Source organism: Amphiprion ocellaris, chromosome 23 (genome assembly GCF_022539595.1).
Source record: "Amphiprion ocellaris isolate individual 3 ecotype Okinawa chromosome 23, ASM2253959v1, whole genome shotgun sequence".
In the NCBI taxonomy this organism is placed as follows: Eukaryota; Metazoa; Chordata; class Actinopteri; family Pomacentridae; genus Amphiprion; species Amphiprion ocellaris.
Window position 1 is genome coordinate 17,139,443 of NC_072788.1, and position 121,896 is coordinate 17,261,338.

A 121,896-nucleotide genomic window follows, 5' to 3' on the forward strand; every position below is an offset into this window, starting at 1 on the left:
AGTCTAGACATTGTTAATGTGGTAAATGACTATTCTAGCTGAAAACGGCTGATTTTTAATGGAATATCTACATAGGGGTACAGAGGAACATTTCCAGCAACCATCACTCCTGTGTTCTAATGCTACATTGTGTTAGTTAATGGTGATGAAAGGCTAATTGATGATTAGAAAATCCTTGTGCAGTTATGTTAGCACATGAATAAAAGTGTGAGTTTTCATGGAAAACATGAAATTGTTTTTGAACGACTATATGTTGGATTTAATGCAATGCATCAACATGAACATGTCTTGGTATTAACATATGTATGCAATGGCAAGATCAGGAGTATTTATACCTTGTATTGTTGGTGGAGATGGATGGACTGCTCCACAGGTTACATCTATGATGACACAGATAAGAAACCAGCATTGTTGGAAAGGTCAGGCTGTGTAGTTCCATTTGGTATGTGCAACACATTGTAAATACCCTGAGAGCAATTCATGGAAGAAAAAAAAAGACAACAGGTTACCACAAAGACCTTAAACAATGGGTAACAGCTAGCCGAGCCCATTCAAAGGCAAATTTTAAAAAAAAAATCATGACAGCAACTCTAAAACTCTTTGTTACCCCATCACCTCTTGTTTGTTTCATGTGTGACTAAATAATGTCCTAGTTTCCTAGCTAATTAAGCTGTAGCTTCACCTCGGTGTCGCGCTGTAGAGAGGTTATTAATTTTAAAAAAAGGGCATGATGCAACTATCTTTGGCAGAGCTTGTTAATCAACTTTCCATGTTTTCTTACTCTTTCATGTCTGTTTAATTTCACTTATTGTGAATCAAACAGAATACAAAAGATACCTCCACCTTACTGCTAATTTTATTTTGAAAACCACATTTAAAGATCTATTTGACGTAAATAACAATTTAAATTTCTATATTCCATTTGTATTATTGCAAATTGTTTCATTAAATTCAAATGTGTGGCCTGCCGCTAAGAAAAACATTGGGCAGCTTAAATTGTCTGCTGAAAGAATATCACATTTTTCCATAGAGCACAGCTGAAAGGAGATGAAAAATTTAGTTTTTAATTAAGATTTCAAGTGAAGTGAGTCCGTTATTATTTTTTTATATATCAGCACTCAACAATTTGTACAGCCAGTAGGGTAGTTGTCAGAGAGCAGCATGCTAGCAAATTACCTGACAGGGCCATGCTAACTTAGCTACCACAAGCTATCACAAATATTCAAGACAAAACTGTGGTAATTAATAGACATTTATTGACAGAATTTTCTGAATTGATTAATTCTGCAGGGACATTTGGGTTATTTGCTTCTTTTCTGATACTTTCTTGCAATATGAGATACGTGAACAAGCTAGCAAAGCTACCAGGAAGCAGTACTAATCTGTCTGCTAAGCAAAACAGACAGGTATAAGAGTGGTATCCATCTTTTCAGCTAACGTTTGACATAAATTGTGTATTTCCCAAAGTACTGAAATAGCTATGAAGTAAATCATTCAAAAAAAATAATAATCAATACTTCTGTTAGAAAGTATTTATGAGGCACACAACACTGCCTTCACAAACAAAGTCTTTCTGTCCAGATTCTATTCATTTGCGGGGCAAGAAATGGGTGCTTAGATGATTATTGATCCAATTCCCCTTTATCCCTCCCTTCTGGAATATTCACAGGCCAGAAAACATGAAAAGGCATCTCAGAAATTCCATCCATCAACAAATACCTTTGATTCTGCCCATGCACGGCACAGCCCTGCCTAATCAAAACACAAACCACAGACGGATGAAAAGAAATGGATTAGAAAGTCGGTTTCTTTGACGCTCCGCTCAGAATTTATTGATTGCCTTCCTTTTCTGTCTCCCCTTCTCTCACTCCCTTTCTCCTCCACTGAATTTTGTAAAACCGCTGTAATCACCGGCAATTTGCAGGGTGCCTCGCAGCTGGACTCTTGCCCACTGCTGACAGAGTGCGAGGCATGTCGGTGTGTAAAGATATGTGTGTGAGAGTGTCTTAAAGGGTCTATTTTGGGAAAACGGGGACCATCTTGGTGTTGGATTTGGTGTATAGGCTCAGGGACAGACAGAGATTTTTATACATCAGTGATTACTTAGGAGGGTCCCTCGACTTAAAATGAGACAGGGGTCAGACATACATATAGATGCATTTTACCTTTACTTCTGCTGTGACAGTGAGTCTCTATCCTCAGCCTATATTTGAATAGTGTCATCCATCATGAATCTTTGCATCAATCATATATGAGCCCAAGATAAGCATAGACAGTTGTTGTAAATCGTAATTTGCACAAACAGTAAGGTGCAATTTCAAAATCAAACGACTAATAACACTAATAATAGCACTGTTTGGAATCTTTGGATTTTTGTTTTATTATTATTATCATTCATCCTGCCTAAGCCTGTTAAGATCTGTGTCAGTGATTAGCAGGTTTTAAGGATAGGTTTGGCATCCTGGGAAAAGTGCTTCTTTGCTTGATGAGAAGCTTGATATCACTGACTTTATTAAATATGCAGATGCCAAGCTTACCAAAGCAGAAAGAGAACGTGTTTACAAAGAAAAAAAATCAGCATTGCAGTAGTTATAAAGCTAATAGATCAATGCGTCATACCGTGTTTGCTTAACGTTAAAAAAAGGCCTAACTTAGCATGAAGCAACCCGATGCTAAGCTAGGTTAAGAGGCTATTGCTGTAGCTTCCTATTTATCATACACAGTAAGAACATAATTATTCTTTTTCGCCATTTCACTTTAAATATTTCTGTTTATTTATCATAAATAATGAAAATGTAAAGAATTGTTTCCATGTGTTTTACAGCTGCATTATTTATTGGTTTTTTTTTTGGAATATGCTATTTTTTATGTGATTATGCAAACTTTATTTCATATTCTGTTTCATTCAGTTTTTATTGTGATTTTCAAGGGACAACAGACACAAATTTGACATTTTTAGAAATAAAATGAAGTATTTATTCTAAGCAGTATTAGAGGGCAAGAAGCAAAATAAAAAAGAATAATATAAATACATACACTACCATTCAAAAGTTTGGGGTCGCTTAGAAATGTCTTTATAAAAAGCATTTTTTATAATGAAGATAACATTAAATTAATCAGAACAACAGTCTAGCTGTTGTTAATGTAGTTAATGACTATTCTAGCTGGAAACAGCTGTTTTTCAATGGGTACAAAGGCCCATTTCCAGCAACCATCAGTCCTGTGTTCTAATGCTACATTGTGTTAGCTAATGGTGTTGAATTGATGATTAGAAAACCCTTGTGCAATTATGTTAGCACATGAATAAAAGTGTGAGTTTTCATGGAAAGCATGAAATTGTTGGGGTGACCCCAAACTTTTGAACAGTTGTATGTTGGATTTAATGCAATGCATTGACATGAACATGTCTTGGTATTAACATATGTATGCAATGGCAAGATCAGGAGTATTTATACCTTGTATTGTGTGTGGAGATGGATGGACTGCTCCACAGGTTCCATCTATAATGGTATATATATATATACATATATATGGTGTACACACACACACACACACACACACACACACACACATATATATATATATATATATAAAAAAAAAAACACTGATATGAATTCCAGCTAGAAGGTAGGAACTTTAGAGGAACTGGAGGTGCTGCAGGTTGATTTTTCCTGCCCTGCAAAGGCCATGGCTGTCAGCATAAAGACTTTCAAAAATGACTTTGTCTACAGCAACTGGAAAATCCGCTGACATTAGGTGTCAGAGGAAAAACTCCAAACGCAGCTCTGGTTAAATTTTATATGAGACTGAAAATATCGCTGTCTGGAGCGAAAACTATGTCTCGCACTTTTCCTGCTTCGCCCATTTTCTATTTAGCTGTGGACAAATTGAGAATGAAATCGACACGAAATTCCACATAGTAGCATGCAATATCATGTAATTATGTAATCATCGCTGAGACACCGTGGATTATTGGGCTTTTTATTGTCACGGATGTGGTTAGCCCCCTTGCCAAACATGATTGCTTCCCATTAATTTTCATCTTGGTTTGCGTCATATAATAGCCATAACTGTGGAGGTTTGTTACCCTTTAAGCAATATTGTCCTTCTGTTCTCAGTTTTACTGAAGAGCTGTACAAAATCAAATCAGTGTCAGTTAGTTGATTCATCAGTATTATAATTAGAGCAAATAAATTGCAAAGAGAGAAAGCATTGGGTTGTTTCAGAAGGGGGAGGAAAATTGCTCACGTACTCTGATAAGGAATAATAAAGGAATTCATTCACACTTCGCTCACAGTACACAAGGATACCTTAAGTGCAGGTGTAGCACTTAAAGTCACCATGACAGCACACCAACCTTCTATTCTGCTATGTCTCTGACCTCTCTTAGGGAACAATAGAAGTTACCTGGAAACACTTGTGAGAGAGGAAGACACATAACGTACATACTAACCAATCTCCTCTTCACAAGCTCAATGATGGAGTGTAATCCATTTCACGTAAACATCGATAACTGTTATCACCGATGGGTGTAATAATAGTAATATCAAGACGGCTTGGCTTCATCTGCAACAGACGTGGTTATCATTAGAGCGCAAGGAGTCGTGGCACAAATGGGAAGGACAAAAATGTGTCAATGAAGTGATATGAATGAAGGATACCACGGTTATTTTTATTTTTACACCAATAGATATTACACGCCTCTTCATTTGTCATGCCTTCCCCATCGGTAGGTTAGCGAGGGAGCTACTAGGGTGCATCGTAAGGACAGAAATGCAAGCAGCAATGCAGCAGCTCTTGGAGAAACCCCCTAATGTAAAAACCCTTCCTCAAACATACTGTATACACTAACACCTCTTTTCCATTTTTCACACTCATTCCCCAGACACTAGGCGGTCACCCTGAACGCAGCTTTTTCCACACCGTCTGATGGTTTTCCCCCAGAGATGACAAGGGTATATTGTATGAGCGCCCCCCTCTGAAAGGCGACGGGGGAAATGTTTTAATTGCCTTGGGTCTGCTGGTCACGAAGACAAACTGCATAAAAATACATCTGGGAAGCAGAGGACACACCTCTAAGTGTTGTCCACGAGACACAGAGAAATGTTGACTTTGTGTGTGCTTGTGTGCACTTTTCATGCGAAATGTGTTGTCCATGATTATCCCTACATCTCAGAGCCTGCACTTAAAACACTCTACTTGAGCCCAGCAGGACTGGATGCTTATGGGACAGCTGATTGCAGGGTTGGAAACCATTATTCTGTCACTCCACTTAGTTTAAACTCAAACTGCTTTTTACAACGCTCTGTTATTTGATTTTTACTGAGTTGAACTGAGGTGAGTGAGCTGGCAGTGGTCTTGTTTTAGTGTTGCAAAAAGTACGACAGGCTACAAAGTTAAAAAAAAACAACAACTTGTGTTTATGTGTTTGTTTTCTTGTCAGTGGTTTGGAATTGGTCCAATGGGAGAGCCATAACTGAAGGCTAAAACTGCTAAAGCTGAAAAGCCATTATTGCAACCCTGCTGGACTCAAATGGTTGTTCTGAGAGGATGAGGCATCTTGTCACTTGTGCATGATGGTGGGATGTGTTTTTATTTGTCACACTAACAGCGTCGCTCTCAGGACAGCAATAGGTGCCTTTCCACTGCAGGAACTTGGGGCAGGTGAAAGGCAGATTCCTAATCAGCTCTTTCTGCCAGTCTGTTCCCACAGAGGTGTATGATTCATGAAGACTCATGAGATGAGGTAACAATTTCGATCACCCTGTGGCAGCAACATCAATTACAAGTGTGGCAAAACAACAGCAACATTGAAGTGTTAGCTCATGCGGTGACTTTACATTGGGTAGCTTTCCACCGCAGGAGCTTGCAAGGTTGTGCAGGAACGGCCATCTGTTGGTCATTTCAGGGATTCTGTTTCTATTGCAGTGTAGGATCTGACATGTCTGAACACAACCAAACATAGCCCCAGTTCTATACACCATGTCCCAAAAGTTTGTTCTCCTCACTGGACAACATGTTTGATTGTTTGTCACCAAAATGGGTTACACTTGGTCAATCAGGTACAGTTTGGTTGTTTGTTTGGCCAAACTATCAGATCCCAGTTTGTAAATTTCTAGCTTGATTAAAATGAATTGCACTCACAACCAAATTTTGGAAATGTTGTTACCATGGCCAAGAGCAAGGGTGGAAATGCTACTCTTTCAGAGTCTGAGATTGGTGCACGGACCATTAATCTTTGAAATGCAGGAAAAACTCAGCTAGCGCAATCACTTGGCAGAAGCATCCACTGGGTGCAGAAGTGGTGGCAAAGGTACAACAAAGGAGGATTCTCTGATGAATACCCTCTCTACTTATTTCTGACACCCAACAGCCAAAATGACCGTATCATTGCAGATGATTGTGAAAAAGTGCCATCTTCTAATCAAGTGAAATTCAGCGCTCATACTATGGATTGGGGGGCTATGTCCACTTCAGGTCCCTCAGAGCTGCACATTGTACCTCAAGGTATCACTGTTAATGCACAATATTATACCAGCAACATTCTAGAAAAGCTACTACCAGTTTTGGCCAGGAGGAAAAAATCGGGGCCTGTGACTGAACTGTTGAAATGTTTAAAAGACGTCAGAAATTGGTATTTATGCAAGATGGTGCCCCTGCTCACACTGCCCGTAGGACTCAGCAATGGTGTTCTGAGCATCTGCCTGGCTTTCTGCATAAGGAGGAATGGCCACCAAACTCCCCTGACCTCAGCCGAATTGAGGACTGTTGGGGAATCCTGAACAGTTGCATCTTTATCAGTCCACCACCGACCACCATGAAACAGCTCAACTCTAGTGTGTGGGAGTGGGAGAAGATAGAACCATCCACACTCAAGAGCCTCGTACATTCCACGCCTGAAAGACTGAAAGCTGTGATCAAAGTGAAAGGAGGAAATACCGGTTATTGAATAATTTGATTATATTGCATATGCAGCCTTTGAGCTTTGTTTTTCTGGGGAGAACGAACTGTTGGGGACGCAGTGTAAACACATAGGAAATAGAACAGCAGAGGATTTGTTTTTATGGTGAATCTTACGTAGAAGATGTTGAGTGTTGGAGAAGTTTGCTTCCTGGCAAGAACATAAAGAGAACTGAAAAAAAATGGCACTTAGTGTGCTATTAGAATTTAAACAGCCAGGGTTGTGACCTGTACAGCAGTTTTTTAGGGCCGCTCAGAAGAACCTGCCCTGGAGTATGTACATGCTTCTCCCCCTGAAAATCCCTTTATATCCCTGAAAGAGGTTCAACAGGGGCTGTCAGAACATGCCCAAAGATTCAGCCTTACACCTAGTGCTATTGCAGAAGCTCTTTTAGAGCAGCATTCAGGAGAAGAAAGAAGTACCCAATCCATAGTAGATGGCCCTAAAAAATAAACTGCTGTACAAGTCTTGCGATTCAGTATAAGTACATAATCCACACATGCATAACACATGTTTGTGCTCACCACAACAGCGTTGGTGGAGTACTGCACTCTCTGAGTGCTTTTCTTGTTCTTCTATTTTCAATTTATTTTATCCTGTTTAACTACTACATAGTTGCTACTACCATTGTACAGTTGTTACTATGGTTCTGTCTCCAGCTGCTCTACGTGCCTTTGAATGGCCTCAAGGTTACAAATAAAATTTTCTGCATTGAATTGGATTATATCTGCATTGGCATAGTTGACCCATTCATTATCTTCACAGGATGAACTGTAATACCTTTGCTAATCTGTCAACTTTTTTCATTGAAATTTTGCATGTGGAAAACACCTGGAGGTAACTTTAATTAATTTCTATTAAGCTGAATTATGCTTATGAAGCTGATTGATTTTTTTCATATTTATGTGTGTAAAGTTTGTAATAATGACTCTCATTAATTTGACATACATTGTCTAGTTTTAGGTGATGAATTCTGATTGTTTTTTCAGTGGCAGGTGGTGTAATAGTCACTAATTTGTTTGCCCATATTTCCACTTTACCACTTTTAATATATGTATAAGAAATATATATACGCATATTTAAAAAAAAGAGCAATGCAAGCAAATTCTGACATGCACAATGTCATATGCCCATGCATTTGCTTGCTTCACAGATGTGCTTTGCAGGTCTTGAGCTTTGTATAATGTCTTTTTTTTTTTTTTTTTTTTATCAGATACAGGAAACCTCACTGACTGCACCACACCCTTACACTCTTGATTTATCGCAAAGCTATTTTTAGATGCCCACAGATCTTCATTTAGCATCAGCCGTGAGCTCACGAGTGTCATGGAGGAGCCATTTTTACAGATATGATTTCTAAGCCCACATGAATAATTACAACGCATCACTCTGGGAACATGAGAAGGGTCGCTTTCTAATTTTAGCTGATTTTCTGTGCCGTATTTATGGTATGAGTGCATCTCTAAATAGACTTTAAGCCAGGCTCGGTTTGAAAATAGATAGCGTTATTGCTCGTACATCATGACGCTAACAGGCTGAGCGCATACATGCAGCCTCACTCTGTCACCACCACAATTTTCTTCCCGTCCCATCAATCAAAAGGGACAGAGTGCTGTTAGGTGAGGCTGTCCTTTCACTCCACGGTGTACATATGTGTGTGTTTTTCCTGTGTGTGCGCGAGGGGTGAGAGTGACAGGGATCTCAACACAGCTCAACGTTTAATGGGAAAAGCAGGGAGGGCTCATGACAGGTTGCAGCGGTCATGGTTTATTTGACAGGCGCTCCCCTCACAACCCTGTCAAACGACTGAGAGGCGGGAATGACGGCTGCAGAAAGTAAGCAACAGCACGGCCACCTCTGCCATTTCAGGAGATTTCAAACAGCAGCAGGAGCAGCCTAGCCAGTGATTAGTAGGTTACATGTTACAGGGTGGTAGGAGGTGAGATCGCGAGATGCTGTGAGATCGCGAGATTCAGTGAGAGTGACGAAATTCAACATGGCGGCTCCCAGCTGCTAGATGAGAAGTAAACAAATCGCCGTTATCTCGACGTATTTGTATTAAAAATAAATAAATAAATAAAACAACAACCTAACTAAATAGCCTGCTCAAGATCGGAAACGGTAGTGCTCACAGTGGAGGACCTTGAGAACTTTATTGACGACTACTTCGTCCGGTGCACCATGGAAGACGCCAACCCGAGCAAGAGGAAGAAAGCAGACTCCTCGACGGACACACAAGACTTGGAGGTCACGGATATCCAGGTAAGTGTTCTCGAGTCTATTAATAAGAAGCTCGATATTCTTAGTTTGCTTCACCAGGAGATAAAAGACCTGAAAGCAAGCCTGGAGTTCACCCACCAGCAGATCGAGGATCTGCAGAGGGACAACACCGAACTCCGGTCCACGCTGACAGCGGTCACTTCAGAGGTGAATACACTTAAAAAAGAAAACAAAACCCTGAGGGAGACCGTCCTGGACATCCAGTCGAGGAGCATGCGGGACAACCTAATCTTTTCTGGTATCCCTGAGTCCACACCGGATAACCCAGAGACCCTTGTTAAAAACTTCATGGTGTCGGCGCTTAAAATCCCTGCGGAAACTGTTAAAAACATCACTTTCCACCACGTCCACCGGCTCGGACCCCGAGGAGGAAACCGTCACCGTCCTATCATTGCAAAGTTCGAGCACTTCCAGCAGAAAGTGCTCGTAAGGAGCAAAGGACGGGAGCTGAAAGGCACGTCGTTCGGGATGAACGACCAGTTTCCCAGGGAAATCAACGAGAGGCGCAAAGTATTATATCCCATCATGAAAGAACACAGACAGAAAGGTAAACGGACTGCACTGGTTGTGGACAAACTATACATAGATGGGCAGCTATTTCGGGAACCCTCCATTACCACCTGGCTCTTCTAAAAAAAAAAAAAAAAAAAAATGGCTTAAACGTTTAATATATCATTTAGTCATTTATGTTAGAAAATGTTATAAAAAAAAAAAAATGTCACAGGTGTAAATGTCTCACTCTCCTAACCTACACTCCCCACTGGAGAACCCCCTCCTCCTTCTACTTTTCTCTCTCTCCCTCTCTATACGTCTCCCTTTAGGTCTCTCCCCCTCTCACACACTCACCCCCCACACTCTCACTCACACTCTATGTACTCCCCATGTTTATTGTGCTTGTATGTTTTATAATGTGTTTGTTGATAGTTTTTCAGGCAATGATGTGCTATTATATAATGTATATATAGATCCTGACCTGCTGTATACATCTCTCTCCAACACTCACAGCTCACAGACAGCAACAGACAGCTCACAAGGACACACACAGATGTTATATTACATTACTACATACTCAGTGACAGAACATCTTCTCTCTCTATGTTCAAGTTTAATATCGTAGCCTGGAATGTTCATGGCATACGCTCACAAACAAAAAGAGTTAAAATCATGGACTATGTCTCTAAATTAAAAGCAGATATTTTGCTCCTTCAAGAAACACATTTACTACAGTCGGAAGAAAAATGTTTATCAGACTCGAATTATAGTATTATCTTTTCATCTTGTTATAACAGCAGACAAAGAGGGGTCTCCATTCTAGTCCATAAGAGAATTCCATTCACTTTAAACAGTACAGTAACGGACTCAGAGGGCAGATATATTATTATCCAGGCAACAATCTTTAATAAATTATATTCTATTGTAAACCTCTATGCTCCGAATAATGATGATCCAGCCTTCTTTCACACTGTTTTCTCTCACTTAGCAGACTTATCTGCTAACTCAATAACTATTATCGGTGGTGACTTCAACATAGTTTTAAACCCTTCAGTAGATCGATCTAATAGTCCAATACACGTAAAACAGTCACAATCAGTTAAAGTCATACATGACTATATGAAAGATTTCGGACTAGACGACGTCTGGAGACTCAAAAACCCAACAAAGAGGGACTATACGTTTTTCTCTGCGGTACACAAAACATTTTCAAGAATTGACTTTTTCCTCTTAAATAACTCTATCGCACATAAAGTCACTACTAAAATCCACCCAATCATTATCAGCGACCACGCACCAATATCACTCAGCCTGCAAACAGATTCCATCCCTAAACCTCCTCAGACTTGGCGCCTCAACATCTCTCTACTCAAAGACCCAGAATTTGATCGAGTAATAAGGAGTGAGTGGGCAGACTTTCTAAAAAACAATGACTCTGTTGACTTACCCCCATCTTTGCTTTGGGAAACTGGAAAGGCCGTAATCAGAGGTAAAATAATATCATACTCCTCATACAAGAAAAAAAAAGATCTACAAACAGAGAAAGAAATTGAAGAAAAAATTAAACAACTTACAGAGAATTATGCAATAAACCCAAGTGATCAATTATGGTCCGAACTACAAAATGCAAAACTAAACCTCGATAATATCCTATCCAAGAAAACAGAGTTTTTATTACAACAGCTAAGATATAATGATTTCGAACACAATAATAAATCAGGAAAATTTCTGGCGAACCAACTCCAGCGCAATAAAGAAAAATCCTTCATAACAGCAATTCAGGATTCCTCAGGAAAATATACTCAGTCACCTCAGGAAATCAACCAGACCTTCTATAATTATTACCAGAGTTTATACTCAGCAGCAGTTAACCCAAACATAGAAGATATAGATAATTTTCTCAACAATTTAAACATGCCCAAACTAACGTCAAATTACAGAGACATATTAGATGCTCCATTGACTATGAAAGAATTACAATGTGCATTAGACAGTATGCCAGCAGGCAAGGCACCTGGTCCTGATGGTTTCCCTGCTGAATTTCTTAAACATTTTTGGTCAATGTTAGCACCCCTTTTCTTCAGGACAGTGACAGAGATTAAAAATAATGGTTATATCAGTCCGCACATGAATACAGCTGCAATTAAATTATTATTGAAACCAGACAAAGATCCTACGCTTCCCTCTAGCTATCGACCTCTGTCACTAATCAACACCGACATCAAAATTATCTCAAAAGCTCTCGCCTCTAGGCTGGAGAAAATCATCCCGTCAATAATTCACAGCGATCAAACAGGATTTATAAATGGCCGACACTCCACCAACAACATCAGAAGACTTCTAAATCTAATCTCTTTGACGCAACGCCACAACAAAGAAGCTATTGTTATGTCACTGGACGCAGAAAAAGCCTTTGACAAAGTCAATTGGTCCTTTCTCTTTGCTGTGCTCCACAAATTTGGCTTCGGAGAATCATTTATCCAGTGGGTATCAGCTCTGTACAACTCACCGAAGGCTACAGTCACCACTAATGGGATCACTTCACAAAGCTTCAGTCTGCAAAGGGGAACGAGACAGGGATGCCCACTCTCTCCCTTATTGTTTGCGATCTTTATCGAACCATTAGCAACAGCTGTACGTCAGAACACCGATATCAAAGGTATCTGCGCTCTGGAGTCTGAACATAAAATTAACCTATACGCAGATGACATTTTACTTTATCTACAAGAACCCAAAACTTCAGTAAAGGAAGTATTTAACCTCATCACAACCTTCTCGCGTCTTTCAGACTACTCCGTCAACTGGTCAAAATCAATTATATTACCTTTAACAGAAAACTCGTGGAAGCCCGCAGCCCAAAACTCGCATTATTCTTTTCCTACTGGCAACATCAGATATCTGGGCATAAATATTTCCTCCAAACTCTCAGAATTAGTTCACCTGAACTTCACTCCACTTTTGGACAAAGTCTGTGATGATCTGAGGCGTTGGAACAACCTCCCCATCTCCCTTTTGGGACGAATAGCTACAGTCAAAATGAAAATATTACCTAAAATCAACTATCTTTTCTCCATGATTCCATTTAAACCCACATCAAAGTGGTTCCAATCGTTAGACTCCGCTATTGGTAAATTCTACTCAAAGAATAAAAAGGCTAAAATCAGCTTGACTACCCTCCAGAAGAATAAATCCGAAGGGGGACTGGAGGCTCCCAACTTCATGTATTATTATTTATCCAACCAAATACAATATCTCACCAAATGGATACATCCACATGAAGAATATAACTCCTGGCTAGAACTAGAACAGTTAGATTGTAACCAGATCAAAATCTCTGACCTTCCCTTTATCTCTTCTGCTCTTAAACATCACTCCTGCTTCAAGAACCCTATGATCGCTTCCACCTTGTCTGCTTGGTGGAAAGCACTGGAAATCACAGGCTCTCAATTAAAACCCAGTATACTCTCCCCAATCTGGCACAACCCTGATTTTGCAAACAACAAAATAGCTCTTTATTTCAGCACATGGGCAGAGAGAGGAGTCACTCACCTCCATCACCTTCTGGATGATAACACATTTAGGACATATATAAACTTATTCCAAACATTTGAAATAAGAAATGGAAATTTTCTTCAGTACCTACAGGTAAAGAAGACTATTACAAGTAGAATTCCATCGCTTCAGACTACTTTACAGCCAACGGATTTACAGCCACCTGAATTTGTCGACTACATTGTGAAACTCTCTCCAAGAAATAAGAAGAATCTCTCAAAAATTTATAGTTTACTCTCAAAGACACACTCTATACACCTACCAACTCAAAAATGGGAAAAAGACGTATCCAAATCTTTTGACTCTGATTTTTGGACCCAAATCTGTGAAAACACATTTAAAATGACTAAAAACACCAACTTACAATTGATCCAATTTAAGGTGCTTCACAGAACACATATAACACAATATAAACTGTATAAAATGGGCTTCTCACGCTCAGACACATGTACGCAATGCACCCAAAACATGACGGACACTTACTTTCACGCTCTGTGGCTTTGTACACCCGTCTATCAATTCTGGGTAACAATCACACAGAAACTCTCCAATATTTTGGACTGCGGGATTCCACATTCCCCGACCGTTTGCCTAATTGGTGATCTAACGCAAACAGCCCTTCCAGACATTCATATCCAACCCACACTTGCAGCTATCGCCATCGCCAAAAAAACTATTTTAGTTAACTGGAAAGATAAGAAAGCCCTCAACATCATCCATTGGCTGAACCTCCTCACAGAACACATTTCACTTGAGAGAATATCTGCTATCAGAAAAAACCAATTGGATTCCTTCAAAGAAAAATGGTCTCCATTTATTAAATCAATAAATATTAACCTATAGCCTCCGCTTGTATGTGGGCGTATGCCACTTCCCTCATAAAATTGTAATTATTATTCTGTCTGTGTGTATGGTCTGACTTCTGTCTGCTTTATTTCAGTTTATTAACCCTCTACCTTTTTAAGTAGGATGGCACCATGGACTTCAAGGCTGTGTGCATGCACTGGTGGTGTCCCTTCCCTATTGCTCTTGGGGTCGCTCTCTGGCTCTGCGGGGCCAGCGTGGCTCGGGCCCCTCTGCCTGGGGGTGGGTGTCCCCGGTGTCTCTCCCTTCGAGCCCTGGGTCTGCTGGGTTTGTGCGCTCTCCCGGGGCCTTGGGGGTGGCGGCGGCTGGTCTCTTCTGGGGCGCCCTGGCTGGCCCTGGGGTTTGGGGTGGGTCGGCCCTCCGGTCGCTCCCCTGTCCCTTCCTGCTCTGCTTCCCTCCTCCTCCCTCCTCTCCTGCCTGGCCGCTCGTCCTCGTCCCTCTCCCTCCCCTGGGGGGGCTGGGGGCCCTCCGCTGCCTGGGGGTCTGGCATGGGGGCCGGGTGGTCTCTCTGGGGGGGTGGCTCTGGCTCATCCGGGCACAGGCCTTGGTACTTGCCTGTGTGCCGCCACTGGAGATAAGTTTCTGCTGGCTGGGGGCTTCTGTCCGGGCCCGGTGCTGTCCTTGGGTGTGGTGGGGTGGGTGGGGTCTCGGTGGTGCTGCGGGGTGGGTGCCCTGCATCCTGGACGTGCCGGCTCCGGGGTGGGCGTGGGGGCTCGTGGCCCTCGCTCCCTGGTGGTGCGGCCTGGTCCTCCCTCCGGGGCAGGGTGCTGCATGCGGCTGGCCCGTGGTGGGGCTACGGCGTCTGCCGGGGCGCTGCTCCAGCGCTGCGACTTCTGGGGGTTTCGGTGCTGGCCGGGCCGGTCGGGTTCGTGTGGGCCCACCTCGGCCTCTTGCCTCCGGGCTCTGGGGGCCCTCTGCATCAGTACCGGTGGTCTTACTACCTGTCTCCCCCGCTGCTCTCTCCTCATGGGCCGGATCCACACCAGACTGCCTCTTACTGTGCACTTCACATACTTCACACATCACTGTATATAGTTACTCTTAGGCACATATAGGGACACAACAGCTAGGGCCCCGAGAGCAGGTGGGGGCGGGAACGATGGGCTCTGTGGTGGGGCGGATGGCAGGGCTCTACGGCCTTGTCTCTTCCCCATCACCCTCTTGCTTGCCTCCCCTGCTCTCTAATTTCTTTTTAATGCACCACACACACTCACACCTTGGGGGTAGGTCTGGGACGGCTCGGGGAACTTGGGCCAGGGTAGGCTGCAGAGTAGCCATCCTCTGTGGTCCTCTGGCCTGCCCCCTGGACGCCTCGCCCAGCCTCCCCACTTTTAATGCACCACATGACACTCAGGGTTACACTATCACGGTGCAGGGATAATGTCTCCAGTCTGGGATCGGGAGACATATTAATAGGGAGTAATTGGGGGATTTCACTAATATGGCCTCGCTGGTGGGACCCGGCCCCCTTATGGCTATGGGGTGGCGGGGGTGGACCATCATCCATGTTGCTGTGGCTGGGGGGTCCCCGGGACCTGGGGGCTGTGGTCGGGGGGGGTTCTCCTGCGTGCCCGACGGGTCCGGGCAGGTGCGATGGCTCTTGGTGGGCTGCGGGGGCTGGATTGGCCGTCTTGGTGGGCGCTGTGGCTGTGCTGCGGGCTGGTGGCATGTGGTGGCTCTGTCCCGGTGGGTTGTCAGGGCGCATTGCGGGGGGTGGGGGCCCTGGGTGTACTGCGCTCGCCTGGGGCCTGGTGCGGGGGGTATGCGGGGTGCCTCCCTGTCGGCGTCGCCGGGCCCCACCACACTGTCCATTTTTACTCTCTGGACTCGCATCGGGTCCCGGCTCCGATTTCCTCTGGCCGGCTCCCGGTGGTGGCCTGCCTTGTGATGGGCTGGTTGCCGCCCCTTCGGTGGGCCGCTCGGCCCCTGTGTCTGGCTTCCTGGCTGTGTGGGGCCGTTGGCCCCCTCGGGGGAGGGAGAGGGGATGGGGGTGGGCGGGTCGGGTGGTGGGGTGGGGGGTTCGGTGGGGGCGGGGGGGGGGGGGGTGGGGGTTTGGGTGGCGGGTGGGTCCTCGTGCCCCGGGCCGCCTGGGTCGGTCTGGGCGCGCTGGGGGTGTCGGTAGCTGCTCCCTCTTGTTCTCTGGGTCCTCGTCGTTCACGGTGGCCCCGGTGGCTCTCTGGGGGTGCCACCCTGTGGCTCCTACTGCCTGGGGGGGGAGGTGCCCTGTTGGCTTGGCCCTGCCTTGCCGTGATTGCTGTTCTGGGCTTCGGGGTTCTTCACACTTGCATGTTTGATCAGGTCTCGCCAGCTACTGCCGAGTCCCATTTCAGCAAATGATGGGTCCCGCCAGAATGTGCTGAGAATCTCTCCAGTCTCTACCCTAAACTCATTCTCTCTCGCACTAGCATCCTCTTCTGGCCTATTCTATTCTATTCTATACTATCAAGACACACACAATTATGGTGCTCAGTACCGTTTGTTCATTTATTATTGAATCTCTTTTTCTTTTGTGTTGGTTTGGTTTTCTTTTCTTTTTTCAAATTTTTATTTTTTTTTTCTATTGATGGACAGTTAGTAGTTGGGCATAACACACCACCTTACAATCTTTAATTGCAATAGCAACGCCTGTTATTTTCTATCCCTGTTCATCCTGTTCGTCCTGTTCGTCCTGTCCAGTCTTTGTTTCCCCCACACATCACTGAGGTGTAGCACTGCCCTCCCTGGCTTATAATAGGGAATTCTAATAAAGAAGGTCTGCTTAGCTTTCAGGGAGGGCCGGTGATGGTCACACACATGCACTAAATATTAAAATATTTGGTTGCAAGACTAAAATATGCATCAATCTCATATAATGTTGACTCCCCTTTTGTGGAGTTAAACAATGAGAACAAATGCAGACAAAAAAGAAAAAAAAAAAAAAAAAAAAAAAAAAAAAAAAAAAAAGTAGGTTACATGTCATTGGAAAGGTACACCCACTCTTTTGAGGAGGAAATGCTGTTTTTTATCAGAGATGTGTTTGGTTTCTGTTGTCCTTCAATAGCAGGTGGTGTCAGGTATAAAAAGTGTCACATGGACAGAAACACAGCGGTGCTGTTTATGCCAGCTTTCATCTTGTATTCTTACCTGTACAGGCAGTGAAAAGGAGGTTGTTCCAATTCACATTAGCGTCAGTGTACAGGGAACAAACATGCATAGGATTTTGGGAAAAAAACCATCCTGTTGAGCTTTTTGAAGGCTTTTACTTTTTTGTGTGAAGGAAAACGTTCAATGCTTCTACTGGAATGCTATTACAGCTTAAAACACAACCTAATTTAGGATCCACTCAAAAAACACATTGCTCCATAGCACCACTGGAGGTCAAAACCATCACAGGCTTCTTTTAATACAGCTAAAACATGTACAGGAATATGTGGAAGTAAAATCAAAAAGTACTTCAGACGCCAGCAAATTCTGACCAAAGAGATTAAAAAGATCTTTGTTTCATATGAGGTTAATACCAGTAAGTGCTAGACCTTAAAATGAAATTTTAAGGTCTAACACTTGGCAAAACTATGCATCCTGGATTTCATTTGGATGGTGCATTGACTCATACCACCTAAACATTGTTACAGACCAGGCACAATTCTCCATAGCAACGGCACTTCCCAACACCAGCAGCTTCCCATCAGCAGGACACAGCACTTGCAAAAACTGCTAAACAGTTTGAGGAACACAACAAACATCCCAAGGCATCGACCCGGCCTCCATACTCCCCAGACCCTAGACTAGAAGCTACTTCCATGTTACTTAGTTGTTAGTTTGACTTAAGACACTTTGAAAATGTCAAATTTTCCTGAAGATTTAGATCAGGGTTGTCAAACTAATCTTAGTTCAGAGGTCACATACAGCTCAATTTGATCTCCAGTGGGCCGGACCAGTAAAATCAGAGCATAATAAACTATAAATAACGAGAACTCCAAATATTTCCATTAGTTTTAGTGCAAAAAAAAAACTACTTTCTGACAATGTTCACATTTAATTAACTATCTTTTGTTATGAACAACCTGAAATTTCTTAAGAAAAATAAATGCAATTTCCACAATATTATGCCTTAGTTTATCATTAACACATCACAACTTCCAGATCACAGTGTATTTACAAAAGCACAAAACATTTAGTCACAGGTATCTGGAATTGAATGATATAATATTTTGCTTTATGATCAAAACAACTTGTCAAGATCTAGAAATAATTTTAAATTTACATTAATTTCCACATCTGTGTAGTAATCCTGACACACCATACAAGCTAAAGTGGGATCTATTAAGGAAGGTTACATTATCCCCTTGCCTTGTGAATGTATAAAATTTGTACATAAAAGTTGTCTCAGTGCATGAACAATAAAGCTCCAAAAACCAAATTCTGATGTACTGTAGCCGGTGACTGATGTTATATTGCACAATGTTCAGTGTCTTTAAATATTTTCACACTAAGGATTCATTTTGTAAAGTCGTCCGCATTGGACTCTCTGGTGGACCGCTTTTGGCCCGCGGGCCATTTGTTTGACATCCCTGATTTAGATCATGCAATAAGGCAATCATCTTCGGTTCTCTGAGTGTATTAGCCATTGTAATGACAGCGCTCAGATTCCTGTGTGCAAATGTTCCATCAAAACAATTCAGTGCCACTGTTTTGCAGGGGGCACCGTTCCTGCATCCCGGGCTTAGCACCAGGGCCAAGTCAAATCTGATTGGCCTCCTGAAACACGTGGTACGATACGAATACAAAGTAATTCATTCCATCATAATGAGTTGCAGTCAAACAGAGCTTTAGTGCTGACAGTGCTGTGGAGATTTTATGGAAAATGCCTGTTAATGCCACTCATGCCTCAGTGCTCTCTGGATCACCACTCTGGCTTCATTATCTCGCTAGCCTCTGGCTGTGTGTTCATCCCTTTCCAACACTACAATTATCTCAATAAAACTGTTCAAATGTTGCTCAACCTTGTCTGCATCCTGCATCTGGGTCCACAACAAATTACTGTAACGGTTCCATTTGGAAGGTAACACTAGCACTCTGCTCCGGCCATAGACACTTAATCATTAGCAATAATAAATAAATAGGCAACAACATACAACATTCAATTGTCTCACTTAAATTCTTTAGATGTTAACCAACATGAAAGCATGCAATAAAAATCCAAAGTTCAAGTGCACAGCAAACCCCAAGTGTGCTCCCACCTTTGCTCATAAAAGCCTATAGTATCTCTTAATCCCATTGAACTTCCATGCAGGTCTGCTGAGGTACGCTAGACTGTGGCTGTATGTTTTTCATAGCTGTTTTAATATTAAAATAACTGCTTGTGTATCCTGATAGTCTAGACTCAAGCATCTGAATGCAAAATAAAGCTTTCTTCTGCTTGTATTCACTAAAAATAGGTAATTAAAAAATATCAGTAATTATCAATATTGACTGAAATGAAATATTTTATCAAAATATTGTAACTACTTATGTTACATTATGTGACGATTGGCGTACGTTTGTTAGTCTGTCATTTAGCAACATTACTCAAAAACCAACTAATGGATTTGGATGATATTTTCAGGGAAGGTCAGAAATGACACAAGGACCAAGTGATTAGATTTTGGCAGTGATGCGGCTTATAGTCTGGATCCACGGATTTGTTAAAGCTTTTATCTAACATTGCGAGATAGCAGCATGGTGTCACTGTAACTATGACTACAAGTGAACACTACGTCAGCTGCCTGATGACGAGCACGATTGCGATCCTACTACAAATCAACCACTGTGGATCAAGAATTGTTTAAAGATTTCATCTGTCGGAAATCATACGACTGAGCAGCCTTGGAGGAGTACTGCGCTCTCTGAGTGCTTTTCTTGTTGGTGCATGTCATGGAATCAAACTGAAAATTCACAAAATTTTCATGACTCCAACATATATTTCCTATATTAGCTCCCAAGCTAAGAGTATAACTTGAAAACACTTATCGATAGCCTCTCATATACTGTAGCTACAGGGAATATGAACATTAGCAAGCTTTGTTCCCAGCCAGATTGCTCTTTTCTTCTTCTAAAAATGTTCTGAGATAAGTTTTCTTTGAGTTCTTAGAATGTTCTTCTTAAAGGCAGGATACATTTCTCTCAAGACATTATTGTTCTTAAATCATTTGCCAAACGTTGAACGTATGAACATTATTTGAAATGATACATATCCTCAAAACATCCTTACAGTATAGTGTCAGCCAATGTTGTGACAACGTTTCCTCCTAGCTGAGTTAACACGTTGGGCCTGCAGATGAAGTGTTCTTGGTTTAGAAAGACAGCTACGACTGGTTAAAGATAGAAAGCATGGCTACAGTTGTGTACGGACATGTTCCACAGCTTTTCCTAAGAGAGCTGCAGCAACACAGGTACCCACCTGCTGGCTCTCTCCGAAGCCCATGAAAGTGCTTCTCATGACTGTCAAACCTTCACACTGGCTGTCTTTCCATCTGAGACACAGAGAGTCTGACAGTAGCTGTTCATATCATTCCACCGCATACCACCACCAACCTGTCAATTAGTGGAATAGCGTGGAGCCATCAACAGGAATGAGAATCACGTCACTCATGCGCTTAAATGTGCATCTGCTGTCGATGTGATAGTAAAGCAAAGAAAACAGGAGAAGATCCCCAAAACATTCACTCCATAGCTCCTAACTCAACGGAGCGCCTTTAATTAAATGTGTAAATGTTTGCAATTTCCTTTTTATTCTCAGATTTAAAAACACCACAAAGAATAGTTGAGTGACTGTGTCCCAATCAAGTGCTTTGTGCCAAATAATTCAGCACATAAAAGAAACTTTTCTGCATTTGTAATTGTGTTACGGCAGATCTAGGTTAGATGTTTAGGTATTCATTTGCTTGGGGCAAATCAGGCATGAAAATATAATGGCAGTCTTACGTATATAAATGAATGAATGACTATGTAAATGAATCTGTGAAACATGTGTGTGCCACCTTGTCAAAACATTTTTAACACTAATATGATCAGACACAAAGGGAACAAATAATCGGTATGTACTGCATTGCACAATGTATAGCAGCATGGTTCAATTGAGGCTCACTTGGTTATTCATATACCAAACCATGCTGTACTGAAACATTTGCTAATTAGATAATTCAGACTGAAACCACTGCTAGTATATGTATTCTGAAATGTATACTTGGGTGCCGCTGCCTATGTGCTGCAGTGCTTTCAGTGTGTTCGCCAACTCACTATCGAATTTGAATATTTAACCAGCTTCCATTAAAACTGTGATTAATTTGAGGGCACTCCAGAAGTTGCCAGAGCATGAAAGACAAAATTAAGGAGGAGGGAGCAAGGAGACAAAAAGTGTGTGTGTGTGTGTGTGTGTGTGTGTGTGTGTGTGTGTGTGTGTGTGTGTGTGTGTGTGTGTGTGTGTGTGTGTGTGTGTGTGTGTGTGTGTGTGTGTGTGTGTGTGTGTGTGTTTTCTGGCTACATGCGTACTTGTGGGTGAAAGTATTTAAATGCGAACAGAAACAATCCTGAATTAAAACGATGCAATAAGAAATCAGAAATAATTGCTTTCCTCCTTCGCCGCTGCAGCTGCGCCTGACAGGCTTCCTGCTTTCACACAGCGTATATGCAGTTTCAAATTGATGGGGGAATAATAACATGGGAAACAGTGGTTCTTTGATGCCAGAAAGAAGCGAGACTAAGCAGGCTGTCATGTTTAGAAATGGTCAGTTTTGCTGTCTGAAATGTCACGTGCAGGTTTCGTTTCACTCATGAAGGTAATGTGCACTACCATTCCAAAGTTTGGGGTCACTTAGAAATGTCCTTATTTTTGAAAGAAAAGCAGTTTTTTTTTCAATGAAGATAACATTAAATGAATCATAAGTACAGTTTAGTCCAGTGGTAAATGACTATTTTTTGACTATTTTTAATGGAATATCTACATTGAGGTACAGAGGCCCATTTCCAGCACCCATCACTCCTGTCTTCTAATGCTACGTTGTGTTAGCTAACTGTGTTGAAAGGCTAACTGATGATTAGCTTTGTGCAATTATGGTAGCACATGAATAAAAGTGCGAGTTTTCATGAAAACACGAAATTGTCTGGGTGACCCCAAACTTTTGAACGGTAGTGTAAGTGCCATAGGTTGCTTGAAAGTGACATTTGTGTCTGACTTTTAAATATTTCTAGCCAACAAATTGTGAGAAAGGAACCCTGTAAAATCTACATATATGGTACCATTCAGAAAAATTGAAGCTAACGCTAGGTCCAAGGCTGCATTCTTTCCAGTTAATGAGCCAAATAAATAAAGAAAGGCCATGTTTGCGGTGTATAGAACCAAAATCTAACTCCGTTAGACTTTTATTTCTTACAGACATAACCTGTTTAGCTGCTAAACTTAAATGCTGACAACCACAACATTAAAACCACTGACAACTAAAATGAACAGGTCATCTTATTACAATGCAGTGTTCTGCTGGGAAGCCTTGGGTTCTGACTTTCATGTAAATATTGTAGCAAGAAAGAACTTGGATTTATGCTTTATTATTCACATTTTTAAACAATATATTCTAGATTTTAGCATTTGAGGGCGAGGCTGAACCATTGTGGGGCAAATGTAGCACCTTCATCTTGGGTAATGGGTGACAAAAGCCAGGATTATAAACCAAATTGTGTTATAAACAGGACAGAACCCTAAAAAATAGTCTGCAAACTAATCATGCCAATTTTACACATTATGTCTATTAAAGTGTTAACACTTGTTACTGGTTTTGTTTATTTATTTATCACAGGTTGTGTCTAAAGTCTGGACACATGGAAAATTTCATTAACTATAATTGTTTTGCCTCCACAGATTAAATATGGCTTTGTTGAAAGAAGAAAGAGCTGAACTGGTACTTCTCACTGGACATGAAGGATGGACATAATGAAAGATAGCAGATGAATTTAATGCACGTCATCCAAGGAGGATTCCACTTAGCTTTTCCACAGTGGTGTAGGTGGTTAAAAAGTTTAAAGAAACGGGCAGCGTCATGGACAAACCCCGTAATGGACGTCCAAATGTATCCACCGAAACTAAAGAATTGGTCATGGCTAAAATTCATGCTAGCCCCAAAAAATCACTTTCCGAATGCTAACCCTATCTTTCAATATGTCCATCCTTCACGTCAACTGACAAGTACCAGTTCAACTCTTTCTTCCTTCGACAAAGCGAAATTCAATATGTGGAGTCAAAAACATTATAGTTCATGAGATTTCCTATGTATCCAGACTTTAGAGACACCCTGTAGTTTATCAGTCACTTCATGGCCTTTGTGCAAAATGCGGCTTTAAAATGCTGTTGGTCTATGAACCATGAATTGTTTTATAAGTTACCAATGACCTTCTCATAGCGTCAGATAATGGACTGGTCTCTATACTTATTTTATTGGACCTTAGTGCAGCATTCGATACAATCGACCACAAACTTTTATTACAGCGACTAGAACATTCTATTGGCATTAAAGGGACAGCACTGGACTGGTTTAAATCCTACTTATCAGACAGGTTCCAGTTTGTGCATGTCAACAATGACTCTTCTGAGCATACTAGGGTTAATCATGGAGTTCCTCAGGGTTCTGTCTTAGGACCAATACTGTTCACATTATACATGCTTCCCTTAGGCAACATTATTAGGAAGCACTGTATTAATTTCCATTGTTATGCTGACGACACTCAATTGTCTGCAAGATTGTCTTAAGGACATAAAGACCTGGATGACCTATAATTTCTTACTACTAAATTCAGACAAGACTGAAGTCATTGTATTTGGCCCCAAACATCTTAGAGAATTGCTTTCAAAGCATATAGTTACTCTGGATGGCATTACATTGGCCTCCAGTACTACTGTGAGGAACCTCGGTGTTATCTTTGACCAGGACATGTCCTTTAACTCGCACATAAAACAAATCTGTAGGACTTCCTTTTTCCACCTGAGAAATATTGTGAAAATCAGGAACATCCTGTCTCAGAGTGATGCAGAAAAACTAGTCCATGCATTTGTTACTTCTAGGCTTGACTACTGTAATTCCTTATTATCAGGTTGTCCCAATAGCTCTCTGAAACATCTACAGCTGATCCAAAACGCTGCAGCCAGAGTACTGACGGGAGTTAGCAAGAGAGATCATATTTCTCCTATATTGGTTTCTCTTCATTGGCTCCCTGTTAAATCTAGAATAGAATTCAAAATCCTTCTTCTGACATATAAAGCTCTTAACAACCAATCTCCATCATATCTTAAAGATCTGATAGTACCATATTACCCTAGCAGAACTCTTCGCTCTCAGACTGCAGGCTTACTTGTTGTTCCTAGAATCTCTAAAAGTAGAATGGGAGGCAGAGCCTTCAGTTATCAGGCACCTCTCCTGTGGAACCAGCTCCCAGTTTGGGTTCGGGAGGCGGACACCCTCTCTATTTTTAAGACCAGGCTTAAAACCTTCCTTTTCGACAAAGCTTATAGTTAGGGCTGACTGGGGGACCCTGACGGGGTGAGCTGGTGTTTTCATTTGCACAACTGACTTCCCCTCTTGACGTCCCTTTAGTCTGCCCCTAGTTATGCTGCTATAGGCCTAGGCTGCTGGGGAACCTCTCTGGATGCACTGAGCCCTTCTCTAACTACCTATGTATTTACTATATATACCATTATTGCATTACATTCACTCTGTTTCTTTCTGTGTCCTTTCTCCGAGTGTCCCTGGTCCCAGAGCTGGATGCTGGATGCTTCAGATGTGTGGCTGTGTTTTATGGTCCTTGTGTCCCACCCCCCACCTCTCTATCTCTACCCCTCTATCTGTATCCCTCTATCTCTACCTCTACCCCTCTATCTCTACCTCTCTACTTCTTCTGTCCCTCTCAACCCGCCCGGCCAGCAGGCAGATGGGTCCCCCCACATTAGAGCCGGGTTCTGCTCGAGGTTTTTTTCCCTGTTAAAAGGGTGTTTTCCTTGCCACTGTCGCCTTTTGGCTTGCTCTGGGGGTCAGGCATATGGGTTCTGTAAAGCGTCTCGAGACAATTTGACTGTAATTGGCGCTATATAAATAAAATTGAATTGAATTGAATATAACTTTGTGGTTTCAAGAATTCCATCTATTTTATTTTTTTATCATCATTATTTATTTTAATCTTATTTTTAATTCTTAATTTTGCTCTTTTCCCATTATCAATCTACTTTGTGTCATATTTCATAGGTTTCTGATAACTGATTGTACTGTCCTTTATTTCTCTTTTGTTGTTTTAACTACCCATCAAAAATGTCATTTCATTTCATTGTTTTGGTGTGATTTGGTATAAATTTATTTTTACCATTTTATGTTTTGTCGTTCACAAGCTGCCCTGAATTGAGATCCCTAATATGTTTCAGAATGGTAGTTTGGACAGTAAAATCAGGTGGTGTACTGTTTTTGTTGTTTTCAAAGAAAAAATGAGAAAAACAAACTAAAACAAAAAAAAACTCTCCATTTGTGGTCTTTCCAAATCTCCTTTGTGTAAATGTCTAAATGAAAAAAAGAAAGCATCTCTTCTCATCTTTGTTATGTTGGCATAGATTCTGTGCTTTTATAATACTTTTTCATTGGATAAATGATATTTCTATTTATTCTTCTTTTCTTTTTTATTTTGACACTTGAAATAGTTTTTGCATTTTTGGTTTTGAAACAAAAAACAGGAAAAAAAATCTTTATTTTTGAATTAAAAATGAAGGACAGATGATCTCTTTATATGCAGACTGGAGATACATTAAAAAAAAGTGTGTTGAGTCCACCAAGGAATGTGGTGGAATTATGTGACAATCAACATACGATTTTCTGTCTGTCTGTCTGTCTGTCTGTCTGTTTGCAACATTACTCAGAAACAGATTAACGGATTTGGATGAAATTTTCAGGGAAGGTCAGAAATGACAAAAGGACCAATTGATGAGGTTTTGGTGTGACGTGGCTTATAGTCTGGTTTCACAGATTTGTTAAAGATTTCTGCATCATTGCGAGATAGCGGCACGTCGTCACCGTAACTATAACAACAAGTGAACACTACATCAGCTGCCTGCTGACGATCACATGATTGCGATCCTACTACAAATCAACCACTGCAAACTTTGGGACTTAACTGTCAGAAATGATACAAGGAACAATTGATTTAATTGTGGATGGTGTTTCCGAGTTCCATCAATTCCCGCTGCCCGCTACATATTTAGGTGACGCGATTCGGTATCCGTACATAACGTACACATGCATAACATTCGCCTGTGCTCAGCACAAAGTCATTTTGTTTGTGGGTACATCTATATTAAATGGCCACATTCTATGGTGCCGTGATTTCTGATCAATAACTAGCAAACAAATGCTGCCTTTCTGACAATGCCATATGGGGGAATGAACAGCCTTGGCAGAGTACTGCGCTCTCTGGGTGCTTTTCTTGTTTTTTAAACAAGAAAAACATATTGTTTAATACATTCCTTTTCTTTGTGTTTTTGGTTTCTGAAACTATATAGAGAGTAACATGTCTGCAGTTGCATGCACACCACGTTAAAATATGGAGAAACTCAACGCTTGGCAGGCCTGTTACATTTACCGCTCTGATTAATGAACATTTGGCTCCTATCAAGTCATCTGAGGGGGAGGGGTGGCGACCGCCAATCAAGAGGAAAAGCTTCAATGTTCCTGCTCACACCCACCCATTGTTGGACAATATGAATAAGTAGTAGCAAGGATACCAAAGACATTTGACCTTTTGTTTGCTTATTTAATCAAGATGAAAAATACATTGGTCTCATTTTTACGCTACACTCCCCAGCAACCTAACAATGTGTAGTCGGGCGCCTTTGCGTTGCTCAACGGCACATTGCACGCCATGTTGCTTCTTCATTTCCTCCCACGCAAGTTTCACACACACTCTCCATTAGCAGAATTTAACAGCATTCCAGTAACAAGCTCCTGTGACCTTTAAGCCTCGACTGCAGCCATTTTAACTTAAATAGAAGCCCCGACTTCACTTCACACCACCTGCCAATGATATGGAACCTTAAAATGGACAGATGTTCACTCAACCAACAGGATGGATAGGGGCATGTGCAGATGTTACCTATACACGGGAGGGGATTTGAATGGCAGGTCCAGATGTTGCAACACACTTTAAAAGCTAGTCAGTTGGAGATGCGCACATGCTGTTGCAGGTAGTATAAATACATACATGGCGCTGGGGAGTCAGGTAAATTACATTTATTTAATTATTCACACAATTAGTGAGCATCCCAACCAACCGATCACACAAATCCTGCACACACACACACACACCACCAATGCTATACACATACATTGGCTTCTACCTGAGGCACCATGCCTTTCTCCGCAGAAGATATGTCGTCATGGCAACGGGCTGAAGCGGCAGCTAATGGCCTTTTTAGCAATTCGATCCAAATGACTCTCAGGCAAAACAACGGCCGACTCTTCAACCAGCAGAGGCAGGCTCGGCTCAATCTCCACCTCAGTCCTTGAGATTTACAGAAATTTCTTTTAAAGAGAGGTAGCACACACCGACACACGCACGCACACACACACATAAGAGCACATAGCGACTACAAAACCTAAATGAATGTTGAGAACCTCACTGTAAATGTGTTCATAGGTACGTGCTGCATGTTTAGACACATACAAACACACTCCATCATGTAGACAAGTTCATAAGCAGATTTCACTTTCATCCCCATCTCCACTGGACCACACACACACACACACACACACACACACACACACACAAACACAAAGCCATGTCCCAGTGGAATCCATCTTCATTTGCTGTGTTTGAGAGCAGCCCAGAGATCCAACTCTGCTCTCCTCCATAACTCATCCTTATGTTTCCAGATGCTCCTCGCTGGTCTTCTCTCTGCTGTCTAAACAGAGCTCAACATCCTGTCTTATCCAACGGCAAGAGCACGCTCCTCTTTCTTAATTACTTCCCTGCAGATTAAGTAACAAATCCTGTTTCATGACAAAACGCTGAAGAAAAAGTATTGGCTCATCTGAGGTATTTGCTAAAGCAACACTTGTCAGCAATATGACTGAGCAGAGGATGGTAGGAAAATGTTAAAAAGCAAGACTTATGCTTTATTTCCATACTTCCCTTTCATTGTTCATGTAAACAGGTGTGCAATATATTCTGACAGAGCCATGTTGCATATGAGAGATGTCCTCATTTGTATAAAATTGCTTTTTTAAAATCAGGGATGTCTAGTTTGTCTTGCCCTCTCTGGAAACTCAATAAACTTTTAAAGACCTCACGTTATGCACATTTATCGGTTCATAATTTATATTTTGGCTCTACTAAAATATGTTTACATACTTCAATTAAATCAAGTGTTTTAGCTTTGTTTTTCCTATCTCTTAAAGGGCCTCCTCCATAAAAGCCTAAACCTAAACCTAACGAACACAAAGCAACATAAGTTACAAACCATAACTCTAGATCTATCAGTAGAGGCAACAATATTAGCTCTAGCAGCAGCAAAGAAGCTGCTTTGTTTGTGGGCAGGCTAAATTTGCTACTATTATGCAAATCTGTTACATGGTGACAGAGGAAAGGCCTTCAGCAAGGCATTTGAGCAGGTTCCCTTCGGTATGGACTCTGGAAGTTTGCATTCCTTTTACATATATTAAAAAGCTAAAACGCACTGAAGGTAAAGGAAAAAAACAACGCCTGTGGCTAAAACATAATAAAAGCAGTGCCTATCACATACCTTCATCAATCACTCGCTTTTTTAGTTGGCTAGGAATTTTACCTAATATTTCCTATATGTGTCATAGTTTAATTCCTAAAAAATGTTAGCACTGGATGCAAAGAAGAGTCAGCAGTTCTGGTTCAAAGTCTTTCTTAACTACACCTCACAAAATGAGCTCAATGTCACTCTTACGTTTGAATTTACCCGCTAATGTGATATTCTCCAATGAACATCCTTTCATCTGGTTAGCTTTTGGAAGTGAAGGACTGTTAATTATAAATAGGTTGCCTTTGTAAAGTACAGCCTGTGTGTAGTTGTGAGTCTGCTTGCCTGTGTCTGTCTGTCTGATGTGCAGTGTGATTAATACTTTGGCAGACAACAGAGCGGAGACGCAAAATTAGATTAGAAAGACAATTACATTTTTCCTGGTTGTACCTGTGCTTTTTTTCCCCTGTAAGTGGCATCAAGGAAAGAAATAAACATACAATGGAAATGTAGCAATGCAAACATGTTAGGCCAGAGTTGAGTAAGGTAGAGAAATTATGCAATATTTAACATTCCAAGATTATGTAAAAAGGGCACGGGAGCAGAGATGTATTTATGTATAATTAAATAAACTGGGGTGGCCTAACAGTTTAAAAGGCCTGTGGTCTGCTGGGGTATTTAGCAAGCTAAGCTAAAGCTAAAGCTAGACTGGCTACACAAAGCTGGTTGGAGAATTGATAGAGAGAAATCTGTCAGTGTGCCAAACTGGCGCTATCCTGCGGGAGCTCATTAGCTTAGCATTCTGCCTCGGCGGTCCTGCCTTGAATGAATGAGAGCACAAAGACAGAAACCAACACTCGTTGCGCTGCCTCCCACAGATCACTCCTCTGCCCGTTTTCTCTCTTTCTATCCTTTTCTATCCATCCCCGTCTTCCCTGTTTACCATGATGCTCTTCCAGTCACATTCCAAGCCTCACTTTCAAATTCAAAGCCAGCCCACGAGTGCCCGTCAATAAGCCAAACAACCTTTTCAAAAACTCCCAACCTGGCCCTCCACCAATGAGATAATCCCCTGACTGAAGCTGCTTCACTCAACTTTCTCTCACTTTTCCTTAAGCTTAAATGGCAACTCAAACTCAAAAATAAAATGTTTTCTCAGGCTTAACAATTTTCTCCTTTTTGTCGAAGCCTTTTTTGCACCATCTGCCTCTCCCTTACAATTAGCCCACTCTTTCTGACAGCTAGTAAGATGTTTACATCTCCACTGTGCAGCAGCGCAGCTACACTTCCCCTCTAAGGCTGCAAAAGACAGGTGAGCCAACAGTCGAGGAGTTTTGTCAATAGATGTGTGAAGGTGAAAGCCAGCTTCTCACTGAAAATGGTGCTCTGTCTTGTCTCAGCTGTGCTCTTTGGCTGCTATGAATCAGCTCTACCTGTGGATACTGATAGATGGACTTTAATTAGAGGCTTTGTAACTGAGAAGTCAGCTGTGTGAGGTGGATTATTAAGACGGGATTGTCAGAGCTGCCTTAATGACAAGTAATGAGTATGCAACCTCTGTAGAAGTCAAACCTCAGTCTGGAGTGTGGAGCAAATGCATTTGTCTGGTATAGGGCATGCTGTCTTTGATATGTGGTTTGTTTAAAGTCTGTGTAAAGGAAATTAAAAGACATAGATTATAAAATGACTGCTGAAATATGAAAAGCTGAATTGTTTTCTTAACATTTTTGTGATTAGGTTTTTTTGAGTGGGTCCAAAATCATGGCACAATGATGACACTAAAGTTATAGAGATTAGAAAGCATTAGCATCCATGGTTCATCAGCTTGACTCCAAGAATAGGCTGTTTAATGATGATAGAAATTACCTCCTTGTTTGAAAAGTGAAATATGGAAGTAACTTAAATCAGCATTCTTTCTAATGGCCAGCAGGTGGCGACTCCTCTGGTTGCAAAAACAAGTCAGATTGGGTAGAAGTCTATGAGAAAATTACTCTACTTCTCAGTTGTTTCGTTACCTTAGTAACCATTTTCCTAATGAGTTTATGGTCTCAGTCGCCAGTTTCAAGCTTTTTGGAGTACAGCATGGTGCTCAGTTTGTAAAAATATGGTCCCGTTTGAGTAATAAAGGCAACAAAGCAGTGTAATTCTTAGGGTGGAGTTATCTTGTGATTAACAGTTTCTACAGTATCAGCATGTGCAGTGCGTTCAGGTTCTCCAATCAGATCCAGGAAGAAGAGGAGGTAGAGGTGGATACAGCTGGTCGAGACAAGCGAAACAATCGGGGGGCAGAAATATAGGACGGCCATGAACATTGACCAGTTGCAGTGCCTGTTTTGGCTGCCTGTGGAGACAGTCAGGTCTTTCTTTCTCTTGATTCCCCAAGGAATAAAACCAGCCATCCATTCAGAATTACAGTTAGGAAAATTGGGATATCATGCTTGGAAGATGGGGATGCTATTCCAAACACTGTGGGGTTGGAACGGATCGGCTTACACTGTGGAAAAGGGCATGACTTACGGGGCGCAAAGATGATATATTCTGTATATTTAATTTATTTTGTTATGTTCAGTTTCAAACGATGGTGAAGTCCAACCAAACTTGATACTTCAAAATGGTAGTCTACAACTATATACCGTTTATGATCACAAGTTACAACACCTACTTCAGACTACATTTTGCTAGTGATCTCTGGTTTCATCTTCTCTGGATGGCACAATTTGCTGAATAGCTTGGTCTCCTTCATAAAAATTTTTGAACTTCACTAAAAGAAGAAGAGCTTGGCATCATCGACAACACCTACCTCTGCAGTGACCATTTTAGATGGTGTAGCTTTACAAACTTTAAATGGAGACAGTTGGGATTAAGATCCACTACTGGTGAATGGAGCCAACTATCCCTCTCCATGGCCTTTATCTCCCATTCTACCAACATCTGGTGCCATTGTAGGCAGTGCACACCCACCAATGATTAGAAATTATTAGGTAACTGAATCATGCGAGCTACTTTAGCATTTTCACATGGCATATTATTTTTATTCATCTTCAGGTAATTTTATTGCATGTAATGTTACATTGGCCTATAGAAATGACAAGGAATTGCATGTAGATCTGGACTTTCCATTTGTGGATAATGGCAAGCATTGGCCGAGGGACACCTCACCTTCCCAGGAGGGAGTAAAGTTTCCAAACATTCCAGAAACATTGGTCATTGAGTAGTTTTTAACGAAGTTCTGCACTGGAGCAACAGCCACAAACCATGAAAATATTCTGCATCTACAGATCGAGTTGTTGTTGGGTTCAGTTATAACAAACTCACATCCATTTGCATGCTTAGCATGGTTCATCTGGTATAGTGTTTGGTCCCAGACGTGGTCCAAATGACTGAACCAAGATCTTTCAAAAGTAGATCTTGGTCTGCTGTCACATGGACTCACTCATGCAAATAAATCAATCAGGCTGTTAGTCCAATAAAGCTGCTGGATAGAGCATCCATGTTTCAGGTCGTAGTGTTATTTGGCACTTGAGAGAGGTCGTAGCTTTTCCAGCGATTGGTTTCGATGTCTACAACAAACACACCCCAAACAATTCAAACCTAACTTCATATGCTTGGAGGTTCTTTAAAGCATTCAGATTTGGCTTCTTGTTTCGTTTTGTGTGAGGAACTCATTTTTTACTACTTTACGCTGGCTTTAAAGAGAGCACAAGCTTTCAAGATATTGCAACGCGGCGCAGATTCATATGCTTCCTTTGAGTGAATACCTGTTGTTCAGAAGATGCCATGGGATAAGAAAAAAGCCCCAGCGCTGCGTGAAAAATTAAAGGGCATGGAAATATCCATTTTATGAGCTCTGTAAATGTACACTTCCATTATTAAGCAGTTCTTGGAGAGCAGCACAACCGATCAAAGGCCTCACGCCTCCACTGTGGGGAATTTTTAGCGTTTCAGGAAGGAAACTTGTCACTGCATCCCTCTCATCAGAAACATGCTTTTGATCATTTACAATCACAGGATGGCATGCATTATTCTGCACCACACACATACTGTATGCTCACACTTCACACACACATACACACATCATCTGCACTACAGCAGGCAGCTCGATTATTAATCAAGAGATTTTCCATTTGTGAGTCACTTTTACACGCGCCGAGGGAAATGGCTGAGCAGTTTGTTCACATTCGCCTAAATTTGGACACAAAATATCTTCATCTCCCACAAATACAAGGAAAAAGAAAACAGTGTTTAAAATGCTGGTTATTCAGATACTGTATATTACATAACAAGACTGTCAAGACTAAATATACACTTAAAGCCCTTCTATCACTGAGGTTTTGTGTATAACCGGAGAGAACTTTGTATGAATGACAGAAGAGCGCAGGAAGGACTAAATCCGATGAACAGAACCAGCCGGGATCAACAGGGGAGAGCCGGGGATCAGAGCCCAATCCTCTCTGACATACTTCACACGCATTTCTTTCATTCCCGCCGTAGCAGCTGTATGTTAGACACACACTGAGAAGAAGGAAAATTTGTCCAAGCTTTGGCAAAAAGGCAGAGGAGAAGGAAATAAAAGATCGAGACTTCTTGTCATTCTTCAACTCAAGCCGAGGTACGGTAGAGGGACGCGCTCCCTAGAGACCAGAATATCTTTGAAGTGCAGCTACATCAAAGCACATTCTCTTTCATAATCATTTTTAATCTCCGCGTGTCCCCTCCAGTCATCATTCTTGCTGTTTACCACTCTCCCTCAGTCAATGAAAGAAGTGACTGACAAACACTAAAGGTTTGTCTTCCAGGGGCAACAGGGAAACTTCACACTTTAGCCCGAAGCGCTACCTGCTTAGACAGCAGGCCAGAGTACATAAATGTGAAGGAAAAATTGATATAAATAGATATTGTTTATTCTGATGTGACTAAGCAGACTAGTTGTCTCCATATTCGGTCTGTAATCTAAATATGACCTTCTCCCAACTACAATATATACCCAAAGATCAGACAGAATCCTCAGAACTGATGATGGTAATGCTTGCATGTACTGCTGCTCCCTCTGTGTCACTTCGCCTGATATCAGTAAACGTTGCTCTCAACCTAAGTCATCTGAGTCTCCAATGTGTCTCTCTGTGTCTGTCTCGACATTGCTGAACTTCCACAACAATAGGGAGTCTGATGTAACTGGAACTGGACTTTCTGTGCCAAAATAAAAGGGGTCTACTACGAACCACACGGAGTCAACCATTTCTAATCTGCTGGTGGTTTTAGACGGACCTCCGCAAGAGACACTGCTGTGGTTCACAGGGAATCGTGTAGCTGTCATTATTTGTTTTGTCCACTTGTGGCAAAGAGAACGGGAAGACTTTCCAGCACTAAGATACAGATTACGAAATTTTCAAAAACATTTTTCTGCTTCTCTACGGTTTATTGTTGTCTATCAAATTTTAATATATCGAAGAATCCAGCAAGATTGTTTAATAATACTCATGTAGGGTAACTTTCTGAGCCTCAAACAGTTTCTGAGCACTTTTTGTTCCTGTCACTTTTTATTCACTGTGAGCTCACATTTCACAATGATTTGAATTCTTGCACTATTATGGAAACAGCACAGCCAAGCCGAGAAGTCAAATATGTCTTCTGTACAGAAAAATATAATTGCAATGCCATAAATTATTTAATAAAGAAAAACAGCAAACAATCAGATCTTTTTTTTTTTTTTTTTTTTTTTTTACAAAAACTGAAAAAGAACTAGGATCAACTTTTGATACTGGAAAAAGTGGCTCCACATATTATAGATAAATTTTTGAACCCGTACTGACTATTATCAAAATAACCATGTGTTTGGGTCATTTGCAAACTGTTTCAGATAACCTTCAATATCCCCTAGGCCAAAAGCCATAACCAGTACAGAGCAAAGGTTATCATAATCATGAAGTTGCAAAATAAAAGTATAAGTGTGTGTTGCTTGATGATGTTCTGATGTGCAAAGTTGGGTAGCATTTTATACAGCTGTTGTTTTTTGGTAGGTTTAAGTTTCTGCGGTCAGTCTGACCAAAAAAACTAAAAAGGTTTTATCTGGATTAATTCTCATTTTGACAACAGATGATGCAAAAAAAAAAAGAAAACGCTAAAAAAATTGAAATTTAAGATTTTGTATTAAGTCTTTAGGAGAGTCGGTTGACTTGTAATGGTTCTACTGAATAAACTATTGAATAAACTTGTTTTAAAAATCCTTTGGACGACTGTTTAGGAGAAAAACAATGTGCGAGTACTACATTATTTTAAGTAAGAAAATCATTATAAGTACTGTAATAACTGTAAAAATACCTTGATCAAAGGATGTCACTCACATTACTCCATTTGTCAGATGGTGGTTGTATGTTTTCAGAAACAATATACTAAAACAGACCTCAGTTTTTATAAACCTTCAGATTTGTTGGAAATTAATAGAATGATCCCCAAAGTTGCAAGATTTTCTTAATTTGTAGGTTTTAACCTTGAGGAGCAACTTAAAATTGGCAGAAAATCTTGCCCTTTTTGACTTCTATTAGTTTCCCTTTTCTGTGACACCACTGTTCTGTTGGGTACAGTTGTAGAATGTTTTTACGGACATTTCTACTACAACTGGAAACATCTTACCTGTTTGGAGGCTAGCCTGCACGTCAGCTTGGCCAGTGTCACTTACCTGAAAGTCTGTTCATGTCTGGAAAGAGTTGCACACCCTGGACACCCAGCGGTTCCATGTAATGAGTCTACACATGGACAGTCAGAGGCACTAATGATCTGTAAAAGGCTGCAACAAACAAATGAAGGATGACAGGAGGAGAACCAATAGTCAATGTCTGCAATCCACATTTCAGAACTTGTACAATGCACATTTTAGTCACTACAGAAACTGTAAAAAATAAATAAATAAATAAATAAAAAGTAAAGACCACCAGTGATAAATGTCAGCCACTGCTAACCTTTGCTAAACTTTGCCACTGCGTTTGATATTTTAGACACTCTGGATACACTGAATGCATTTTGGTGACAAAATGACATGCAGTGTGCAAATTAAAATGGTTTTAATAGTTTTCAATTCTTAAATGTTATCAGGGTCATTCCAGAATTGGAGGACATTTTACATCCCACCCATCAGATTTCTAATAATCCATGTACAAAATATGAAAACATGCAGCTGTTGTGTAAATTTACTTGTCCTGAGACCACATCTAAAAAAAAAAAACTACAAGAAAAGAATGTTAAAAATATTTTTTAAAATACCAAATAAGTCTGGAGTTCCCCCTAAAATGCCATTTTTCTCTTGTTCCACCCCCCTGATGACCCAACTGAATCTCAATTTAAACAGTAAAAATGAAACTTAAATCTCCTTCTTTGGTGCTATTTTTTTCCATTGATGTCTCTTGTAATTGTGGGGGGGGGAAATTTAATCAACATAATATTTTAGATAATTATTATGCATGGAACGTGTGTCCCACAACAACCCTGTTAGCATAACCTTTTTAGCTGGTAGAAGAAGAAAACAGCGAATCACATGAAACGCTGGAATTAACATCATCAAACAATTTCCCAAAAAACATAGGTAGAGCAGAACTATGTCCTCTCTTCTATTTTTCATATTTTCATAATGTTTTCAGCCTTGACTGACTGTCTCACTCTACCTCATATTATCAGGATAAGACTAAACTAGCAGTAACAGCTAGCTAAATATCTAGCTTCTACTCCTGAGAAAAAGCTAACATTAGCATGGATTAGCAACCCTGTTACTGTGATTAGAATAGGGTTAGCAAACAACAAATAAAACATGGAATAAAAATGGTGCCACTGATGTGTAAGCTGAGCCAATCAAACCTTTGATAGTTTATTACTCATTATTGATGAATATGGAGCAGAGAATTGTAAAAGAGAAGGTGTATTTTTTAAAAAGTTCGAAGCCTAAATGTCCTCCAATTGTGGTGTATTTGCAGAAGTTTATAAATGCATGCAACATGAACTGTGTCCAATTGTGCAGCCTGAAAATTGTACAAAATAAAAGCTTGTTTTATTTCATCGCATTTGTACTGATTTGGTATACAGCTGTTTGAAAGCCCGCAGCAAGGAAATCATATCCACTGTGATTCCTGCTATCCTGACCTTTAACACTCCTTTGAATTCTTGCCGGTTCGGCGTCGTTCAGGAGCTTCATCTTCTCCGGCTCTTCAACCGACGTATCAAGGGTCTGAGATGTGAGTGGGAATGTTTACAGAAGGGTAGAGGGAAATTACCAGACAGAACACAGGGAGCAACACACACATAATCACACACATGACCACATCTATCACACCAGTGTGGGGGGATGACCGTGAGTTGAATTTATATCATTTGATCACCTCTTGCTGCATAATAAACCAAGATAATCACACATATCACCCACTATCTGTCTGTAACACTAATAATTACAACTGGAAATGGTGGCAGTTTCAAATTTAAACACATAAAACATTAATTCTGAGCTGGTCTCCATTATTTCTATCAACAGGTTTTATAAAAGCTCTATTATTTAAACTCGAATGGAGGCTTAGAGTCAAGAGAGAACATGAAAGAAAGACTGTTTTGTTGCTGGATTTCAAGCATGATGGACTCCAGTGGCATTTTCACGCCTTCCATCCTTCTTTCTATTGTTTCTTGGTGAAGTGCTACCTGTGCACACACATTTTTTAAAAGCACACACACAGAATCCTTTCCAAGCAGAGGGAGGTGGATATTCTCAAACGCACCAATGTTGGCGGCTTCTGTCGCCACGTCCGTCACGCCACTAAGGCAAGCATATGGCGGAGATGCACGGCTCGTCTTTGCAAAGATGTTCCCACAGACGCTTTTGATATACTGCATGTCACAATTTAAACAGCTTACTAACACTCACTAAAACCCTTTTTTATTTGTCCTGCATTCAAGAGAAGACAGAAGAGTCAGCTGTAAATCACAGCGTTACTGTTTTTTTTTTTGCACTACACACATTTAACCAGCACGAATCAATATCCCATCATGACTGAAACGTGTTGCAGGTTTTCTCATATGAGCACATGTGAAATGGAATGTGCCACACCGATAAATATTTTTATAATATGAAGGGATTAAATGACAGAGCAACAGAGTTTTAGCACAAACACACACTTTCTCTTAGCTGTATGACGCATTTTTGCACTACACTCCCATCAATATCATTTTCAGACGTAGTACAATACACTACTGTTCAAAAGTTTGGGGTCACCTAGAAATGTCCTTATTTTTGACAGAAAGGTAGTTTTTTTCAATGAAGATAACATTAAATTTATCAGAAATACAATCTAGACATTGTTGATGTGGTAGAACTGTTGTGTAAGACTAGATGTTGATATCCCTTCTTGCATACATGAGACACTTAAGACTGTGTGGGATGGTCAAGACAGTGAGGGTATCCTCTGGGTTATCAAGTGGGCGCCTTCCTTCATCTGTGTTTCACTGATAGGCCCAGGACACCTCCAGAGGGTTCAGCAGTCAATCCCAGCATCCCAGTTTCACCCCCTAGCTGCCATCCACTCACCTGAAAGCCCAGGTGGAGTCCTTGCTCTTCATCCACAGTCACTGACTTCCCTTTTCAGCGGCTCTGGAGAGGTCCTTGATCGCCTGCCGGTGGGCCTTCCTGCGTACTCCCACCTCCCGGAGAAGCCTGGATGTCGAGGTGGCTACAAAGCCTCTACAGCCTACTTTGACTGGTTGGACCCTCACCTTCCAGCCTTTTGCATCGGCAGCAAGCTCCATGTAGCTCAGCTTCTTCCAGGCTTCCTCTACTGAGCTCTCCCAGGGCACTGCGAGCTCGATGATGTAGACGTGCCTAAGTGAAGCTGACCATAGCACTAGGTCTGGTCGCAGGTTGGTGGATGCAATCTCAGGTGGGAAGCAGAGCTTTTGGTCCAGGTCTACCAGCATCCTCCAATCGCAAGCCCCTCTCAGGTGCCCAGGATCTGGTCTTGAGGTGGCGAGAGGCTCGACCCTCACCCTCACCGACAAATGTTGTTTCTTGCCATCGGGTCAACGTGGGTGGAAGGGTGTTAACACTCATCCGCTGCGTTTCCAGCACTAGCGCCAGGCACTTTGGCACCTGGTTGTGCCACCAAGTGTAATGGCTTTGAGCGAGGCTGGTCTTGCAGTGCCCTAAAATTTGTTTGAGACTAAAATGTGTTTGAGACTAAAATGTGTTTGAGTGTTTGACTATTCTAGCTGGAAACAGCTGATTTTTAATGGAATATCTACATAGGGGTACAGAGGCCCCTTTCCAGCAATCATCACTCCTGTGTTTTAATGCTATATTGCATTCGCTAATGGTGTTGAAAGGCTAATTGATGATTGGAAAACAAATGCGCAGTTGTGTTAGCACATAAATAAAAGTGTGAGTTTTCATGGCAAACATGAAATTGTCTGGGTGACTCCAAACTTTTGAACAGTAGTGTATGTAAAACTGTATCTTAAATCAAATTCTTTTGAGTACTTCATAAGCAAAAATGACGCGTGAGCCTGAAATACAGTCAAGTTCCGGATTATTTTCAGTTAAATTAAAACCACATTCAATACTGTAGTAACTGTAAAAATCCAGAATTACAAATTAACCAAATGAATGAATCCATTTATCCAAACAGCAAAGGCGCCACGTTAGCAACTAGCTGGTGATGATAGTGAGACTTTTAACAGCCAAAGAAAAATCAGGAACTGGTGGAGACCAAAATGGAGCTAAAAGTAGTGTGAAACTTGCTCAAAAATACTAATGCTGCCAACGCTGATTTCTTACATATCCATTGTATTTACTGGTAATAACACAATGCAAGGGGACTTTAGAAATAAATCCAGTGTTCCACAAGTCTTCTGTCAGTACTGCTAAACCCTTTCCGACCATTATGTTCAAAATATTATCATTTTAACCATATTTACTCTTATTGAAATGGAGGAGTCTGGTATAGATATCAGTATAGAGGTCAGTTTTAAGGTAAACTGCCTCACTGTTAATCTGTTCATTTGATTTTATGCTGTTATGTCTGGTACCTTTTATCCTGCTGCCTTGGCCAAGAGACCTGTCAGATTAAAAAGGAGTTCAATTTCAAAAATAATGATGTCAGTTGTCTGTGAAGCAATTAATGAGAACAGCTTACAGAAAAATCTGGCTTTTGTACCAAGCTGGAGCATGGAAACAATAAATTTATGTCATTCCTTATGGCTCTGACTTTGACGTTTGTTGTTCGTCTCTGTCAGCAGGAGATTTAAGCACCAACCATCCCCACGCTTTACTTTCAAAAGGTGCATTCCAGGAAGCAGCTGACATAACTAATTATCACCGGATGGAGGTTCATATTTTCTGTTCTGACATCATATTAATCCCATGAGACAAGAACGCAGTGTTGGTAGGCTACCTATCATTCTTAGATTAATGTGACAAGAGGTTATGGCCACGCTGCTGTTCTGCTGAGCATGTCACACCAAGCGCTGAAGAGCTGCTATTATTTCTGTAACTACTATTCTTTCCACTGCTCAAGTCTGACAAGCTGTTTGCTCTTTTTGTTTGCGTCGGTAGGATGATAGGAACATCAGGGGATCCGTTTCCACAACATTAATTCTTTGAAATGTGGAGGTATTTGACAGGATGTGGAGCAAAGGTGGCAAAGATACAGAACTCTCTCTATTATGGACAATATGTTTGAACTGTCAATTACCATCTGTCACTTTCTCCCTGTTGTATATGTGTGTGTGTGTGTGTGTGTGTGTCTGTGCGTGAGTTAACTTCATTAGTCATCCTTTTTTTGGCAATGTTCTTTCATGCCTCTCAGTTCTGTAGTCATTTTGCACACAAAGCACTGCTATTGCGTGACTGCATTTCCAACAAAAATTATGCATGTCTAAGCCCTTATGGAATATGACATGTTAAAGCAGCCGTGTTTCTGATGCCATTTTGCACGTAAATAATGTAACGCACGGTAAAACACAAGTATTTTCACTCTGTTGTTGAGGGACAGCATGACAGGGAAATATTAACCTCATCTGACTATACACTGGAAAAATAAATCAATAAATAACTAAAAGCAATATTCCAAAATTACTGTAAAAATGACAGAAAACAACCATCTCACAGAAATATGTAAAAAGAAGAATATAAATACACAAGAATTAATTTTGACTGCATTTGGCTTTTTAATGTTTAATGATTTTCGCATGTGTCAAAACAATGACATTATCCATTAAGATAGACATAGCAATAGGTAGAATGTGTATTTTGATGGATTACAGTGCAGTTTTTGTTGGTAAAACCTCTGCAAACAAGGAAGATGTCTGTAATTTACAGACATATCTATGTAAAATCACAGAAACAATATTTTATTTTCTGGTAATTGTGACTAAAGACTCTAATTTAAAAAAACTGATTTGCAAAATTAAACCTTAAATTCAGTTTCATAGATTGTGAAACTAGTATACATTTGTGCATGTGTTTTCATGGTCTTTTCATGTCAGAAAAAATATTTTCTTTCAGTTTTATGGTTATAAAAATTGTAGGTTTTTAATGTTAGACACTAAAATCAGAGTCTATTTGTGTACTTCAATTGGCGATTGTTTTTGGTAGATTTTTTTATATTTTTCTTTTACAGTGCATGTGTTAATTATAGACATTTGCATATATACATTCAGCAGCCAATTTATTAAGTAAACCTGTTCAATAAAACAAAATACACAAATAGCTAATCAGCCAATCACATGGCCGCAACTCAATCCATTTAGCCATGCAGACGTGGTCAAGACAACTTGCTGAAGTTCAAACCGAGCATCAGAATGGGGAAGAACAGGGATTTCAGTGACTTTGAACATAGCATGATTGTTGGTGTCAGACGGGCTGGTCTGAGTATTTCAGAAACTGCTGATCTAGTGGGATTTTCATGTTCAACCATCTCTAGGGTTTACAGAGAATGTTCTGAAAAAGAGAAAACATCCACTGAGTGGCTGTTGTGTGGACCAAAATGCCTTGTTGATGTGAGAGGTCAGAGGAGAATGGACAGCCTGGTTGGAGATGATAGCAAGGCAACAGTCTCTGAACACACAACACATCCAACCTTGAAGAAGATGTTCTACAGCAGCAGAAGACCACAGTGGGTGCCACTCCTGTCAGTGAAGAACAGGAAACTGAGGCTACAGTTCTCACAGGTTTACCAAGAAGATTGGAAAAATGTTGCCTGGTCTGATGAGTCTCCATTTCAGCTGCGACAGTCAGATGGTCAGAATTTCATGTTAACAACATCAAAGTATGGATCTATCCTGTCTTGTATCAACGGTTCAGGCTGCTGTTGATGGTGTAATGGTGTAGGAGATTTTTTCTTGGCACACTTTGGGCTCCTTAGTACCAACTGAGCATCATTTAAACTCCACAGCCTACCTGAGTATTGTTACTAACCATGTCCACCCTGTTATGACCACAGTGGACCATCTTCTGATGGCTACTTCCAGCAGGATAATGCACCATGACACAAAACTGGTTTCCTGAACATGACAGTGAGTTCACTGTACTCCAAAATCTCTGAGGAATGTTTCCAAAATCTTGTTGAAAATATGACACGAAGAATTATGGCAGTTCTTAAGGCAAAAGGGGGTCCAACCTTTTACTAGCAAGGTGTACCTAATAAAGTGGCCAGTGTGTGTGTGTGTGTGTGTGTGTGTGTGTGTGTGTGTGTGTGTGTGTGTGTGTGTAACTACTAAACACCACCATTCAACATTTCTAAAAATAGAAGATAACTGTAATTTAACAAACAAATTTATGTAATTACAGACCTAATACTTCCTGTTCTGTTAATTGTGACTAACTGTATCATAGTACAATAGTACAATACAATAGTACAATATTAAATTGGAATTTGCAGGTTCTTATGTTAGACATTAAATAGAATTTTGTACTTTTAGTGACTTTTTTGGTTTTGTTTGTAATTGTTTTCATAGTTTATGGATTGAGTTCACATTTGCATCTATAAGTGGTTAATAGACCAGAGATAACAAAATGAACATCTGCATTTTTATCTGCTTCTAGTTTTTAAATAAAGGTTAACAACAGACAGATTAGAGGACTGTATTCTTTCTGTATTCACAGGTACATGACCATTACTGTCGTCCCCACACTTGGCTGCCTGACAGTTTAAATTGTGAAGAGAGAAGCAGCGTCTACATTTTACATTATTCATGCTACATTTCCTGGTAGTTGCCTCACACACACTTTTGTTGTATTTAAGTCAGTTCGCCACTTCCTCGCAGGCTTTGAACGAGTCATGTTTCACTCCCAGACCTCCTCCTATCACATTCGCCCGAGCCTTTTCAGACAGATCCCAGGAATACGAAGCGGAGAAAAGACGGCAGCCTGTCCGGTCTCGATAACATCTTGGGCAAAGCGTGATCTAATGAAGAAGTGGAGCAGGAGCTGACCTTCCCTTCTCGCTGTCTCATTCACACACACACACACACACACACACAAAAAGTCTTCACTGGCGTTACAAATAAGAAGAAACGCTACAGAGGTCTGGGGCCAATTAGTGCTGCCGTCATGGATCCCTATGCAGCTAAAGCTTCTATGTAGTGTAATCACATCACTGCAGTACACAAACTATTATATCTCAAATATACAGTATATGTGAATGCCAAGAATTTGTTTTGGCGTCTCCACAGCAGGGCTCATTGCAATTTTCAGTGCCAAAGCCCTCACAGCATGTGTTGAACGCAAGATTGATAGCGTCATCTGTTTGGAGCTATAGTCTTGCTGGCAAATCATCTGGTTTTCTGTGATGTGTTTATAGACACCCAATCAAGAAAAGAGATGCATTTAAAGAGTTGAAAACTGCAGGTAAACAGGACATTTCTTCTGTTTCTTCAGCACCAAGTGCAGTGGGCTACACAAATATGATGAAAATCAGTTTTAAAAAGGTCAATATTTGAAGCAATAGTTGTGATTTGAGGGGTAAAGTGAATATTATAATGGGAACAGAGTTATAATTTTGTAAGAAAAAAGGGCGAAAAAGGCAAAGTACTGCAAAAGACGTGATCAGGTATGAATCATTTATCTCTTTTTTGTGGCCATGACAGTTTGATAGTGAGCAAACATGCATAATACCAACTGAAACTGGAGGAGCTAGATGGAATTAAACCAAAGATTATTTTAATATTACTATTATAAGTTTTGCGAAGATTGCCATTGTTTTGTCTGTTTGTCTGTCTGTTAGCAACATTACTCAAAAATGGACTAACAGATTTCGATTACATTTTCAGGGAAGGTCAGAAATGACACAAGGATCAAGTGATTAGATTTAGGCAGTGATGCGGCTTATAGTCTGGATCCACGGATTTGTTGAAGATTTCTGTATCATTGCAAAATAGCAGCATGCCGTCACTGTAACCATGACAACAAGTGAACACTACGTCAGCTGCCTGCTGATGATCACATGAATGCGATCCTGCTACAAATTGACTGCTGCAGACTTATTGGGACTTATCCATTGGAAATTATACAAGGAACAATTGATTAAATTGTGGGGGTGTTTCTGAGTCCCATTAATTCCACTACATATTTAGGTCATGTGATCCGGTATCCGTACTTAACGCACACCTGTACTCAGCGCAAGGTCATTTTGTTTGTGGGTACATCTATATCAAATGACCGTGATTTCTGATCATCAATAACTAATAAACAAATGCTGCATTTCTGACAGTGCCATATGGGAATGAACAGCCTTGGCAGAGTACTGCGCTTCCTGAGTGCTTTTCTTGTTTACTTATGTGTGCAAGTTCCTGTGATGCAGTTTATATTCATAATACATAGCATGTGCACATTTGTGTTCTATGTCTGTATAGTTGTGTGTTTAAACCCATATTGCAATCATTACACCTTTTAGTGTCATCCACTTGAAAAAAAAAGAAAATGCGGGTTCAAATTAATTATTCACCAAAGGTCACAGCGAGAGCACACACAAACCCGCTAATTGGCCAGCAATGAAAAGTGCCCACAAATAGCCATAAATCACTTTGCAGTCCTCACCTAGGCTTTGGTTTGGCACCGAGGTAGCGCGAGCATCGCTGAATCACGTCTCACCCTCCCTGTGACCAAATATAACAGCAGCGTCTTGGCTGATGCTTGTTGTGGTGGAGGATTCACACTCTGAGGGAAGTCAGCAGCAGGAGTAGGAGGAGATTTGTACATGTGTAAAAATCTGCTTGAATATGGCTTGAATTTTTTAATATTCAGGAGTTTGGCTTTAGAAGCTTTGGCTGATGAGCTTTTAAGAGGGACTTCAGATGAATGAGTAGCTGGGGTTTGAATTTGTCGTCAGGAACATATCAGGAACATTCACTGAGACTAGATGAGTTTGTGATCAGAAGCAATGATTCCAGGACAGTGTAGCACAAAGTATGAGTTTTTTTTTCTTTAGATTTGTTCTGTACTTTCCTTAATGACCATATACCAGTGGAGGTACTAGATGTGTGTGGCCCTCTAGATCTGCTTGTGTGGAGTTTCACTCTTGCTTTGTGTTGGAACTGAAGGCCGTTAGCGTGCTATACACAGTCATAACTAGAGTTCCTTCCAGTAACTGCTATTAAGCACAAAAACATTTCTTAACGGAACTAATGTTAGCATTGAATGTTGCTTGGTAGCTGACATAGTGATGAAGATAAAGTTCTTTTGTCAAGACAGGAATGAATGAATGTCATTTGTGGGCTGTACATGGAAATTATTGATGTACTTTTTCCAATAGATAGTGGTCCAGCACATGTCCCAGTACATTTAGACCCAGCAAAGAATTAAATACAGGATTTGAAGTGTAATAGCTATGCGTTGCAATTCTAAGTATCAAACAAATGTGATTTTTTTTGTATTTATTTTTTACATTAATAGATAGAATGGCTGTATATAGCCTATGTATAAACTGTGTATATAAATTGTGAACTTCCAGTCTTTACACAGATATAAAATGATCACATGTATAGTTTGCTATTTGGATTTTATTAAATGTAGATGTAGAAACAATCACACATTCAAAATTTTGTTTGTTGAAACTGTAAACACAAAACCCCTGAGCACATCTGGCTGGTTGAGCACATCTGGTACGTACACAGGAAAAAAAATAGCTACAGTTAGCCTTAGCTCTAGTTCAGAGTAACTACACTAAGGTGGTAAACATTATATCCGTATAATACCGACATTACTGTGCAAAACCTTGGGGTCACCAGGGCAATTTCATGTTTTCCATGAAAACTCACACTTTTGTTCATGTGCTAACATAACTGCACAAGGGTTTTCTAATCATCAATTAGCCTTTCAACACCATTAGCAAACACAATGTAGCATTAGAACACAGGAGTGATGGTTGCTGGAAATGTTCCATTAAAAACCAGCTGTTTCCACATTAACAATGTCTAGACTGTATTTCTGATTCATTTAAAGTTATCTTCATTGAAAAAACTGCTTTTCTTTCAAAAATAAGGACATTTCTAAGTGACCCCAAGGTTTTCAAAAGTAGTGTATATTATATATATTTGGTTTGCATGTAAAGTGTCTTTGAGTGCCCAGAAAAGCATTATACAAATAAAATGTATTATTGTAATTATTATTATATCCAATTAATGTCTAAACATCAGCACGTTAGCATTGTCACTGAGCCGCTGCAAGAACTTGTGGGTCATTTTAGGGCATCCCAAACCGTTGAGGATGTTTCAACTATAGGAAGGCCCCAATGCAGAACCACTTTTTGAGTAGCCCTGAAAAATTCCTCTATGCTGATTGATTAAACTCTGAGACGACAACAGGCACCATTTGTTTTCGTGTTGATGTCCTCGTTCAGTAACTGTCTTCTCCTTTCAAACATCACTGTCAAAAAGTTCATTTTAGTCTCATAGGCTAACATAACACGCCTGTCATTGTTCTATTTCCTACTTAATCATGGAACTATGGTGACGTCTAGTAACTGACGTCTGTTTTGGACACATCACTGCCAAAATCTGGGGATTCTGCACCACACTGGATACGGAAAACCTGAATGGGTCGATTACAGGGCCGTTCCCTTTAACATCTGCACCACTTTGCAAGTTCCTGCAGAAGAACGCCTCATGCTGTGAGCTTGTAAGCATTTAGCTCAAAGCATCACTGTGTCAGACTCACGGAGCCACTGCTGAAATACTCATAAATACTTTAAGTCTGGGACTTTATTGACACATGCTTGGGTACCTATCCAGTGTGCCATGAAAGGCTTACTTTAAATAGATAAATACATAAAGCACCAGCAAATACTGCGATGTCAAGGTAGATTTTGAAAATTCTTCTGCTCCTTTTCAGTCTATGGATGGTGACGTTTTAAAAAAGAAAATAAGAGATTAGTGTTTTGGGGCTTTCCGACTGCTTGTAATTTAATGGTGTCAGTGACATCTGTTTCTTAAACCAGGTTTGTGTTTTTCCTGATCCCATATGGGGGGTAGGAGGTTGCCTGTCACCTCTTAATCCTGTGTTTTCCAGGTGAAAGAGTGAAACAGCGAAGGGAAACTGCTGTTGTTGAGCTCTGATTGGAATCCTGTCTGGGCTAATAGCAGGATTATGTTTGAGTCGGCCTGAGCCAGCGCTGCCGGGGTTTTTCATTCAGTTATATCTGGGTTTTTCCTGGGTTTTCTTATGAGCAGTCTTATCGGATGTGCGAATGTAAACATTGTCAGGACGAAATGTGGAGGACAAATGCGCTCGCAGGAAAATACCTAATGCTTAAAGTGGCCGAATCATTTTAATACATCACGATCAAAGCAGTAAGAGCTGCTCTTGTTTGGCGATTGTGAAGATTTTTCACTGAGTGAATAAACCTGGTGATTTGCAAGGTACCAAAGTTAATCTGCTTTGCATAAATAAATTGTTAAGCAGCATCTGCTCCTTCAACAAGCTTGAAATGGAAGTCAGGAAATCAGAAAATTAGCCCATTATTCATACGCTACTGACAAAGCTGGACATGCAAATGAAATTATAAAAATGAGTAAGATGTGGATGTGAAGGTGCTATGGTAGCGATCATTTGAAGGGACTCGTCATCACAAAGGCTGTCAGTGATGTTACGGCTCATACAAATTCATTGGATAGTATGGAAATGAACACTATGGAAAGAAATGAGGTGAGGCCAAAGTGCATGGTCACATGGGAGCGCTATCCTCATGAACAGGCTCCGATTCAAGGACTTGCTGAGGAAAAACCACAGGAAGTTAAATGAATTCCATTCAAATAATCGTCTCCAGTACCACATTTTACAGCATATACGAACATCTCTTGGTTCGCCAGGTTTAACTGAAGTCTTCTTATTTAGTGATCATGCAATGGGATTTTCTAGGCCAGCTGAAAGAAATACACACATGCAATTATGATAATAATCTAAATTAATTGCTCAAAGAAAAAAAAATCACTCCAAGGGGAAATAAAACATATCAACTCCAGTGAAACTTGGATATTAATATGCTATATACAGTTTACCCACTCTGGCTTCAGAAATGTATTTAGGAAAACCATGCTCCCCACTCATGTGTTTTAGCCAGGCTAGTGGCAAAGTTTAATAAACACACATGGTCCTCTGAGGATGCATCCTACTAATTTTGGTGATCAATTTTTTCACTAATACCACCACGAGGTCAGAAATATGTGCTTTTGTGGAATAAGTCTCAACAACGATTGGATAGATTGCCAAGAAATTTTGTACATAAATTCCTGTTCCCCTTAAGGTACATGTCCACTAGATCCGGCAATTTACCGCATCCCATTCATGGTCTATGTGAAACGCACCTCATTGCATGCTGATACGGTTGCGGTGCGTTTTGAGCTGTGATCCAGTGCGTCTACCCAGAGCGGTAGACTCAACTTCTACTTTATGCAAATTCGATGCTGCGTGTGGAGATCCAACGTATTGCAAATCTTTTGTCAAACGTCTAAACTAACCATCCAACTAAAACGAGGACAGATTCAGCTACTGCACAGGTTATGTCTTGCCTCAAATGGTTTCAGAAATTGTCAGTCATCACTCTACGCTGGACGATGAATGAAACTAGTCAGTCTTTGACTCATTCAATCCTGTCTCCGTTTCTTGAAGAGTCTCTGTAACCTGTATTTCTGTTTTCCCGAAGTCTGGACTGCCACCTGCTCGTGCCCATCTGTTCCTGCTTTCTGGACTCACCTGGCTTCCTGGATTTCACCATTCACCAGTCCGGCATTCTCAACACACAGCCCAGATTCCCCTCCCAGACAATCACCTGGTTCATCTACCTCTTCCACCGCCACCTCTGACAATTTCCCCCTTCCTCATGCCTGCCGTCGCAGCCTCCGACCATCAGCCTCATGCCAAGCTCTCTCCAAACCACTCCACCCTCGAAGTTTTCCCCCCGGGTTGGTTGACTCCCCTGACCCCGTGCTGTCAGTTAAGTCTCAGTCCATGCATTTCCAGACCAGTAGTAGTTCTTGTATTGTAGTTTTCTGTAAGATAGAATAGTTCGAGTTTCTCCTGTGAGTGTTTTCACTCTTTCGTTTGTGCCTGGTATGCCAGCTTTGTTCATTGCTTCGTATTCTAATTCAGGTTAGTATTGTAGTCTTAGTATTCTGTAGATAGTTTATCTGAGTATCTCTGTGAGTGTAGTCACTCCTGCGTTTTTGCGTAACTCGTTTTTTTGGTCTAGTTGCCCTGTTACCGTTAACCACATTTGTATTCCGAATTTCCTAGATTGTTCAGTTTCGCTTTCCTACCAAGGTTATAACTGCAGTGGGTTAATTATCTTGTTCTGAAAAATTCCCTTTGTATAGTCCACCAGCCTCGAGAGGCACTATTGAGTCATCCGTATCTGTTAACACCTGTAATCAGATTCTTCTTTTGGTTCAGTTTTGTAGTTCTTGTAACTATTTGCCTTGTAAATAAAACTACTTATTTTGCATCTCCATCTCTTTCCTGTGCCTGAGCCTCACAGAAACTGTAACAGAAATACTTTTCGCTGAACTGTTTTCGTACGAAAAGACAAAGTTTGTGACCGAGCCGCCATGTTGGTCTGGCTTGAAATCCAAGAGCAGACATGTGGCACGTTTATATGCGGGAAAAATGCATCTAGTGGACACATAGCATTAGGATGAACTGTAATGTTTAACGATCCACTGGCATTTTATTTTGTGTCAAAACAAGGCAAATTTATCCAATACCTTTTTTTTTCACAATAAACACTTGCAAACAGTCATGGTATTGCCAGAGCTTCAGCTGTACTGCATATTTACTGTTAACTAACAAAAATGTTGGCTACCAACATGCTAAACATTAGCATGCTAGTATTGTCACTGTGAGCACATTAGCATCCTGCAGTTTGCATGTACCTTCAGCAGTAGTTGTACCTAAATATGGAGAGATGCTAGCATGGCTCTTAGTAATGCAGTGTCCCCCACTATAATATGATGTCACCCACATGTTTCTGCTTTATCATTCTTAAGCCTTGACTTGGGCATCTATTGAACATAGGCTGCTATATCATCTGTTTTTTCTCTCTAAAGTCACAAAATTAATAAAATAAACACCATGCTGTATTGAAGAAGACTCACAACTAATAACTGAGACCATAAACTCATTAGAAAAATATTTAAGGCAGGGTTTCTGAGACCTTTATACAATCGACTTCTTTTTGACGCCAGTGGAATCGCCCCCTGCTGGTCGTTAGAAAGAATGCAGGTGTAAGTCAGTTCTGCATTGGCTTCCATCTTTTATATATAAAGTCTATCTTCCCTACACTGGTGTAGACAATACCTCCTGTATTTGTTTAAGAAATAAAGCTAAATCATTTGTTTGTCCCTTTAGTAATTTTGCATTTACCAGTAAACTATTTTCAGATTTTTGCTGCCATTACAAATACTATACACACAATTTGGAGCATTTCTGTTGAGGACAACGTGCGGCTTTCTAATATGAAAACACAAAAGGTCTATTTTGTTTCAAATGATGATTTATATTTCACCAAAGAATATCCATATTTACGTTTCTCAAATTGCTACAAACTGCAACACTAAGGAACATTTGGTTTTAAGAAGAAAACACCTTTTGCACCAATCCACAACTTGCTCTAAATGCCTACGGAAAGAAGTTAAGTTTTCTCATCACTGGCTTAAAACCTCAAGGAATACAGCCATAGTTGAATTCCCTTGATCTCTGAGCCAGCTAACTAAAAAAATCCAGCTCAGAGTGAGCATTTCAATTAAGGAGTTAATGTAGTGGTACCAGTGGGTAGCACACAGAAATAGACATTCCCCACTGTCTTCTCTGGCTGCCCCTCACTCTGTGTCTTCCCAGCTGTTTTGCAGAAACAAACATCCATCACCAGCCATTTGTGAAGCTGGTGTGTTTGTGTTTGTGTAGACATGTGCCAAATGAACAGCTAGTGTCTGTGCTTTCTATCCGTGTGTCTCCCAGGTGACTAATCACATCTTATCACCATGGTGACTCACATTTGTTTAGAGGGGTCCAGGGATTGGGGATCAGGAACACGAGCACACACACCTGCATACAAGCCAACAAGCCCAACAACTCAGTTATTGCAAACATGCTTGACTGTACACGCATGCTCAAACACACACCCAAAAGATGTTTCCTCAGACTCAGGGACACCATACTGGGGAATGCTAAATGATTTAAAGGGACAGAGCTGGACAGCAGCCCTGGCACATTTCAAAGATTATACATTTTACTCTTTCGTAGCCCTATGAGCTATTTTCAAAGGATGCCCAACTTTTTCATGTGCAAAAACACACTATTGGCTTGCCACATCACACATCATGCCAACAAGCTGTGTAAAGTGCATCCTCTGGAAAGACTGCGGCACATTAATCCAGTGCAGGTGCACTCATGATTAACTGACTGGGTATTATGAGAGGGAGCGGAACAATCAAGTAAGGAAAGGTCATAACACTGCTGGGAGTGAAGCTTCCGTCCCCAGTGCTCCACTTGAGCTTTTCCGGAGTCTCAATTTTGTTCTGGTGTGAGCCGGTGGCCCTCCAGGCTGCCTTAAATGGGTCGCTGTGAGCCTGCAGAGCCCAAAACATCGTCAAGACCTGCAGCACAAAGTCAACAGTAAGTCATCTATTTATTTTATCTTGTGGAAACTGTGTGTTACAATTTGCATTCGTGTCCATGGTAATTTGTCCTCCAGGCTTTAAAATCTGCCAAGTGTAAGTTAGACAGGCTGAACATTATTGCGCTTTTAGTGTAGCTGTGAAACTCTGTGTTCATGTGCCTATGTTTAATTATTTATTTAATGTTTGGATGAGGGCGTAAAAATGTATGTAAGCATCTGAGAATGATATTTAAAATAAAAAGCTCAGTAAGATGCCAAAAATCTTCTATGAAATATTAACAGAGGTTATTGTGCATCTTTAGGGCAGATTTTTCTTCTATCTGAACAGTTTAAAAGTGCAAAGGCTGAAGCTCACGTTCAAGCAACAAAAACACTAACATACACACTCCGTCAGATTCAGAGAAATACTTCAACACCGACACTGGGAGGAGAGAAAAATATATGGTTCAGCGTTTCCTCCTCACAAGAACAGCACAGTAATCAATTCCGTTTAGTACAAATCCAATGCACTTAAACTTCCAGCGCGAATAACCAGAGGCTGCAGAGCAGAGGTACATTTATCGATAAAGCAATTAATTCAAGCCCCGCCTCATCCTCCTCCTCCTCCTCTGGCTGCTGCTGCTCCCCCATCCGCAGAAAGAACACTCGGGTACCCGTTACTCCCAAAAGTAACTAATTACTCCATTAGAAAGTATGACATTGTGCGCTTTTGTACAGTTTTGGGTGTCAAAATATGTATTTTTTTAAATGCAAGGAACTTCAGCAGGGACAGAAAGTTTAGCTAAGTCGTAATTACGCGCGTGCGTTTCTTCATTAGCTAGCTTGCTATCAGATAATGGCTAATTTTAAGACAGTGTAGGTGCATATTAGGGTATTTTGTATTAATTGCAAGTGGCAAATTCAACTTTTCTTAGTGTTTACTGCGCGGAAAAACAAGAGTAACGTTACACGAGTCTCTGTAACGTCGCCGGACGTTACTTTATTTGGTGAAGCGTCATTTACGACAGCACACTGCTGACTTCACGCTCCTTTGAAATTTTAATAGGGGACTGGGTGAGCACCGGTCCGTCCACCGGAGAGGAGGGAGACGGAGAGAGAGGCAGAAAGAGCATCCACGGCTCATCTGGTACCTCCGTCAAGTCAGACACGAAAAGATAAGACCGAAGAGCGCGTCCGGAATTGTGTATTTCAACGTAAGAGCTTAACTTCAGGGGCATCAAGGTGAGTACAGAGGTAGAGGCTGTAAAACACACTCATAGAAATGCAGACGTAAATAGCTGTACCGCAACAAGCGATAGCTTTAAATTTTAATTCTCTTTTTATTTGTTTTTGGTTCCAGTCACACGTGTGTCAAGCTACAATCGATGATCTTAATTTTATTTTGAAAACTATCACCGGTAGTCGCGCTTCTATTTTTGCCGTCTTCACCACGCTCCGTGTCTCAGAGCTCGGTCGGCTCGCAGAGACAGCAGGATGCCAAAGGGAGCACTCCGACACACGGCGTCCGTTTTACCGTCTCCCGACGTCGTCTCTCGGTCACAGCAACTCTGATGGGCGTTTTTATCTACCTTTTGCCGTCCTCCACTCTTGGATATTTTCGGAAGCCACGAAATGAAGCGAATGAATGTGAGCAACAAGAAGTATCCTGTTGTTGTGCCTGTCTTCAGCATCACTAGTCAAGCACTCTCTGTGGATGCGGTGCCTCACTGATCTTTAGTTGTCTTGTTTTCGGAGGATTTGATGTAGTGATCAGTAGTGGACTACCCAACTTTCCCCCGCTTTTTTGTTGTCTTTTTCGAGGTTTTCCGTGTTTGAAACAAAGATTTCAGGATAGACCAACTCCGGAAAACCAGCGACTTGACATCCGCTCCCGGCGGAATAACCATTCTTAGCGGTTATTCGCCTTTACAAGCATCTTCTCTGGGGTGGGAACACGACTGATGCTTGCCTTTGCTCGTTCATTCGACTTCTGTATCGTCTCGTTCTGTTTGTCTGTTTTGTCCCACAGTGGCATGAAAATTCATGAATGCGTCCAAGGACATGTATACAAATTACGCATGCACAATGACGGTAGTAGGCTGTGCGTAATATCCTATTATTATATCCCTACCACATGAATGCAATAACAAACACATTCAGTTTCATTCCTGTGTTTTTGGAGAACATTTGACAGATCCATCCTAACTTGATTGGTGTGTGTGTGTGTGTGTTAATCATGGGCGTTATGACTGTGGCAAAAAAGGCTGGACACGCATCTGTCTTACAGATTTTATAGTGTTTTAATGATAATAACTTTAACCAAAATTGATAAACGTATTAAAAAAGATGAGCTCCATGCCTTTGCTATAATTAACGCCCCGCGCGCGCATGTGTGTGTGTGTGTGTGTGTGTGTGTGTGTGAATGGATCAGGGGGAATCTGCGCGCAAACATGCACGTCCATGCCCATGTGCCTTGCCGTGTGCGCCCCTGGCCGCGCTAACGTGCCACTTTTTTGTGTGTGCGTGTGTACAGCCACGCTGGAAGTCGCCCCCCATGTGGCCGTCGGGAGTGGGGAGCAGGCAGCCCTGCCCGCGGGAGTCGGCGCTGCGCAGGGCGGCCATCAGCGGCAACATCAACGCCCTGCCGCCGCATCACGTCCCCACCGGCCGCAGCGTCCGGGTCTTCATCTGTTCCAACCCCGACGGTAAGAGTCTACCCCCATCAACCCCCTTCTTACTCACTCTGGGGAACATCCCAATGACACAAGGCGTGAAAAGAATAATTTGCAGCATCTTCAGGGAAATTATTGTAGCAATGGTTGGTCAGATAAGTTCTTTGAAAGTAGCCACAAGTGGAATTCACAGATTTCAGCCACACTAATTTTACTCCAAATATGGTACAGTATAAGGTTAATGTACACTGCTGTTCAAAAGTTTGGGGTCACCCAGACAATCTCATGTTTTCCATGAAAACTCACACTTTTATCCATGTGCTGATATAATTGCACAAGAGTTTTCTAATCATCAAAAAGCCTTTCAACACCATTAGCGAACACAATGTAGTATTAGAACACAGGAGTGATGGTTGCTGGAAATGGGCTTCTGTATGCCTATGTTGATATGCCATTAAAAATTTCCAGCTAGAATAGTCATTTACCACATTACCAATCTCTAGACTGTATTTCTGATTAATTTAATGTTATCTTCATTAAAAAAAAATGATTTTCTTTCAAACATAAGGGCATTTCTAAGTGACCCTATTAAGGCATCTCATCTGACCAAGTTTTCATCTGACATCAATCGTTTCTGTGGACAAATTTGTCGTTTTTGGTGGAAACAACATTAGCTAGACTGAGTATTAAAAGCATACTCTGTTCATCGAAGACACTTTAATCCACTTCGAATGGCATCTTCACATACAGTTAGGGATGTGAAAAGCTACAGTGTTTTGCTATTTGTTTTCCAAGCCTGACAGGAAAGAGAGATTTTTTGTTTTGTTTTGTTTTGTTTTTACAGTTTTGAAAGAACTGGAGAAAAAATATGCCGTTAAAAATCAGCCATTTCCAGCTGGAATAGTCATTTACCACATTAACAATGTCTAGACTGGAATTCTGATTCATGTAATGTTTTCTTCATTGAAAAAAAAATTCTTTCAAAAATAAGGACATTTCTAAGTGACCCCAAACTTTTGAACGGTAGTGTATTTGGGTGCAAATTTAATACCATCTGCAATCCTATGATTTTGTCAGAGGAAAAGTCAGGATTCTCAGATTAGGTTGTAGTCGCAAGGCACTGCTGTGACATCCGACAATTTGACAAAGAAAATAACAAAAAAAAATTGAGAGTTCTTATTCCATTAATGAAATATAACAGCAGATTGCACCGAACACAGAGCGCATGGTGTGAGCAGAGTGCAAGACAGTCGGGTCGAGAGGGAGACACCCAGTTGCAGCTCTGTATTTGAATATGCCCTCTGGGCTTGGGGGTAAAAATAGGTTCAGTAAAACTGGAGTAAACAAGGCAAGGGAAGCAGAGTAGGCTAAGAGAGTGGGAGAGAGAGAAGGAGGGCATGCCAGGGATTAAAAGTGAGGTTGCTTTTGTCGATGCATCACTGTCATTCGCTTTCTCTCGCTGAGCAGATTGCTTTGGACCCCCTCAAAAAAGGAATGACTTGACCTGAGATGCTTGTTTAGCCACCTGTAGCTGACTCAGTCATTCAAACCGTCCCGTCTCAGCACGAATTTAATGCTCCAACCTACATGCGGATGGAAAAACGATGAGGGGGCTATTCCAAGTCGTTCTTTTCACACCATCCGCACAAACGGAAAGACACACACATCTCCGCCTGAGGCATGAAGAGAGCTAATTATGAGCTGCTGCTTCCAGTGCAGTGAGGTGCTGGTTTCCAGTGCCATATCCTCGTAATGAAGCCACGGAGATGTGCTTTGTCTTCTTTCAAACAGCAGCACAGAAACACTGCAGATTCTCCTGCAAGTTCACCTCAGTCAAATCATATTTGCAGCCAGGTATTCTTTGCATTTGTCTTGATCCTTTTTTGGGAAATAGGATCAGAGTTCAGTCCATTAGCTTTGTTATCAGTTACATAACCGATTCATATTGTTCTCCTGCTCTTGCAAGCTTTCTTCGCTATGTGGCAAACCTACCCTGCTGGTGCTACTTATAGGTAAAACAAAAGCCAGTTGTTTATACGTTTGACCCAGGTCAGCTCTGCTACAAAGCCTGTTTCTACATGTTCACTAGAGGGGGCTATCCATGCATTTATTTATTACCATTCACCGTGCTCCACATGCTCCATGGTTCAATCAGAGACTTACTAACTCGACAGAAATGGATAAAAGTCACATTTTTATGGCCCTCAAGCACAGTTAGAAAACCTTCCCACCACAGGAGTCGTACTGTACATTTAGTGAAATAGGGGAGCTAGTATATTTAGGCTTACAACTAGAAAGCTTTGGCCTTGAAATTGAATCAGCAACTCTTTGTAGGAGCAAAGCATTTATCCTTCTATTTCTCAAAGGGCTAAATGTGTAAGCAGTGAACGCATCAACATGAAGGAGTTGCTGGATGCCAGGCAGACTCACTCGCGCTCTGACAAACTTCCTTCAGTAACAGTTTAGAAAATATATGTTGCATATAACTGTAATTCCACCATTTGCAATTCCAGACTCTAGACAGCTGAGCGGTGCCTCCCGCAGTGATAATCGCATTATCATAACAGTATATTTTACTGTGTCTACACACTACTGTTCAAAAGTTTGGGGCCACCCAGACATTTTCATGTTTTCCATGAAAACTCACACTTTTATTCATGTGCTAACATAACTGCACAAGGGTTTTCTAATCATCAATTAGCCTTTCAACACCATTAGCTAACACAATGTAGCATTAGAACACAGCAGTGATGGTTGATAGAAATGTTCCTCTGTACCCCTATGGAGATATTCCATTAAAAATTTCCAGCTAGAATAGTCATTTACCACATTAACAATGTCTAGACTGTATTTCTGATTCATTTAATGTTATCTTCATTGAGGAAAAAAAACAGCTTTTCTTTCAAAAATAAGGACATTTGTAAGTGACCCCAAACTTTCGAACGGTAGTGTACGTGACTGGGGGTACCCAAAATTTGATGTGCTCTGTGTTATGGTGTTTTCGGACTGAATATACTGACCCTAATGCCCCTAGTAAAAAGCCACAGACACTCACAGACCTCCACTGTATTGTTCATAAAGGGGCATGAAACAGTTTTAAAAATAATTTAGGAAAAGCACATCGCCTAACTCAGAAGATAGTAGTTTTAGACATCAGAGCAACATGCATTTGCCATAAGTTTGGTGATATAGAGTCTATAGATGCATTAAAGTGTTAGCTAAGATGTAAGCCAAACAGCTAACTCGAGTGAATTTACATCCTCCCGCCATGATGTCAGTGAATCACACAAAGTTCTTGGCTCAGGTGTTTGTGGCTACAGTCGATCAATTAAAAACCCCGCTATCTGGACGGCAGCGACGAACCCAGAGAAAAGCCGAGTGTGATTTATTTTTGTGTGTCTGCATATCGCTTTATGCAGCCCGTCTTGTCGGTCGATATATGCATGTCAGTGTGTTCACGAAGAACCACAGAAGCATATCCAAGACAACTCCATTACCTTGCTGTAGTCACCTCAGGGGGCTCTGTCTGCTATAGCCAGCTATTTGTATGCGAGCTATCACTTAAGCTGTTTAAAGTTGATAAAAGCACGAGGCCTTCGGGATGCGAGGCGTAAAATCATCTAACCCTCCAACGCATCATCACCGAGGCTATAGCATGTCACCACAGAGACCACTAATTACATTATGTTTCACCCCATAATTATTCCCCATGTTCTGATTTGCTATATTTATCTTATTTTTTTAGTGTGTGTTGTAGGATCTTAGTGCAGATTTCCTTGAAAAATCTCTCCCTAATTATCCACTTCTTTGAACTGAGAACAAAGGGGAGAGTGGGGTGATGGCAGAGAGGACAGAGAGAGAGATGACAGGTTGGGAGACTGTGTCAAGGGTGGCTTTTGTTTAATAAATTGCTTCTCCTGAGCTGGTGAGCGCAGGATTTTTTGGACGAGCTCGACCCCGTTCTGCGGCATGCAAAGTTTATGACGCGTGCTATCGAGCTGATTTCTCCCCTCTCGTGGCGTCCTCTGCCTCCTTGCCTCTGCTTTTTTCCCCGAAGCTCACTCTGACTAGTTTGGCAGCAGCTCTTAGTGACCTCTCTTTGAATTTTCCGGAGCGTTGTGAGGCAATTCTGCACCCCCAGGACGTTGTTCTGACAAAATAAGCCGTCGCCCAGATGTACTCCTCTAACTCCCTGGGCGTTCAAGCCATTTCAGGGAACACTGTAAAAATATTTCATCAGGGAATGATGATGATGATAGCAAGCAGCCCACTAGATACAACACAGTGAAGTTGCATATTATCCACTTGTCACAAACTGTAATTAACTGAGGACTGCAAGCAGTTTATGAATAATGGGAGTTTTATTTTAGGTCTACAGGAAGGGCCTTGCTGAGTTGAAGGGCTTAATTGTGATAATTGACATTGAAAATTGAAAAACGGTAGCTTACGATGCACGTTTCATTCAATGTCTTGTACAAAGACAATAAATTTGGGAATCTCGTACTATTTTTGGCTACACTTAATGTCGCCATAAAGGTGCTCTCTGAACGTTATCTGAGTCTGGCTGACTGCCACTGTGATGTTTTTTCTTGGGAGGAGAAATTTGTCTTTTCAGACTGATTTCTGATTTCTTTTTGGGATATTTTTTACTCTAATAGATGATGAGTAGCAGCTTCAAATGAAAAAACACATGAAATCAACTGCATTTACACTACTGTTCAAAAGTTTGGGGTCATTTGAAAATGTCCTTTTTCTATATTTCCAAAGAAATGCAGTTTTTTGCAATGAAGGTAACATTAAATTAATCGCATTTACAGTCTAGATATTGTTAATGTGGCAAATGACTATTGTAATTGGTCTAATGGTACACTGTGTTAGCTAATCATGTTGAAAGGCTAATTGATGATTAGAAAACCCTTGTGTCAAACCCTTGTGTCACCCTTATGTCATTATGTCATACACATGAATAAATGTGAGTTTTCATAGAAAACAGTTGCCTGGGTGATCCCAAACGTTTGAACGTAGTGTAGATATTATATGGATATAATGTTTACCACCTTAGTTTAGCTAGTCTGAGCTAAAATGCATTATGTTTCAACTTTTTTTGCAGCTTGATACAAAAAAGAAAATTTACAAGGTCCTCATTTTCCTCGGCTAACCTACTAGAGAAGTCTGTCTGATAGAACGCTGTTTATTTTTGGCTACACAGTCTTTAGCATAATTTGTGGAGACACAGTTTGTCACCATCTAGGTTCCACATGTGCACAGATTCAGTTGCAAAACGAAACACAAGGTCAATTATTGGGCTGCACAATTAGCAGTATATTAATCATGACCATGATTTTAGCATTCTACAATAAAATGAACATGATTCTGTGCAGTGTCACCATTTAAAATCTGTGTTCCGCTCATTGAAAACAGCCACTGGAGATAAACTTGGTTTCAACTTGGCTAGATTGGACAATAGAATGCCTTATTTTGCTTTTTTTCAAATTTAGTTTTGGTCAGTGCAGTAACTAAGTGGGGAGATTAGAGGCTTCTCTTTGCACAGCCGGCTAGCTAGCATCTGCTGCAGCTGCATTTGAAGCATTTTAGGGATTGTAGGGTCTATTGTAAGTGAGATATTTTGTGTACAGTGGTATTTATATCTATCCTCTATCTGATACATTGAATTCACGTACCTTATTACTCCACCAAGGAACGCAGCAGAATGTTTTTCCTGTTTTATACCTAATTTTGATGCAAATTTGGACATTAAGAGGAATGTACCACAGCATGAAAGTGAAACCAGTTCTCTGATTATTTAAATGTGAAAATGCAATAATAATATTTAGTCTAATACAGCAAGTAATCATAATAAATAGACTGATAAAAATCTTCATGATTATCATTTTGGCCGTATTCGTGCAGCCCTCATCAGTAATATGGAAATATTTTGGCTACAAAAAGGATGCTGTTGACCAAAAACAGGTATTCTGTTGGCAGTGCCTTGCAACTGTTTACACCACATGACGCAACATGACTAATTTGTTTGACCATTTAAACCAGCTTCATGGAACTCTGTGTGACAGCGCCAGATCTGAATCCCATCCAAAGCAAACAAAAACTATTTCAGATGCCTTTGTCAGTGTTATACCATATGAGGAGAGATTCCAAACTGTTCACTCTCCAAAAAACTCTTAACAGCAAAAGTCACTTTCCACCTTTTTAAACATTAGTTTTTATTTTCTATCCACTTAGCTACAAAATCACCACAGTCAATCTAGACTGATTAATTCTTTCAAAATAAATGTATTCAATCCATTGCCTGTATTTTTTCGTAAGACATATCAAAGAAAAACAAAATACTCCCATGTCATTTCTTTCAATATTGTGCAGCTCTAACATTATTATTGTTATTACTCCGCCAAGTAACGAGGCGAAATTACGTGACGATCACTGTACGTTTGTCCGTCTGTCTGTGAGCAACATTACTCAAAAATGGACTAACGGATTTGGATGAAATTTTCAGGGAAGGTCAGAAATGACACAAGGACCAAGTGATTAGATTTTGGCAGTGATGCAGATTATAGTCTGGATCCATGGATTTGTTAAACATTTCTGTATCACTGAGAGATAGCGGCACAGCGTCACTGTAACTATGACAACAAGCGAACACTACATCAACTGCCAGCTCACGATTACAAGATTGCGATCCTGCTACAAATCGACTGCTGCGGACTTATCATACAACGAGTGAGCAGCCTTGGTGGAGTACTGCGCTCTCTGAATGCTTTTCTTGTTATTATTATTATTATTATTATTATTATTATTATTATTATATAAAGGAAATGTGTTGATTTGGCTATTAGACTTCAAGATTGGTGGTATTAAATAGATGTGATTAACAGTGCAAGAGAGGAAATAAAAGTGGCTGACAGGCTAAACCTCTCTCTAAAAACTACAGACAACAAGGCACTTTTGCATCAGATCACACAATTACATCAAAGAAGCCTCAACATCCTCCAGATGTGCTAATGTTACAAAACAAGCAAGAATTTCCCACATATTTTTTGCGTGTGGAATGCCATAAAAACTCAGACAACAGTCTAACCAAAGAGCTGGCTTGAGTCAAGCTAAAGTTGCTGCTACTACATGCACTTCTCTTGTATTTTTATTGAAGTGACACTACACCTTCTGTCACTCTATGCACATTGTCCAGGACGTAAAAATGTAACAGATTTTGTCAGGAAGCAGGATATTGAGTCTGAATCTTCCATGAATTACATTATAACGTGCAGTGTCCATGGTTACCCGCTGTCTTTTACACAGTATCAGAGATCTTGAAAATCACTACTCACAACGGCTCAATATAACTGAGCTGTAAAATGTCCAGTGCCTTTCTGGCAGAAATGTGAACATGTTAAACCCTAAATGCCCCACTAGCGGCTTTTGAGGCAGCAGCTGCTACCACAGCTGTTACCCAATGAACCTGTTATAGTACATTTTTTATGTTGGGTACACTAACACAGGTTCTTTGTGCAGCCATTGCTCTGGTTATTTAATCAAATTAAGTTACTGTCAAAGAGACATGGGGTTTTCCTGCTCACTGTTACATCCTGCCCCACAGTGCCATCTTTTACTCTACATTGTTGTTTTCCCCTCCGACACTCAGCATCAGGTGTGGGTGGTGGCGCAGTAATCTTCTATGGATTTCCTTCATCTTGGTTCACATAACCTGTAGGGTCTCCCTGTGCTAAGGAAATGCAAGAACATCTGGCATTTATGGATGGCTGGTTTACACAGCCACAATTTGCCTTCAGCATCTTCCAGGTCATTCGTTATCGATTTACTCACTGACTGTGCATTTACATCATCGCGGGTCAGATTGGCACAGTAGAGAGTTTGTGTGGTACAGTGAATGGCATGAACTTGAAATTTATGAGAAACAGCTGTGCAAATCCAGAGGGAGCAAAGTTATTTTTTTGGTCTTGTGTGGTTTATGCCATTGTATTCTAGATGATGTCTTTTCATACTTAGTGTTTTGGTTCAATTACAGTGAATTCTTTGTTCAGTTAGTGCAGTTTGTTTGGGCTGGAGAGAAAGCTGATGATAAAAGCCTGATGCGTCCCAAACCACTTGGTCCTACTCCAAGAGGTTCAGTTCATGTATGGTCTGAAAGCAAAGGGACACAGTACTCTTAATAGCAGATATAGGAAACTCGTCTACATATGGAAGGATCTGTACAATATCAAAAGTACTTCTGTATACTTTCGGTTTATTTTTATTGGTACCACCTAGCTGGGGAGAGTTTTTGAACACTGTTTCCCAGAAGTCAGAGGTTATTTAAAAAAAAAGTATTTTCACAGGTATTTTAACAAAAATAAAATAAGGAACTGAGGGCGGAGGGTGCTACCTAAAGATAATTGTAAAAATCGAATAAAATCTTAGAAAAATAAAAAGGGACATGCTGACTGTAAAGTAAACCTATAAAAGACCTATAACATCATATCTGTATAACTTTCAAAACATCAACATCAAAAGTCTGTATTTTTACATACAGTAAAAATAGAAAACAAAGAAGTAATACTGAAAAATAAAAAACTAAAATAGTAAAATATTCCATAAGATAAGGAAATACTGCATATTATAATGCCATGCTGTACATGAAAGTTAAATACTCTACATGTAATTAAAATATTTCACCCAAAGTTGAAATATTACACATTTTGCACATCAAATTGTGCAAACTGTTGCATTGTGGGTAATGTAGGCATTGGATTTTGACAAAGAAGAAAGATGAGTAGGATAAAAAGCATGATATCTCTGGTTCTGCTTTATAGATTTTGATTCTTTATTTTAAAAATCTCTCAATCATGAGCAAAAAATATTACAAAAATCTACATTTTTGCTATTAAATGTACATTTAGGAGACTACAAGTGATGAACAAAACCGCCACAAAATACAAGAAAGTTTAGACTTTTCCTAGCAGTAGCTGCTAGTAATCACATACAGTAGATAAAGTCACATATAATACATGAGGTCAGAGTTTTCTGAGGAAAAAAAGAAACACACTAATCCACTAATGGTGGATTAATGTGTTTCTTTTTTATGTTATTGCTGGGAATTGACATTCTTTTACTTGCAGACATCAGCATATCTGCAAATAAGCTTCAATCCACATCACTGAAATAAAACAAGTGAATTAAAATACAGCTAGAATACAACAGTAAAAAGTAATGCTGGTAATTAAACTGAGGTCATAAGCAACATGGAGAATATGCAGAAACATGAAGAAAATAGTTTTGGTTTTTTAAATTTTCTTTTAGGGATTTTTTTGGGGGGGGTTGGGGTGAGGTAGAGAGAAGATGGGGTGAGGTTGAAGAGGTGAGGAAGGTTTTTTTGGATGATGGAGGTAGGATGGAGAGGTGAAGATGAGATGGAGGAAGGATGGGGGAGGTGGAGGCAGAAAGGATGAGAGTTGAAGGAGGGAGAAAAAGGGGGAGTGGAGGGAGAGGAAGGGGTCAGAGGAAGCCTCGTCCACCTCAGAACTTCCTGAACATCCAGCTCCAGCAGCCCACCTTCTTCTTCTTCTTCTTCTTCTGTTGCTCGTTTTCTTGCTGCTTCACCTCCAGGTCTTGAATCTCTTCCTGCAGCTTTATCTTGTCTTCTTGCAGCTCTTTATTTCTGTCTTCTGTTTCTGTTTTCTGCTGCTTCAGTTCTTGGTTCTCGCTCCGCAGATTCTCATACTTCACCTCCATTTCTGTATTTTCTTGCTCCAATTCTTTTTTCTTGTCCTGGAGTCTTTTATTCTCTTCTTCTATTTTTTTCTTTTCTTCCTCCAGTTCGTCAATCTTTCCCTGGATTTCTAGATTTTTTTGCTCCAGGATCTCGCTCATCTCTAGTTTTGTCTTCATGTCTTTTTTCATTTTTTTCTTCACCTCTTTCATCTTCAGATAAGCCTCCTTCATTTTCTCTTTCACCTCGTTCAGTTCTTTCTGTTTCTCGTCCAGAATCTTCCTGTGTTCCTCCACTTCTGTCCTCTCTTTGTTGACTTCAACATTCTGAGCTTCTAGAACTTTGAGTCTCTTCAAGTTCTTTCTTCCCAGCTTGAAGTTCTTTCTTCATCTCCTCTGATGCTTTTTTTTTCACTCTGCAGCTGTTTTCTGTCGTGCTCGAGCTCCTCCTCAATGTCTTGCAGCTCATAGGTCTTCTGCTCGAGCTGTTTCATCTTTCTCTGCACTTCTTTTTTCAGCTCGAGAAGTGAGTTCTTCTCTTTTTGCAGATCTTTTCTCTGCTGCTCAAGTTCTCTCTTACTTGTCTGGGCTTCTTTTTTCTGCTTGTCCAGACACATCTTTCCTTCTTGAAGCCCTTTGTCCTTCTGCTCAACTGCTATCCGGTTTATCAGGACTTCTTTTTTTTGTTTTTCGAGAAAGATCTTTTCCTCATGCAGATCTTTGCTCTTCTGCTCGAGCTCTTTCTGGTTTGTCTGGAGTTCTTCCTGTTGTTTCTCCAGGAAGATCTTCTTTTCTTGCAGATGTTTGCTCTTCTGCTCCAGCTCTGTCTGTGTGTCTGGAGTTCTTTCTGTTGTTTCTCCAGAAAGATCTTTTCCTCGTGCAGATCTTTTGTCTTCTGCTCCAGCTCTGTCTGTGTGTCTGGAGTTCTTTCTGTTGTTTCTCCAGAAAGGTCTTTTCCTTGTGCAGATCTTTTGTCTTCTGCTCGAGCTCTGTCTCGGCTTTCTGAACCTCTTTTCTTCCCTCATCGAGGGCCTTTTTCTGCTCTTGCAGCTCTTTGCTATCCTCCAGAGATTTGCCTTCATCTCTCTGCAGGTTCTGGGTGGCTTTGAGAGCAGCAGAGAGTCTGGTTCTTCTTTTTTAAGTTTCAAGATCTCTCTGTCTTTGGTTGGCTCTAGATGGAAGTACACTGTTTCCTCTAGGATTTTTCCTGCAGCGGCGGCATTTTTTAAAAATCGCTGTTACCCACACATTTTTTTTTTAAATTGAGGCTGAACGACAATATCTGAGGAACAATTAATGATAAAAGCTGGAAATTTTCATTATTTCTCATCATGTCATTGATTTTGAGTCTGAAATACTGGACACATGAATCAATAAATTCAAATATAAAAACAACAATCTGTTAAAGTCCTAACAAGGCTGAGAAGAAAGTCCATGTATGTTGGCTTTTCAAAGTAAAACCCCTAGTTAGCTGAATAAATTGAACAGCATGCACTGAGGTACTGTATACTATCAAAATAAAAGCTTTAGAATGTTACCGGGGACTCTGAAATGATGGCTTTTCAAAATAAAACATCACTGCATGGCTTCCATCAATGCTAGACTGTCAAAACTAAATCTACCTGATATTAAAGGACCTCACAAAACATAACTTGTGTCTTTTTCACACACATAATAGACAAACCTGTATGTTTGGGTTCACTTTCAAAATAAGAGTCCACACCCAGTAACAGAGGTTAGCAAACAGCTCCATTGTTATCTAGATTTAACTTTTTTATTTCAAGTTTTACTGTAGGTCCAGAGTAAGTTGAAAAAAAAAACAACACTGATTCTGTGAAGTATGCTACACTTTCAAATTAAAAGCTCAGAGATGTTAAAGGAAACTGATCTAGGGGTTTGTGAAATATGATGGCTTTATAAAATAAAATGTACTTCTATAAATTTATACATTTCATGTAATTTAAGCAAGACGTCAGCTGGCAGAAGTTGCATAGGCACACTCAAAATTTTAGCTCATGATTTGAAGTCAAAACATAATTTTTTCAAGTTTTTTTTTCTTAGTGGGAGTTTGCTTGCCAACCTAAGAATTACATTTTCATTAAAAAGTCACTAAAACATCCAAGACAGTCAATGATTCCTCCTTGCTGCAGAACTGCTTTAACCAATTTCTTGTTCCCTGAAAAAGGCCTTTTTGTATAATTCTGAAATGTGCATTATTTTTCAGTTTTGAGTAACCTTGCCTTTTTTTTAACCTCTGGCAGTTCACCACTTACCTTTGTACCATTTCAAGCTATTCTATGGACTTGAACTACTGAATTTCAATTAAAAAAACTGGAAAATTGGGGCATTATAAAACTTTTGACAGGCAGTGTATCTAAACTTTCTCCAGTTAAAGATTTGACTGTATTTTGAAATTCGATACAAATAAAACTCTAATCACCTTCATATTATCGGGGTGGTGGCAAAAATCTAAGCAGTGGATTTCTCAAAACCTGTCTCAGCAGCCCGTAAAGCACCTTAGACATACACACACACTGAAACATCCATATTAACGCAGGCGACCACTATTTCACAGCATTGTCCCATTTACTAAAACAATTGTCTTGTGGACCTCACTCCCTCTCTCTCCTCTCTTTTAATCACAGATCTCTAGTTGTGTAGCTGTGCAGTGGTGTATACCAAGCGCCTCTGAAGTGTCGTTGTAGCTTGATGAGAGCGGAGTGATTGCTTTGTCAGAGCCTTGTTGATGAGACTCAGAGAGGGCAGCTGGAGAGTGACCAGTGTCTGGAGGAATGAGGGACCAGCACAATCAATGTCGGTATAATTAATAGGGCTGCACTCAACCATAATAGTGGTGGACTAAAATCATATTTACTCTTCAAGGAATTAATTGGTCCCAGGGAAAAAAAATATCTCTAGATTAACTTTTACCTGCTAGGCTTATTAGCCAAAATGAACTATAAATTACCTGAAAAAGCTAATATTTGCAGTATATTAACATTTTTAATCTCGCTGTTTAGTTTAATAATTCCCAATGGGAAGATAAGAGGCTTCACATCCAGCTTGGTCTGGGTGTCGCTATTACTACAGGCAGTTACTGGAACCATCGAAGGTGTTGCTGGATGCTGTTATAAAACTGTTTTTAGGCCAAACATATTAAAATATGCCAGTTCTGATACATTCACACCCCGAAGCCTCAAGCCCAACAATAAAATAAACATTTAAAAAAAGATAGAACATCCTAAGGCAGACAAGTTAGCCTGCTGTTTTTACATGATGTGCCATGTTGGTCGTGAACTGTAACCACGATTTACTGGCCATCTTTTCTGACAAAATGCAGCCTCACCAATGATTTCCTTGGTCATTTAGTATGGAACTGACTCTGCACAATTGTGCAGTAAGGGACAAATAAGTTTAATCTCAAAGTTTCTATTAGGTGTGCAAGTTAAAAGTTGGGAAAATGCAGGAGTGTTCACAGTTAGTGTGTCGTTCCCGCCAAAAATAACAGATTCATCCTCAAAAATGATTGATGGCAGATGAGAATTTGGTCAGATGAGACGCCTTAATGATTAATATTATCGTATTTTGATTTTTTGATTAAATAGTGACACATACATTACCATTCAAAAGTTTGGTGTCACATAGGAATGTCCTTATTTTTGAAAGAAAAGCAGTTTTTTTCAATGAAGATAGCATTAAATTGGTGATATTAATGTAGTAAATGACTATTTTAACTGGAAACGACTGATTTTTAATGGAGGCCCATTTCCAGCAACCATCACTCCTGTGTTCTAATGCTACATTGTGTTAGCTGATGGTGTTGAAAGGCTAATTGATGATTAGAAAACCCTTTTGCAATTATGTTATCACATGAATAAAAGCGTGAGTTTTCATTGAAAACATGAAATTGTCTGGGTGACCCCAAACCTTTGAACAGTAGCGCATATCAAGCAAAAAATGTCAGACCAATCACTACATAGCTTCTCAAAAGTGTATCTTTGCTGCTTTTCTTTGTTGTACATCATTTTAAAATGACATAAAACAAGTCTTTGGACTGTTGTTTCAGCAAGCATTTTGAAGGTGTCATCCTGGACTCTAGAAACTCCTGATGGACATTTTTTTTTTTTTTTTTTTTAAACTATTTTTACATTTTAGTCTAAAAATAGCGAGCATGAAGGAAAGACTAAAGAGAAAGAAAGCATCAGGGACATTTGGCAGCATTTCTCTGTTGAATTGACTGCCCATTAGTTCCGCAAAAGGATGAGGGAGGAGGAGAGGAAAGAAAATAAAGAGAGCTGACAGGACATATCTGAAGGAAAGATAGATTGGTCTGCACTATTGAAATAAACAGATTGGAAAATTGGAGGGAGGGACACACACAGCGAGAAAGAAGCAGGCAAACGTAGGATCCAGTTTTTGTTCCTTTGCATGGGGGTGTGTAGACAACAGACACACATACGTCAGGCTGCCATAACTCATCATCATCGCACACAAAAAAAAGAGAGAGAAAGAAGGCGAGAGGCATCTCGCTGTTATCAGCACAATACAAACAACAGTGTAGTCTGTCAGGTCACATCGAGACAGAGTAGAGCAAGATGCAGCTTTAGATTGGACTTCTTCTCTATCTTTAAACACTTCCCAAACACACAAAGAGGTTTAAATTCTATAAATGCTGCTGTTTTTGCAGTTTTGTTGTCCCCTGTGTCACCATGAGATATTATAAATTTTTTTACTGTGATGTGTCACCGATGAGAGCTCCACCGATGCATCAGCTGCCATTTATTTAATTTGCATACTATTACAGCCGTTCGGTTTGGATTTGACATTTTGCTCGGTGAAGCTGTGGGCGGATACATGTACGGTCACGGCCCAAAGCCTTACTAAAGATAGACGAGAGATAGATACGTCAGACTAAATTTGTGGGCTCCTCCGCTCACGCTGCGTATGACACGGTTAGCAGCTGAGGGGCTGTTTGCGCGCCGTCCACCATGTCTGTGCCCTCATACGTGTGCATGTGCAAGTCAGCCACTCGGTCACACAGGGGCCTCTCTGTTGGGCATATTCTGTTTTTAACTATCCATCCACACCCTTCAGAAAGAGAGAGGGGGAAAGAGACTGGGCCTGTCGAAGTGAATTACAGTAACCATTTGGAAGATGGCGAAAAAGAGAGGAGGAAAGAAAGTGGGACACAACAACAAGCCGTGGGCACTCACTCTGTGACACTCCAACTGTCCAATATGATCACTGCCTTTGTAATGCTGGATAATCCCACATTCTTCAACAGTGTGTGTTAGCACTGGCTCGAAGTAATCACATTTTTGTGGGCGCATATTTAAAAATCATATACCTACACACTAATATGATGCTGGTTTAGGCTTGAATAATATTACTGAACTATTTGTCAATCAGCAGATTTATTTATTCAATAATTGGATTTTTGATCAAACAACAGAACGATTTTAATTAAATGTATCACCTTGGGCCGTAGTTATTAATGACATTTTACTACAATCTTACATTTTACAGATAAAGTGCTGTTTGGTATGTTAGAAAAATAATCCTTCACCTTAAATTGATAACGGAATGCATTTTAGGTTGTTACAGGCTTTCATGAAATGTAGTTTGGGATTTAGAAGAATACTTACACCACCATTCAAAGGTTTGAGGTCACCCAGACAATTTCATATTTCCATGAAAACTCACACTTTTATTCATGTGCTAACATAACTACACAAGGTTTTTCTAATCATCAACTATCCTTTCAACACCATTAGCCAACAAAATGTAGCATTAGAACACAGGAGTGATGGTTGCTAGAAATGTTCCTCTGTACCCCTATGTAGATATTCCATTAAAAATCTGCTGTTTCCAGCTAGAATAGTCATTTACCACATTAACAACATCTAGACTAGATTTCTGATTAATTTAATGTTACCTTCATTGAAAAAAACTGCTTTTCTTTCAAAAATAAGGACATTTCAAAGCGATCCCAAACTTTTGAATGGTCGCGTACATACATATAATTTGAAGAACCAAAATGCCAAAGACATACTTTGACAAGGTGTCTTCATTGAATAGGTTGTCACAAGTTGATTTTAATCGACGCAAGAAACACCAAAATTTTAAAAAATGAATATTAACTGATATTGTAAATGCAATTATCCTTACAGTTTTTTTTGTTTTTAAATCCTGTATTAGTCAGGCTACAGCAAGCGCGCAGAATTTTTAACTCCTGTTATCTGCCTACATTCTTAATGCTAAGCTAAGCTAATTTTTGTCTCTCGACTAGAAATCCACTCTATTCCTAGATCTATACACTACCATTCAAAAGCCTGGGGTCACTTAGAAATTTCCTTATTTTGGAAAGAGAAGCAGTTTTTTTTCAATGAAGATGACATTAAATGAATCAGAAATCCAGTTTAGACATTGCTAATGTGGTAAATGACTATTCTAGCTGGAAACAGCTGATTTTTAATGGAATATCTCCATAGGGGTACAGAGGAACATTTCCAGCAACCATCACTCCTGTGTTCTAATGCTACATTGTGTACTATTAGATTTTACATCTAACTCTCACTGAAAAAGCAAATAGCTTTTTAAATGTCCTGCATATTTCATTTAATCTTTTCCCGTCTATTGAGCATGCCGTGTAAGTTTGGCTGTTCTTGAATATTTCCTTCGTATTTTGTTTTCAGACACAGAGGCGGAGAGGAACGCACTGAAAGAGCACGTCTACCCCAAACTACGAGACTTCTGCAGGGAGAACTATGGCATTGAATTCCAGGTAACTATATGATTCTTTTCTTGTCTTAAATTTCTTTTTTTAAGTCCCACAATCCAACAGCTCCAGAGAACTGTTACTTCCAAAGCTTTAGTTTGCCAGTACTGACTGTTAAGTGCCTCCAAATCAACATCATGGCTTACACAGCTGTACAGTGCCGGGAGGCCTCCCCCAAAGACCTGCATGCAGTGGTCCCTGTCCCTTTAAGCGGACAGAAGGCCAGCAGAGATAAGGCTTCATTCGGTGAAGGCTGGCACGAATCGAGCTGTGGATAAGGCAGCATGATGCAAGGGCTTTCCCTTTGTTGTTGTCGGAGAACTGCCGCATTCTCCCCGTGGTGTCCACCGATCGAGATCATTTGCATTGCAAATCAGCATCGGTGTACACGGAAAGATCGCTATCAGTGGTTTGTTTGTTTAACAAATCCAGGAGAGCCCTCAAGTCAGTGGGAGATTTCTGCCATAGATTGTTCCTGGAAGGATTTGTGGAGATTTGTTTCCGATGAGGGGACTCATGACCCCTGAATTGTTCCATAAAACTGTAGTCAGCAGGGTGTCGGCAGCTAATTCTCATTTTACGCTAAGAGTGCCTGGATCACAAACAGCTCCAAGCATATTCCGTCTAAAGGTTTTGTAACAAGACTAAGTACAGTAGTGTTTAGAGTACCTCCTCCATATGCACAATTATCACGCTGGCTTTTGTTCAGATTTGAGTCAATGTTGGAGTCACAAAAAAAAATGTTTTTCCATTCTTTACATGCTATTTCAGTAAGAACACAAACAACAGATTGTGATTATTTTCAGCAGGCTTATGGCAGTGTAATCGGTGGCTTCTCTTCTCTGCGTTGTGTTAATTCAGCCAACACATAGGTCTTTTTTGGAGGCAATCTCCATTTATTACAGTCCTTTACAGTCTATAAAAAAGACACACAAAATCTTCCATCACACAAGACTTGTACTCCTACAGAAATAAATAATGCATAACCATATTAGAATGGGAGAGTAAACTTATAAGTAGAATTATATCACAATCTCACTTGCCTCTCTTTCTGAACACATGAACAAAACAGAAGAGGTAAGACGGTAAAAACTCATTTATAGGATGACATGGGGCGGCTAAAAAAAACTCTGCATTGTATGTTAAGGAAACACAGCGTTGTAAATAAAGCATTGTGGTGCTGCAGAGATGATCCAATGTGCGAAATCTGGTTCTCCAGATGTAAGGTAGCATGCTTGTTCGGTACGGACTGCAGCAAAAATCTTCATTTTTATATTATTCATTTCACTAGAAAGGAAATGACAAAATTCCCATTCCCACTAAAACCATAACACATTTCACAATATATGTCAAAATAATTCCAATACCAGCACTGGACATCTCATTCAGTCTTCCTATACGTACAGCAAACATTAACAGCAACATATAAAAGGAACAAGAATAGTACTCAGAGAGACAGTACTCCACCAAGGCTGTTCAGTCGTTGTATCATTTCCAACGGATGAAATCTTTAAATATCTCATGGCAGAAATCACGGCAACACAGAATGTGGCCATTTAATATAAATGTACCCAAAAGCAAAATGATCTTGCGCTGGGCACAGGCGTGTGTTATGCATGTGTATGTTATGTACGGATGCCGAATCGTATGACCTAAATATGTAGCGAGCAGCAGGAATTGATGGGACTCGGAAACACCCCCACAATTTAATCAACTGTTCCTTGTATCATTTCTGACGGATAAGTCCTGATAAATCCGCAGTGGTCAATTTGTTGTAGGATTGCAATCATGTGATCGTCAGCAGGCAGCTGATCTAGTGTTCACTTGTAGTCATAGTTATAGTGACGCCATGCCGCTATCTCGCAATAATAGAGAAATCTTCAACAAATCCATGAATCCAGACTATAAGCCGCATCACTGCCAAAATCTAATCACTTGGTCCTTGTGTCATTTCTGACCTCGGAAAATTCATCCAAATCCATTTTTGAGTAATGTTGCTAACAGACAGACAGATAGAAAAACCAACGCCGATCGTCACATAACTCTGCCTCCTTTGCGGAGTAATTATGAGCCAGTTCTGTCTATGTTTTGTCGAATGGATTTACAGTAATGCCCAGAGACCAGCGTTATATTCCCCCCTTTAGAAGAAGGAACTGCTACTCCGACTCCTTCATTTTATCTGCTACCAGGTTGTTAAACCCTGATATGATTTTAAATGATTGTTATTTTCTCAGACTCAGTTTATTTACACTAGTTATTATTCCTATAAACTACAACAAATGTTTTTCTGCTGCATGTTGCTCCCTCATACTGACCCCTGTATATTGATCTGTTGCCTCTGACATGAAACTACCTTGCTTATAAGTCTTAAATTTCATGTTCATGGACTGAGTAAGCTGCAAATGAGTGGCCCTTCTTGGGATCAATAAAGTTGTCTGAATAAATGTATGGCTATGCAGGAAGTGCAATTATGTGTGTGTTACAGTACAAAGTTCTCTCTGCCCGTTTATTAATGTTAATGGCGGTCAGAGTGAATGATTTTTGCTCTGAATAGCTTTATTGAGAGAGTTGTGATACATTTTTAAGGGAACCCTGTGTGATGGCGGTTGTTTAAATTCTAGAAAAGTGAAACATTTCATGGTTCACACACAACTTCTACTTTCACTTTCATGCATTACTGTGGCAGTTTTACATTTGGGAGCGGAACAACTTATGGCTGGAGTCAAAGAAATGTTTCATTCTTTGTTATGTAAGGTAGATTTCCTCACTTTTCTTAACCACCTGAACCCCGAGCACTTCTAACAAGCACAGCCATTTCTAGAAGTAGAGGAAAATTCAAAAATGTCTTAAAGTTAGAATGTCATAAACCATGATATGACATTTGATATCACTGTTATTACTATTAGATTTAGTCAAGTTTGGAATGGGATGTCACAGATGAGTAGTTTGAGGGCCGTCGGAAAGTTTATAATCTGTGGATTCTTTAGATTTTTACAGTTTTTGACTCTAATAAATGGTGTGATTTTTTGCATGTTTTTAAAAGACGCCTTGCCTTTCAAACCCACTGGCAGAATTATTGCATTTCACCACATCACAGTCTCTTGTGAAGCATGTTAGAGATATATAATATTTTACATTAAAAAAGACAAAATATTACAGTAATGAGACACATAACGACAAAAGCGAGAAACAAAATGACAAAAATGAGAGAAATTACACAAAACAATAAAAAAGAGGCAAAAAATTAGAGAAAAATGTTATAAAGCGACAAAAAAACAGGCAAACGCTACAAATGTGACAAAAAATTACAAAAGTGAGAACCAAAACGACAAAAACGATACACAAAACAATGAATAAAGGAAAACATAAAAATGACAAAAATGAGACAAAAATCACAAGCAAGACAAAAAGGAAACACAAAATGAAAAAACCTGAAACAAATGATAGAAATCAGACAGAAAAAGACAAAAAAAAACAACAAAAACAAGACCGAATTTTACAAAAATGAGACACAAAATGACAAAAGAACAATCTGTAATATAGTATTTTACTTTATGATCAAAACAACTTGTCATGGTCTAGAAATAATTTTAAATTTATAGTTTTCCAAATTTACAATTTACAGTGAATGTCTTCTCTGCAATATTTACATTTTACAAAGTCATCCTGCGGGCCGGATTGGACTCTCTTGAGGGTCGGTTTTCCTGCGGGCTGTATGTTTGACACCCCTGATTTAGAATCACCAATTAACCTCAGCATGTTTTTGGACCTTCCCCGGTTCGTGTCCTGGCCTTCCCAGGATCTTTCTGCATGGAGTTTCCATGATCTCTCTGTGCATGCGTGGGTTTTCTTCGAGTACTCCAGCTTCCTCCCACAGTCCAAAAACATACGCTTTCAAACACACTCAGACAAACAGTCACACTGGCATTCACACCTATGGACAATTTAGAGTTATCAATTAACCTCAGAAAGATCCCAGGAAGGCGGGGATGCGAACCGGTGATCTTGTCGCTAACCACCGACTCACTGTGCAGCCAAACATCACAGAGTGAAATCACAATTCCTAACAGAGGCCTGTTTTAAGAAAATTGCAAGTGATTGAAATTCAGAAGCAACTGTTGTTGCTGATACCAAAACCTCAGTTATTATTAAGCTCAGCCTCTTGCAAATATTCATCAACACGCTTTCATAAGCAGAGCAGCCGGTTACTGAATGCAACGGAGTTCCATTCATTTAAAGCATTGTACATGCCCACCAAAGTCAATTTCATTCCACGTTTCAACCCTGAATGAAGTGCACAGCAGTGTTGAAAGAAAAGCCTCTCATAGTACAGACTCCACCTACAGCCAGTTGAGTCAATCTACATGAATGAACTTCAGAGTTAAAGGATAAAGGCTGCGATAATTAAGCAAAAAGAAATAACCAACATCTTTCATGCGTGACGAGATACAGACATGCAAGATCGTTGAAGTAAACTCAAGCAGAGACGTTTTGGCTCTGCTATCTGTGGCCACGTGCCTGTCTGGTGATTCAGCTCGCTGTGATGAAGCATGAGCTGGAATGATTATGCAGAAGGCCTGGGAGTTAATACTGTGACTCACTTACACTGCTCTCCATCCTCCTCCTCGACTAAACCCTCCCTCCACTCTTCATCCTCACCCACGCCATGTGAGAATTGGCACCTCGGCTGAAATCACGGTTTACCAGAATTTAATAATGATCTGTTCAGTGACATGATGAATCATTTCACGCGTGAAATCAGGCACGATTTCCTATATACGGTGTTTTGCAGCGTGAGTAGATTCTTTGTCTAGTGGCATTCATATTTTGGCTTTGACTTGTAATTTATGTGTGATCCCGCCTCCCTTCTCTCACACACTCCGTCTCTCACACACATCCGCTGGCACACACTGACACACATATGCCAAGCTGATGAAACCCAATTCTCCCCGGTCCCTCATCACTTGACTCAGTTTCCATCCAGAACGTTCACTTAAAAGGATGGAGAAGGATCGTGGGAGATGGAAAGGGAGGGCTAGGGGCACGGAAATCCAGCCCAGAGGCCGAGGGCTGCGTCCTCATTCAGTCAGTGCACAGCAGCAGCGGGGGGATCAGGCACCATGATCCCTTTTTACCATTTTTATCCCCATGTTTCCTGCTTTTTCTGTCTTTCATCACTCATTCGTATGCTCGTTTTTTAAAAAATGGAATGGAGAAAACGGTGGAGTGATGCCAGAGATGCATGGAGGATGAGGGTCTCTCTAACCACACTATATTACTGTTGGCTTGGCATGGTCTCATACGGCTTCATTCAGTGGAAGCTAAATGTCCAGGCTCTAACCATATGGAGCTATTGGTCAGACATTAACCGCTGGATTTCATGCTTGTGGTTGAGTCTCAAATACCATCTGATTTATTTACTGGCCTTCCCTGCAATAATTGGTTATCACCCCTTTGCTCAGTCTCACATCGCTAATCTGGGCTTCTATGTAAAACCTTACCTAATTAGGTCCCATCGTAGTGCTGCCTATCTTGGATCTAATACCCAAACAGAGGCGATAGTGAGACACATGCTGTGTTATAATCATCTCAGGAGAAATGTGTGTTTTTTGACACAGTGGAGCTGTTATCTGCAGGGTCAAATTATATACATTACTGCAGTTTCCACCGCGACTGCTTGTTAGTTGGTGGTCCATCGTTGTTGCTGCCAGTTTTCTCTCTCAGTGTTTTTCAACTACAGTTTGGATTGGGTCTCCATCCATCCATCTATCAATTATCTATATACCGCTTAATCCTCATTAGGGTCGTGGGGGGGCTGGAGTCTATCCCAGCTGACTTAGACCTTCTTTACACGATAACGTTCCACCTGAAAACACAAATACAAAAGTAATTCTTTTGCCTTGTTGGGTTTACACGACAACGGAATGAAAAAGTCAGCATTTACATTGGAACTCTGGAAGGACTGAAAACATGCCAGGCTGGTAGTCGGCAACGTAACTTTGTAGAGGCACATCCCATGTGACCACTACCCATTCCTCCACAGACCAGAAGAAGCTCCCGATGTAGAGGTAGACTGATTCTCTCTCTCTGAAGTCACGTAGCATAAGGAAATGCTGGTGTGGTTCAAATTAGGGAGCGCCATCGTCTATAGTCAGCAGCAGCTCTAGTAGCCGCTGCTGTTCCAGTTCCTGTGATCTCTTTGATGTCGTCAGGCCAACTCGCTGCAGGTCTACCTCGCTTTCTCTTTCCGTTAACCATCCCTTGAATGATTGTTTTCTCAAGACAGTGATGTCTGGCAACATGACCAAAGTAGCTGAGTTTCCTTGTGATGATGTTAGCCCGCAGTGTTATTTCGACTGTTAGCTCCATGAGTACAGATGCATTTGTTCTCTTGTCTGTCCATGGTATCCTCAGGATCCTGCAGTAGAACCACGTTTCAAAAGAATCCAATCTCACTTTATCTGCTGACTTCATAGTCCAGGATTCGGAGCCATATGATGCCACTGCAAAGGCCGCTGATCTCAGTAGTCTGACCTTGAGGGAGGGACTGCTTATCTGACGTGTATGTTGAATGCGTCTTCGCTGATTGCAGTAATGGCGCAACAAATGCACATTTTGCTGAAGATAATCACTCTCACATTCATACCTATGGACAGTTTAGAGTTACCAGTTAACCTCAGCATGTTTTTGGACTGTGGGAGGAAGCCAGAGTACCTGGAGAAAACCCACGCATGCACAGGGAGAACATGCAAACTCCATGCAGAAAGATCCCAGGAAGGCAGGGACATGAACTGGAGATCTTCTAGCTGCAAGGTAATGGTGCTAACCGTCGAGGAGATTGTCTTTCTTTGAATATTCATTCATGCATACATTATCAGGTGTTGGTGGATTGGTCATTAGTCAGTTTTGAATTGGGTCCAAAAAGGTTGACCTCTTAAGACCTCTAATGTGTAGTAGTTAAATCAAATGCTAATACTTTTAATAATTTGCTAACTTCTGATCATAAATCAGCAAATCCATTATTTCTTGCATTATATTAGCATATCCATTGCTAGTGTCTTTGTGGGGAAAACCTGCTACAAAGCACGAGGAGGCTAATTTGTATTTTAGCTCATATGCTACTGATGATCATGAGATTTCTGCAACAACCAGACTGCTTTCCCTTCCAGGTATGAATTCATTTATTTATCTGCTGTTGCCGTAGGTGATAAAGCAATAGCAATATGTAGCAGTGACTGTTTATCATTAACAATAAGAAAATTATTTAATAGGATTTGATATAATTTTTGATAATTTCACCTAAATGCATTAAAAACTATAATCAACATACAAAGTTTGATTAATAATAAATCTTTTTTTTTTTAAAAAGCAGGCACCCCTTTTGGTTCATTAACAGCCTATCATAACCCCTGACAGCTAAGCTCCTTTACCCTCCCTTGCTCTCCACATAAAATTCTTATTTTTTTATGCATTCAAATTTATTTTTGTTCATTTGTAACTGTTTAATATTACTGCCCGTGTTCCTTGATAAATAGGTTAGAATGGTTAAATTCTAATTAAACCTTTTTCTCCTGGTGTTTTATAAAACATGTAATTAAAAAGCATCAAAATTTCTTAAGATCCACTGAAATATAACATTGTATTGTGACAGATTTTTTTCTTCAGCTGTATCGCCCTAATCTGTTGTAATTTTTATAACCAAGAAAGACAATAATAAAAAGAGATTTAAGATTGTTATTGCAATGTGTGATAAGATGTATCAGAGGTGTCTAATAAAACTGAGCTGAATTTATTGAAAATTGAAAGCTTCTGGATGTCGAGTCTACTCTGAGTCAATATCCAGTTTAATAGACACTTTGTTGAAACCACTTCCATCCAGTCCAACAGAAGTACAATAAATCCTGCTTTTATGAAGGTTCGTGTTTAGTTTCACTGAAACTGGTTTTGACAGGAACTAATATTCAAGGCTACAGTTTGTGGAGCTCATGTTTTGATTTAAATAATACGTAGAAGTGCTTCTAATGTTTGTACAGCCCCATTTTTATCAGTCAGGGTGGACTAAATGTTAGTTATGACAGCAGACAAAAGTTTCACTATCGTTGAAAAGTTGGGGTCACCCAGACAATTTCATGTTTTCCATGAAAACTCACTTTTATTCATGTGCTAATATACTTTCACAAGGGTTTTCTAATCATCAATTAGCCTTTCAACACCATTAGCTAACACAATGTAGCATTAGAACACAGGAGTGATGGTTGCTGGAAATGTTCCTCTGTACCTCTATGGAGATATTCCATTAAAAATCATCAGTTTCCAGCTAGAATAGTCATTTACCACATTAACAATGTCTAGACTGGACTTCTGATTCATTTAATGTTATCTTCATTGAAAAAAGCTGCTTTTATTTCAAAAATAAGGACATTTCTAAGTCACCCCAAACTTTTGAACAGTAGTGTATATGCTGCAGGATTTGCTGGACGTATTTCTAGCCAAAAACTGCACTAAAGCAGTTAATAAGTAAAAATTTTTTACACCCCAGCATTATTGCAGGGGATCGTAAGCGAGACTCTGCTGCAGTATTATTGACTGGTTCCTCCTACGACATGGATTAGTCCATAGATTTGCTCCTTAGTCCAGTTTTTATTGTGGGAATGTCAGTTCCTCGTCTCGCGCTGCTCTAAAATCCCACTTCCCCTTCTCACCTATCTTGTATTTCTTCGACTCATAAATCATCTTACAATACAATCACTTCCTCCCACAAGCAGGAGTTAAACTGAATCTCGGGGCCACTGAAAGCAGTTCTTTTAATAATATCGGCGGTTGCCAAACCTGCTGGCCATCCCACTCACGCAGTGCAACTCTAATGAAAGTTTTCTGGCCACAGCTGTGCAGATCTGTATAACAGCTGTCACTCACACGGCTTTTACGTAGGTGGGAGACGACATTTCACGATGATTTTAAAAAAAGAAAGACTATTCATGTATTCTATTATGCTTGCTCTTAAAAAGAAGGGGGAAAGCGCCTGTCAATTTGGCTTTGTCAATAAAAAAAAGATGCTCTTAAACTATGTCACCCACTTAAAATGTAAAAGCTCGTAATTGCATTTTTTTAGCTGCTTTTGTGTGAAAAATTGGATAAAAATGTAGTTTTCACTGACAAAAAAGATTTACCAGGATATGTTTCATCTCTCTCTTCAGGCTGAAACTTCAGAAGTTAAAGATTTGAAAAGGAGAAACAATTCAAAAGCATGAAATGTGGCATGAACCCAACTTATTTGTCACTCTCCCATCTGTTTACCTGGCTGCCATATTTCTTGTTTCTCATTCTTCTCTCAGTGTGTGTTTTTCCCACTTATTGGCAGTGGGCCACCATCTCTATTCACTGCTCTCTACAGAAATGTATCAGCATACTACTTGCTGCCTCAGGAATGATAGAGACAATCAAAAAAGATCCAAAATCAAATATGAAACATATCTAAGACCTCAGTTACTGTGTATTCATATAACCCATTCATTCTGTAAAGAGGAGCTGTCATTACCTCCACCATGACGGTTGTATTTTCACTCCTGTCACTTAATCTGTTAAAAGAAATATGCCTCTAAAAACCATACTTCTGTGAAATTTGATAGCAAATGGGCATGTTTTTAGAGATGTTTAAGAACTTTTAAGAATCCTAATGCTGTTTTGTCTAGTAACACCTACACTTCCTACATTTCTTACCCTCAAGCAGGCTGAGCTCTCCCCAGTGTTCTTTCACCCATGTGGCCAGAATGACTAAGAAACAGCTATTTTCCACTGCAGTCTGTAATGCGCTCATTGACTGAAAAAAACCCCATCAGACATGCTCTCCTTTCCGTTAAAATGGGAGCATCTGAGCATGTCGGCTTAACGCCTGAATGAGCGCCATGTTAACTTTTCTGTAAAAGTTGCAATGGCAGTCTAACCAGGCAGGGCCAAGTAACATTTCTGTTCAAATGCAGAGCAAGTCTGAATGCATGGAGTCGCTCGCATGCACGGTTTGCAGACTTTCCAGCAGTCCTTGAACTACTCATCTGTAGTGTGTGGTTCTGTCAGGAAACTTTACCAGATCTAAGCTTATATTTCCTTAAAATCCACATGTTGTAATTTCAAAAATACCCCAAAATAAATCATTTGCACTAACCAAATTCTGTGAAAGGCAAAAAATGCGGGATTCCTCAGTGCAGCTGAGAAGCCATTTGTGATTCAGCTCTGACCAACTGTCGCATGACAAAAATTCACAGATTTTTCACGTAATCTGAGCTGAAGTGAAGGCCATGTTCACAGAGACTAGATTGGGGAGAGTATGGAAACACATTAAATATGAAAGTTGTAAATACTTATAGCACGTGGAGCCATCAATTGTTATTATTACTCCACCAAGTAACGCGGTGGAGTTATGTGACGATTGGTGTACGTTTTGTCTGTTTATCTGTGTGTAGCATTACTCAAAAACCGGCTAACAGATTTGGATGAAATTTTCAGGCAAAGTCAGAAATGACACGAGGACCAAGTGATGAGATTTTGGCAGTGATGCAGCTTAGTCTGAATCCACAGATTTGTTAAAGATTTCTGTATCATTGCGAGATAGCGGCACAGCGTCACTGTAACTATGACTACAAGTGAACACTACGTCAGCTAGCTGCTGCAAAAAATTGCAAAAACTTGAAATAAACATCCACATTTTCCAAGAGCCCACAGGTATTACTAATACTGGAAATCCATCCATCCATCATCTATACACCGCTTAATCCTCTCCATCCATCCATCATCTATACACCGCTTAATCCTCATTAGGACGTAGGGGGCTGGAGTCTGTCCCAGCTGACTTAGGGTGAAAGCAGGGGACACCTGGACAGATCACCAGTCTATCACAGGCCTACATATAGAGAAACAATCTCACACCTGCGGACAATTTAGAGTCATCAGTTAACCTCAGCATGTTTTTGGACTGTGGGAGGAAGCTGGAATACCCGGCAAAAAGCCACACTTGCACAGGGAGAACATGGAAACTCCATGCAGAAAGATCCCGGGAAGGCCGGGACACGAACCGGGGATAGTCCAAAAATATGCTGAGGTTCACTGGTAACTCTAAATTGTACATTCATCCATAGATAATTTTAGTAAAATGAATAACCCAAGAAATTGACCTCTTTTCTTGTATGATTTTTGGCATTATAACATACCACACAGTTTCCTCTACTTCTTGTCATTGCTGTGCCGTCTTTCTAGAGGTGCAGCACTTTGTATTGTTGTAAAAAATGAGTCATTTCCTTTTCACGTTGCCCTGTATTTTCACATTAAAACACTGAAAACTTTACTGCAATAAAGACAGATTAAAATCACAGTGCCGACTCTCGCGGATAATAAAACACCAACAAAGCTCAAGTTTAGTTTGTTTGGTTCCAGCTGTTTGGAGGAGTCTTTCCTCTGAGTTTATTACATTCCAGCAGCATCAAACGCTAGCAACATCCATATGAGCATCTCCAAAGATGGTTGTGGGGTTAGTTATATATAATCCCAGACATGGAGACAGGATTCTAACAGCAAGTCACACTGTATACTTTTCACATGTGAGCTCATATTGAGTCACAATCTAGGATTTTGTGTGTTTTACAAATATCATGTTGTTGTCTCTTCATCTCCTTCGTAGGTACGTCTGAGCAACAGTGTTGATGAAGCCAGCGATGTTACATATCCCATGTCTTAAAACGGCTAAAGCACAGTGCTACCCAAATGATACACTGCAGGCAAAGTTTCTCAGATTAGAGAAATGAATGTACTCCGAGCAACTGGTCCCCCAAGTGCAAACAGTGCGTTTACACCATTAGAATTGACTTGCAGAGTGTATCCTGTCAGGTTTATGCTTAGTTAAAATGCAAAACAGTCTGTAGGCCCCAGGATATAAACACTTTCATTCAACTGAAAATGCTTACATTCTAACAAAATTGTTTTGGTGCCTGTAGAAATGTCCACATTGATTGGGTTATAAGGCAGAAAGGAAGGGAAGAGAAGGATAAAGAAGAAGTTATTTTTGTCTCATATATTAGAACATTCATTTTAAGAAAAAGTATGACTGCCAGGCATCCTGACTGCATGGTCTAAAGACTGATTGTCCCACAGGCAATATCAGCTGAAGGGAGAACAATTTAATTTTACGTCTTTAACTTTATTATGGTTTAAGTCTGTTCTCTGAGCCTTCCTGAAGAGGACTGTGGTAGCAGCGGGTTTTCAAATAAGTTTTGCGAATGTTTGTAATGTGCAAACAAGAAGATGAATTGTTTGGGGCTGCAGCTATCGATTATTTTAGTAATCGAGGATTCTATCGATTATTCGAGTTAATCGAGTAATTGGATTCTGCACTTGGCATGCACATTATAGCATCAAAATCAGAAGTGAGCGCGCTGTACAACAGAAATAACCATCCTGGCAGAACACGGGCGAATATCTGCAGTGTATTGTACATATATAGTATAGTACAGTGGTATTGTACATGTATATTATAGTACAGGTGTATTGTACATATATATTACAGTACAGGTGTATTGTACATATATATTATAGTACAGGGGTATTGTACATACATCGTATAGTATAGTGGTATAGTACATATATAGTATAGTACATTTGTATTGTACATGTCCTTATTGTTCTTCATTAAAACAACCTATTTACGTTCGGTTCATTTTGTGCAGAAAACGAGTCCAATGATGCGTTAAACGCTCCTGTTTGTGTGACGAGTTTGAAGCAGAAAGTGTGAGTTAACAAAGAAAGTTGCAAACCATCTTCATACCTGTTAACTCTGACTGAGGTTTTAGTTTTTGTCAAGCCTACTTGCGCAAAGAAAGTCGGACTATGTTAAACTGCCTTCGTAGTTCAGTCCTCTGATCTGCTAAACCAACGCTGTAAACACTAGAAAAGCTGCACCAGTTAAAATAGAAGCATCCCGTCAATAATTTATTGAGTATAGGTCCAGGTCCGCATACGATGAAGTCTGGGTCGGGACTCGAAGCCTTGATTCAGAGAAATTTGCCTCGAGGAATTTTAGCAATCGAATTACTCGAGGAATTGTGTCAGCACTAGAATTATAATTCGCTGCAGTGTCCACATGCGGGCTAGCTTAAACTGACCCTTTGTTTACATCACACCCATGTTGGTCAACAACTCTTCTTTTGGGTTTACTTATTGGTTTGAGTAGCTTCCAAGCTGTGTCCTCTCTCATTTAGTGCTCAAGTACCTCCATCTGGCGTGGATGCTATTAAGAAGACAAACCTTGAGTCACACTAGGAAGGCCGGTCCCAAAGCTGTGTAAAAACAGCTTTCATTTAAGGATGTTGGCAGCCTTAGAGTTTCTTTGCAGACTCCTCTGCCATAGAAAATGCAGTTTTCCTATCTTCTCTTCTGCTGTTGATCTCATTTCCTCATGTGTTCGACTGCCTCTTGACCTTAACTTGATACGACTGAGCTGCAACATCATAAATACTTTGCCATGATTAAACCAGTGCATCAGGGCTTGATTTTCCTCCAAGGCTTGCATGTGAAATTTCCTCTCAACACTCATTATTGACAACCTGAATCAACTCTATTAGATTCAAGCTCTTAAATTCAACTTCTTACTACTGAAATTAGTAATGTAGCATTAAGATATCTAACATTAAAGTCAAAAACCCCTGCTCAGCTGTCTCTCTCCATGTAATCAATCTGTTTGCATTTCATATCACAGTAGACATTTTATATTTGGAGCTAAAACTTGCACTTTCCCCAAGCAACATAGGGCCAGTATTCATCAGACATTCTTAGAGATTTACTACATGTTCTTAATAAAAACTGCCTGGAGCCGAGAGCTTAAGATATATTTATGTTGGCTCTGTATCTATTTTTACTGTTGTTTTTTTGCCCGAGAGTCTTTCCGTTGGTGTGGTTTTTCTCGCCTTATTCCCGCCTGAATTCTTGCCCTTTCTTCCTGGGCATCTTGGGCATAATCCCAAAGTCTAATAGTCTAACATTCAATAAATAAAAAAAAGGCTTCTCCTGCACTTGACCCGCCATGGGCAAACGCCTTCCAAGGGCATTAGAAAGCTGCTTAGCAGAAGCTGCTTCGTCTCTTACATAAGCAATGGCACCCCCACTACTGTAGTTTAGGGGAAGAGTGCGGCGTTGGAAAGTAATCAGAGAGGAGCAGCGAAGACGAAGTTGGCATGAAAGAAAAAGAGAGAAGGAGGGCGAAAAGACACAAGGAAACTGTGAGGCAGTTCCAGCCAAATTCTAGTCCCACGGGAGTCTTTCTTCATCTAACGGTGCCTGCTTCGTTAAAAGCCCTCCTTAACTAATCCCCCTTCCAAATACTTTCCCTCTTAGCTTCATTTACGTGCCCTTGCCTGTTTGGGATAAACATTCCTCGACTGTTTCTGTCCTCTGTCATCCATCTCCCCATCCTCCGTACTTCGGTGAAGCGCGGCAGGTAACGGGGCAAAATTTAATCAGTATATCCTCCCCACACACATGCACACAGTGAACAGATATGACTAATGTCTTCATTTGGCTTTTAATTACCGTGCATCCTCCCAATCACCTGCTGGAACCCAGTAGAAACCTAGCGTAATCAGAGGCGCTCAGCTCGCTCCATTCCTCTTCCCTCCGGTCCTTGTCAACACAAGGCCGTTGCAGTCCCCCACACGCGTGTGATGGAAGTAGATTAGTGACACTGATACACAGTGACTGATGTGCCAAGCAGTGAGTTTTTCACAACAGGCCAACATGAGGGGATTCTTATCATGCGTGCGCACCGCTGAGTGGGAATTTTTCCAAAGTAATATTTTTCTGGTGGTTGAGGATAAGGAAAAGGGGCCTCTAACTGTACTTAATCAGCTAATTTTATTTAACCCACATCCGTGCTCACATATTTATGTCTCTGCTAGCAGTGCTAAAACAATTAGAGCTTTACCAGACAATTAATCACCAACTATTTTGTCTTCTGGTTCTAGCTTCTCAAATGTGAGACACTGGGGACACTGGATAAATTGTTAATGAAAATCTTTCTCAGCTGCAGCCTTAGGTTGTGGAAGAAATATGCAGCTAGTTGACAGCTGTCTACCCTCCACAGAAATACAGCTGCTCACAGGTGCACGACAACAATCAAGCAGATGAGTTGAGGTGTAGCTCCGGCCCTCCCGCTGCTATAGCAATAATGGAGGAGGCGACTATCTCCCGGGCTGTCAACGCAAAGTCCCACACTCTCAATTTCAGTGCTGTCCGGTTTTACAGGCCTGTCAGTCATTGCTGTTCCCTGCCAAACTGCGGATGTGTCAGTCATTGTGCCAGGCTAAACTCATTTGAACTAGCTAGTCTGGGGAGCAGCAAAGCATGAAGGAAGACAGCAGCCCTCGCCGCTGAATCACTGGCTTCACCTCATCCCCCCGAACATCCTCCTACTTTTTACTCCTCAAACACAGCCAGCAGAGACAGACTAGCAAAAGACAAAGAGGGAAAAGCATCACGTGAAAACGAACGCTGTACATTCTGGGGAGTGGAATGTGAGCCTCCAAGCAAGAAAAACCCATCAGCCATAGCCATCCATCTATCCATCTCCTATGCTTCTCATCCATAAGGGTTCCAGGGCCGTCAGACATGATGCATCCTACTGTTAGCCACATGTCAGATCCAGACCAGGAGACTGTAAGCTATCTGAGACCCACAAAGCTGCCAATAGGAGGGCCCCCTAGTAGAGGCCGAGCCAGCAGCACTGTAGTGTAGGCCACACACACATTTCCAGGCACCTCCTCAGCCTTCTCTCCTCCGGTGGGAGATGCCCCTTGTGGCGTGTTTACAGTTGGAATTGTCTCAACTGCCAAAACTTGTGCCGAATGTGTTGAGGGAGAATGTGTGAGTTTGTGTGTGTGGGATCAGTCATGACTTCATGCTGCTCTCTGAGACTGGTGGAGAGGTTTTTGGTGACACGGAGCAGGTGTGTGTGTGAACATTAGTGTTAAAAACAGGACTGTCTTTGGTTCTACTCTGATTTTAGAGTTTAAACCCACTGATCCTTACCTGAACTATCTCTCTCTTGTTTAATTCTGCTCAGCTTCTTTTATAAACCTGCAAAACCTGGTGTTGGTTTTCCTTAAATTAATGCGAATAATTCTTTCCCTAAATGATATTTTCCTTTTTTTAACACAGCTAAGCTTATTACATTTAAGTGTGAGCTTGGAAACTGGCCACTCAAAAATTTAAACCATATGTCTGCACATTATAAATCTACAGCTGAAGTTAATTTTGTTACTCTGCCAAGGAGGCCGAGCATCGGCGAAGTCATGTGACGATTGGCGTTGGTTTGTCTGTTTGTCTGTCTGTTAGCAACGTTACTCAAAAATGGATTGTAGAATTTGGATGAAATTTTCAGGGAAGGTCAGAAATGACACAAGGACCAATTTATTAGATTTTGGCAGTGATGCAGCTTATAGTCTGGATCCATGGATTTCTTAAAGATTTCTGTATCATTGCGAGATAACGGCACGGCGTCATTGTTACTATGACAACAAATGAACACTAGATCAGCTGCCTGCTGACAATCACATGATTGCGATCCTACTACAAATTCACCCCTGCGGACTTATCAGGACTTATCCGTCGGAAATGATAAGAGGAACAATTGATTAAATTGTGGGGGTGTTTCCGAGTCCCATCAATTCCTGCAGTCCGCAACATATTTAGGTCACACGATTCGATATTCGTATATAACGTACACATGCATAACACACACCTGTGCTCAGCACAAAACTGAGGCTCCTATCAACCAAAGAGAATAAATAGATATGTAAATCTGCCTATATTAGATTTCTAAAAATAATGTTGTAGCAACTTGTCATTCAGGCACAAGAATTATTTAGGAATGAAACACTGACAAGTCAGCTTAAGATTTTTAGGTAATATGCTATGTTGGTTTTTGAGCTGTGGTATGTCTTCTGGTATTTGCAAAGTTTATACTCTACTTTTTGGCAACCCTTGTTTGAAAACAATCGGTCTAAGTGGTTTTCTCCTCATGAAAGTAACACCAGAAAATATCCGACTAATGAGAATTTGGTCAGGTGAGAGTATATCGACCAACCAATCGACCGGCCAACCCGGTATTGAACCCCAATATATAACACTTTCTATTCAGTTGCTGTAGGACAGTTTCCAGTGTTTAAATTGTCTTTGTGTGTTTTTGTGTGTGTGTGTTCAGGTGGTGGACTTGTACTGGGGCGTCGATCCAGAGGAGTGGGACAGTCCAGAGCTGCAGCGACTCAGAATGAAACTTCTGGAGGAATGTCTAAAGACCTCGGCTGGACCATGTTTTGTTGTGAGTACTATGTGCTTCACGTGTTGCAGTACCTGTAATGATTTATTTACATCTGTTTGACCTACACACCATGTAGAAAATCTGTTACATCAGTGTCTTCTTCTGCCACCATCCCTTTATATTTAATTACTTGGTTTTGATATAGCATTAAGACTGAATTGTTTGCAGGCTATGTGCGACTCAGGATCTAATTGTAGTGTGTGAAATTACCTTATTAAGAGTGTCATCGAATTTTTCTTGCAGATGACTCTTTTAATTGGGTTGTTGCATGATTGAAAATTTATCCTGACCAAGACATAGAGTAGCGTTTGAAGTTCTTTGGTTGCAGCTTTCATATGCAGGCCCAGTGTCCAAGTAATGTGTCTGTTCTGTTAGACAGCGGACAATTTGACGATGTGGATTTCTCTTTTATCTGTTTTTAACGTGTTCAGCTACGAGAGTGAAATCCCCCCCTTTTTAAGAATAATAAAAAGCAAATGAAACAATTACATAAATGTGGAAAAGATGCATTGTCACTTTTACCATAGTGCAAATAATGCAGGCACACTGTAAAGTATTGAGAGTCAATGTGCAAAGATCTCTGCGAGGCAAGAGATTGGCATGATACGTAATTATGGCTGACATTTCAGTGATCTTCTGAGATTATTTTAGACCACATAAGAAGAAGAAAAAAACAGGCACAAGGAAGGGAAAGGATGAAGACAGGAGGACAGCGAGGAAGACGACAGGGAGAGAAATTGACGGTGAATTATTCAAATGGAACAGATCCGTTTCTAGAGGTTTAAATTGAGGTGAGAGATCACAGGGAGACGTAATGCATTATGGGTACAACGGGAGCCTTGGCCTCCAGGGAGCATAATCCCCTTCCCCAGACTGAGTTTTGCATTTCCTCCCTCTCCCACCTCACATGCACTGCAGCCTGCTGCCCGTCTCATTCAGAAGTCCCTGTTCTCTGTCTGCCACAAACACACTTCACTACAAAAAAAAATTGCATTTTGATGATTTTTTCTTACTTATTTCCAGTGGACAGATGCTCTGTATTTTGGGCTTATATCACTTGTTCCAGGAACATGGTTGCAACTGATATAGCTGCTTTAGAAACAAGAGAAATTGCACTGGGAAAGCCTTCCATTTTTTTTAAAAAAGCTCATTTGTTTGGCTGCAGCACAGTTAAATTGGAACTCACAGAAGTACATTCATAGTGCATAAATTGGCATCTTGAGCATACACCAACCTCAATACAATCTGGGGCCAATATAGACTCATCTGTAGTTAAAAGATCTGAAAATAAAAGCTTGTGAATGGACTCAGAATTGAGCGTTTGTTTTCACAGTAAGCAGCCATATCCGTAAATCAACAGCATGTAAGTATCAGAATCAGGAAATGAGCTCAGTCAGCTTAACTTAACTTAATTTGCACTAAATAGAAATGAAAATCCTACGGATATGCAAGCCAGATGGCGGCTGTGTAGCAGAAATTTTGAAGTCATCACAGGTAAGGTGCACTCAACAACCAGATATGCAGAAAAGCCATTAAACAACCATATACTTCTACTGAAATCACACAACCAACCAGGAAAAACAGGTCTTCTACAAAGACAGAATAATGGGTTAGGGAGAAGCACCACCTTTTCATTAATTCGTTTCTTCACCGTATTATCGCTGAGTGATACAGCTGAGGAAATACCTCATATCTGCAAGTCTGTTTAGCTGTACATCAATATTCCACAGATTCAAGCCCTGCAGTTACAGTAGTTTAGTACATTAGTAGTATTATTATGGTTTAGCCAAAAGCTAAAGTGATTTCCTTGTATGTTTTATTAAGTGCCTTCGTTGAGACCTTAATGCGCTTCTTAAGTATCATTTTTAAATGTATGAAGCTGAAAGTTTAAGAGCTCTGATGCTGTCAAGTTAGAAATAAGCAGGAGACACTGGGAGTGCACTAAGCGGTAAAATAAATCTATTAATAAAAATTTTTCCTGCCAGCATTCCTCTCTTGCGTCATGTGTAGTAACAGTGCTTTTTGTTGTAATACATTTTTTATTCTAACAACCTGTTCCTTTTTGATTGAACTAGGCGACATGCTGGCGGTTTATTTTGTGCCGAAGAAGAATCATATGATCAAAAACTGCCTTTAAAGGGAACATGCACAGAGAAAATTGATATCCCCCATCATGATAGCTATTATCTCTGTTGGGGTTTCAGGTTTTGTTGAGCCAGCTAGCAAAAACAAAGCCTGACTATGTTGAATTTGCTTCATAGTACAACCCTCAGGCAGTGCTGGAATATGCTAATTTAAAGAAACAATGCTAAGAATGCTAATTTAAGTCTAATTTATGGCTTGTAATGGCATCTCTAGACAATGAAAACACCAACACCAGTATGGGGAGCTAGGTACAAACTTAGTTCGTTCTCTGAAAGCTTGAATAGACCCCATTTATCACAGGGTGCGTTGGATATAGGGTCTTGTCAGTTTTACAATGCAGCCCGTTGAGCCCATGGAGACGCTGCATGTGATGTTAGACTGTACAATCTAAGCTCAATCATTCTAAACTGAGCTGAAATGATCAGATGTGAGTTAAAAGGAAGAGACACAGCCTCCCTCTTTTGTGCTCCTGGCTTGTTGTTTGGTGTAGTGTTGTACATGCCGCACTGATTTCATTCATTCCCTTCTGTCTCGCCGCCCTCTGTCCCTGCTGCAATTTCACCATCTTAACCCCAACTGACCCGAGCAACACCACACAAAACACCGAGGGAAAGCAGACACACATGTTTAAACTCAGGTCCACACACACACACACACACATACAGTAGCCCTTTGTTCTTCTTCTCTCTGATGCACCTGTCTTCCTCTATCCTGCTTTTCAAACGCACAAACACACATCCGCGCAGGAGCAAACAGAGCATCTTGACTAGAGGCATTTTCTCTGTCATGAGATTCAGAATCAGTTTGGGTGTACTCTAACTCTGGGTGATACACTCTGCTTACACTCATCTACACGTGCACACACTGAAGAGATACGCACACATGCATGTATAGTGCACGTCCTCCCCATCTGGCCGGTTAAATCTTTAATGGCATATTATAGTGGTCTGCTCTCTGTGGTGAATGCAGGATTTTATGCTAAGGAGCCCACAATAGCTGTACAGAATTCCGTCTCATTCAGACTTGTCAATGCCAGCTGCCTCGGTCCCTGCTGTCCGACTCCCCGTTGTCGCCACACAGGGCATCCGGCCCCGTTTCCAGGACTGGGGAGCTTCAAGCAGTGGCGGCGGGTTCTTTGATCAGGGACTTGGATCCTCATTTCTGACAGTTCTGGGTTGTCTGGGCCATCTCCAGAGTACCGTTGTTTATTTTTACAGGGTGGTAGACCTAGAAATATATGTTGGGACGGGGAAGACGTCAGCAGAATTTAGGGTCTCCTTCTTTCTGCAATGACGTACAGTAGATATTAGTCTGTGTGTTTTAGGCCCCGTTTTAGGCCCCCCCATGACAACGTTTCACCCGAAAACACAAAAGTATTTCCTTTGCCTTGTTGGGTTTACACAACAACAAACTGGAAAAAAAAGAAAAGCACTCAGAGAGCGCAGTACTCCACCAAGGCTGCTCAGTCGTATCAATTCCAACAGCTGAAATCTTGAAAAAACTTGTGGCAGAAATCACGGCACCATAGAATGTGGCCATTTATTATTGATGTATCCACACACAAAATGACCTTGCACTGAGCACAAGCGTGTGTTATGTATGTTTACGTTAGGTACGGATAACGAATCACATGACCTAAATATGTAGCGGGCAGCAGGAATTGATGGGACTCAGAAACACCCCCACAATTTAAGCAATTGTTCCTTGTATCATTTCCGACGGATAAGTCCCGATAAGTCCGCAGCGGTGGATTTGTAGTAGGATCGCAATCATGTGATCGTCAGCAGGTAACTGACGTAGTGTTCACTTGTAGTCATAGTTACAGTGACGCCATGCCACTGTTTCACAATGATACAGAAATCTTTAAGAAATCCGTGCATCCAGACTATAAGCCGCATCACTGCCAAAATTTAATAAACTGGTCCTTGTGTCATTTCTGACCTTCCCTGAAAATTTCATGCAAATCAGTTGGTTCATTTTTGAGTAATGTTGCTAACAGACAGACAAACAGACAAACATACGGCGATCGCCACATAACTAAAGTAAAAAAGTAAAAATCTGCATTTACATTGGAATGCTGGAAGGATCCAGAGACCAGAAGTAGGTGTAGAGGTGGGCTGATTATTTGGCGTAGATATTGAATGCGTCTTCACTGATCAAATGAACAAATGCGCATTTCGCTGAATGAGATTCAATAAATTCAGTAGATTCAGCAGCACAAGCCCAACACGGTAATCCGCCATCATTACTGTTGTCATCCGGTTCGCACATGGCAACTAGAATAAAAGTGTAATGCACAGAGCGGAGGGTGACTCCTGACTGAAAACTCTGGCTACTCGTTCACATTGCGACGGCGGCTGTTGTATTTGAGAAAAATTCCGTTTCTGTTTTTTGCATTTCATCCTGAAACCGTTGTCGCGTAAATTGGCCCTTAGTTTATTTGTCGACTTGCATGTAGCTGTGTCGGTCAAATCTCGGTGTCCGTTTTAATTGCTGAATTTTAATTTGTCTCATTGTCTTTCATCAACTTGCAACCAGCACAACATTAGTATCAGTATACCTTAACCCACTCAGGTGCTGTCCACCCCAGCTAACACATGCACACATCCACATGGCCGTAAGAGGAGACTTCAAAGAGAGGCTGCTCTGGGAGTCGGCCGCCCACAACAACTGTCACAGAGCCCATTGCACGGATCAGAGGGGAGAAAGGGGGATGAACGGAAGAAAGAATAAAGATGGAGGAAAAATCTCTGAAAAGCAAAATTACAGCTGCATTGATTACTGATATTCTCTCTGTGGAAACACTGCAGAGGGAACAGAGGAGAAGGATTGACATATGTAGTGTAGGTGTGTTTCCTGCTGTCACATAGGATCTGTGCAACAACTGGAAATGCTCTGTTCTTCACATGCACTGCTCATCAATTCACCTCCACAAATTATTCAGGGCTGCGCTGTACTCCAGAATCAAAAGAACAGCTTTGGTATGTAGTCTAACCTCCACATCTCCTTCATGTCTTCTTCTGGTTTTCCAGACTCTATGCAAAGACTCTTTACAGTAATTGGCTTTTCAAAATTAGGATCTAATAGTCCATCTTATTACACAGCTCATATGTCAGTCTTTTTTCTGAGTAAGTATCATTTGCGTTAAATGTCATTCAAAGGGCACGATTGGATACAAGACAGGTGGCAGTGCAGGGTTGTTAAACAGACACACATACCACACCTCGGTAATAGGGGCTTTTCTCTAACCTGTCGATGCAATAAAGCTGGTTTCCATGGCGATAGAAGGGGTTGGCATGGTGATGGTGTCATTGACCCGGAGATTAAGCATGACAATGAGCCATGACTTTTTTTTTTTCCCCTCTCCCCTTTTCTGCTCTCTAACAGTCTCAAATTCCCTCATGTTAAAAAAAAAAAACAAAACAAAAAAAAAACGAAAACTTGATAAATGCCTCAAGGACATGTATCAGCAAACAGCATGCAGATCCTCCAGTTTTGCTGGTTGAATAGCTCCTTTACTGGATGTAAGAGGATAGCTGAGGATACTGTAGCCTTTATTTTTTTCTCCGCGTCTCCTTCATTCAGTTAACATGATGTAACTGCTAATTTGATAGCTCAGACAGGCTGGTTTGCCTCTCATCTTAAGTGATGTTTGAAATTATGTCTTCATGCTTGTGCAAAGGTTGCTCTAATTCAACCGTTGCATCATGGACGGCTTAATGTGCGTCTGCAATTCAGACTGCATACTTCTTCAAAGCAAGTGTGAACGGCATAGTGTTCGACCTGGGGTCAGCATACATATTAAATATGCTTAATTTTTGACTGCGCTGTTAATGATGATTGAGTAACTACTCATAGATATAAAAAATATATACACTAGCAGTCGAAAGTTTGGACACAAATTCTCATTCAATGTTTTTTTTTTTTTTAATTATTTTGTACATTGTAGATTAATACAGAAGAAATACAAACTATAAAAGGATGCAAATGGAATAATGTAAGTAAAAAAAGCATTAATCTGAAATAATACAAATAAATTAGGGCTGCCAAAATTAACGCGTTAATGCGGATTAATGCATGATCATGATTAATCTGATTCAAAATGCCTGAAACGTCTCTGGCAACGCATTTCGGGCAGTTTGTCCAAGTAGACTTTCTGTTGCGCATGCCGCCGCACATGCGCAAATGGGCAGTTGATCTGGCATAAAATCATCCACTAATGACATAAAATCATCCACTAGTGACATAAAATCATCCACTAATGACATAAAATCATCTACTAATGACTTAAAATCATTCACTGACATAAAATCATCCACTATTGACATAAAATCATCCACTAGTGACATAAAATCATCCACTAGTGACATACAATCATCCACTAGTGACATACAATCATCCACTAATGACATAAAATCATCTACTAATGACTTAAAATCATTCACTGACATAAAATCATCCACTATTGACATAAAATCATCCACTAGTGACATAAAATCATCCACTAGTGACATAAAATCATCCACTAGTGACATACAATCATCCACTAATTACAAAAAATCATCCACTAGTGATATAAAATCATCCATTAATGACATAAAATCGTCTACTAATGACATAAAATCATCCACTAATTACATAAAATCATCCACTAATGACATAAAATCATCTACTAATGACATAAAATCATCCACTAATTACATAAAGTCATCCACTAGTGATATAAAATCATCCATTAATGACATAAAATCGTCTACTAATGACATAAAATCATCCACTAATTACATAAAATCATCCACTAATGACATAAAATCATCTACTAATGACATAAAATCATCCACTAATTACATAAAGTCATCCACTAGTGATATAAAATCATCCACTAGTGACATAAAATCATCCACTAATTACATAAAGCCATTCACTAAGGACATAAAATCAACCACTAGTGACATAAAATCATCCATTAGTGACATAAAATCATCCACTAACGACATAAAATCATCCACCAGTGACATAAAATCATCCACTAACGACATAAAATCATTCACCAGTGACATAAAATCATCCACTAGTGACATAAAATCATCCACTAGTGACATATAATAATCATCTTGGTTATACCATTTTTTCTTGAGTCTGTTTTTATATGCAAACTGAAACGGCATTAATATAGATTAAAAATGAGTTATATTTAATTGTGATTAATCTAAATTAATCCACAGCAACCTTGTGATAAATCTGATTAAAAATGTAATTGTTTGACAGCACTAAAATAAGTAAAAAGCCTTGAATGACAAGGTGTGTCCAAACTTTTGACTTGTAGTGTTTAAGCAAATAGTGATTAGAAAATCTTGGAAGCAAGCAAAAACTGTCTTTTAAGCATTTTAAGTGTAGTCTCAGTGTGCAGCGATTCACAGCTCCCAGTGATCCTGCGACACTTGTAATGCTCCCTAGAGATCCACCCATCTATCTATACACCGGTTAATCCTCATTAGGGTCGTGGGGGCTGGAGTCTATCCCAGGTGACGTAGGGCGACAGGTTGCCAGTCTATCACAGGGCTACATATAGAGACAAACAATCACACTCACATTTATACCTACAGACAATTTAGTTACCAATTAACCTCAGCATGTTTTTGGACTGTGGGAGGAAGCTGGAGAACCTGGAAAAAAACCCACACATGCACTAGGAGAACATGCAAACTCCATGCAGAAAGACACCAAGAAGGCGGGGATGCAAACCGGGGATCTTCTCGCTACAATGCTAACCACCAAGCCACTGTGCAGCCTTCCCTAGAAGTCACATTATTTAAATATGTCAAAAACCATCTGCACCTGAGCACTGAATCTCGTCAACTGTGTGAAATTGGCGACCTTCAACTTGAATTTTTATTTTAGGGGAAAAAGAAGAAGTCAAAGTGAGCCAAATCCTGCAAGTAGGGTGAGTGGAAAGTGAAAATTGTGTTGTTGTGGCCAAAAAATCACTGCACTGTGACTAGGCCCGCAGTGCTGTTGGTGCACTCACATTCAATCGGGGCAATTCAGGTCATTTGCACCAAATGTTCTCCCACAGACACCTCAGGACATTACAGTAGAACTCTGCCTTGACAGTCTAACAGTGGGGAATGAATCCCCATGTAAATACTGAAGAAAACAATGAGCATGCTGCTGGTGCACACCTGTCCTGATTATTCAAGGCCCTTCTACTGTGGAAACTGCTGTTTCTTCTCTCTATGGTAGCTGCAGAACCACGTCTCAACGCCTGTGATGATACTTGACAAAGTCCTCGGCTGACACATAATGTGATGTTTTCCTCTCTTTTCCAGTTTGAGGTCTATAGAGAGATCACAAATGTGCGCTCACCAGTCGTCATCTATATAAGTGCAATCTCACACGGTCTCATGCTTGTGTGCTCCTAGTAGTCCCAGAACTTTTTGATCGCACCCCAACGATAAGATTTACACTACCGTTCAAAAGTTTGGGGTCACGCAGGCAATTTCATACTTTCCATGAAAACGCACACTTTTATTCATGTGCTAACAGAATTGCACAAGGGCTTTCTAGTCATCAATTAGCCTTTCAACACCATTAGCTAACACAATGTAGCATTAGAACACAGGAGTGATGGTTGATGGAAATGTTCCTCTGTACCCCTATGGAGATATTCCATTAAAAATCAGCCATTTCCAGCTAGAATAGTCATTTCTCACATTAACAATGTCTAGACTGTATTTCTGATTCATTTTATGTTATCTTCATTAAAAAAACGGCTCCTCTGTCAAAAACAAGGACATTTCTAAGTGACCCCAAACTTTTGACCGGTAGTGTATGTTAGTTTGTATCATTAGTAACCAACATTATTTCTGTTCTAACTAAATGATACTTTCCTGACTTCCTGTGTCCATTTATTCCATCTCAAGATATAAATCCTTACAAACAGGCCCCAAATTTAGAGCTTCATGTTTATAAGAGGCTTATTAATTTCCTAATAAGGCTGTGCACTGTAGTTTTTAGAAAGCCTTTGTCAGTGTAATTAGGAGCCATTTTAGGAACTACTTTCAGCAGTGGATAGATACACATTTGCTGCTTTAGTGAGTGTTCACAAGAGCAGGACAGTGAATGTGGCAGTGACACAAAATACACTATAGTGCCAGTTTCCTGTTACAAAATAGCTCCCCAACTAGTAAAACCATAGAATGAGGCTCTAAAACACTGAGGAATATCCAGATTTGGCTACTTATCCTGCACTTGTTAGTTAGAATACTGGATTTTTGCGTAATCAGATAATGGTAAGAAAAGGTATCACTAGATCACTTTTTCCATAACTATACAGATTTTTTCTGTACACCAACTGCAACAACAATATATCATGACAATTTTAGCATACTATTGTTTATACTAATAGGTTGTAGGATGCAACTGGCACATACTGGAATGAGACAGTGCTCTGTGAATGAGACAGCATGTGTTACCGAAAATGAAATATTTCTTCAAATCGGATCATCTGGTTCTGTTTTGAAACGTGCTGTATTTCCCTCTGCAGTGCCAAAGCTTATGCAGCAAATATCAGAACAGCCGACTGTGTGTTTCATTGATTAATTGGCCGCGTGAGTGATTGATTTGTTAATTCATACTGTAGCTGTGTACAATATCTTAGCTGCCTCTCCCAACTGGCTCATCAGATAAAGTGCACTTAGCCAGAGTATAAAAACCTGTTCCAAGGATGAAAAACCAGAGGGTGTGGGGGGGAGGAGCAGTGCTGCTAAAACTGGAATTGCATTTGGCCGCTATCTGCTTCGCTATTGTCACTTTAGCCTCCTGTGTTTCTTGCACCTGCGGCTCCTAAAGTGTAATAAGAACTACTGCAACCCCATCTCAGAAGGAAGACACATACACTGTACATGAACACACACAGAGAGGAGTGAAGCTCTAGTTTGTCAGCTGCCGTGCCGTAATCCACTTGATGGCCTCATTCCAGGCCTGCTCTCTGGCTAAGACGGGGTGTTAAATCCACCCAGCAATATATACTTTTTTTTTTACAGTTTGTCTCTAGTAAGTCAAGTGGGTGACAGAGGTGACAGTAGATTACGCTGAGGGATGTGTTGGTGATGTATTCATGTTAGGATTTAAATACCTGATTTTGTCATTTTGATAGGAAACACCGGTCGGTCTTATCCTAATCCGTATCTCCACACACATACAATCACACACGCACAGCCAGTCACCCACTCCATTCATCCTGCTACATCACCGCAAGGCAAGCTGACAGAGACTTTGTCAGCAACTTGGAGAGTGACTGTTCTTTCCGCTGGCTCTACCCCTCACACACACTATGCGTCTCACTCTCAGTGTTACTGTAGCTCAGCCCAGTGCCTGCATCCTCCACTGACACATCACTGCAGCACCGTGAGTCATAGTAGGCAGATGAGGTGACCTGCAGGGCACCCCAGTGTTCAAAGGTTCTTAGAAGTTCTAAGGTATACCTAAACAGTCATGTCTTACATGTTGGCAGGCTGTTTAAAGACAGCTAAAATGGCTTGATGTTATATGAAGTGCAAAATAGCAGGATCAAAATGTTCACTGTCTACTACATTATCCATGAAGAAAACCGATGACCTATGTGGATCTCTCCATATGGCAAAGCAGTGAATATGAGGCTGTAGTAGGAGCAATATTGATTTTTTGAAAAGAGAAAAGTATTAATTTTTTTGCCTTTTAATGTCCTTCTCTAGCTATTGATTATACCCCATAAAACTCATCTCTTTGTATAAAATTACATTGACATTTTTTCCCCATGAAAATAATCCCCTCCTGCTTTAAAACAGCTCTGGTGTAACACTAGGCCGTTGGTTCCTCGAGAATGTGCAGATCTACAAAGTCATGCATCTAAGTCCACCCCACTGACTGCTAATTTTGCTCATGATATATCTTTAAGCATATCACAAAAACCACATGGACATGTTAACTTGACTTTAAAACCAAAAACATTAGTGCACACGCATAGAAAATTGATTAAACTTTGTGCTTATTGGCTCTAAAGTAATCTGCTACTTAACTTAAATCAGTTATGCAGTTATAATGGTAAACCTGGCAGATAACTAGCTAAACTTCACCCATCTTTCTCCAGAATCCAATAGCTGCAGTTTGAAAATATATACACTATCGTTCAAAAGTCTGGGGTCACCCAGGCAATTTCATGATTTCCATGAAAACTCACACTTTTATCCATGTGCTAACATAATTGCACAAGGGTTTTCTAATCATCAATTAGCCTTTCAACACCATTAGCTAACACAATGTAGCATTAGAACACAGGAGTGATGGTTGCTGGAAATGTTCCTCTGTACCCCTATGTAGATATTCCATTAAAAATCAGCTGTTTCCAGCTAGAATAGTCATTTACCACATTAACAACGTCTATACTGGACTTCTGATGAATTAGATGTTATCTTCATTGAAAAAAAACTGCTTTTTTTTCAAAAAGAAGGACATTTTGGCCCCAAACTTTTGAACGGTAGTGTACATTAAAGCATGACTTGAACATATTATTGGATTGCATGGTCAATCAGAGGCAGAGTTTTCGGCCAACTCTTTGAGCAAATGTTCATTTTCGATAGCTAGAAACACCCAACTAAATCAGTGGCGAGCAGTTGTTGTTTACTTTGCCTTGAAATTGGGAAACCATCCAAGAACACAAAACTTAATAGTTAATTGAAAATCGAAACGTCAGTTGGTTGGATTGTTTGAACTCTATGCAAAACTATTACTTTGGCAGGTTCCATCAAGAAAGTAGTGCAATTAATTATTTCTTTTGAAGCACCCTGAACTACAACCTGTCACTTGAACATTTATGGCTTGATGACCTTTTCTGTCAATCACAAGTGGAGATAGCGAGCAGACATGCCCTACTTATCTATCAAACTCTTTATTTTGGCAGGAAGAGAGCACAGGGAGTTACACACAGCAGGAATCCCAAACAAATTCTTATTAGGCTGCTTGCTTTAATGGACATACTTGAATTTCCAGTCACATGAAAGCTCTTAATCAAGCATAATTTGAAGTTCAATCCTGTTGTTTTATTACAAAGGCTGTAATATTTTGACCCTTTGGCTTTCTTTTGGGAGCTTGATTTCCATCTTTAATCCAAAGTGTGGCAGCTAAATGCTTATATAATGTAAATATTCATTTTGGATACCAACCCTAGAAGTGACACCTCCTCCTCCAAAACAACTGGTAATGTCCATGGTTCTCTATCTTCTACATCCAAATGAACGTTTTGGACGTTTTGCATGAAACTGCGCCGAGATAAATGAATGTATCACAGGCATTTGTGGGTTTTTAGAGTAGGCTGTCCTACAGACCATGCCACATGCCATCATCTGATTCTGCTTGTTCTCTGCATCTGTTCCCACTATGAATGCCAAGGGAACGAGGAGTCCAACATGGAATGGCTTTGAAGCGTCATTGCCGAGAGCATAGAAACGTCGTTTTCCTGCTCATCGGAGCTCACAGTCATTTGGCTTGTCCCTCGCTCGCTCTGCGTCTTCCCCCCGAGGCTTTAGGTGCATGTGAATTATGACACATGGAGTAAAGATCAGCTGGTCATGTAATGGAGGGGTTTACAGTGATTTTTTTTTCTGTCTTTGCTTCTATTGTCCTCAAGTATGACTGACAGAGAGCATCAAGAACCGAGGCAGGAAGTGGCCCTGATTATTTCCGATGGTATTGAATCTGCTGTCACTCATGAAACGTGCCTAGATGCCGAGGGGAAGATTGAAGACTCATTGGAGCTTACAGTGCATATGCAATAGGAAGCGGGAGATAATAGAGGGATGAAAAGGCTACAATTTGATTCGACGGTGCCTTAATTATGCAGCCACTGTGCCGAGTGTTCTCGTTTCTGACTAAAAGACTGTGGAGAAATTTTGGATATTGGTGTAGTGGCTGTGGTGGTAATAACCTTAACTTATAGCTCAAAAGCAAACATAAATCAGATTTTACAGTCTACAAATCCACACACCTCCCTCTTTAATTAATATGTTCCTTTCTTTTCTTTTAAAACAGCCCCATCTGTTCTATACAAAAAGCAAATCTACTCATTTTCTTAATACCACTGATTACTGAGAAATTTGGCCAAGTCTGTGTGTTTTACATAACAGTGTGCCATTCAAACATTTGCTGTGCTGTAGCAGAACAAATCTGTTTTTTTCACCAAAATAAAGCGTAGAAGAGCAGAGAGTGGGCTTGTGGTCGATTAGACAGAAAATTATATTCTGGTTTTCTAACCTCCATTGAAAACATTATGAGTTGTAGAGAAGATGTGAAGGATCATTGATGAGGCCATAGAAAAAGTGCTAAGAGAATCCTACTTTACTATGTAATAAATCATGTGATGGTGGATGTTGTTGGCGTGGGTCTGTCTTTGAGTAGGTTTGTTCCAGATGAACCAGACTTGTGTAGAATTGATGACCACCAATCATCGCACAATGAGTGTTGGTTGGCTTTCTATTTGACTGAATCCAGATTTGCTCTGACATCATGAAGATGTTAGCAAGAATAAAATTTGGTTTGTCTATCTACTATTTACCACTGCCTCCTGCTGTTGCCGTCTGTTCTTATCTGCTTTCCAGACAAGGTAATGTTGCACCTCGAACAATTTTGCCACACCAATATGTCCTTTGCTTTTTCAGGATTGACCAGTGATGTTTTGCAAAAGGCCATAAGAAAGGAAATGATTAATACTCTTACTAGGCATTTAGAAAATTTTAACAAGATTTTTAGCTATGGACTGCACAGTAGCTAGCTGGTTAGCACTGTTGTCTTGCAGCTAGAAGATCCCTGGTTCACGTCCCACCTTTCCAGGATCTTCTGCATGGAGTTTCCATGTTCTCCCTGTGCATACGTGGGCTTCCTTCCACAGTCAAAAAACATGCTGAGGTGAATTGGTACTTCTAAATTGTCCAGTTGTGTGAATGTGAATGTGCTTGTTTGTCTCTATATAGCCCTGTGATACATCGGTGACCTGTCCAGGGTCACCCTATGTCAGTTGGGATAGACTCAAGCCTCCTCAGATGGCCATTTGACTACAATCTGTGTTACATTTATTTCCACTTTAGCTTTGTGTAAAAAAAAAAAAAAAAAAGCACAGCTACGTAGTTTCTTCGAATAAGACCATTTTTTTTGACTCAGTCAAGGTGGTAGGACCATGGCTCTGGAACAAAGCCCCAAAAATGCAGTGTTGAACCTGGTTCAGTTTTTGCTCGACTGCAGCAACGTGTCATCCAGCAAATGCTGCAGAGGCCGGTTTCACACATGAAGCACATTTCTAAAATTTACCTGACAAACGTGGCAGCGAAAGATAAAATGCAAGAAACAAAAATATAGACACTACACACATATAGTCTTATTTCTGACTCAAGGATAAAGTTTTGTTGTTTTTTCTAAACTGGACAAATTCTCAACCATTGAATTAATCCATCCCTGGGATCTTTCTGCATGGACTTTGCATGTTCTCCCTGTGCACGCATGGGTTTTCTCTAGGTAATCCGGATTCCTCCCACAGTCCAAAAACATGCTGAGGTTAATTGATAATTCTAATTTGTCTGTAGGTATGAATGTGAGTTGGGCAGGAAAGGCTCCAGCCTCCCCATGACCCTAATAAGGATTAAGCGGTGTATGGATAATGGATGGATGAATTAATCCACACACTATTCATGGGTGGCCTAAGAGGACTATGTTCACATATGTTTAGTAGCGTGGCCAGTACACAGACACTCCTTTGACCACTGAATATTAAAGGCCATTTGAAAATGCAGCTGTGTTCACATCACATGATGCCACATATGGCAGGAGAAAGGCAAGAAGGGACTTTTGGCATGCTGGATTCTGACATGTCACGACTTGGGGCCATAGCCAGGTAATTAAATGTCCACAACTCCACCATTTCTAGTCTAATAAATAATTTACCATATGTCACATGATGCTCTGGATGGACCATTGAGTACTTCGTTAACACTGCGCATCAAAGATCTTGTTACTGACTTGTGATATCTAGTCTTTGACCACACTCTCTATCTGGCCATTACTATTTCCACTATAGTGCATACTTGATAGATGCCATGTGTTGGAGCAACAAATGCTTATTCCCCTATGTTAAAAAGAATGGATAGATTTTAATAAAATACTACATGCTGCATTTATGTCACTTTTGTTCAGCATTTTGGCATCCTAGTATTTCAAAATCTTGTATCTGTTACCTAAGCTGGACTTTCTTGATCATATTTCATGTCTCGCCAGTATTTAAAGCAACAATGAGGCTTCACAGCAATGTTGCCTTAAAACAATTTTATGTTCTTTCCTTCCCCAGTTTCTTCACATCTAAATAGTGTACTGAGGTGTCCTTGTCCTTATTTATCCATATTTTAAAGCTTTACATGTTCATTCCTTTTGCACTTTTCTTTTTCATTGATTAATTTGATGATCTTTATGCGATCATACATGAAGCATGGTGAGATGAACAAACCAACAAGCACAGGTTTTCCTACATTCACTGCAAAATGTAGTTTCTGTTTGTGAAGAGAGCTGCAGCAATTTCTTATTTAAACTGCAAACCGTACATATGTGGAATGTACGGTAAAGCAATTTCCAATCGAGATAGAGCTGTCAGTGTGCACAACAGTGCACCACAGAGAGGGGATTGTGGTGGCAGCAACATCCCTGATGTCACAAACTGCCTGGTAGATGTCCCAACTGTACCACAGTTGCGCCCGTGGCTCTGAAATTTCCTTAAATAAGCCGCGCTGTGTGCATCATTGACTCCACCATTCACCCTGCACCACTGATCCAAAAAATAGAGCCCTAAAACAGTTTGAAAGAATGTGATGATGCACATTTCCTGTCTCTCTCTTTCTCACCTTCCATGCCCTTTGTCTTTTGTCTTTCCTTCCTTCCTACCATCCTCAGGGCCTGGTAGGAGAAAAATACGGCAGCATCCGAGTGCCGGGGGAGGTGGAATCAGCGGAGTTCGAGATGATCTTGGATGCAGCTATAGAGGCGGGGCTGGAGACACACATCTTGGAAGAGTGGTACTGCAGGGATGAAAACTCTGTGCCACCCGCATACTACCTCAAACCCAAAGCCCAAATGCTTAAGAACTACCAGAACTCAGTAAGTCTGGCTAATCTGTTAAATGTGAGCCACACCTAAATCACATCTGATCATGTTATTTTACATACAGTACCATTCAAAAGTTTGGGGTCACTTAGAAATGTCTTTGTTTTTGAAAGAAAAGCAGCTTATTTTTCAATGAAGATAATATTAAATGAATCATAAATAAAGTCTAGACCAGGGGTGTCAAACTCATTTTAGTTCAGGGGCCACATTCAGCCCAATTTGATCTCAAGTGGACCACACCAGTAAAATCAGAATATAATAACCTATAAATAACTACTCTAAAATTTTCCTTTGTTTTAGTGCAAAAAAGTACATTCTGAAAATGTTCACATTTAAGGAATTATCTTTTTAGAAAACCTTATGAACAACCTGGAATTTCTTAAGAAAAATAATCAATTTCAACAATATTATGCCATAGTTGGTCATTTACACATTACAACTTACAGATCACAGTGTGTCTATAAAGGTACAAAACATTTAGTCACAGGCATCCAGAATTGAACAATATAGTATTTTACTTCATGATCAAAATGGCAAAAGTCAAACAAAAAAAGACAAAATACAACAAAAACAAGACAAAATATTACAAAAACGAGACACAAAGCAATAAAAAATAGACAACACAAACAAGACAGTAAAAAGACCAAACGACAAAAACAAGACAAAAAAAACAATAAAGGAAAAAGGAAACACAAAACGTGAAAAATGAGAAAAAAACGACAAAAAAGGGGGCCATCGAGAAAAGACAGACAAAAAGCAACAAAATATTACAAAACTGAGACACAAAACAACAAAAGAACAATGAGCCATATAGTATTTTACTTTAGGATAAAGCAACTCGTCATGGTCTAGAAATTATTTGAAATTTACAGTTTTTCAAATTTACAATTTGCAGTTAATGTCTTCTCTGTAATTTTTAAACTTTACAAAGTCGTCCCACCGGACGGATTAGACCCTCTGGCAGGCTGCATGTTTGACACCCCTGGTCTAGACATTGTTAATGTGGTAAATGACTATTCTAGCTGGAAACAGCTGATTTTTAATAGAATATCTCCATAGGGGTACAGAGGAACATTTCCAGCAACCATCACTCCTGTGTTCTAATGCTACATTGTGTTAGCTAATAGTGTTGAAAGGCTAATTGATGATTAGAAAACCCTTGTGCAGTTATGTTAGCACATGAATAAAAATGTGAGTTTTCATGGCAAACATGAAATTGAAGTTTGGTGACCCCAAACTTTTGAACAGTAGTGTATCTGTGTCCTTATACGGAGGCATTAACAGTACTAATAATAAATTCTTTTCCTTCAGGTCTGTGATGAAAGAGTTTAATTCGGCTTGATACACATATTTTATATGCATGTAGACAAAAGACGACCATCTTTGCTTTGCATTTATGAGCAAAGTTACTTGGTCTCAGACAGCTTTAAACCCTTTTGCCATCTTGTACTTTGATGTTTTTCCACAGTTTTTGCATACTTGCAAATAAACCCAGAGAAGTCACTCAACAACAATTCTGTCAGCACAGTTAATTTTGAATACAACTGTTTAGTTTCCACATTTTACCTGTAGTTTTATAGTGGTAAGGAAATATTTGGTTGAGTTTGCTTGTATACTCCATGCTAATGTCGCCTTGAATCTCACTTCAGTCATAAAAGCAGAATATCCTTGACTGGCGTGGTACTTAATAGAATCATGAATCAATCATTCCGATTGAATTCTAGGTTTAAGCAGTTTAACATTTAAATTAGCATTTCCTACATGAAACACATGAATATTCCCTTTGTTACTGTACATCTCTGACAGCACATGAATATGAATGACAGCATTCCCTGAGTACATGATGAGAGTCCTCGGTCTGAAACTGAAAAGTCAGACTGTCCTCTCTCTGCCCCTTGTCCCGCTTAGATGGAGTCAAGCAGCGCAGCCAAGACCAAGAATGACAAGGCCTGGAGGAACGTGTCAGAGGAGATCAAGAGGATCTTCCGGACGGCGGTGCTGCAGCTTCAAGAGAAGGGGACCATGAAGAGTGCTCAGGCCAAGAAATTCCTTTGCTCTGGTTGGTTTCGGGTCTACTTTTTATTTCTTTTTCATCTTTTTGTGTCATGTCATTTCAAATATCTCCCACATTTCTGGTTGCAGGATCTTTGCTCAGTTCTATCTCTCTGTCTTTCCCTGTGTTTCACCAATTCACAACCCTAGTAATTACTAAAATAAATGAAGGGTGATAAAGGTTCAGTATACAACAGAAATGAGTATATCACTTATATGTCAAAAGATTAATAATTGTGTCCTATATCAGTAATTGTTTTATTTTTCAGTAGCCATTTAGAGCAGTTTTACTGGTCAAAAGTTTGGGGTCACTTAGAAATGTCCTTATTTTTCAAAGAAAAGCAGATTTTTCAATGAAGATAACATTAAATTCATCAGAAATACAGTCTAGACATTGTTAATGTGGTAAATGACTATTCTAGCTGGAAACAGCTCGTTTTTAATGGAATATCTCCATAGGGATACAGAGGAACATTTCCAGCAACCATCACTCCTGTGTTCTAATGCTACATTGTGTTAGCTAATGGTGTTGAAAGGCTGATTGATGATTAGAAAACCCTTGTACAATTATGTTAACATATGAATAAAAGTGTGAGTTTTCATGGACACATGAAATTGCCTGGGAGACCCCAAACACGTACATACAATAAAAAGCAAAGACTTTAAAAACACTGTAATGAAGATGTAGTCCCCAAAGTCGAAACTCTGCAACTCAAGTGAATACACTTGTGATTAATGAAACCCTGTGGGCACTGAAACAAAACTGATTGCACCGGTGGTTTGTACTTAGCTGAACTGTATGAATATGGTTATAAAATGACCTATAAACATCAGAACTTTCTCGCTTTTGGACCTCTCGACTGGATCTATCTGCATATCTGCATCATGACTTCACAAGACAAAGAATTGCCAGAGGAACTGAAAATCTGGTTGAGACTTCACAAAGATAAAAAATGATATCTGAAGATCTGTGACCAACTAAAAATCAGTGGAAAAACACATGTAGCAGCAATCAGGAGGCATAGAAAAGGCTACACTACCACTTATAACAGCCTCGGTGGGTGTCCCCCTAAAATAGCGGCTAGTGTGCAGGTACTTCTGATTTAGCATAGGGGCTAGCAATAGAATTCATATTTCTGTAACAGCTCACACAGTCAGAAAGGTGTTGCATCTCTATGTCAATTCTTGCTTGCTCTGGAACAAAGCTGCCAAATGGAGTCCAGCATGTTTGTTATGAACCCGGCAGTTACCACCACAATGAATGCACAGTCCTGACAGTGAAGCATGGATGTGAGAGTGTGTTCGTATGGGGGCTGTATGTGTGCAAAAGGAGAAAAAGTTTGGGGTAACCCAGGCAATTTCATGTTTTCCATATAAACTCATGCTTTTATTCATGTGCTAACATAATTGCACAAGAGTTTTCTAATCATCAATTAGCCTTTCAACACCATCAGCTAACACAATGTAACATTAGAACACAGGAGTGATGGTTGCTGGAAATGGGCCTCTGTACCCCTATGGAGATATTCCATTAAAAATCAGCTGTTTCCAGCTATATAAGCACAAATAACCCATTGTTCAAATTAGAAATAATAAAATTAATTTGATGTATGAGTGTATGATATGGGATAAGGATGAACTATCTTCTGTTGTGCATTGTAAATGAATCATACATTAGCATACAGTTAGTTGTAATAGTGAGTAACAGCAAATACCTGATAAAAGAATGTTTATACACCAACTCTGAACAGTGTTTTCATACCAAAGAGCAGAGATGTCAAAAAAATGTATTGTTCAAATATAAAATTAACCTTCAAGTTGGAAAAAAATCACACAGCAAAGGCTGTATTTCTAGTGACGGATTCTATTTTCTAGACCATCACCTTGTAACTAAATTGATAACAAGAGATGAGATGCAATCAGATCTATCAGAGTCACCTCAGCGGCTGACAGTGATTGATCGATCACATAGCAGCCTCGACTCACTGTTATTAATCTAAGCAGCAGGGGCTGAAAACATTTTGTTCTGCAAGGAACTGCTTGACTATTCATTATTTTGCTTTTTTATGTACTTTCAGGAGATTTTGTATATTATTAAATGCAATTTGCAGTGTTTATTATGTTAATTACTAAATGATTATTCAACATGTTGTGGTGGTCCCATCATATACTTCTCCTAGTTAGATTAAACATCCAAACCAGGTATTCTTGGTTTCTTTACACCTCCAGGAGTGGAGTCAAGTGACAATGAAATTCCTCCCACTCTTTTGTTTCCACACTGTAAAGTTGATTTAATGGGCTCCATATCAGTTCCTGTCTCTAAGAGACTTTTCATTTGGGAGTCATGCAGTTATTGCTGAATTGTTTGGACAGCACTGAGCTAATCTTTCAAGACATCTCCTTTTCATTTCTCAGCCTGTCATTACGGGACATGATCTAAGCAGTGCTGCTGTGATCCAATGACAAGTTTGTGTTTTATAAGCCAGGCACAGTTTATGGCTTTTTCTGTTGCAGGAATAAAGAATAATACAAAGCTACGGTAATTAAGTAATTGCCGTCCAACATTTCAGAATTTTACATTAAAAGGAAGTAGCTTTTTTGTGTCAGGAAACTGCTTTTTTTGCACTTTAATTGCGCGTGTTGGGCTTTAAGCAGTGTTCAATTATATTGGATGAAGGAAGCTGTGCCTTCCCCTGGAACTCACACATTTCCTTTCGCAATTTATGCCTTCCCCACCTAATTAACAGGCTACTGTGTGAGCTAAACTACACAGGAGATGCTGGCAGAATTTCAATCTGTGGGGTCTTTGTTCAGTACTGTTAGCTTATGTGAATTTGTCAACTTTGTTTCATTTAAACAAAGCTCAGGAGAAATCTACCTAATCAGAAACTAAAAGCTCCTAAAACTTGTCCAGTTTTTGCCTTTACATTACATTATTTAGGCCATTTTAGAATGTACTAAAAGCAATGTATAAAGAAGTAAAGAAAAAAAAAGAAGAAGTAGAAGTTGCAAATGACTTTCCTCACCTCACTTTATTTTTTCTCATTTCAGCCTTGGAGGATGAACTAGACTTTGCCCTTGGAAAACAAACTCCTGCCTTTCTCAGGAAATGTGTCTGCTACATTCGAAAGATCTCCAACTTTGACCGCTTCGCCAAAATCCCTGAGATGGCGCGCTACATGGACATTGTGGTCAGCAGCGATCGCGTCATGCGCAACCAGGAAGCTTACGAACGCCTTCTGAAGGTTCGGGACGAGTTCATCCCCACAGTCGTGGCTGCCTCCAACCTCCGCGTCTATTCTTCTGTCACGCACTGCGACATGAAGTTAGGCTACTCCCAAGAAGTGGAGAGCCACTACGTAGAAGGTCTGTGTAAACAGTTCTACGAGGACATGGTGGACATCATCCAGGCCACAGTCCAGCAGAACTTTGACACAGAGACTGATCCGTTGTACGATGAGATCCTGCAGCACCTGTCCCTCTGCAAAAACTTCGCAGCCCTCTATGAGTACAAGGCCGAGTCACTGGATTACGTGCAGGAGTATGTCATGCCGTCTAAGGGAAGCAGGATGAGCCCTCTAGTGGTGTACGGAGGACCCTGCACTGGAAAGACACTGCTGCTGTCTGAGGTGGCCAAAGAGGTGAGACACGCAAGCTGAGAATATTTGAAAATGACGCTGTTATCTTTCTCCTTTTGTGTCATCTCCGTCCCCCTTTCTGTCTCACTCTGTCTCACTCTGGCTCACGCTTGCTTTTGTCTGTCTGTCTGATCTGAGCATGTGTCCGTCTTTGCACAGCAGAGTATGAGGGGGCGTGCAACTGTTCATCTCTTCTCATCAAACGCTTGCTTGACCATCTGTGTGTCTGCCAAGAGTCAGTCCATTGCCATGCGCACGTCTCTAATATCCTGTGAAGCCACGCAAGTGTGTGTGTGTTCACGTCAGTCCACATCTGTGTAAGACTTTGTAGGTGTGCTTTGATTTGCGGGTTTCATCTATGTGTTAACATTTGCGGTGATTTCGCAGCGAAGATTGCCTACATTTGTTTTTTAATGGATGCACAAGTGTGTATGTGTAGCCTATTCTCTGTTTGCTCTGGATTTGTGTGCCATCTGGCTGCCTGGCTACATTAAGATCACACTGTAGCCAAGATCACACAGCAGACACCCACTTATCCAGCCCTCCTGTCCAACCTTGGTAATAAGTGTCACAATAATACTCACATTTATTGTAAGCGCCATTCATATTATCCAGATTCAGCTCATAGCAGCTGTGTAAAATGTTACAATAACAGCAAGAAAACAATGATTAAAGCTTTAATTTAGGTGTTTAAGATTACAAGGTTACAATGTTTGAAAGTACAAATTCAACGAGACTTGAGATTAAAGGTCCCATATGTGAAAATATGTTTTTATTTTTCCATTTATCAAGTTCCCCCACAGTGAGCCAGTCCTCTAGCTTTACAGCTCTAGCTGTCAATCACACACAGAGAGAGTGTGTTCTTCCTGAAGGGGGTGGGAACAGCAGCAGGTCATTGGTTTTTTAAGCAAAACACCGCATTTAGAACAGTCTTAAAACCAGGGGTTGTACAGTCATGATGAAATGAACCATCTTTGTAATATTTCATGCTGAAAAACAGAAAGACACACTATGGAAACACCTAAGACTTTGATTAATGTGCTGAAAGTGGCACAATATGGGACCTTTAAGTAAAAGACGGGGTGACTTTAAGGTCTATGGCTTCAGGCTAGCAACACTAAATGTACACACTCGGAGCCCAGACTCGTAAAGGTAGGGGATCTCTGTGAGAAAAGACGAAAGAATGGTGAGATGGAAATAAAAATTCTATAATTTGGAGTTATTCTCACCCTACTGCTTCAGTGCAACAGGACCACGTGTCTTGTTTTCCATCAAGCTTGCTTTCTGAGAGCCACAACATTTTGTAACATTGTTGTTGTGGATGTTTTCAAAGCTTGACACACTGTTTCCTGAGATGAATCATTCTTTCTGCTTTCTTACAGTCTAGGTTTTGTCAATTCAAAATTAAGCTGAGATGTTTCTCAATACAATATATTCAAGTTTATTTACAAGCACTTATAAGCAGATTGATTTCTGACACAATCCTATTGTACTAATACATAAATAAGCCCAGTTTACATGTGTTCTACCCATTATAGTTGTAGGGACACTGTCTATTTAGTAAAAGGTCTGGATATTAAATACTTCTGCAGTAGGCATTCACGATTAAGTATTTTCAGTCAGATGTCTAACGTTTCTCACAATTATATTGTCCTGTGTATGTATCTCTATCCATTCGGTACTTACTGGAGGTTAAAACAAAAAATAACAGTTTGAATTCCTTTGTGGCCTTTGTGTTCGAAGGAGAGGGGGTTCTATTAGATTAAAGTCAGCCTAAAGGAGGCACTGAATATAGACAGAGGAGTTCTGGGACCACTGTGCTGCTCCTAGAGTCCAGTGGGTGTGATTCACACCTGGCCTGTTTAGTTTGATTCATCTGAACCCTGGAGCATTTTGGTCTCAATTTTGAGCTCAGACCTCGCTGGGTCTATCGCAAAATACGTCTCTCTGTTCTCCTCCAAGTGGCCTGAGATAGGGTTTGTTTTGTAGTTTTCCTTAGTAATATTTAAAATGAAGCAAACTGTAAAATTAGATAAAAGTTTGGCAGAAAGATTTACATATTTGATAAATATTTGATTACTAGTTTATTACTAAGCCACCCCATTAAAATTAGAAGTTCAAAATGTCTTGCATTCATGGGAGTCTTGTAAGTCAGTCTTCCATGAATACACTTTTACAATAAGCTTAAAACCTTTCTTAACAAACTGCATTTCTAAAGCCATAGATTGTCTTACAAGTGATTCTGCACACCTTAATAAAAGACTTGAAAATAATCACGTGGCAAAGACAAAGATAATGTCAAAGGGAATTGCACAGACATCTCATTTTGAGCTTTAATACCTCAGTTCTGCTCAGGTCACCGTGTTAAACCAGCAGCTTTAGGCCTTTGTGATAATAACAGGTGTGTGAGAACATTAGGCAGACTTTCATATCATCAGCCAAACCACACACAGTTGCAGAATATGAATAAATGTATTAGATGATAAATTGAACTAGTTGTTAGACAGACTGTAAAATCATAATATTCAGCTGAATGTAATAGGTTCCTAACACTGCAATGGCTGCTTTGACACAGTTAGAGAATATTGCCAATACAGAAATGAGTCTGAAACGACTCTGCTGAATTTTGGAACCGTGATAATAGCTGACATTTACCGTGTCCAAGAATCAAATTAATTAATGTGGAATTTCATTTTTGGGTGATTGTTTAAATTAGGCTTATGCATAGTTATATTGTAGCTGTATTGAAGGTCATATGGAACACTGATGGTAGTTAAACTCCAGTTTACTGTACATTTCAATTAACAGACAAGACTTCTCAAATCAAGAGGGGCAGTTAAAAGCTGATGTATGAGTTTGGCATAAATATAAAGCATATTTAAAATACAAGAAATAGAGAGATTTTGTGCCTCTCTCTTTTTCTCTCCCTTTGTCTCAGAGCTCAGTGTGTTGTAGGCTTTATCTGTGTTTCTCTAAAAGGGTCAAATAACATCAGAATCCCTCCCAAAAGCTGGTCTGGGGCATTTAAGGTATTTAGGAATGAAATTAAAAGATCAGTGAATCTTCAGATTTTGAGCAGTTCTCATTCATAGGTTATTGCTCTTAAAAAAAGATTTTAAAATGTGTATATTTTCATGGCTTTGAAAATGATGACATTACAAATCAACATTACTGAGTTTCTTTCATTTTGCCATGTGTATCAAAAGTAACATTTAGTGTAGCACAGTTATTCTATCGTGAAAAAAAAATTCAACCTCTCCTTCTTGCTGTGATAATGAGCCCTTCCCTGATCATTCTAGTTGTTTGCCTCTGGTTTCTTCAACTACTGACTAGAAGAATGCAAGTCAGTTTTAATCAGTAAGCATACACAAGCATCTGAAAATGTTCTAAATCCTAAAATGATCCACAGTTTATATCCCTGTTCAACAGTCATATTTCAAGAATCTTTCAGTTAAATAATCTTACCGTACATATTGTAACAGTTACCTCTCAATACTGTTTTTCAGGCCTACACATGGCTGCAGAAAGAGATGGGCCCTGAAACTGACCCAGTGGTCATTGTTCGTTTTATTGGCTCCAGCCAGCTCTCCACAGACCTACGAACCCTCCTCCAGAGCATCTGTGAACAGATTGCAATCAACTACCGCTGCCTGATTCACTTTTTGCCTAACAAGATTCAGGAGATGAGAGAGCTCCTGATCAACCTCCTAGGGGAATCCTCGTTCCACAGGCCCTTGGTCATCGTCCTGGATGCCCTGGAGCAGCTTTCAGATGCCGATGAAGCTCGCAAACTGTGGTGGCTCCCCATACACCTGCCTCGAACAGTCCGCATTGTAGTATCAACGTTGCCCAATAAACACGGTATCTTGCAGAAGCTCCGCCACCTCATCCATGATGAGGGCTATTATGTGGAATTAATCCAGAGAGACCGCAAAGTCTGCAGCCAAACATTAAAACAGCAATTGCTGGGGGTGAAGAGAAAAGTCACCTCAGGCCAACAGATCTATGTCAATGAGGCACTTGCCAAGTGTACATTGCCAATGTTTGTCAACCTCATCTACAGAGAAGTAGTTCACTGGAGGTCTCACAAAGATGTGGATGATAGATCCCTCTGTTCCACAGTGCATGAAAGCATAGAGCAGCTGTTCTACTCTGTCGAGAACAAATTGGGGCAACGATTTGTCTTCAGAGCATTAGGATATATCACCATGGCCAAGGCTGGGTTAACTGAGGTTGAGCTGGAAGATATCCTGTCACTTGATAACATAGTTCTTGGGGATGTCATTGTGGCAACTTACCTCAAAAACCCATTGAGGATCTCCTATGACTTGGTTGCGAAGCTTAAAGAGGAGCTGGATGGCTATCTGGTGGAGCGTCAGGTGCGGAACGTCACCTTGATGGTTTGGGCCAACAGACACCTACATCTCATTGCCCAGAAGCTGTACCTTAGCAATGAAGAGGATGTGCATCAAATGCACAGTCTCTTAGCTGAGTACTTCCTTGGGGCTTGGTCAGGAGGCAGGAAGAAAATCTTTACCTATGATAACAACCACTTCACTTCCCTGAACATTTCTCATCACAAAAACCCTCACCATCAACAGTCCCATGAAAAAACATCTTCTGATAAGTACTCTTATGACAGACAGACTCCTGAACAACCTTGGGTGTTCCAGTGCAATCTTCTGGAGCCTGACATTTTCTTTGTCAATCACAGAAAGATGACAGAGCTGGTGTATCACCTTACCAGAAGCGGGCGCACCGATGACCTGATGTTTGGCGTCATTATGAACTTCAGTTGGCTCTACACAATGATTAAGATTGGCCAGTTTGAAAAGGCTTTAACAGACATTGATCTAGCTTACAGTTACACCCAAGAAAAAGAGCTGAAGTTTCTGGCCACCACCCTACGTAGCATTAAGGTAAAAGTGCTGAAGAACCCAGCATCTCTGTCTGCAGAGCTGCAGCAAAGGCTTCTGCCAGTAGTCACCTCCCTTCCAAAGCTCAGACACCTCCTACTGGAGTGTGACAAAGATGGCCCAAAGTACTGCTCTATTGTGCCTCTCCACTCCTCTATGGATGTCACCTACAGTCCAGAAAGGCTTCCTCTGTGCTCTAGCTATATGCAGATTGTGGAGATCTTGCCCACTTTAGCCCCAAACATAGTCCTTGTTGCATTGGAGGACGGGTCGGTCAGCACCTGGGATGTAGAAAGCAGACAGCTTCTACGACAGATCGACACAGCCAGATCTGTTGTGCTGGGAATCAGGCTAACCTCTGATGAGAAGTATCTGGTCGTGGCCACAACCAAAAATACACTGCTCATCTATGATAATCACAAGTCCTGCCTTTTATCTGAGGTTGAAATCAAGGGGTCCAAGCACGGTGGCATCACTGGTGGGGTTGCCTTCATCAATGGCTTTACTTTGTCTACCCATCATGCTTTGGCTTGGCTTGAAGCTAGTAAAGACGTCAATGTCATTGACCTCCTCTACGGCTGGCCTCTCTACCAGTTCCACTGCTGGTACGAGGTGACTTGTGTCCAGTGCTCGCCAGATGGAATGTATGCCTTCTGTGGCCAGTACCTCAACACTGCATCTGTCTTTCATCTAGGAAATGGTGACAAATTGGCCACTATGACATCTGAGTTTTCTGGGGGGTTCGTCAAATCCATCCTTGTGCTGGACACCCTTAACCAAATGGTGATGGTTGACAATGAAGGCAGTCTGTCAGTGTGGAACACCAAAGAGATCACCAACCCGAAATTGATGGAAGATTATGATTGTAGAGGGGATGACAGTGAAGTGGTGGGCATCGAGCTATCTGAAGACCAGCGTTCCATTCTCATTTGTAAGGCCAGGAGTATTGAGGTTCTGGACACAAAAGTATGGAAAATGGTAGAGAAGTTCAAAGCCAAGCGTAGTGAACGCTTTGTTGCAGCTGTTCTCTCCAAAAATGGACAAAGCATTGTGGCCTCCATGGAAAACACCTCCTCTATCTTTGTCTGGAGGAGGGACAGTGGACAGTGCATGGCTAGCCTGATTGAGATCTCAGGGGCTATTGTAAAACTCATCAAATCAGTCCACCACAATCTGCTGCTTTCTGTTGCCAGCAGTGGAGTTCTGTCTGTCTGGGACATTGATATCATCACCGCCATGTCCAACATTGACAAAACAGGCAAGAAGATCCAGACCTTGCAGCTGTCCGGCAGAGAGGACTACGTGTTTACCATGGATGGCTCAGAAGCTGTCCACAAGTGGAACTTTAGCACTGGATTTATTGAAACAGTTTTCAAGCACGAGGGCATAGTGGAGAACTGTGTCCTAACCTCCTCAGGGGATCTCATGGTGACTTCAGACGACAAGTCCAGTCAGTACATTTGGCAAACCAACACTGGAGAAAATATCTTCCGCATCAATGGACAGAGAATATCACAGCTGCTAATCACCCACAACGACCAGTTTGTGGTGTCCCTCTGTGAGCAGAATGCTTCCAGAGTCTGGAGGCTTGCTACTGGGCACAAAGTGTGCAACATCTTAGTCACTCTCCAGAATGCACTCATCACCACAGCAAACACATTCTTGGTGGGAACATCCAAAAACAAGCTCCTTGCTGTCAGCCTTTGGTCGGGCAGCGTATCAAAGAAATTTGTCTGCGATGATGGTATCACCATTGTCAACTTCAAGCTCATTCCTGACTGCCCTGACTGCGTGGTCTTCATTACGTCCACAGAGACCGTCTTTATCTGGAGTGTGGCAGATGAGTCTGTTTGCAGACGTGTCCAGCTCCCAACCAACTTCCTCAAAAATCTAGAGGACTTCCAGATCTCTCCCAATGGGAAATTAGGAATTGTCTCTAAAGGTGACGAGAATATTAACGTCCTGGATCTTCACAGTGGGAAGCTGCGGCTTGTCCACGCTGCAGGTATAATCTGGCGCCAGAAATTATCAAGAGATGGTCGTTATCTTGTATACATCTGTTTCCGGAACTGCGACGAAGACGATGATGCTGGTGTCGTATCCAACCTGATCGTGATGCGGCTTGCTGATGGCAAGAGCATCGGCACATGCTCGCTTTACAAGACCCCAACCTTCCTGTCTCTTTCCCAACGAGCACTAAACATCATCATTGGCTTTGAGGATGGCAGCATCGGCACATACACAGTTGTGGATCGTGTGGATGCTGCTCTCAAGATAAAGATAGCCACCTCCAACAGCCGACAGATTGTCAACAACGCCTCGCAGAAGGTGCGGCCCAAATGTGGCAACCATTCCTTTAAAACCGTCGCTGACTGCACTTGGAGGGAGTCAACAGAGGTGTTCTCCAGGGACAGCCCCATCAACGTGTCGGACTCCGGAGAAGGTGAGTCGACAACGCCTACAAAAAAGACTGAACTGCTGCAGTGATAGGTGGAGACGAAAGGAGTAGGAGGAGTTAAGATAGGTGGGTGGACACAGGTGACAAAGCTTGGAATCTCTGGGGTTGCAGTTGATTCTTGTTTACAGCCACGTGATTCAGCTGCAGATGTCAGCCCTCTGGGTAGTTAATGGGCCGACCGTTTTAACGCTGCACTCAAATTATGTATTACTTACTTCCAACTTATGATACACTTTGTTTTACACATGAAGACTGTTAGAAAAATACTGTTTTAGAAAAGAAGAAAAATGTCAATTCTGTGAAGTATTAGTTTGCCATTATGTGTCCTTTTGCATTTGAAGAACAAAGTTATTATTCAAATGTCTCGGTCAAACATTTTCAAAGCCATTCCAGTGATCTTTGCCACTTTCATTGTACACTCTTTATTTTCATTGTGCACATTAAGCCATAATGTTGTTCTTAAAAGAGTATATTTATGTTTGTATTTACATCAGGCCGTACTGTACAAAAAGGAAGAACTATGAACATATGTACATATCTCTTTTTGGCTGCTGCAATTTGTGCAACTCCTTAAAAATGTTATGTTGTGCTTAATGCAATCAAAGTGAGTGCCTGGAATTTAAAATGTTCTTTATGTGCAGATTACAAGATTTATGAAAATGCAGGGAATTTGTAAACACAGTATACGCACCGTTACACACTACTTGCATTGACGTTAAATCTAGACGATCAGTGTAATGAAATCCAGTCAACAACACGAGAGACGGATGGCATTGCTCTTTGTTATGATAGTTGTAGGATATTTCTTGGAACAGTTTACGTAAATTTGATGTGAATTTACCTGCAGTTCCGTCAATTTGTGTGCTGTTCCTTTTAAGGGAAACACCACTATTGAGCATACAGTGTAGCATAGCACCATACACATTCACGCCTTAACCAGTGTTCTTGCTTTAGGTTTAGTGGAGTTTGTTCAAATGTTCCAGTGTTACAGGACAGAGTGATTAGCCCGATGTTTGAAACAACTTGGCCATGTGAATATATATAGAAGTTTAGACAGTAGATGGACGCACTTTATGAGTGGTTTGTGAGAAGTTATTAGATTTATTTATATGAAACATTGTATAAATTGTTTAGAGTGATCTAGATTTGTCTTAAAACATGGATTGGGTCCACTTACAGAAACACACAGACCATCCAGGTACTTGCAGGCTACAGCTGACTCTCTTGAAAAGCTACAGTCTCTTCATATATAAATTAGGGCTGGACCCGAATATCCGAATATTCGGTCCTTGTGGTGGTATCCGACTATTAATTTTGAGATCTGCTGCTTTACCGTCATTAAGAATCGGCATATATTAGTCTTGTGGACTGCAGTGACCTCAGGGGTCAGCGTTACTTTGGATTGGCCAGTTGCCTGGCTGTATCACGCAGACCTACCAAGTCTGACGTCGTGAAGAGGGAGATATGTGAATGCAAAAATGGGGATATCCATGCTAATGCTAACGCTGTCGGACTCCGATGATAACCCCCCCATGGACGAGGCAAATATTTGGGTATTTGTTATTAACGGGACCTGAATATCCAGAGCCCAGAAATTGCTTTTCGGACCAGCCCTAATATATATATATATATATAAAAACAAAAATGCTGTCATAGCGTTTTGCATCAGAGGTGAGCAATTTGGAAATCTGTGGGATTACATAAGGGTCGGGAAGATTGTGATGAACTGCTAAAATGCAATTAAAAATAGGCATTTTGTCGATATTTACAAAATGAAATACTGATATGATGTCACACTGTTACACATATGATAATATCATACATAACCAAGTACCAGTAACTAAGGACAACATATAGTACAGTTAAAATTACAGACTCTGTCTTCACTTTTGAGTGTATTTGGCAAAAATGAGACAAAACACACAATAAAAGATATTAGAAATGAATCGGACAAATAGCTTTGTTTTCTAATAGATGGTATCATAATTGTGAATTCTTTTAGCTAACATCATGATGTAGTGGAAACCTAATGCCATCACATCCCTATTTCAGAGCCTGTGATTGTTTGTCACCTTTTGTAAAGCAGTGAAAAACCTTTGCGTAAGGTCTTCAAGGTAGTGAATGGTAGTAGTTGAACAATTTGACTGCTGTCATAAGCACAGATTCAAAGCGGAAGTTGCATTTTAGATGTACTTTTTATTACATTTAATTATACTTTCTATGTCAGTGTTAAATTCTTTGTTACACAAGCATTACTCAATAGCTAGATAGCTCAATGGCTAGCGGCTTTGACTTTAGCATGGGAGATCAATGGTTCAAACCCCAGTCACGGCGCAGTTGTCCAGTGAGGAGCCTTGGGCGGAGTCCTTAGTGCTTCCCCACTTACCTATGTTGTATCTACTCTCAGATGTATGTTGCTCTGGATAAAAGCATCTGCTAAACGAAATTGCAAATTGTCTCAGGCAGGGCTTTTTCCTAGTTTTACCAAAGGTGGTATACTCCACAGGTTTCCGGTTTCTTTCTACACTATTTCACAGGCTCTTGATCTTTTGGACCCTTATTTGAGTCTGCAGAAACTGACTCTGATAACAGCATGACAGGCTGAAATTAAAACTGCTGACAATCTAAAAGAATATTTCGGAGTCTATGAGGTTGTACCTTGCAAGGTGTCGCGATAGCTTTTAAAAGCATGTCTGTAATAACCCAAAACTTAATTTGTTTTCAACAGTATTAAACTCTGATGAGTCAAATCATCTGCCAGGCATGATAAAAAAACAAACAAACAAAAAAAACACACACTTTCACTTTTACATATACTTTATAAGGGCTATTCTATCTTATTGTATGTTTACTAGTTTTGAACAGTTGAGGTAATGGCCCTTGGATAATTTCAAACCGGGTAGTAGCACCAAGCTTTAAAATACTTTATTTCCCCCCAACTCAAGAGTTTCTAAATTTAAAAAAAAGAGAGATTCTATTATGTAATTGCCAAAGTCCCAATTATAGTTTGTGTTTCATTTTGTTGACCGTCTCATTGGTTTTTGAGGCTTGTACTGTAATTATATTGTTACCAAATTGTTTCAGTGTTGGACTGTGATTCTGTTTATGATAGAGAAAATGTGCTATCTTTGCTAAAAAGTTTAAAAAGAGTCCTCTTATAAAATATATTGGAATGCCAGTTTAAGAGTATATTTGAATGTGTCCATATGGAAGCCAGTAAATGGTATTATTGTATGTTAAGTAACTTGAATGACTTTTAATAACTTACATGTTTGCAACTCATAGTTGACATACTGGTAATGAATGTTTCTATGGTATTCTTTGTATTGTCAGGACTGACTTACCTGTTTAGAGATTTATATTTTCATAAATGTTGTACTTACATTTTGTTACAGAGTTGTTTAACTGGAATTCAAACAGAAAAGAAACTTATGTCTGAAGCAATATGAAACTAGTGTGTATGCATTGTTTGTATGAAACATTTTAATGTAATAAAATGGTTCACTTTTTGCCTCCACTCCGCCGCCTCACTGGAAGTCATTAAAGCACTAGATAACAACCGAGGTGAATAAGCTCCGTCCAACTGGCTACAATCAACCCAGTCCTGAAGTAGTGCTGGCTGTAAGTTAAGCTGCAGAGCAGGCTGTGAAACAGGTAATTCATGAAGTTATTTTTTTTTGTGTGTGTGTCCTGGAGTCACAAAACACTGACAGCGCTGACAAACACACACACACAGAGCGGTGCAGTAAAAGGATTTGATAGGCCAGTAATTGCTTGATGCCGAACGCCAGACAAGCGTGGTGAATATTTTTCCAACACTGGCTGACATTGTCATTATAATTAGGCAATGCATGTGCAGTTTACCTATTCTACACCAAACACACACACACGCAGACGCACACTCGCTGAGACACACAAACTTGCAAAGTAAACACATCCAGGATCAAACTGTGATTGGCCAATAAAACCCTGTTGCTTTGGGCTAC

At 40.4% G+C, this 121,896-nt stretch overlaps 1 protein-coding gene across 3 annotated transcripts; it reads left to right on the forward strand.

The window, feature by feature from the left end:
* The first annotated feature begins 53,095 nt into the window (after positions 1-53,095).
* Positions 53,096-121,427, forward strand: LOC111571088 (NACHT and WD repeat domain-containing protein 2). Of its 3 annotated transcripts, none has more exons than XM_055007881.1 (8): positions 53,096-53,245; positions 54,537-54,708; positions 71,088-71,176; positions 88,410-88,526; positions 104,637-104,840; positions 106,755-106,905; positions 109,950-110,539; positions 114,043-121,427. In XM_055007881.1, the coding sequence occupies exons 2-8, from the start codon at positions 54,558-54,560 to the stop codon at positions 117,937-117,939; spliced, it is 5,199 nt and encodes a 1,732-aa protein (XP_054863856.1). In that variant the 5' UTR covers positions 53,096-53,245; positions 54,537-54,557; the 3' UTR covers positions 117,940-121,427. The 3 variants fall into 3 exon arrangements, with proteins under 3 accessions (XP_054863856.1, XP_054863855.1, XP_054863854.1); XM_055007880.1 differs by lacking the exon at positions 53,096-53,245 and adding an exon at positions 53,460-53,949; XM_055007879.1 differs by lacking the exon at positions 53,096-53,245 and adding an exon at positions 53,460-53,650.
* Positions 121,428-121,896: the final 469 nt, after the last annotated feature.

Coding starts and splice junctions, on each gene's coding strand:
- LOC111571088 (XM_055007879.1), top strand. Junction 54,709..71,087: donor CATCTGTTCCAACCCCGACG/GTAAGAGTCTAC, acceptor TTTTGTTTTCAG/ACACAGAGGCGGAGAGGAAC. Junction 110,540..114,042: donor TGTCTGAGGTGGCCAAAGAG/GTGAGACACGCA, acceptor ACTGTTTTTCAG/GCCTACACATGGCTGCAGAA.